This window comes from Heteronotia binoei, chromosome 10 (genome assembly GCF_032191835.1).
Source record: "Heteronotia binoei isolate CCM8104 ecotype False Entrance Well chromosome 10, APGP_CSIRO_Hbin_v1, whole genome shotgun sequence".
NCBI classification, from domain to species: Eukaryota; Metazoa; Chordata; class Lepidosauria; order Squamata; family Gekkonidae; genus Heteronotia; species Heteronotia binoei.
The window spans coordinates 93,468,083-93,611,621 of record NC_083232.1 but is presented as its reverse complement, the minus strand read 5'-3'; the positions used below and the strand labels follow the sequence as shown (position 1 = coordinate 93,611,621).

Sequence of the window (143,539 nt, the reverse complement as noted above, 5' to 3'; positions counted from 1 at the left end):
ATATTCTTATGTGACTCAGAGTGTTGGACTGGATGGGCCATTGGCCTGATCCAACATGGCTTCTCTTATGTTCTTATGTGACTCAGAGTGTTGGACTGGATGGGCCATTGGCCTGATCCAGCATGGCTTCTCTTATGTTCTTATGTGACTCAGAGTGTTGGACTGCATGGGCCATTGGCCTGATCCAACATGGCTTCTCTTATATTCTTATGTGACTCAGAGTGTTGGACTGGATGGGCCATTGGCCTGATCCAACATGGCTTCTCTTATGTTCTTATGTGACTCAGAGTGTTGGACTGGATGGGCCATTGGCCTGATCCAACATGGCTTCTCTTATGTTCTTATGTGACTCAGAGTGTTGGACTGGATGGGCCATTGGCCTGATCCAACATGGCTTCTCTTATGTTCTTATGTGACTCAGAGTGTTGGACTGCATGGGCCATTGGCCTGATCCAACATGGCTTCTCTTATGTTCTTCTGTGACACAGAGTGTTGGACTGGATGGGCCATTGGCCTGATCCAACAGGGCTTCTCTTATGTTCTTATGTGACTCAGAGTGTTGGACTGGATGGGCCATTGGCCTGATCCAACATGGCTTCTCTTATGTTCTTCTGTGACACAGAGTGTTGGACTGGATGGGCCATTGGCCTGATCCAACAGGGCTTCTCTTATGTTCTTATGACAAGCTTACCCGCTTTTGCATAATGGGGGATGGGTTATTGTACCATGGGTGCTGGGTCAGGGCAAGTGCCAATGAAATGCTTCTTGTGATGTTCTGTGGCAGGGAGGAGGGAAGTTCTTTGGAAAGGCTTTGTGAAGTCTCCGCGGTTATACCCCAGATAAAGAAAGTGCACTGCCTTTTTAACCTTTAATTGACACTGGTGAAAAGTTGCAAAGGGCAATAGTTCTTCACAGTGAATCAGGGAACAGGACTTTTTAACCGATGTTCAACTTACCGTGTGTGTGTGTGTGTGTGTGTGGAGAAGTAACAATTTGCATCTCGAAAGAACAAACTACGGACTACAAAGCTGTCAAAGCCCTTTGAGTCGAGAGCACAAATAACCGTCCTTAGGAAAAATGAAGCTGCTCATGGAGCTCTGTGTTTTTGTCAGGGAACAAAGTGACAGATATGTTTCATCAGAGCAGACGGAATGCGGTCAGTATCTTGCAGGGTGACCATTTGGATGGAGGATGGAGCTCTTTGAACTTGAGTGGTTGTGAAAAGGGGGAGCCCCAGTAGGGTGTTAGAGGTCAAAGACTCGGGCTGAAATTCCAGCACGTATGAAGACATGAAGCTGCCTTAGACTGAATCAGACCCTCGGTCCATTAAAGTAATCGTTGTCTACTCAGACTGGTGGAGGCTCTCCAAGGTCTCAGGCGGAGATGCCGGGGAATCAAACCGGGGACCTTCTGCATGCCAAGCAGATGCTCTACCACTGAGCCATGGCCCCTCGTGTTACGCTTAGAAGGATTGCATTGTGTTCCTTTGTACAGAACACACCAATGCTTCAGAGGGGGAAGTAAAGCTAAAGCTAACAGTAAAGCTAACAGGGCTAGATAGGCCACTTCCTGTATCCTTCCTGTCATTCTTCTGCTGTCCTTTGGTTTGGTTTTAGGGGAGGGACGGTGGCTCAGTGCTAGAACATCTGCTTGGTAAGCAGGAGGTCCCAGGTTCAATCCCCGGCATCTCCAATTAAAAAAAGGGGTCCAGGCAAATAGGAGTGAAAAACCTCAGCTTGAGACCCTAGAGAGCCATGAATGGGGCTGTGGCTCAGTGGTAGAGCATCTGCTTGGGAAGCAGAAGGTTCCAGGTTCAATCCCCGGCATCTCCAACTAAAAAGGGTCCAGGCAAGTAGGAGTGAAAAACCTCAGCTAGAGACCCTGGAGAGCCATGAATGGGGCTGTGGCTCAGTGGTAGAGCATCTGCTTGGTAAGCAGAAGGTTCCAGGTTCAATCCCCGGCATCTCCAACTAAAAAGGGTCCAGGCAAAGAGGCGTGAAGAACCTCAGCTGGAGACCCTGGAGAGCCATGAATGGGGCTGTGGCTCAGTGGTAGAGCATCTGCTTGGTAAGCAGAAGGTTCCAGGTTCAATCCCCGGCATCTCCAACTAAAAAGGGTCCAGGCAAAGAGGCGTGAAGAACCTCAGCTGGAGACCCTGGAGAGCCATGAATGGGGCTGTGGCTCAAGTGGTAGAGCATCTGCTTGGTAAGCAGAAGGTCCCAGGTTCAATCCCCGGCATCTCCAACTAAAAAGGGTCCAGGCAAAGAGGCGTGAAAAACCTCAGCTTGAGACCCTGGAGAGCCATGAATGGGGCTGTGGCTCAGTGGTAGAGCATCTGCTTGGTAAGCAGGAGGTCCCAGGTTCAATCCCCGGCATCTCCAATTAAAAAAAGGGGTCCAGGCAAATAGGCGTGAAAAACCTCAGCTTGAGACCCTGGAGAGCCGCTGCCAGTCTGAGTAGACAAGACTGACTGGTGGGCCGAAGGCCTGATTCAGTATAAGACAGCTTCATATGTTCATGTATGTACTCAGAATGCTACTTTAAGGGGTTTCTTCCTTTCCGCTATCTTCTTTTCTTGCTTTGCTTTCTAACAGCCGTGAGATGAGTAGGGTTTTTTTTACCCAATTTTTCTTTGCCTTCAGGAGTCTCAGAGCAGCTTACAGTCTCCTCTCCTCACAACAGGCACCTTGTGAGGCAGGCAGGGCTGAGAGAGTTCTGAAACAATTGTGACGGCCCATGTTCAATCAGTATGCTGCTCTGAGATTCACAGAAGACAACCTGTAAAATATATCACACCTGTAGACAGAAAACTATACTTGTGGAGATGCCTTTTGCTTCACAACTGATAAAAGTATAGGGCAGGGGTGTACAAACTTGCTTAATGTAAGAGCCACATAATATAAACGTTAGAAGTTTGAGAGCTGCAAGACATGAACATCAGATGCTTGGCAGCTGGAAGGCAGACAGGCAAATTCCACCAGAGCAAGAGCCTTCTCAGTTGCGGCCCCAATACTTTGGAACACCCTCCCAGAAGCCATCAGGGCCCGGCGGGATTTATCACAGTTCCGCAGGGCCTGCAAGACTGAACTGTTTCGGATGGCATATAACATCTAAGGGGAGAGGGCTGCCGCCGTATCTGGATCTATTGTGCTTTAGTACTAACTGCCTAGGATCTGTGCGCGTGAGAGAGAAGATATTACACGAACCGCCTGAAGTAGCACCATTGCCATCTGATTGTTTTATTGTTTTAATATTGCTTTGGTTTACTGTCTGTTTTATGTTGTTAGCTGCCTTGAGTCTATATAGAATGGGCGGGATATAAATATAACGTAAATAAATCGCCCTTCCGAGAACCAACCCTGCTTAGCTTCTTATACCTAACAAGATCAGCTTATAACATGCTGCCTTTACGTAATCCCGTCTAGACCTGTAAATATGGAAACTTTAAAAGTATCCATAAGGATGCCTACGATATTTCAGTCCTATGCTTTAAGCAGCTGCCCAACACTTAGAAGTTCGCAAGTGAAGCTGGTTCTGGCCCGGAGCTAAAGTGACAGGGGAAACCTTCCACTCTTTGGACAACAACACAATGACCATTGTCATTGAAAACAAATCAGCCAGTATCATAATGCCCCTGTATAAATCGATGGTGCGGTCTCATTTGGAGTACTGTGTGCAGTTCTGGTCGCCGCACCTCAAAAAGGATATTATAGCATTGGAGAAAGTCCAGAGAAGGGCAACTAGAATGATTAAAGGGCTGGAGCACTTTCCCTATGAAGAAAGGTTGAAACGCTTGGGACTCTTTAGCTTGGAGAAACGTCGACTGCGGGGTGACATGATAGAGGTTTACAAGATAATGCATGGGATGGAGAAAGTAGAGAAAGAAGTACTTTTCTCCCTTTCTCACAATACAAGAACTCGTGGGCATTCGATGAAATTGCTGAGCAGACAGGTTAAAACGGCTAAAAGGAAGTACTTCTTCACCCAAAGGGTGATTAACATGTGGAATTCACTGCCACAGGAGGTGGTGGCGGCCACAAGTATAGCCACCTTCAAGAAGGGTTTAGATAAAAATATGGAGCACAGGTCCATCAGTGGCTATTAGCCACAGTGTATGTGTGTATATAAAAATTTTTGCCACTGTGTGACACAGGGTGTTGGACTTGATGGGCCGTTGGCCTGATCCAACATGGCTTCTCTTATGTTCTTATGTTCTTATCCATCTTTCTTCTGCTTGAATTCCTTTTTTTTTTTTAAACCCTTTTCATCCTCCCCTCCCCAATCCATTTGTTTTGCAATCCGTATCAGTTTGCATAAATTCCTGGCGTTCTGATTGAACAAAGCAGGGGTCAAGTGCTCCTTTTAAGACCAACCAAGTTTTATTCAGAATGTAAGCTTTCGTGTGCTCTCTGAGCACTCTTCATCCGACTAGGGGATCAGGTATTGTGATTCTGTGGGCTTTAAATGAAGATACAAAGGAACAGACTCAAGTCTCAGTCTTTTCCCGGATAGGATAGGTAGTTATTAAATTAGGCATCATTAATTGTTTCAGAAATGCATTACTGGGCTTTATTAGCTGCTGTGTCGAGTTCTCTGCATTGCTAGGTACGTTATCCATCAAAGGAACAGGCCTTTGCTGGCAATGAGGTGGCAACCTTTCGCCCCTCTGCTGGCGCGTTGATTCTGTGGGGCTAGTGTGAACTAACTCACAGGTTTTTTTAGCCTCCAGCTCACACATTTTTGTCTCAACTCAGGAAGGACAGCCCCAGAGCACACTAATTTACGCAGTAGCCAAATCGCTAGGCTTCCCAATCCTCAGGTCCTAGTGGGGGATCCCCCGGTTTTACGGGCTTCCCCCTGCCCCCAGCCAGCTGGCCGGCGGGTGGAAGCCCCGCCCCCACAGCCACCATGTACCTCTAGCACTCCAGGAGGTTTAGAAACCTGCAAACAGGTCCCGTTTTAAAATGTGTGTTTCTGTTGTTTGTGTGTCTTTAAAGTTGAGCAGGAAACAGGAAGCACTGGGGAAGGTCAGCTGCAGCTTCCATTTGTTTTGCTTTCGTTTTCAGAGCAAGTAACCAAACCCAGTAAGTGTGTGTATGTGAGAAAGAGAGAGAGAGAGCGAGGGTTGCCAATCCCCAGGTGGAGGCAGGGAATTCCCCAGTTTGGAGGCCCTTCCCCGCTTTAGAAAGCTTTAGAAACCCCGGGGGTGGGGGTGGGAAATGTCTACTGGGCACTCTGTTATTCCCTATGGAGAACGATTCCCATAGGGAATAATGGGCAATTGATCTGCGGGTGTCTGGGGCTCTGGGGGGCAGGTGTTCTTTGAGGTAGAGGCACTACATTGCATGATAGCATCTGATGCCTTTCCTCAAAACACCCTCCAAGTTTCAAAAGGATTGGACCAGGGGGGCCAATTCTTTGAGCCCCCAAAGAAGGTGCCCCTATCCTTCATTATTTCCACTGGAGGGAAGGCATTGAAAAGGTGTGCAGTCCCTTTCAATGTGATGGCCAGAACTCCCTTTGGAGTTCAATTATGCTTGTAACAACCTTGTTCCTGGCTCCATCCCCAAAGTCTCCTGGCTCCACCCCCAAAATCTCCTGGCTCCACCCCCAAAGTCTCCTGGCCCCACAAGTCCACTCTTTGCAGAAGGGACGCCAGGAGAAAGTGGGCGGGAGGGAAGGAAAGGGGGCCACGGCTGAAAGCTGTACAACATTGGCCACACGCACACCCACAGGAAAGGCCTCGCACAACACGCTTCCTTTTAAAAGGTCACTTGAGGCTAGGATTGCCCCACCTCAAAAACCCCACCTCGCCTCTCCTGTTTTCTAAAAACACTCGGTGGACACCAGGGGAGATGACCCCGGGTTCCATGGTGCCTACGGGCACCACATTAGGGACCCCTGTCTTAGGAAATCTTGCAGCATTGCGTTGTTATATGGTTACTGTTTCTCTACTTTGCAATAGGCTTCTAATACCGCAGTCAGCTGTACCCTCCCTGTACCTATTCCCTTGTGCCTTCTAGGCATCAGTTGGCTGAATCCTAAGCTAGACAGGATCCCATGTTTTCTCAGTGGAGGAGGAGGAAATGATGATATTAGATTTCTATACTGTCTTCCACTCTGAATCTCAGAGCAACTCACAATCTCCTAGGGTTGCCAAGCCCAATTCAAGAAATATCTGGGTAATTTGGGGGCGGAGCCAGGAAACTTTGGGGTGGAGCCAGGAGCAAGGTTGTGACAAGCATGATTGAACTCCAAAGGGAGTTCTGGCCATCACATTTAAAGGGACTGAACACCTTTTAAATGCCTTCCCTCCATTGGAAATCATGGAGGATAGGAGCACCTTCTTTGGGGGCTCATAGAATTGGACCCCCTTGTCCAATCCTTTTGAAACCTGGAGAGTATTTTGACAAGAGGCACTGGATCCTATGCTGCAAATTTTATGCCTCTACCTAAAAAAACAGCGTCCCCCAGAGCCCCAGATACCCGCAGATCAATTCTCCATTATTTCCTATGGGAATGAAGTACCCAGCAGACATTTCCATTCCCCCCACCACCACCTCTTTCTGATGACCCTGAAACAGGAGGAGGGCCTCCCAACCTGGGGATCCCCTGCTCCCACCTGGGGATTGGCAGTCCTACAATCTTTTTTCCCTTCCTCCCCCACAACGGACACCCTGTGAGGTAGGTGGGGCTGAGAGAGCTCTCCCAGAAGCTGCCATTTCAAGGACAGCTCTGCAAGAGCTATGGCTGACCCAAGGCCATTCCAGCAGCTGCATGTGGAGGAGTGGGGAATCAAACCCGGTTCTCCCAGATAAGAGTCTGCGCGCTTAACCACTTATATCAAACTGGCTCTCTACACCAAACTGGGACATGATAAAATAAGTGACTCCAAGATGCTGAGCAAGCACAGCAACTGTACAGGAGGCCCTAATGACACTGCCCATCCTCACCGCCAGCGATCTGTGCACTGATGACATGTTATGCTTCTGGCCAAACTACACAAGATGTTTTCAATGAATAAAGTTCGGGTCTAAGACTCAATTCACCTTCTGTCCATCCATGCAGCAACTGCAGGGAAATAGCTGTTTAAAACTTTGTAGATCCCCAATTCAGCTCAGGATTACAGCATGGAGGGGGAGGGATTTCTGCCTTCCCCCTGGACCTGAGCTGAAATGACCCCTGGGGAGAATGTATTTCCCCTACGGACTACAACCCCTCAGAGAATCATTGGGAACTATGGGAACGATCTAAAAAGGTAAAGGCTGTCCCCTGTGCAAGCACCAGTCGTTTCCAACTCCGGGGTGATGTCGCATCACGATGTTTTCATGGCAGAGTTTTTACGGGGTGGTTTGCCATCGCCTTCCCCAGTCATCTACACTCCCCCCCCCCAGCAAGCTGAATTCTCATTTTACCGACCTCGGTAGGCTGGAAGGCTGAGTCAACCTCGAGCCGGCTACCTGAAACCAGCTTCCGCCGGGATTGTATGCAGGTTGTGAGCAGAGAGTTTGGACCGCAGTACTGCAGCTTTACCACTCTGCGCCACGGGGCTGAGGTTAAAAACTCTTCTTTGGCCCCTGAGACTTTCCATGAGAATTGAGCAGAAGCGTCCAACCTGCCCCAGCAAAATTAAGTTTGGCTTCAAGAGCTGGATTCGGATGAGATCATGTCCAGACGCTCCTCCACATCAGTTTTAAAAAGTTACACGTGGCCTAGCTTTGACCAACAATTTAACATATTTATCCAAAAAACCACGCACGCTTCCAGATTTTGCTGCAGAAAACGTACATACCGCTGCGAGAGAGTGGGCGGGTGGTTTTTGCAAGGAAACAATAAAGGAAATTAGGCAAGCAGTTTCTTTAGGAGAAGTAGAAGCAAAGGGAAAGCTGTTAGGCTGTTTTGTCCTTCTTCTCTCCCCGCCCCCCCCCCCTCCAGATCCTGCAGAACTTGACAAGCAGGGTGCAGCACGTTCTTCCCTGTTTTCTGGAAATCCCACCCCTTTCCCTGAAGCTTTCTTTTTCTGCCTCTTAACATGCATGCAAATCCCTTCCCCCACTCCCTTCTCAATGCCCCTTCCTTCTTCACCGGCAAATGGGCACACGCCTGAAAATGTTTAAGAAAGCGAAATAAATGATTAAGTGACAGTCCCTCCCCCAACTATCATGTATTAGATTTCCCCCCTTCCTTTGCTGCTAAAAGAGCCGTGTACAGGCTTGAGCAGGGCAGTGAGAGAAACGTGCGACGGAGAGGTCCAGCCGTGTCCGTGTGGTTTCAGACCAAAAAGATAAGCTCGGTCGTGGTTGCTTCAATCATTACAAAATTCCTACGAAGCAGGAAATTGCACACGTCCCATGATGATCCGCATCCCGCGATAACACAATTTCCGACTAGGGTTGCCAGCCTCCAGGTGGGGCCTGGGGATCTCCCTCTTTTCCAGCTGATCTCCAGCTGGCAGAGACCAGCTCCCCTGGAGGAAATGCCATCTGCATTGACATTTAGCATCTACTGTATACTGCCAGTGATATGTACAATTAGGGTTGCCAATCCCCAGGTGGGGGCAGGGGATCCCCCGGTTTGGAAGCCTTCCCCCTTCAGGGTCATCAGAAAGCGGGGGGAGGGGAGAGAAATGCCTGCTGGGAACTTTATTATTCCCTATGGAGACTGATTCCCATAGAAAATAATGGAGAATTGATCCACAGGTACCTGGGACTCTGGGGGAGCTGTTTTTTGAGTTAGAGGCACCAAATTTTTGATATAGCATCCAGAACCTCTCCCCGAAATACCCCCCAAGTTTCAAAAAGATTGGACCAAGGGGTCCAATTCTATGAGCCCCCAAAGAAGGTGTTCCTATCCTTCATTATTTCCTATGGAAGGATTTAAAAGGTGTGCCGTCCCTTTAAATGTGATAGCCAGACCTCCCTTTGGAGTTCAATTATGCTTGCCACACTCTCGCTCCTGGCTCCACCCCCAAAGTCTCCTGGCTCCACCCCCAAAGTCCCCAGCTATTTCTTGAATTGGACTTGGCAACCCTATTTCCGACCCAGGAGGGACTTGCGTTTAGGAATTTTGTAATGCATGAAATGTGTTAGAAGCCTCATGGTGACCATTGGGTGCGTAAATGCTGATGCAAAGCCCACATTGGCTGGAATATTAATGCACTTTAGGGAAGGGAAGTGCCTCAGTGCGAGGGCATCTCCTTGGCGTGCAGAAGAAGAAGAGCGTAGATTTATACCCCGCCCTTCTCTCTGAATCAGAGTCTCAGAGTGGCTCACAATCTCTTGTATCTTCTTCCCCCACAACAGACACCCTGTGAGGTGGGTGAGGCTGAGAGGGCTCTCACAGAAGCTGCTGTCGGTCTAAGTGGAAACGAACTCAAAAGCAATTTCAGCTTTGCAGGTAAAAATGCCCGTAAATGTATAAACACTGGGGTGTGTCAACATGTGGTATCCTTAGGGATGGCTGGACCTCTTTATTGTTGGTAGTGAAAGACTTTGTGCTGTCTCTTAGCCTCAGACTTCAGAGGGGGACTATAAAAGAGTCAGAGAGATAGATCGGCCAGGACTCTGATCATCCTTCCCTTCTATTACTCTCTTATGCTATCCCTTTGATTAATTTAATTTAATGTTTAGATTTAGATTTTTAGATTTATATTTAGATACTAGCACAAGATTGGCCAGCAGGGGAAGCCCCGCCCCTGAAGAGCTCCATTGGCACTTAACGTGCCCAGTATGATGACATCACCCGGAAGTGATGTAATTGCATCAAGCACATGGTGCAGGGATGCTCTAGCATTTTGGTAAAAAAACTCTTTGGTGCAATAGAGTCTTTTACTAAAATACTAGAGTGTCCCCGCACAATGTGCCTGGTGCGATTATGTCATTTCCGTGTGATGCCATCATGCCATGCACACAAAGTGCGCATGAGGGAACTCCCCCCCACCAGCTAGGCATGACCTGACAACCTAGAGAGGGCCAGGACAAAATGGCCGATATTGTGATGCCTTGATATAAATTTGTGGTGTAGCCACTGCTGGGATACATGGCTCTGATTGTCTCAAAAATTATGTATGGACCTAGTGAAGATCCAGAAGAGGACAATCAAAAATGTTCAACGGTAACTTTCCATTTTGTTTTCATTTTAGATAAAAGATAACTAATAGTAGAATATCATGTATTTCCACGATTCTCTTCTGGGACATTTTGTTCTGCAAAATGAAGCCACTGGGGTTGCAGTTTTTAAGGGAGAGACCAAAACGGAGGACGGGGGCCTTCTTTACTCTTCCTAGGGTTGCCAAGTCCAATTCAAGAAATATCTGGGGACTTTGGAGGTGGAGTCAGGAGACTTTGGGGAGGAGCCAGGAGACATTGGAGGCGGAGCCAGGAGCAAGAGTGTGACAAGCATAATTGAACTCCAAGGGAGTTCTGGCCATCACATTTAAAGGGACCGCACACCTTTTTAAATGCCTTGCTTCCGTAGGAAATAATGAAGGATAGGGGCACCTTCTTTTGGGGCTCATAGAATTGGATCCCCTGCTGATTTGCTGATACGAATGGCCAAGGCTCTCAATCTACAATATACAGCTGCAGGACCGAAAACAAAGGATCCTCTCATGCAACCCCTATTTGATCCTGATTCGGGACCAGTACCGTTGCCCATGTTACAGGGCATCGAGGAGGTTATTCTATCCACATTGGCAAAACCTGCCTCCATTGCGCCATCAGCACGCCATTTAGAGACTTTGTATCGCCTTAATGACTCAGATTGCAGTTTCCTATTTACCCATCCGAAACCCAACTATCTCTGAAGTGATACCAGCAAAGGGCCGCTTTGGCTCCCATAATTCACCCACTGATAAGGAAGGGAGGAAACTAGACTCCCTAGGGAGAAAGATTTACTCTTCAGGTGCCATGGGCACCAGAGTGTCTAATTTTGCTGCTGTAATGGGGCTTTATAGCAGAGTCCTCTGGCAAAAGATAATTCCATTTAAAGGAGACTTACTGCAGGAGAAGCAACCACTGCTGCGGGCGCTGATTGATGAAGGCGTACGCCTTGGGAAGTGGCAAATTAGCGCCGCACGACATGATGCTGATAGTCATAGTCGGGCCGTGGGGTCAGGGGTCATTTTGTGGAGGCACTCCTGGCTTCGTAGCTCCACCCTTCCACCTGATACTAGGGCAAAGCTGGAGGATCTACCATTCGAAGGTCATGAGCTCTAGTGATCAGGCCAACGAGGTGTTGGAGTGCATTCGCAAATATAAGCTCCAAGCCAAGTCATTTGGAATTACTTCAGGCACATCCTCACAGCCTAAGCCCAGGTATTGGTCCTGCCCATACCAACTCATATCCAAAGCCTTTCCGCTTTTCGGAGACCAGATATCAGTCCCAAGGGTCTTCTCGCCCCTCGTATCAGCCAAACAAGGGCCTTCGTACCGCCAAGGGTAAACAAGGGTCTAGTAATAGGCCTAACCGTGACAATACAGGAAGGGGTTCGGATATGTCTTGGCTGACCGATACATGTATGTTTGGAGACCATTTGTCTCAATATTTGCCTGCATGGGCTGCTGTTACTTTTGACCAATGGGTTTTGTCTGTAATAAAGGAAGGTTATTCCCTGGAGTTTGAAACTGTGCCCAGGTGTTGGTTATCTTCTGTGGCTGGTTCACAAACAGGGTCTATTTCTGCAGATGCTATGAGCCTATTACAGAAAGGTGCTATTAAGGAAGTTGTGGATCCTGAGTCCTCTCCAGGAGTTTACTCCCTATACTTTAGGGATGGTGGTACAAGACCAATTTTGGATCTACGTAACCTTAACATCTTCCTGATGACTCCAAAGTTTCGAATGCTATCACTAATGGAGGTCCTCCGTTTATTAGACAACAACTGTTGGTTTGCTAGCGTAGATTTAAAAGATGCCTATTTTCATATTGCGATCCACTCCAGATCCCAAAGATATCTTCGATTCATTCATGCAGGTCGAGTATTCCAATATACTGTCTTACTGTTTGGCCTGGCATCAGCACCGAGAGTGTTTTCTAAATGTTTGTCGGTGGTAGTTTCTCATCTTCGTCTCCAGGGATGTAATCTATAAGCTTACCTTGATGATTGGTTACTGGTAGCCTGAGATCCCTCAGCACTGCAGCAGAAAATAGATCTTACACTAACTACGCTTCACAACCTAGGGCTAATGGTTAATGTATCTAAATCTCCACTACAGCCCTCTCAGACCATTGAATACATTAGTGCCATGCTAGATTCCCAGCATGGTAAGGCTTTTCTCCCGTTAAATCGGGCAGAGAAGATCTGCAATTTGGTAAAAGCTCACTTCTTTCAGAGTCTGTTGGGCCACATGGCTTCCACTGCAGCGGTTACATCGTTTGCTAGATTACACTTCAGGCCGTTACAGAATTGGTTTGTGCACAGTTTTCACCTTCACCGGGAATCCCTGTTCAGGAGACTCACGGTGCCTTGAAACATTTTACATCACCTTCGATGGTGGACTAAAATACACAATCTCAGGGTTGGAACTCAGTTTGGAGAAAGATCACACCAGATCCAGGTGTTTACAGAGGCCTCCTTAATAGGCTGGGGTGCCCACTGCTCTCAATGGTATGCCCAGGGTATTTGGTCACCAACAGAATCAAACATGAATATTAATCTGCTAGAACTCAGAGCAGTGAGAAGAGCTTTTGTCTCTTTTGCAGGACTCATAAGGGGATGCACGGTTCTACTCAGCACAGACAACACCACTGTCAAATGCCACATAAATTGACAGGGAGGCACAGGGTCTCTTCGCCTATGCAGAGAAATTACCTTACTTTGGAAATGGGCGATTGCCAATGAAGTTCAGATCATAGCGATCCACATAGCAGGCACATTAAACACGGAAGCAGATGCCCTGAGCAGGAATTTCCAGATGGCACACAAATAGTCCCTCTCAATTCTATACCTTCAACCCGTATTCAGGAAATGGGGACTTCCCCAAATAGATTTATTTGCTACGCAGCACAACACAAAGTGCTCCCAGTATTGCTCCAGAGCAGGGGTGGGACCAGATTCTCTGGGGGATGCATTCCAGCACAATTTGAATGGCAGCCTGTTTTACGTTTTCCCACCACTGCCACTGCTGACACCAGTTGTAGTGAAACTCCGAGCAGATCGTACCAGGGCGATTCTCATAGCTCCCTTCTGGCCTCGATGACAGTGGTTTCCCAGCCTATGAGATCTAAGTCGAGGAATTCACCACATATTACCAGAAAAGTCAGATTTGTTCCTTCCACCATTCCTCCCACACCTGAACCTCAGCACTCTCCGTCTGACGGCATGGTTGATCCAACCATAGGGACATAAGCAGTAACAGTAGATCAGGTAATTACTGCGGCTTGTAAACCTTCCACCAGATGCTCATAGAGAGCTAAATGGAAGCGTTTTGTGCATTTGGCACAAAACTTGTAGGATTTCTTGTCTATTCGAATTCTTGTTATCCCTTACGGGAGAGGATTTGGCTAACACTTCGATTAAGGTGTATCTGGCAGCCATTTCTTCTTTTCATGACAAGATTGAATCCTTATCAGTTTTTGCTCAACCTGAATCCAAAAGTTTTCTCAACGGTCTTAACAATTTGTATCCTCCTGTGGTGTCCCTGGTACCTCAGTGGAGCTTATTCTTGGTGTTAACACAACTTGTACATAAACCATTTGAACCAATGGCTACATGTGACTTGTCTTTCCTGTCCTACAAGGTAGCCTTTTTGGTAGCGATCACTTCTGCTAGGCGAGTAGGGGAACTTTCTGCACTTTCTATAGAACCACCATTTATTAAGATACATCGCGATCGGGTGGTTCTTCATCCAAAAATGGGTTTCCTCCCAAAGGTTGTATCCAAATTTCACCTCAATCAGGACATTACCTTACTGGTCTTTTTTCCTTCCCCTACATCGACTGTGGATGATCTCTACATACCCTAGACCTTAGGAGAGCATACTATTTTACATAGACAGAACAAGGGAGTTCAGAAAAGACACCTGTCTTTTTGTTTGCTTTCACGGTCCTAACAAGGGACGTGGTGTTTCTTCACAAACATTGTCACGATGGATTTGTTCCGCTATTCACATAGCATACTCCTTGGCAAACACTCTATGTCCAATATAGCTCTCTGCACATTCCACAAGAGCAGAGGCCTCTTTGGCGGCATTCCAGGCTGGCCTTCCACTACTTGACATCTGCCGGGCGGCCGCTTGGTCGACACCTTCAACGTTCGTGCACCACTATGCCATGGACGTTGATGCATGTCAGGATGCTGCGGTGGGGAAGGCAATTCTACAGGCCATGTTCCGCTAGGACATTTCACACCCACCTCCAAGGTATGTGAACTTGCTATTCTCCCATGTGGGACTGCACAGAGACCACAAAGATGAAAAACAGGGGTTGCACTTACCTGAAACCTTTGTTCATCAAGTGGCCTTCTGTGCAGGCACACATCCCCCCCATTCCTGAGGGAACTGAGGGAAGGGTGTTGGCTCCTCCCACATCATGTGATCTTTGGGCGGGAAGCTCACCAGGATAGCAAAGGTAGCCAACACTCTTGGGATACTAGAAGCTTCTTTTCAGCTCGCTAGCTCCTCCTGGTGGCAGGCCTGCACAAGCGCAGTCCCATGTGTGCCTACACAGAAGGCCACTCAATGAACAAAGGTTACAGGTAAGTGCAACCCCTGTTTTTCCTCTGAAACAAAAGCAAAACAAACCAAGGGACTGTGTTGCTGGCCCTTCCCATGAAGTACTTCCTGCTCAACTTTAAAGGCACACAGACACACAAACATTTTGAAACAGACCTGTTGATCTAGAGCTGCATGGTAGCTGTAGGGGTGGGGCCTCCCCCACCGACCAGCTGGCTGGGGGCTGGGGGTGGAGCCTGTAAAACTGGGGGATCCCCTGCTGGGACCTGGGGATTGGGAAGCTTAACTCTTCCTCACTGTATTTCTCGCATGTTGAAAATCACCAGCTATCTCAAGCTACCTTCATCTCCAGCTGGGAGAAGTTATTACACATAAGTTTTTCTCCAGCAGTGGTAAAAGCAGTTTCTTGGGAGCAATTTTGAGGATTAAAAAATAAAACAAAAAAAATGGAAGAGAGGCTTGTGAATTTGCTTGATAGGGAGACAACAGGTAGAAGGGGGTTTTCCCCTCCATCTTTTTTTTTTTTTAATATCTCTTTTGGAATGGGGAGAAGCCATTCTCGTTGCATACGAGATATCAATTTTCCACCCAATTTTCCACTACTGTCCTTCCTACTTGCATTTGCTACGCTTCCAGTACATTGCCCCTACATTGAATAGCCAAGGTATTGCTCAGTCATTTGGAAGCTAATCTGGATACCTCTCTCTCTCTCTGATAGTTTGAGATCATCCCCTTCATAAATTGCCACGAGTTAAATAACCATCGATGGTGTTACTAAATCATTTTTAATAAAGATTCTCCCACATCTTCTGTACTGCAGATTTGCACGTTAACATTTCTTCCCCCGGCCTCTCATTTGAAGTATGTCTGTTCTGTAACAGGGAAGAGAGATCTTTAATTCCTACAATTCTTTGGCTGAAGCCTTTCCAACCAATCGGTACAAAACCAGAGGTGGAATTCTAGTAGGAGCTCCTTTGCATATTAGGCCACACACCCCTGATGTAGCCAATCCACCAAGAGCTTACAAAGAAGAGCCTTGTAAGCTGTTGGAGGATTGGCTACATCAGGGGTGTGTGGCCTAATATGCAAACGAGCTCCTGGTAAAATTCCACCCCGTACAAAACAATGCAGTGTAGGATTGGCACACGGTTTGCATTCTGTTTGGTGGAAAGTGCTGTCAAGTTGCAGCTGAGCCATGGTGACCCCAAAGGGCAGGGGTGTCAAATGTTGGGCCCCGCAGGCCAGAACCAGGGCTTTAATCAGTCTCACGGGACTCTTTTCTCCCCTCCCCCTTCCTGTCCTCACCTTTTGAATCTTCGAGGCTGCCAAAGTTCCCAGCTCCTTCTTACTTGACTTTGCAGGCAGGAAGCAATTTTGGGCTTGCAAAGCTGCAAAGAGAATACAGAATGGACTTTCCATTAAGGTCTCTGTGCCCAGGTAGACTACTCCGGGAGTTGTCTATCTGGGCACAGAGAGCTTAATGAGAAGTCCACTCCATGTTTTCCTTGCAGCTTTGTCTGTGCTACTGTGTATTTGAATGGAGTGGAGCTCAGTTTCACTTTTCAGCATTTACATGGCCAGTTAGAAGCTGTTCGTTACTGGTGTTGTCTGACCTCACAAACATAGGGATGATGCTTTGAGCCAGGATGTCGCCGCTGAATGGACCTGAGGACTGGTGCCTAGTGAGTTTAACCTGGAAACCCACAGCCAATGGGGGATATTACATTGAAGAGCCATTGCTAATCTGGGGACAGGGGGAGAAGCTTGCAATGCCCAGCCATTTCATGTTTTCGTAAACCCAGAGCATTATATATTTTCCGTTTCTGCTGTGATCCTTGTGCTTTTTCTTGATGTCTTATTTTAAAAACTGCATCGGCAAATCTCACTATACTACCACCTTATACTTATACTTGGATTTATGAACGTGGACGTTTTTCATTTTAAGGACTATTGGCTCCACCCCTGAAGTGTTTTTATCTCCTGTATACGGATGGTACCTTCTTCATTGGTTTGAATTTTGTACTTGAGGAAATTCATTTCCAATATAACTGGAGTACTGTTTGCTGTACTGTTTTTTGATTTTGCTTTGGATTTGGCACCGTTGTTTTTGTGTTGCTGTGCTCTTACAGTGCTGCCACTTGGTTTGCTTAATCCCCAGGTGGGGGTAGGGGATCCCCCTGTTTGGAAGCCCTCCCCCCACTCCAGGGTCATCAGAAACCGAGAGAGGGGGAATGTCTACTGAGCACTCCATTATTCCTTATGGAGACCAATTCCCATAGGGTATAATGGAGAATTGATCCATGGGTATTTGGGGCTCTGGGAGGGCTGTTTTCTGAGGTAGAGGAGCCAAAGTTTCAGTATAGCATCTGGTATCTCTTCTCAAAACACCCTCCAAGTTTCTGCCAGGATTCTTGTGTATATCTTATAATCATTATTTAATAATGAAAAGGCACCAGTTGTTTTTCGACTCTGGGGTGACGTTGCTTTCACAACGTTTTCACGGCAGACTTTTTACAGGAGTGGTAAAGCAGCAGTACTGCAGTACTGTGGTCTGAACTCTCTGCTCATGACCTGAGTTCGATTCCAGCAGAAGCTGGATTCAGGTAGCCGGCCCAAGGTTGACACAGCCGTCCATCCTTCTGAGGTTGGTAAAATGAGGATCCAGCTTGCTGAGGGGAAAGTGTAGATGACTGGGGAAGCCAATGGCAAACCACCCCATAAAAAGTCTGCCATGAAAATGTTGTGAAAGCAACGTCAGCCCAGAGTCGGAAACGACTGGTGCTTGCACAGGGGGCCTTTCCTTTTCCTTGCCATTGCCTTCCCTAGTCATTTACACTCCGCACCCCCAGCAAGCTGGGTACTCATTTTACCGACCTCGGAAGGATGGAAGGCTGAGTCAACCTGGAGCCAGCTACCTGAACCAGCTTCCACTGGGAATGAACTCAGGTTGTGAGCAGAGGGCTCCGACTGCAGTACTGCAGCTTTACCACTCTGCGCCACAGGGCTGCCTTCTCCCCTTTTCTCCACCATCACTGTTCTCCAAGACAGGCAAATTTCATCTGCCCCACTTCTCCATCTCAGGCTGCTGTTAAAGGCGCATCAACAGAGCTTATCGAGAGGCAGAGCCCAAGAGGTTACTTCATGTGTTATTCTTTGGAATTTCATGTGTCTTTTAAAAAAAACATAACCAACAACTACTGTAAGATTTCTTCCTCTTTTCTCGAACCAGGTCAGGTGATGTCCAAAGGCTGGCCCAGGGCTGCCAATGTGCAGAGTAAACCCTTTACAATGGAATCCTTTGCTCAAAGACCTCTGAAATCAGTAGGCCTCTGTCTGGATTGCTGATAGGTGTGCCGAGAACCCAGTGTTTCAGACAACTGCTCTTATCCTCCGAGTTGCACTATTTGAAATATAGCTTCTTGAATGGCCTCTTACGACATCGAAGATAGGAGCAGGCTGGGTCTTCTACGTGAAAAGTCCCCCCCCCCTCTTTTATGTCGGGGTTCCGAAAGAAACTAGTAGTTGAGTGAGTTGGAAAAGTGGCATTTAACAAAACCATCTCTGTCATCCAGAGGACAAGTTCTCTGTTTTTGCTCCCACAGACAGACGTCCACTGACCTTGGGAACTCCACTTACCTGTTATCGCACCTGAGGGTGGAAAATAAATTCTTCAGGACTGTGGGTTGGCTCTCGGAAGCTGGAGATTTGCTGCAGCTGTGAACTTTTACAATGTGAAGCCAGCCACTCCGTGCTTCAACGAAATCCTTGCCAAGAGCTTTGTTGCTGGATTTTGCAGAGTGCAATGCGTATTGGAATTGTTGCGTGAACTCCCTGCGGCATATGAAGTGCCGTATGATGCCACCATTGTGATGTTTGCCTATTGCTTTTTGAACCTGGTAGATAAGAGTAGGGCTTTTTTCGAGCAGGAACGCCGTTCCGATTGGCTTGGTATCAGGGGGTGTGGCCTAATAGGCAAATGAGTTCCTACTGGGCTTTTTCTACACAAAAAAGCCCTGTGTGAAACAACGGTGATGTTAGGGGGTGTGGCCTAATATGCAAATGAATTCCAGCTGGACTTTTTCTACTAAAAAAGCCCAGGATAATAGTATTGAAATTAAGACACAAAGATATCGATTGGTTCTTTTTTCAGTGTGGAATGCAGGGGAAAACATGATGATAGACTATCTGGATTAAGGCTGGGTGGCGGGTCAAATGACTGAGATGCAAATCTTGTAAAAAAATCCAATCCATTACAAAGGTGGCTTTGAGCACTGCTGTTGCCTACTTGGGTGCTTGCCTGTACGCACAACGTACACCTTCATATAACAACTTGGTTGGCCATTGTGGTAGATGCCCTGTGGATGGATATTTGGTCCGATCCTTTCATGCAGTCTGGCTCTGTGGCACTGCAGTGTACCATATGTATTAGGCTTCAGTATCGTTTGTCAACGCACCCTCTGGTATAAGAAGAAGATATTGGATTTATATCCCGCCCTCCACTCCGAAGAGTCTCAGAGCGGCTCACAATCTCCTTTCCCTTCCTCCCCCACAACAGACACCCTGTGAGGTAGGTGAAGATATTGGATTTATATCCCGCCCTCCACTCCAAAGAGTCTCAGAGCGGCTCACAATCTCCTTTACCTTCCTCCCCACAACGGACACCCTGTGAGGTAGATGAAGATACTGGATTTATATCCTGCCTTCCACTCCGAAGAGTCTCAGAGCGGCTCACAATCTCCTTTACCTTCCTCCCCCACAACAGACACCCTGTGAGGTGGGTGGGGCTGGAGAGGGCTCTCCCAGCAGCTGCCCTTTCAAGGACAACCTCTGCCAGAGCTCTGGCTGACCCAAGGCCATGCTAGCAGCTGCAAGTGGAGGAGTGGGGAATCAAACCCGGTTCTCTCAGATAAGAGTCCGCACACTTAACCACTACACCAAACTGGCTCTCCAGGGAAGCAAGCAAGCAGGGAAGCAAACTGAGTGCAGAATGATCATTTGGGTTCTCAATTGAGACGTATTAATTTCATAAGAACATGAGAAGCCATGTTGGATCAGGCCAAAGAAATCCGGTACCATCAAGAGGTCCACCAGTGGGGCCAGGACACTAGAAGTCCTCACACTGTTGCCCACCCCCAAGCATCAAGAATACAGAGCATCATTGTCCCAGACAGAGAGTTCCAACAATATGCTGTGGCTAATAGCCACTGATGGACCTCTGCTCCATATGCTTATCCAATCCCCTCTTGAACCCGTCTATGCTTGTAGCTGCCACCACCTCCTGTGGCAGTGAATTCCAGGTGTTGATCACCCTTTGAGTGAAGAAGGACTTCCTTTTATCCATTCTAACTCGATTGCTCAGCGATTTCATTGAGTGTTCACAAGTTCTTGTATTGTGAGAAAGGGAGAAAAGTACTTCTTTCGCCACCTTCTCTATCCCGCGCATCATCTTGTAAACCTCTATCGTGTCACCCTGCAGTCGACATTTCTCCAAGCTAAAGAGCCCCAAGTGTTTTAACCTTTCTTCATAGGGGAAAGTGTTCCAACACTATAATATCTTTTTTGAGGTGCGGTGACCAGAACTGTACCCAGTACTCCAAATGAGGCCGCACCATCAGTTTATACAGAGGCATTACGATACTGACTGATTTATTTTCTATTCCCTGCCTTATAATTCCCATCATAGCGTCGCTCCTTTTCATTGCAGTGAATTTCAGTCTGAATAGACTCAGAGGAATCACAGTAACCGATCCTTCCATAATGGCAGGACCACTCCGGGGGCTACAGCCGGTGCACGCACAGCGCATGCTCCTCCAACTAGCCACAGCCCTTGCCCGGGGCCATGCTCTAAACTGGAGAAGTGCCTCTAACTGTAGAAGCTCAATGAGCAGGTGATGTTTCTCTCCAAGCTGCCTGTGCAGGTTTCTTGACCCTGAGTGACCCTTAAAGGCCAAAGAGCAAACCAGTTTTTAGATGGTCCCAGGAACCAGACCAGTGAGTGCGACTTTCCTTAACTGGTCTTGGAGCATAATGAAAAAATATGTACAGAGTTAGCAAATAGAAACCACAGACTGATCAGGTTGTAGGTGAGAGCTGGATGGGGTTGCCAGGTCTGTGTTGGAAAATACCTGGAGTTTTTGGGGGTGAATCCAGGAGAGAGCGGGGTTTGGGGAGGGGTCTCAACATGGTCCAATGCCACAGCGTCCACCCTTCCAAGCAGCCATTTTCTTCAGGGGAGCTGATCTCTGCCAGCTGGAGATCAGCTGTAAAAGCAGATCTTCAGGCCCTATCTAGAGGTTGGCAACCCTACAGCTGGAGAGGCACTGCCAGTCTGAGTAGACAATACTGATCTCGACAGACCAGTAGCCCTGATCTGTAGACTGAGACCCATGTCCCAACGGGGGATTTCCTGGTTTTGCAGGCTCTTTCTTGCCCCCAGCTAGCTGGCCAGTGGGGGAAGCCCCAGCCCAACAGCCACCATATGCCTTTCCACCTGGGAAGGCTTAAGAAGATGCTTTGGAACAGCTTGCTTTTAGAAAGGTGTGTGTGCCTTTAAATTTCCGGTGCCAGGCTGAATGGGGTGTGTGTAAGAAGAAGAAGAAGAAGAAGAAGAAGAAGAAGAAGAATTGCAGATTTATACCCCGCCCTTCTCTCTGAAACAGAGACTCAGAGCGGCTCACAATCTCCTATATCTTCTCCCCCCACAACAGACACCCTGTGAGGTGGGTGGGGCTGAGAGGGCTCTCACAGCAGCTGCCCTTTCAAGTTCAACCTCTGCCAGAGCTATGGCTGACCCAAGGCCATTCCGGTAGGTGCAAGTGGAGGAGTGGGGAATCGAACCCCGTTCTCCCAGATAAGAGTCCGCACACTTAACCACTACACCAAACTGGCTCTGTAAGCTTGCAGACCAAAGTGGCTGTTGTGTGGAAAGGAAATGGAAGCAGCCCTGTTCCTCGGTTTGTTTTACAGTCCCTCCAGAAGTCATTTGCACAGTACAATAGAGAGAACCTCTGGTTTCCCTGTGTTAGTCTGAAGAACTTGGTTGAGCACAGGGGTCATTTTGGAGAAAAAGAGGTGGTGGAGCTCATCCAGGGATTGTTATGCAGCTGCACATACTATCCAATGGACAAGGAGGTGGAACTCTCAGAAAAGTTCAGGAGTTGTGCTCCTGTGAGCTTCCACTGAATCTGAGGCCTGGTTGAGTATTCAACAGCTCCCATGGTGAGTAAATTGCCCCAGTGAGACCACAAAGTGTGTGCTTCCAAACTGTGTTTATTTTGGCTAATTTGTGTGTCTGTGTGTGTTTGTGGAGAGAGAGAAAGAGAGAGAGAAGCCAGCTGCTGGGGGATGAGGAAATGAAGACTGCTTTCATGGGAACTACACTGCTGTATTTTTATTTGTTTCAGGGAATGGGAAAATCTCCTGGTTCCACCCCCAAAGTCTCCTGCCCCCCACAAAGTTCCCAGGTGTTTTCTGAGTTAGATTTAGCAATCCTATTGACTTGATATAAGGCAGTTTCATGTGTTCATGTGACTGTCGATGGCCTCTTCTTTGTAATCTAGCCCTGGAATTGTTGGCTGCCACTCCTCACCGCTACCAGAGCTCCTTTCTCACCATCCGCAGCTTTGCGCTGGGTAAGCCATGTCAGTTTAGTTTTGATTTTTGCATGTATACTTTAAATATATAAGAGGCTTTGTTGCACTGTTGGTAACAAATGTCTTTATTTAGCTCCAGATTAATTGCTCTCAGCTTGCGGCGTTGGCTGCTCGTAGAGAACTGTTGCCTAATGAAAATGACCTAAGCATATTGCAAATTGAACTGTGGGTGAGTTTTGATTGTTTGTAAATGGTTGCAGCTGCGACTTTTCTGGAGTCTATCAGTTGCATATTTGTATTATTTTTATATTTAGTTCCAGAAAACTACCTTCTTTTGTCAGATGAAGAATCGCATTCAAAACACGAACTTTACCGGAATCGTGTCACACACACATGCTCTTCTGGATGAGGAAATTCTGGCACCTTCCTAGAATTCTCATGTATCAAGTGCTTTTCCTGTGCAGAAGGAGTATGCATGGAATTATTGTAGGTCGATATATGTGTTCATATTTTCAGTGTACGCTTTCTTCAGTGCATGAGTATTAAATGATTTTTCTAGGCATTATTAATAATAAGCAATGTGCAATCAGTACTTCTTGTGAGTAACGTGTAATCAGTACTTCTCGCGAGTAACAGTGATTTAATGTTGGTAACTTTTCAGTTGCGACATGGTGGGGGCAGGGGATCCCCCCGATTTGGAGGCCTTCCTCCTACTCCAGGGTGATCAGAAAGTGGGAGGGGGCGGGGGAGGGAAATGGAGTGCCCAGCAGACCAATTCCCATAGGATATAATGGTGAATAATAGTGACTCCATTATTCCCATAAGGCACATTGGATAACTGATCTATGGGTATCTGGGGCTCTGGAGGGGGGCTGGTGTTTGAGGTAGAGGCACCAAATCATTAGCATAATATCTAGTGCCTCTCCTCAAAACACCCTCCAAGTTTCAAAAAGCTTGGACTGTGGGGTCCAATTCTATGAGCCCCAGAAAAAGGTACCCCTATCCTCCATTATTTCCAGTGGTGGGAAGGCATTTAAAAGGAGCACAGTCCCTTTAAATGTGATGGCCAGAACTCCCTTTGGAGTTCAATCATGCTTGTCACGCCCTTGCTCCTGGCTCCACCCCCAAAGTCTTCTAGCTCCACCTCCAAAGTCCCCAGATGTTTCTTGATCGGACTTGGCAAACCTATTTTATGTGCAGAGAAAGAAAACTTCAAGTCATCAATACAGTCACTGACCACTCAGTTTTCTTTCTGTGCACAGAAAAGAACCGGGGGTGGAAGACAACCCCATAACTAGGGTTACCAGTCTCCAGATACAAGGGATTACGTCTTCACCCAAAGAGTAATGAACGTGTGGAATTCACTGTTGCAGGAAGGAGTGGCAGCTACAAGCATAGGCAGCTTCAAGAGGGGGCTGGGTCAACAAATGGAGCAGTGGCTCATTGGTGGCTATTAGCAACAAGGTCTAGATGGAACCCTATGTCTGGGGCAGGGATGCTCTGCATTTTTTGTGCTTGGAGGGCAGCAGTGGGAGGGCTTCTGGAGCTCTGGCCCAGCTGGTGAACCTCCTGATGATGCCTAGGTTTTGACCCGTGTGACACAGTGTTGGACAGGATGAGCCACTGGCCTGATCCAACTAGGGTTGCCAAGTCCAATTCAAGCATTATCTGGGAACTTTGGGGGTGGAGCCAGGAGACTTTGGAGGTGGAGCCAGGAGACTTTGGGGTGGAGCAAGGAGACTTTGGAGGTGGGGCCAGGAGACTTTGGGGTGGAGCCAGGAGACTTTGGAGGTGGGGCCAGGAGACTTTGGGGTGGAGCCAGGAGGCTTTGGGGGTAGATCCAGGAGACTTTGGGGGTGGAGCCAGGAGACTTTGAAGGTGGGGCCAGGAGACTTTGGAGGAGGAGCCAGGAGACTTTGGGGGTGGGGCCAGGAGACTTTGGAGATGGGGCCAGGAGACTTTGGAGGTGGGGCCAGGAGACTTTGGAGGTGGAGCCAGGAGACTTTGGAAGTGGGGCCAGGAGACTTTGAAGATGGGGCCAGGAGACTTTGGGGGTGGAGCCAGGAGACTTTGGAGGTGGAGCCAGGAGACTTTGGAGATGGGGCCAGGAGACTTTGGGGTGGAGCCAGGAGACTTTGGAGGTGGAGCCAGGAGACTTTGGTGGTGGGGCCAGGAGACTTTGGAAGTGAGGCCAGGAGACTTTGGAGGTGGGGCCAGGAGACTTTGGAGGTGGAGCCAGGAGACTTTGGAAGTGGGGCCAGGAGACTTTGGAGATGGGGCCAGGAGACTTTGGGGGTGGAGCCAGGAGACATTGGGGTGGAGCCAGGAGCAAGGTTGTGACAAGCATAATTAAACTCCAAAGGGAGTTCTGACCATCAAATTTAAGGGACGGCACACCTTTTCAATGCCTTCCTGGAAGGATAGGGGCACCTTCTTTTGGGGCTCATAGAATTGGACCCTCTGGTTCAATCTTTTTTGAAACTTGGAGAATGTTTTGAGAGGAACTGGATGCTATGTTGCAAATTTGGTGACTCTACCTCGAAACACAGCCTCCCCAGAGCTCCAGATACCCACAGATCAATGCTCCATTATACTGTATGGGAATCGATCTCCATAGGGAATAACAGAGTGCCCAACAGAGTTCCCTACCCCTCCCTGCTTTCTGATGACCCTGAAGTGGGGGTGGGGGGAGGGCCTCCACACCTGGGGGTTAGGGTCAATAAGGAAACTTGTGGTGTGGAGTTTAGGCAAAGAAAAACGCTGCATACCAAATGTTGCAATATAAGTGCAAAGCACTCTTTCACTCAGTCACTTTGTAACTGTAGTCCTAAATGTCCTTCAAAACAAATAACCAATCCTTAGCAGAAACGCAAACTTTAAATCTTGCCAGGAATGAAAATCTGCGACTCGTGTCGCTGCTGCTACACCTGTTGAATTACTCTTCCAAGAGGAACAGCCGGGCTATCTGCGTCTCTCAACGGAAAGACAAGAAAACAGCAGATTTTCATTCCTGACAACATTTGAAGTTTGAGTTTCTGCTGTTTATTTGCTTTGAAGGACATTTAGAATTACGATTACAAAGCGATCGAGCAAAAGAGTGCTTTGCACTTGTATTGCAACATCTGGTACGCGGCGTTTTCCTTGCTTTGTCCACCTGGGGATTGGCAACCCGAGATCCAACATGGCTTCTCTTACGTTCTTATAACACTTCAGTTACTGCCCCTCACCATGGCCAGTTTGCATTCCCTGAACGAAGGCGCTGCGGGGAAACATGCTGAGGCCCAGCACAGAAAGTGGGAAACAAGAAGTGAAAACAGCCAACTGTGCCCAGATCCATGCAGATCGCTTCGAAGGGGGTGAGCTTTGGTACCGAATTATCCCTGTTATGCAAATTTCCTCCCCAACCGGCTGGTTCCCAGTTATGCATGGGGAGCAGCGGTGGCCACATCTGCTTCCCGTTTTGCCATTTCAGAGCCTCACCATCTGCTCGGCCTCATCCCGGGCAGCCTGCTGATTAACTTCCTCACACGACTGGGCCGAGCCCTGCTAACTTCTGCAAGGTGTCGATCTCTCTCTCTCTCTCTCTCTTTTTTTAACTTCTGAACTTGCAAACCAGAACCTTCACTTTTCTCCCAAGGGACAGGAAGGCTGTTGGTTTGTGTGATTTGCGACAGAGCCCACCTCGCCAGCTGCTTCTGGAAACCCACACGTCCCACATGTGGCGGGGACAGATAATGAAATAAAACTAGGATTCCTCCTATCTCTTGGAAGCAGGGGGCCGTTTTGTAGAAAAACAGGTGGTGGAGCTCATTAGCATGGCTCATTAGCATATGCTGCCCTCCCCCACCCCCGCCAGCCAAAAGCAACCCGATGCAAGAGCCCCAGGCGAGCGAGGCCTGCTTGGGCTGGAAAGCCCCAGGCGAGTGAGGCCTGCTTGGGCTGGCTAAAGATCCAGCCAGCCCAAGCAGGCCTCGCTCGCCTGGGCCACTCCCCCCCCCCCCCCAGTCCAAAGGCCAGCAAGCCACCCACTGCCCCAAATCACATAAGAAGTGGAGAAAGGGTGGCTTGGGCTTCTCCAGGGGTTAATGAGGGCTGCTGGGGGTGAAAGCCCCTGGTGGCTGGCTGGCTGCCCGATCTCCTAATCCAGGGATTGTTATGCAGCTGCACCTACTATTCAATGGACAAGGTAGGTGGGGAGGAAGAGGGGAATTCAGAAAGGTTCAGGAGCTGTGCTCCTGGGAACTCCTGTTGAATCCGAGGCCTGCATGGGAGCCTTTGGTTGTGAGACCCTAGACAGGAAAGTTAGAGGCACATGCTCTCGATAAACAATTACATGAACACGTGCTGTCAAGTTGCTGCTGACTTTTACAGCCACTCCAGCAAGGGGGCTTCCGAGGCAAGTGAGAAGCAGAGGTGGCTTGCTACTGCCTGCCTTCGGAGGGGCTTCCTCAGTGGTTTTCCATCCAAATGCTGGCCCTGCTGAGCTTTTGAGGTCTGGTGAGATTGAGCTCTATCAGAGGTGGCCAAACTGAGGCTCGGGAGCCACGTGTGGCTTTTCCAGACATATCGTGTGGCTCTCAAAGCCCCCACCATCTCGTTGGCTGGCTTGGAAGGTAAGTCACTTCTTCAAGTCAAGCCAGCTGGCAGCTCAGAGAGTGCATTTAAAGTTAAAGTTGCTTTCTTTCCACCTCTTCCTCCCCCCACCTATTTGCTTTCTTCCAATCTTTCTTCCCTCCCTGTCTTGTGGCTCTCAAACATTTGATATTCATGTCTTGCAGCTCTCTGACATTTATTGTATTTGGCTCTTAAGCAAGTTTGGTCACCCCTGAGTTATATCATGCCCAGGGCTTTTTTGGGTAGAAAAAGCTCAGCAGGGACTCATTTGCATATTAGGCCACACCCCCTGTCATCACAATTGTTCCACCCAAGGCTGTTTGTAGAAAAAGCCCAGCAGGAACTCATTTGTGTATTAGGCCACATCCCTGACATCACCATCGTTTCACCCCGGGCTTTTTGTAGAAAACCCAGCAGGAACTCATTTGCATATTAGGCCACACCCCTGATGCCAAGCCAGCTGGAACTGTGTTCCTGCTCATGCCGCTTTCCCTCCCAGTGAACGATTAGCTATTTCTAGAATGCATTTTTTACATAAGAACATAAGAGAAGCCATTTTGGATCAGGCCAACGGCCCATCCAGTCCAACACTCTGTATCACACAGCGGCCAAAAATTTATATATATATAAATACACACACACACACACACTGTGGCTAATAGCCACTGATGGACCTCTGCTCCATATTTTTATCTAACCCCCTCTTGAAGCTGGCTATGCTTGTAGCCGCCACCACCTCCTGTGGCAGTGAATTCCATGTTAATCACCCTTTGGGTGAAGAAGTACCTCCTTTTAAATTGCTGAGCAGTTCTAACCCGACTGCTCAGCAATTTCATCGAATGCCCACGAGTTCTTGTCTTGTGAGAAAGGGAGAAAAGTAGTTCTTTCTCTGCTTTCTCCATCCCATGCATAATCTTGCAAACCTCTATCCTGTCGCCCCACAGTCGACGTTTCTCCAAGCTAAAGAGCCCCAAGCATTTTAACCTTTCTTCATAGGGAAAGCGTTCCAACCCTTTCATCATTCTATCATTCTACATGAAGAGCTAGTGCGGTGTAGTGACGACATTGCTGAACCTAGGTCCGAACCACCGCTTTGTCACAAAACTCGCATTCAGAGGGCTTCCTGTTTCTTGCTTTATTTCAAGGTATCGTCAGCGGAGAACGGGACCACGGAGGTAAGGAAACGGTGAAATAACACTCTCATTCCGTGTCGAAAAAATATATATACAGTTGTATTCAATATGTATTCAGTCTTTTCCAAAACATATCCTCTTGTAAATATCTCAGCGGTACAGACAAAAAAACCCTATCTTGTGCACAAAACTCCTACTGTCCAAACAATACAAAATTAATTAAAGTCCAACGAATCATGAAAAGAACCGGCCCATTTCGTTTCGGGAAGAGCCCTTTTAGATTTACGGGCTCAGTCGTGTTGTAGCGCTGCATTTCATATCCTGGCCTTCAAATGCTATCAGACGCTGCTATCAAATGCTGCAGGATAGAGACTGGCAGTGGCGTTCCAATAAGAGATTCCATATAAAATATCAATTTGGAAGGCCAGGATACGAAATGCAGCACTACAACACGACTGAACCCGTAAATATAAAAGACGGTCCCCTGAAGAAGGGCTCTTCCCGAAACGAAATGGACCGGTTCTTTTTATGATTCCTTGTACTTTCATTAATTTTGTGCACAAGATAGGTTTTTGTTGGTACCATCGAGATATTTACAAGAGGATATGTTTTGGAAAAGACTGAATACATGTTGAATACAATTGTATATATTTTTTTCTACACGGAGTGAGAGTGTCATTTCACATTATTTCAAAGTACGGCATGTGAGAGACTCAGACCGATTTCACACTAGGGCTAGTTCCGGGGGGAGAGTCCTTTTACCTCCGGCTCTTCTCTCGGTTTTCGCACAAGCTGCCCCGGAGCTGAGAGTTGGCGCGCTGCTTTTCCTGGCAAGCAGAAACCGCTTGTAAGAGGATCTCACTTGCTGAGGAAAATCGAATTAATCGGAGATGGGATTGTCCGTGCCTTAGACAGAAAAGGTCGGGACCAAGACGTCATACCTTAGAATCACAGAATCATAGAGCTGGAAGGGACCTCTAGGGTCAACTAGTCCAACCCCCTGCACAATGCAGGAAACTCACAAACACCTCCCCCTAAATTCACAGGATCTTCATTGCTGTCAGATGGCCATCTAGCCTCTGTTTAAAAACCTCCAAGGAAGGAGAGCCCACCACCTCCCGAGGAAGCCTGTTCCACTGAGGAATCGCTCTAACAGTCAGGAAGTTCTTCCTAATGTTGAGCCAGAAACTCTTTGGATTTAATTTCAATCTACCGGGGTCACAGAAAACAATTCCACACCATCCTCTAGATGACAGCCTTTTAAGTACTTGAAGATGCTGATCATATCACCTCTCAGCCGCCTCTCCAGGCTAAACATGCCCAGCTCCTTCAACCTTTCCTCATAGGACATGGTCTCCAGACCCCTCACCATCTTCGTCACCCTCCTCTGGACCCATCCCAGCTTGTCTATATCCTTCTTAAAATGTGGTGCCCAAAACTGAACACAATACTCCAGATGAGGTCTTACCAGAGCAAAGCGATACAATCACATCATGTGATCTGGACACTATACTTGATGATAGAGCCCAAAATTGCATTTGCCTTTTTAGCCACCGCATCACACTATTGACTCATGTTCAGCATATGATCCACTAAGACCCCTAGATCCTTTTCGCGCAGACTACTGCTAAGACAAATCTCCCCCATCCTATAACCATGCATTGGATTTTTCCTACCTAAATGCCGAACTTTAAATTTATCCCTGTTAAAATTCGTTTTATTGATTTTGGCTCAGTTTTCCAGGGTCATCCTGTATCCTGTTTCTTGAAATAGAACGTACACTGCAGTGACTTTCTGTTTTCCAAATGAAGGTGGAGAAATCGCCTAAGCTTCCAAGATCTGCATTGCCAGATCGCAGGCTGTGGTAATCGGTATCAGTAAATCCCTGCATTTAGAAACAACCCCTCACATAGAGGGAAAACAGCACCAAGGGTGGGTGGGGAGTGTCAGCTTAGGTCCTCTTCTTGCTGTGCTTTCTACACACAAGAAGCCTTTTTGGTGAATGTGGGGAAGTCCAGCCAATATGCAACCCTTACCTGCAATATGAAGTGGAAGTACCATGTGCTGCTCCTGTTTGTGTAGCTTGGAAATCTTCTCTATGGGATTAAACCGTCTTGAATCAAAATACTGTGGAATGAGTTGTGAGTTTGGCTGCCGTTCTCAGGCTGGTTTCACACTGTGAAATTGATACGATTTTATCCCTTTGCAAAACAAACAAACAAACAAACTGCTAAAGTTTGAACCGTTCCTGGGCAACCAGACAGCTGCTGCTAAAACTGCAGGATCCCGGCAGCAGTCAGTGGTTGCCCACGCACGCTGCTAGCCTGGCTCAACCACAGGCCCGCTGCGGAAAGGGTTGTCTTTTTTAAAAAGGCCTCGTGTGTGCGCACAATCAGAGAAGTGGGGAAGCTCACCTTGGAGAGGGGTTAAGGGGAAAAAACCTGGACCTTGCCGGAATCGGCTTAGCACAATTACACAGCTCTTCCACTTATGAGTTGCCCCAGGGCATTCAGACAGCAGCTGATTATGCGACCCACATCCGATTCAGGGGGAAGCTACTGGGAAAATCCAGGTAGCTTTTTGATGCGGATAGAAGGCGTCTGGAGATGGGGCGAGTACAGGTGCAGCTCGGAGGGCAGATGTGCCTGTGTGATCGTGCACTTCTAATCCAAATGGGAGGGCGGGCTATGTCAGGGCAAATCTCCTGCGTGAACATATGAAGCTGCCTTATACTGAACCAGACCCTTCGTCCATCAAAGTCAGTATTGTCTTCTCAGACTGGCAGCGGCTCTCCAGGGTCTCAAGCTGAGGTTTTTCACACCTCTTTGCCTGGACCCTTTTTTTGGAGATGCCAGGGATTGAACCTGGGACCTTCTGCTTCCCAAGCAGATGTTCTACCACTGAGCCACAGCCCCATTCATGGCTCTCCAGGGTCTCAAGCTGAGGTTTTCCACACCTCTTTGCCTGGGCCCTTTTTAGTTGGAGATGCTGGGGATTGAACCTGGGACCTTCTGCTTCCCAAGCAGATGTTCTACCACTGAGCCACAGCCCCATTCATGGCTCTCCAGGGTCTCAAGCTGAGGCTTTTCACACCTCTTTGCCTGGGCCCTTTTTAGTTGGAGATGCTGGGGATTGAACCTGGGACCTTCTGCTTCCCAAGCAGATGCTCTACCACTGAACCACCGTCCCTCAGTGCCTGCTTCCAGGTATTTCTGTTTTCTTATTATCTTTTTGGTATTTTCTCTCTTCTTGCCCCATCATCCACCATCTCCAAGGTCTCGGTTGTATTTCCTTAGAAGGAAAGGTTCCAAGTGAGGTTTGTTACAAAACAATATTCTTCACTTTCAAAGAAAACCATACATTCTGATTTCTTTTGTGTTTTTTTTTTATGAAATTTGCTTCCATTTTTTTTTTTAAAAAAAGGGTACAACGGTCTGTAAGATAACTGAGGTTACAATAGAAAACCACCACCACAACAAAAAAAATGTGTTTAGTACAAGTAGAAAAAGGCAGTGCCGAGCCAGGGACCGGGGCGTGAGTTCTCAAAAGCGTTTTCTTATTCTGTAGCTATTTACAGCTGTGAAATATTCTTTAATAATACATCTCCACGTAAAAGAATTCAGCCTGTTCCACCTTTTCGGTCGTCCAGAACGGGCGTGGCTCTCGGAGCCCCGTCGAGCAGAACCATAAATTAAAAAATAAAATAAAAATAAAACCAATAGCACATTTTATTTTCAAATAAAACAAGGCCCATTCTCTGAGCTTCGCCGAAAGGGCGGCAGTAGCCCCCCCACCCTCCGTGACCCATAGACGATGCTTTCTGATAACAGTGCCGCTTACTAATCCGCTAAGTCACTACATTGCGTTTGCTTTCACTACCCATGTTCTTGTGTTACAACATAAATAGGAGAACCTAGAACCAAGAAATGCAACCACTCTGATAATGGCTTACTCGATTATCTATACAAGTAGAGCTATGATACATATAAAACCACAGACTGGGGTGTGGCTAAGCCAGTATCGGCCAGTACAGAGTGCTGGTAAGAAAGCAGTCTTCCAAACTTCTGTTTCAAGCACCCCCCTCCCCCTTCCATGAGAGACTGGTTTGAATTTTAAGTTATTTCCCCCCCTGCTACAGACTTTGTGTGTACATGTGGGCATCTTGGAGGTGTCCAGAGCTATATGAACCTGCCAAGAGATGCTCCGATGCAGAGCACTGTGTGTGTGTGTGTGTTTTGATGCCCCCTGGAGTTAGGGTTGCCAGCCCCCCCTCCCCGCCACTGGCAGGGCTGGGAGGTTGCCAGCTCCAGGTCGGGAAACTCTTAAGAGATTTGGGGGTGGAGCCTGGGGAGGACACACCCCTCATCAGGGTGCAATGCCATCTAGGCCACCAGGGGTCATTTCGTAGAAAAAGAGGTGCTGGAGCTCATGAGCACAACTCGTTGGCAGAACTCATTTGCATCTGCCACCCCTGACGTCACCAGAAGGTGGACTCAATTCTATCAGCTCAGCATCTATCTTAAAATGCTTCCTGAATTAGAATGGTCCTCATAAAAAATTTTTTTATAAAGCCCCGTGGCGCAGAGTGTTAAAGCTGCAGTACTGCAGACCTACGCTCTGCTCACAACCTGAGTTTGATCCCGGCGGAAGCTGGGTTCAGGTAGGCGGCTCCAGGTTGACTCAGCCTTCCATCCTTCCGAGGTCGGTAAAATGAGGACCCAGCTTGCTGGGGGGAAAGTGTAAAAAACTGGGGAAGGCAATGGCAAGCCACCCCGTAAAAAGTCTGCTGTGAAAACGTTGTGAAAGCAACATCACCCCAGAGTCGGAAACGACTGGTGCTTGCACAGGGGACTACCTTTTAAATAAAACCTCACTCCCATCATACTTTTTAAATGACTTTCTCCTTTGTGGCCACAGTGGCATGAAGAAGATTCCCATCTCTGCTTTATTTTTGGTGGGGGAAAGTATTAGAAAGCAAAATTCTCACCGGGGGGGGGGGAGTGTTTGAACAATGGAGCCTAAAAGCAATTTTTTTTTGGGGGGGGGTGTTAAGAAAGAAAGAGGACCATAAAATATAGAGGTTCTGGAGCTCCACACCTGTGAGCTCCTGCCCCAGATGAGGCCTTCAGGCCACCATCCAAAGCATCCATTTTGATCCCTGTAGCGTGGGGATGAGCTGTAATTCCGGAAGATCCCCAGGCCTCACCTGGAGAATGGTATTAGGGTTGCCTAGTCTCCCATGGCCTCCGTCGAGGGACTTCTTTCGTGTGCACATAGCGTGTGCGGGGCGCAATGACGCCACTCGCAAGTGACATCATTGCATCGGCTTCTCTAGGAGCTTCCGGGAAAACTCTATGGTTTTCCCAGGTGCTCTAGCAATTTGGGAGGGGAGCTCTATGGCAGGGGTGTCTAACTCATTTGTTATGGGGGCTGGATTTGACATAAATGAGACCTTGAGGGGCCGGGCCATGTCGGGTTGTACCATGTGTGTACCTACTTAAGATTAGGGAGCAGAGATATAAATTTTATAAAGAACACAAACACCAATATATATTTAAAAAACACTTCAAGCATGCTTAAAACGTTTGCACTCCTTGGTCTTAAGGATGCTTTCTTTGTATTTCTCCCATGGGATCCAGGGAACTGGGCAAAGGAAGCTCTAGCTCTTTCCTTCCTTCCCCAGGGGGCTGGGGGGGGGGAGCCTCAGCCAATAGAAGGAAGAGAGGCTTGGCTCAGTGGCTCTGCTGTGCGATTGAGAGAGCCTGGCGAAGCAAGCTCTCCCTCCCCCCGTCTCCCCTAGGGAGGAGCCTCAGCCAATAGAGAAAATGGATGTTTTGATTGTGCAGAGATAGCAAAGCAAGCTGTGATGCAGAAGGAAGCAGGATATAGGGAGAAGGAAGCCAATGACAGCCAATTGCTTGGGGGCCTGATTCGGCCCCCGAACTGCATGTTTGACACCCCTGCTCCATGGCATGTCCCCTCTTGCAAATGACGTCACTGTGCCGGCGATGTCAGGAGATCCCCCCTGCCAGCCTAATGCGGGCTGGTGGGTTGGCGACCTCCCAAGCAGGAGGTCTCCAACCTGGGGATTGGCAGCCCTAAATGGCATCCCTACCTGGAGCTCTGACTTTGTCCACAAGCTGCCCATTTAATGGAATAGATAGCAGTCTACGTGCCAAGGAATGGGTTCGTGTTTCCCATTGAACTGAATGGTGCAGGCCTTGTGGACTGAGAACCTCTGGAGGCACAAAGAAACTGCTGGAATAGGAGCGAGGAGGTTTCAGGTGAATGACACACGTGGTGAATCCGAAAAAAAAAATCTTTAAGGCCTCATTCTTTCCAGTTATTACAGCCAGATTAAATAATACTGCTGTGAATTAATTTTATACCAAAACTGGTTGTGAAGGAAAGGCGGTGCACCAATATAGCTCTGAGCGGTTGTTTCCTCAACAGCATCAAGTATTACGGTCTTTTCATACTAAGTGCAGACCAAAGAATTATCTAATGCTGGTGCCTTAAAGAGTACAGTGGGAGAGCGACAAAGAGGGGCTCCGCTATGTTTGCAACATAGATGTGCACATCGGAAAACAAGGACCGGTTGCGACTCCCTACTGAAGAGTTTCTGGGCTTTGCTATGGTGTGAAACGCAGAGTGGTAAAGCTGCAGTACTGCAGTCGGAGCCCACTGCTCATGACCTGAGTTCGATCCCAGAGGAAGCTGGGTTCAGGTAGCCGGCTCCAGGTTGACTCAGCCTTCCATCCTTCCAAGATCCCCAGCTTGCTGGGGGGAAAGCGTAGTGGACTGGGGAAGGCAATGGCAAACCATCCCATAAAAAGTCCGCCGTGAAAACGGTGTAAAAGCAACGTCACCCCAAAGTCGAGAACGACTGGTGCTTGCACAGGGGACTGCCTTTGCCTTTTAAAAAGAGTATCGTGTGAGAGTGACAAAGAGGGGCTCGATTATGTTTGCCTAGGGTTGCCAAGTCCAATTCAAGAAATATCTGGGGACTTTGGGGGTGGAGCCAGGAGACTTTGGGGGTGGAGCCAGGAGACATTAGGGGTGGAGCCAGGAGCAAGGGTGTGACAAGCATAATTGAACTCCAAAGGGAGTTCTGGCCATTACATTTAAAGGGATGGCACACTTTTTCAATTCCTTCCTTCCATAGGAAATAATGAAGGATAGGGGCACCTTCTTTTGGGGCTCATAGAATTGGACCCCCTGGTCCAATCATTTTGAAACTTGGAGGGTATTTTGGGGAGAGGCACTAGATGCTATATAGAAAATTTGGTGCCTCTATCCCCCAAAACAGCCTCCCCAGAGCCCCAGATACCCGCGGATAAATTCTTCATGATTTTCTATGGGAATAAATCTCTATAGGGAAAAATAGAGTTCCCAGTAGACATTTCCCTCCCCTCCCCCCCGCTTTCTGATGACCCTGAAGCGGGGGGAGGGCCTCCAAACCGGGGGATCCCCTGCCCCCACCTGGGGATTGGCAACCCTATGTTTGCAACATCGATGTGCACGTCAGAAAACAAGGGCTGGTTGCAACTCCCTCCTGAAGAGATTCTGGGCTTTGCTGTGATGTAAAACGCAACCAGTGTGAGCGACAAGTCCTCCGTCTGAGCTCAGAAAATATAAGAGAGAGGGGCTCCCCCCCCCAAAAGCAAAAGAATGATTTGCTAATGTAAAACGGGTGAATTTTTTTTGCTGATGCGGTCTAGCCACATGACTGTGTTTGGTCACCCCCAAAGCAAAAATGAATAATAAAGAAACAAGCAAACAAAAAAATCGCTCCTACCGATGCGCTCCCTCTCATTCTTAATAGATGCTTTATAAAAGGGACTCTTGATTTTAGAAGCGGCTGGTGGTTTGCTGAGGCAGATGGAAAGTTTCTGAGTCAAATCCATCAACTGAAAAGGCGCCATCCCAAATTAGAGCGTTTGTGGCACGCTGGCACCGTTTAGGTGCTGGGGGTGGGGGAGCTGATCCAACGTAGACCACCCCAGGAAGACCCACATGGACAGCTTACACTGGTACACACTGCTTTGGTTTTACTATTGTTCTCATGTATGCATCACTGTCAGGTTTGTTTTGACTGTCCATGCTACCACGAGCAAGAGATTGCACATGCACAGCGGAGGGTCAATTTATTTTTGCTGAATAGCAGCCCCCCGCCCCCCGCCGCCAGCTTTGGAAGCTTCTTTGTGAACTTCGGTGGTGTTCAAACAGGACTCTGTGGCCAGGGGCAGGGCCTCACAGGTTGACAAAAGTAGATGCAAAGTCCCACTCTTGTGAACCGTGCAGTCCCCTGGGCTGGCCGCTTCTCTAGACTTATTTTAGTGGCTCGGAATTAGGATTCAGTGGGATTTCCATTCAATTTGAGTCGTTGATAGGGTTGCCAATCCCCAGGCGGGGGCAGGGGATCCCCCGCTTCAGGGTCATCAGAAAGCAGGGGGAGGGGGGGGAGAGACTTTGGAAATGTCTGCTGGGTACTCCATCATTCCCTATGGAGACTGATTCCCATAGGGTATAATAGAGGATTGAGCCACAGTATCTGGGGCTCTGGGGGAGCTGTTTTTTTTTTAGATAGAGGCCCCAAATTTTCAGCATCGCATCTGGTGACTCTCCGCAAAGCATCCTCCAAGTTTCAAAAAGATTGGACCAGGGGGTCCAATTCAATGAGCTCCCAAAGAAGGTGCCCCTATACGTCATTATTTCCAATGGAGGGAAGGCATTTAAAAGGTGTGCGGTCTCTTTAAATGTCATGGCCAGAACTCCCTTTGGAGTTCAGTTATGCTTGTCACAACCTTGCTCCTGGCTCCACCCCCAATGTCTCCTGGCTCCACCCCCAAAGTCCCCAGATATATCTTGAATTGGACCCGGCAATCCTAGGCATCGAGTTGCTGGAGCTTTTACTTTTGGGGCCTGCACGGTCATCTATTCCCCCCTGAATAAGTGGGCATAAGTCTTGTAGCTTCGAAGTTTGTTTTGAATAACACACAATAATGGCGCCCAAATAAACACGGCTGTAGTCACTTTACCCACCATTGCCGGTATGGAGAAGGCTTCTCATTAAGGATGCTGAGCGCAATCAACGATTCTGCCAGAAGACATTTATAGGGCTGAGACTACCAGCAAATGTAAGGTTTTATATATATATATATATATATATATATATATATATATATATATATATATATATATATATAATCTGTCCTAGATGTGTATTATAGCTCTCGATTTGTGAAAAGTGCCGAATAATTATGGGAACTACATATGGTGTCAGAATTTTCTTTACAAACTATCAACAGAGAAAAGGTCTGAGTTAATTCTGTCTTTCTGGTTTTTAATCCAATGTGGAGATGAGTGTGCCGTTAACTGCCGTACGTGAAAGGGGAGGGAGAAGGGGGGTGGCTGAACTACCTAACTGAAAAAAGCTCCGGACTTACTTTGCTAATGTTTTCGATTGGCTTATATCAGGGGTGGCAGACTGTGGCTCCTTCACACGTATTGTGTGAAACCAGCGTGGAGAAGGCATTTCTCTCTTTAGATCATTTCTGTAAGCCAAGCCAGTTGGTGACTTGGAGAATGCATTTAAAGTTAAGGTTGCTTTCTTTCCACCTCTCCCTCCCCCAATTTATTTTCCTTCCTTCCTTCCTTCCTTCCTTCCTTCCTTCCTTCCTTCCTTCCTTCCTTCCTTCCTTCCTTCCTTCCTTCCTTCCCTCCTTCCTTCCTTGTCTCAAGGCTCTCAAACATCTGACATTTCTTCTATGTGGCTCTTACGTTAAGCAAGTTTGGCCACCCCTGGCTTATATCTTCTTGCACGAAACACATGAATATTAACAGTACCAAGCTGAACTGTGTCTGCAGGCTACCAAGAGGAGTCCATTTTACGAGGGCCCAGCCTTCTGATTTGGATTAGATGTTGTCCTGATGTCGTTTGAATGTTGCTTTGTGTTTCAGAGCCGGTGTGTGTGGGGGGGAGTGAGCTGCTGCCACCGCGCAACTCCAATGCATGGGGAAAGTTTTAACTCATGCGGAAACGGTGCTCCCCTCGAGTGATGTGAGAAGAGAACTCGTACCTGTCCTGGCTGCGATAGCCACACATGTTGCATTCGAAAGGGTCGCGGAAGCCGTGGCAGCCCATGTGGATGGTGTACATGACATGATCTAAGAACAAGACACGACAGTGTTCACAGACGTAAACTTTCACTTGCTCCCCGTTGCCGCTGATGACTTTGAAAGCATCCTGAGAGCTGTCACTCCCGGCCCTCAGGACGTCGTACTGCCTGTGTTCTTCTTTGAGAGAGAGGCCGTTGCGCGCATGGGGTGCGATGTGGTTTGTTAGGTAAATTAAACCGCCGCGCTCCTCGTTGTTGCTCTCCGTGTCGGTGGAGTCGTGGCCGCTGTTGCTGGGGGACGGGTCCCTCTCGGAGGAAATCGATTTGACTTTCGAGAGCAAGAGCAGGTTTTCCACCGCACTGTCCTGAGCGGCGTGATTGGGGCGAGGGTGGCCGTCCCCGGGGGGCTTGTGGAGCTGGTACATTGGGCTGAGGATGGGCACGACTTCGGAGCCCCCTGGCGGGGTTTGCACCAGGGGGCGCAACGATTCTGCCCCTAGGTAGCTGATGGCGTTGTTGATGGCCTGATCCATGACGTGGGTTTGCATCATGTCGTTCTCCTTCTCATAACTGAGGGTTGCATCGTACGTCGCGTCGGACACGCATTTCTCGCCTGCGAACCAAAATGACGAGACGTTAGGTCGCTTTAGTCGATCGGGACGGACTGTGGCATTGCCACGCCCGGTCGACATCTGACACTTTTGTGAGTGGAATGGCTTTCAGACACTGGCTTTATCTTTTCCGTTTTTAAAACCAGCCAATAGGCTTGGCTGCAGATATTTGATAGGGAAATTGAAAATCACAGCAGTACTGGATCAGAACCCACGGATTGGACCAGGCCTTTAATTCAGCAGGAGCTCACAGGAGCACAGCTCCTGAACCTTTCTGAGGGGTTTCCCCCCTCCTCCCCCCCCCTACCTTGTCCATTAAATTGTAGGTGCAGCTGCATAACAATCCCTGAATTAGGAGAGTGGGCAGCTGGGCAGCCGGGCAGCCAGCCAGCCATGAGGGGCTTTGCCATGCCCCCAGCAGTCCTCATTAACCCCTGGAGAAGCCCACACCACCCTTTCTCCACTTCTTATGTGATTTTGGGTGGCTTCCTGGCCTTTTGACTGTGGGGGGAGGGGGAGGCCCAGGAGAGCCCCAGGTGAGTGAGGCCTGCTTGGGCTGGCTGGATTTCTAGCCAGCCCAAGCAGGCCTCGCTTGCCCAGGGCTCTCCTTTCTTGCGTCAGGTTGCTTTTGGCTGGTGGAGGGGTGGCATATGCTAATGAGCTCCGTCACCTATTTTTCTACAAAACGATCCCTGGATTGGACCATATTTATTAAAAGCTGAAACAGAACTGGGATAGGAGGACATTTTTAGCATGCCATCTGACCATTGTTTTATGTTTTTTTTTAACCAATGTTTTTGGGATTTTAATCTAGTTATTGTTATTAATCCTTTCTTTTAACCTGCCCTGAGCCCGCTCATTGGGAGGGTGGGATAGAAATTAAACAAACAAGCAAGCAAACAAAGGGCTTTTTTTTTAACAAGAACTCCTTTGCATATTAGGTCATGCCCCCTTGATGCAGCCAATCCTCCTGGAGCTTACAGTAGGCCCTGTACGAAGAGCCCCGTAAGCTCTTGGAGGATTGGCTACATCAGGGGTGTGTGGCCTAATATGCAAAGGAGTTCTTGCTACAAGAAAAACCCTGAATAAATGCATATGATGGATGGAATCCAAACAGTTCAATTGTCTTATATTTTTAACTCACAGTTTGATCACACTGTAAGCCATTTGTTGCTCAAAAAGAAGCCTCATCAATACTAAAGTCTGTATATCGTTTATAAAATGTTGGCTGGAGCCAGCTAAATTTGCATTTTCATAATTTACATAGACATTTTTACATTCCATATTAGAAACTTGGAATCTTCTACACCACAGGGTCAGAATCATACTTCTCTGATAAAATTCAAAAGCTAGTTTGAGGTGTTGTGTCCAGCTTTTAAGCCGGTTTTTGAAATCCTTTACAGAAATGGACAGGGCCGTTGAACTCTGATGCCTGGTTCTGACTTAGGGCTGTCAAGTCCCACTGTGGCGAGGGGACTCTCCTCTTGCACGCGCCAAGCACGATGACGTCACCCAGAAGTGATGTCATTGCACAGGGCACGTCGCTCTGGGAACGCTCTAGGATCCATGGAAAAACTCTATGGTACCATAGAGTTGGACCACAAATCCTAGAGTGTCCCCAACACGATGACGTCACTTCCGGGTGATGTCATTGCACAGGGCACGTTGCGTGGGAATCCCCCTGGAGGCCTGCTCCACGCTGGCAGGTTGGGGCTCCCCAAACCGGGGAATTCCTCCGCCCCTGGAGGGAGCTTAGCAATCCTATTCCGACCTCATCGTTTTATTATTGTATCATGTTAAAAAAAAAACCTTGAGCGTTTTCCCACAGAGCTTACCTCGGAGCGACGTCCCTCTTCACCGCGCAGCGTCTGCGCGGATTTCCCACCAACTGCTCCGCATAACCAGGAAGTGCCGGACCTTTTGCGTTGCAGATGTAAACGGCTAAAAACCAGTTTACGTTAGCGACGCAAAAGCGACGCGGCTCTTCCTGGTTATACAGAGCAGTTGGTGGGAAATCCGCGCCGATGCTGCGCGGTGAAGAGGGACGTTGCTCTGAGGTAAGCTCTGTGGGAAAACACCCCTTGTCAAAAAAAATTTAAAATACGGCCAGTGGTACAGAGCCTGTTGTAAGTGAACAGAATGAACCAGAGATATACATATACAAAGCGTACATATATATGAATTCTTTTTATCTGCCAGGTTTCCCTTATGAGGAAAGGAGCTTCACATACAAGCAACCAGTTCTGGGGAAACTACTCCAAACCACTTTCTTTTCCTGAAGCTCTAGCGCTGACTGAACCTGACTTGGTTGGCCCAGGCGACCCCAATCTCATCGGCTCTCGAAAACTCTTAATCTCTCTCTGCTCTGTGATCCCCGAATCTTCATTTTCAGGAGGAAGGATTCCATCTTGACTCCGAGAAGCAGCCATAAGCATATGGAGCTGAATTCACAAGGGGAATGACCTCTAGATCATGGGTAGCCAAACTGCGGCTTGGGAGCCAAATGTGGCTCTTTCACACATATTGTGTGGCTCTTGAAGCTCCCACCCCCACCCCATCGGCTGGCTTGGAGAAGGCATTTCTCTCTTTCAATCACTTCTTCAAGGCAAGCCAGCCAGCAGCTTGGTGAATACATTTAAAGTTAATGTTGCTTTCTTTCCACCTCTCTCCCTCCCTCATCTGTTTTCCTTCTTTTTAATGTTTGCTTGTCTTGCAGCGCTCAAGCATCTGACGTTCATGTCTTGCGGCTCTCAAACAGCCGACATTTGTTCTACGTGGCTCTTACGTGAAGCACGTTTGGCCACCTCTGCTCCAGATACTGAAGCCAAGGAAATGGGTGACTGTTAATGGCTCTCAGCTCCAAGAACATCATTTCGTTAATGCCCGCTCATTCTGTCATGTTTGAATACGCAGTCTGTGCTTTCTATTTTGTTAGTAAACTTCTTTTCGCTTTCAGTGAAGCTAGTGTGCTCTCCGTGACCCAAATTAAGTCGACACGTGCCTGGAGCAGGAAGGGGAGGGGCCACTGTTAAATTCAACTTCCCTAGAGCGCTCAACTGCGTCGGTCCCCTTGTTAGCAAGTGCAGATGGAGGGGGAGATCGGGGCCGGCCCGCCACTAGGCAAACTAGGCGATTGCCTAAGGTGCCGGCCTTCTAGGAGCACCCCATGTGAACCAGTTATTTTATCAGTGCAAGGTGGGGTGGAGTGTTGCCAGAAGTCAGCCTTGCCTAGTGTAGTGCCAGTTTGGTGTAGTGGTTAAGTGGGCAGACTCTTATCTGGGAGAACTGGGTTTGATTCCTCACTCCTCCACTTGTACCTGCTGGGATGGCCTTGGGTCAGCCAGAGCTCTGGCAGAGGTTGTCCTCAAAAGGGCAGCTGCTGTGGGAGCCCTCTCAGCCCCACCCACCTCAAAGGGTGTCTGTTGTGGGGGGAGAAGATATAGGAGATTGTGAGCCGCTCTGAGATTCAGAGTAGAGGGCAGGATATAAATCCAGTATCTTCTTCTACCTCACAAGGTGTCTGTTGTGTGGAGGTGGGGAGATAAAGGAGATTGTGAGCCGCTCTGAGACTCTGAGATTCAGAGTAGAGGGCGGGATATAAATCCAATATCTTCTTCTATCTCACAAGGTGTCTGTTGTGTGCAGGGAGGGGAGGTAAAGGAGATTGTGACCGCTCTGAGACTCTGAGATTCAGAGTAGAGGGTGGGATATAAATCCAATATCTTCTTCTACCTCACAGAACTTTCTAAATCAATGGGCTTAGAAGGGCGTAACTCTGTTTAGGATTGCATTAACGGTCTCCCTCTCCCAACCCAGAATCAGGTTGTGCAATTTCTGGAAACACTGTGAGCCTCTGCAACTTTTCCTGTAGAAAGTAAGCTAAGCATCGCACGACTCTGAGAGATCAATTATGATCATCCAAAGGATGCTAAACTGAAAAGATAATTTTGCTTTTGGGAGGAAGCAAAACCGAAGCTGCAGAGGGAAGGAACTTTCGAGGCCTCTTGATGCCACACAGATAAGGCTCCCACCTTTCATAGTTTCATCTCGAACCGTCTTTCTATGATGTTTTGACACCACATGCTGAGTAACCGACAGGAAGTGCTACCCTTTCAGACCTCATATCTGGCAAAGTTTTTAATATCTTTCCTTCCCACGAGGGCTGAAAGGCAGAGCCTGACATGGGAGTTTGCACCTATTCCAAAGCAGGACACCCCTTTAACCAAACTCTTCTTCTAAATTGCCCCAAACACTCGAACTCAAGAGCATCCCACGAAAGCTGATGGGCAGTAGGTTCAGGCTAGACAAAAGGAAATACTACTTTACACAGAGAGGGATTAAATTAGGGACCGTCTCTTCCGTGGTGCCGAGTGTTAAAGCTGCAGTACTGCAGTCCTAAGCTCCGCTCACGACCTGAGTTCAACCTTAAGAAATTCGGAATCTGGGTTTTCAGGTAGCCGGCTCGGGGTTGACTCAGCCTTCCATTCTTCTGAGGTCGGTAAAATGAGGACCCAGCTTGCTGGGGGGAAAGTGTAGATAACTGGGAAAGGCAATGGCAAACCACCCCGTAAAAAGTCTGCCGTGAAAACGTTGTGAAAGCAACGTCACCTCAGAGTCAGAAATGACTGGTACTTGCACAGGGGACCTTTCCTTTTCCTCTTCCCATATGTTCCCCAGAGGGTACTCAGATCAGGGACACAGAACCTGTTAGTGATCCCTGGGCTGAGGGAGGCAAGATGGAAGACCACTCGGGAAAGAGCCTTCTCTATAGTGGCCCCCTATTGGTGGAACCAACTTCCGGAAGAAGTAAGAGCCTTGCGGGACCTTGCCCAGTTCCACAAGGCTTGCAAGACAGCTTTATTTCAATTCGCTTTTAATCGATAGCCACATATGAGGATACTCAAGAAGACTGAAATTATTGGAATTTATCATTAGCACCAAATTGTTTTAATGCTTTAATTGTTACACTGTTTAAGGTTTTTTTATTAGTTAATGCTCAATATTTGTAAATGTTTTTATTGTTGCAAGCTGCCCTGCACCCGCTTTGGCAGGGAGGACGGGATATAAGTCCAATAAAATAAATAAAAAATCAATCAATAAATGAAAGGACGCCATCTTGGATCTGAAAATGACGCCATCTTGGATTTTAGGGATTGTAATCCGAAATTGTAGGAAACTGCATGAAATGACTGTAATGATTTTATTGTGATTTTATTATTAATACTATGTTATTTAAGCTGCTGTTGGCCGCCCTGAGCTCGTTAGGGGAGGGCAGGATACAAATATAATATAATAAGATAAATAAATAAATATGCTCTGTTGTTCACCATCCAGTGGAACTGGCTGGCCACTGTGTGAAGCAAGATGCTGGACTAGACGGACCATTGGTCTGATCCAGCAGGGCTCTTCTTATGTCCTTAAGAATTCCTTCTTCTTTCTAGTACGTTCACAGGGCAAGCATTTGAGGAGGGACGGTGGCTCAGTGGTAGAGCATCAGCTTGGTAAGCAGAAGGTCCCAGGTTCAATCCCCGGCATCTCTAACTAAAAAGGGTCCAGGCAAAATAGGCGTGAAAAACCTCGGCTTAAGACCCCGAAGAGCCGCTGTCAGTCTGAGTAGACAATACTGACTTTGATGGACCCAGGGTCTGATTCAGTAGACGGCAGCTTCATATGTTCATCACTATGTCCTTTTGCCATTCTCTGACAACCAGTTCTGGGAATAAAGCATGCAAGGTTTTTTTAAGGGAGCATTTCTGAATCTGCAAAGTCCCTTGTGTCCCATTCCATGAACTGAGGAAGTGCTGTTGGGTGGGGCGTCATTATTGACAGTCCAGCGTAGGTCCACCTCGGGCATCCCATGCCGACAGACACCCGCTGGACCATTCAATCCTCCTCTCTTTTAGGCAATCAGTAAGGGCTGTCTTCTTTAGCAAGGTTCTCTCTTTCGTACCAGAATGCCTGGAGTAGAAAAACTGCCCTCTGCAATTCGAGCATGGCTTTACGATTCTAATGCGTGCGTGAAATTCCATCAAGTTACAGCCAGCTTGATAAAATCGCTGAAAATGCTAACGAATCAGAAAACAGCCCCGCCTCCTATCTCGAAAAATGGCTTCCATTTTTTGGAGAAAGAACAAACCATTTCATTGTCGGGCCAGTCTATGCGATCGCATCCTTCATTCAACGTTTTAGCCCACTTCTGATTTGATAATTATTATCCATAGATTATGCTGGATGCATATTTCAATTATAAATATATATTTTTAAAAAGTTACAGCCTTTTCAAGGCAAGTCTGGCCCTGCGTAGCAACCTTGGACTTCCTTGGTGCTCTCCCATCGGAGATCTAACCAGGGCAGATCTAACCCTGTTTAGCTTCTGAGATCTGATGAGATTGGGCTAGCCTGGGCCATCTAGAGAAGGAATTGATTTCATTAGTCGTTTGGATACATTTTAATTTTTTTTTTTAACAGTGCAGGGACGGAGCCGCGTGTCTTTTTTTTTGTTTTGCGTTTCACGCCACTTTGGAGGGCTCTGACAGGAGGCAGGCTAGAAACGGAATCAAGAACAAACCGGATTAGCATCGTCGTTCTGCACGGGATAGAGAAGGCAGAGAAAGAAGTTCTTTTCTCCCTTTTTCACAATGCGAGAACTCGTGGACACTCCATGAAGTTGCTGAGCAGTCGGGTTAGAACGGATAAAAGGAAGTCCTTCTTCACCCAAAGGGTGATTCACACATGGGATTCACTGCCACAGGAGGTGGCGGTGGCTACAAGCATAGACAGCTTCAAGAGAGGATAAGCATAAGAGCAGAGGTCCATTAGTGGCTATTAGCCACAGCGTATCGTTGGAACTCTCTGTCTGGGGCACTGATGCTTGGTATTCTTGGTGCTTGGGGGAGGGGCACAGTGGGAAGGCTTCTAGTGTCCTGGCCCCACTGGTGGACCTCTTTATGGCACCTGTTTTTTTGGCCACTGTGTGACACAGCATGTTGGACTGGATGGGCCATTGGCCTGATCCAACATGGCTTCTCTTATGTTCTTATGTGACACAGTGTGTTGGACTGGATGGGCCACTGGCCTGATCCAACATGGCTTCTGTTATGTTCTTATGTGACACAGCGTGTTGGACTGGATGGGCCATTGGCCTGATCCAACATGGCTTCTCTTATGTTCTTCTGTGACACAGAGTGTTGGACTGGATGGGCCATTGGCCTGATCCAACAGGGCTTCTCTTATGTTCTTCTGTGACACAGAGTGTTGGACTAGATGGGCCACTGGTCTGATCCAACATGGCTTCTCTTATGTTCTTATGTGACACAGCGTGTTGGACTGGAGGGGCCACTGGCCTGATACAGCATGGCTTCTCTTATGTTCTTATGTGACACAGAGTGTTGGACTGGATGGGCCACTGGCCTGATACAGCATGGCTTCTCTTATGTTCTTATGTGACACAGCGTGTTGGACTGGAGGGGCCACTGGCCTGATACAGCATGGCTTCTCTTATGTTCTTATGTGACACAGCGTGTTGGACTGGAGGGGCCACTGGCCTGATACAGCATGGCTTTGCTTATGTTCTTATTGCAAACAACACAGCAGAAGCAGCAAAACCCCCAAAAATCTGATACATCCAATCCCTTCTGTGTGTTGGCCTATCACCCAGGTGGCTGCTCTTCTTTCAGCTTTCAAGCGACACGCTGAAAATAAACACCCTTAAGTAAATGCAATTAATTTGTATGTCTGGCTGCGTCTCTCATCACTTTTTTTTTTTTTAAAAAGCAGAGACCACAAGAATATTGAGCCAAGAAAAAAAAAAAAAAAGCACCGGACCACTGACAGGGTTTTGCAAGGAGAAGCAGAAATGAGGAAATCCTTTTTTGAGGCAGCGCTGGTGGGGCGATGGATCCAGGGATCGGTCGAAGAGCGCTTGAACCCAGGTAGCACTCCTGAAATTATGCTGTGGCGGGAGGGAATTCTAGCAGGAGCTCCTTTGCATATTAGGCCACACACCCCTGATGTAGCCAATCCTCCTGGAGCTTAGAAGGCTCTATTTTGTAAGCTCTTAGAGGATTGGCTGCATCAGGGGTGTGTGGCCTAATACGCAAAGGAGCTCCTGCTAGAATCCCACCCCTGCAGCTTAAAGGCACTTGGTGTAATTAGTGGACTGCTCAAAGCCACCAAGTAATACACCGTCTTTCAGCTTGCAAAAATATAAGGATTGTGTACAACACATAATAAACCATACAATAACGATAGAGGCCAGCGGTGGCCTTTTAAACTAACCGAAACTCCAAGGGGCCAAAAAACCCCACCCCAAATGAATAGATGTAAGTCCAAACTTGGAAACAGTCGAACTGAAATTCACCAGGTGGGTGCTCCTGAAGAGTGTAGCTTCAACGCAGCCGCTTTCTTAAAAAGACGTCTCTCTAGATTTTGATGACATTTTCAATTCTTTCTTCAGTTTAACGGCTGAATTATTTAGGAACCCCATTCTACATTCTCTAATCACAGCATTAAGCTTCTCATTTCAGCGCGAACATCGGGCTCTTTTAAAAGGCCCCAGCCCCGCCGGCCTCTATCATTACTGTATGGTTTATTATGTGTTGTACACAATCCTTATCATATATTTTTGCAAACTGAAAGACGGTGTATGACTTGGAGAATCCCACCCCTGGCTGTGAGGGTCTGGTCGGGGAACACTACTATCCTTCTGAGGGATCTAAAAAGTAAGAGAAGCCCCCCAGAATCTGCAATCACAAAACACAAGTCTGGTTTGTGGTTTTCATTTTTTCGCACGCTTCGTGTTGCTGTGACGAACCAAATGCCGTAAACGAGTTGTGCCTGAAGAAGGGAGCGGTGACTCACAAAAGCTCCTCCCTGCCACATATTTTGTTTGTCTTTAAGGCATGACTGAACTCTTGCTCATTTTGACCGCTACAGGCAGACTAACATGGCTACCGTGGTTCTATCTAAGCTGAGTTAAGTGTGAGCCAGCTCACAGGGGTTTTTTTTAGCCTCCAGCTCGCACGTTTTTTAGCTCAAGAAAAATGGCCCCCAGACCTGTGTTCCCTCTAAGCTGAGTGAGCGTGAACTAGCTCACAGATTTTTGGCCTCTGGCTCACACATTTTTGTCTTAGCTCAGGAAAAAATGGCCCCAGAGCAAACTAATTGATGCAGGAGCTCATGACCTGAATGCCAGTAGCTCACAACGTAGAATCTTTGCTCAAAAGACTCCATGGCATAGAGGGCACATTGCCCCAGAGCAAACTAATTGATGCAGGAGCTCACAACTTGAATGCCAGTACCTCACGAAGCTGAACTTTTGCGACTCCACAGCTTAGAGGGAGTCTTGACCAGAGAGCTCTTTTTCTAGCAGGAGCTCCTCTGCATATTAGGCCACGCCCCTCTGATGTAGCCAATCCTCCAAGAGCTTAGAGGGCTCTTCGTACAGGGCCTCCTGTAAGCTCCAGGAGGATTGGCTACATCGGGGGGGGCGTGGCCTAATATGCAGAGGAGCTTCTGCTAGAAAAAGAGCCCTGGTCTTGACGGTAATCCGTCTTGAGCTATAAACAATTTGGAAAGGATCCATGCAAACTGGAGATCTGGGCCCTACCTGGCTTGGTAGCCTTTTATAGGTCCTGTAAAACGGAGCTGTTCTACCAGGCTTTTGGATGAGGCACCGGGCGTCCATTGGTTAGATCAGTCGGCCTCCCCTGCCGTACCATCATATACCATTATCAGTGCCGAAAAAATTATGCTATAAATATAGCGTTGCTATGAAGTCATTATTCAGACTGTTTGTTACTGGCAGGGGCCAGTGGGTTATGTCACATCATCATATACGGTATGTAAAGTGCAGATTAGATTCTGAGCTCAATGCTGTAACTGATTTTAATTATGATTTTAGCTGTTCTTGATCATTTGTTTTATTATTGCTTATTTCAATGTACTCCGTCCTGAGCCCCCATGGGGGAATGGGCGGAATATAATAAATAATAATAATAATAATAATAATAATGATTAATAATAATGATTAATAATAATAATACTGCCACAACTGCTAAGGTTGGCAGCGGCCAGGGGAATAATTACTTTGCCTGTCTGGTTGCAACGAACAATACAAGTAAAACAGGATTTAAAAAAAACACACACAATCCAACTAGGTAAAGGAGGCAGCAAGCGTTTAACTCTTACCCACAAATTTCTGAGGCATAGAACTCTTACGTTTGGCGACGTTACTCGCGAGTCGGTCCAGCACCAGGGATCGCTCGGATCCCATTTTGCACAGGTCTTCGGCCATTTCGCTCTGGCTTGTTTCCTCTTTCATGACTGGAAGTTAAAAGGACACGAGACGGGTTAGGAGGCTCGTCGACAGGCTGGCCAGACACTGCTGAGGCACCGTCTATAGACGGCAGGCACCCTTGGCCAAAAAAGGAGAAGCAGTTTTGGGCACCTGATATTGGTGTCTGTGGGCAGAGGATGCAGTCAAACCAGCTGCTTTCCCCATCCATTCCTTCACAGCTTGGGAATAGAATAGACGCATGCAAAACAGCACAATCAATGCCAAAAAGTCGGAAGAGGCAGAGCGTTTTTTGAGCAGGAAGGCAGGTCTGGCTGGCTTAGCGTCAGAGGGTGTGGCCGAAAATGCAAAGGAGTTCCTGCTGGGCGTTTTCTACAAAAAAACCCCTGTGTGAAACAACGGTGATATCAGGGGTGTGGCCTAATATGCAAATGAGCTCCCGCTGGGCTTTTTCTACACAAAAAGCCCTGCGTGAAACAATGGTGATGTCAGTGGGTGTGACCTAATATGCAAAGTAGCACCTGCTGGGCTTTCTCTACAAAAAAGCCCTGTGTGAAACAATTGTGATGTAAGGGGTGTGGCCTAATGTGCAAAGGAGTTCCTACTGGGCTTTTTTCTGCAAAAAAGCCCTGTGCGAAAGACTAGTGCTGTCAGTGGGTATGGCCTAATATGCAAATAAGCTCCTGCTGAGATTCGCAGTGGATGGTGGGATATAAATCCAATATCATCTTCTTCACAGCTCTCATAGGAGTTGTGATGTCAAGGGTGTGGCCTAATATGCAAAGGAGTGGGCTTTTTCTACAAAAAAAGAAGCCTTGTGTGAAACAATGGTGATGTCAGGGGGTGTTGCCTAATATGAAAAGCAGTTCCCGCTGGTCTACTTCTACAAAAAAGCCCTGTGTGAAACAATGGTTATGTCAGGGGTGTGACCTAATATGGCCTTCTCCTACAAAAAAAGAAGGCTTACATCAATCTAACCAAATTAAACCCAAAGAAACCTTGACCGTATAAACCAAGCTTATTATTCCAGTTTGGCCCTTGCAACTGTCAAACACCTTTATTTATGCTGTATGCTAATTTGCTGTTCGCCCTCTCCCTAGATGTATAGACTGGCAACTTGCATATCCATGTATCTGAAGACGTGGGAGCACACACAAAAGCTTCTCCCCAGAATAAAACTGCCACTGGACTCAAACTCTGTTCTGCTTCAGGCCAACGCGTCTACCCACCCAAATCTATCCATCTACCTGCTGCAGCGTTGTTGACCCTAAAACTATTGAGGTGCCAACTGATGGCGGGGGTCGCTTTGTGTCGTTGGATTGACCCAGCTGATTATGGTGCCGAGCGGAGAAGGACATGACAGGAAAACGTTTAATTCTTGTACCTACCATACCAAACCTTTAATGGCATAATAGATTCAGGTAAAAACACACAGAATATAAAAATAATTTAAACCTTGGAGATAAAATCAAAATGAAACCGAGCTTACAGATGCATTCAAACATGGTCAGAATTAAATTTAAGGATGTCAGCCAGAAATTTTGCCACAGCCTCACTAACCACCCCCTCAGTATCACTCAATAAATAATAACAGGGTGATAGAATAGACAAATCTGGGGGAAAAGAAAGCTTGCCAAATAAATCTTTGCGGAGGTTATGGTAAAAAGAACAATCAAGCAATATATGCTGGATTGAGTCAGGAGTATTCGCTCCACAGGAGCAAAGTCTGTCGGCTAAAGGGACTCGCTGATATCTCCCTTGTAAAACTTTGGAGGGAAACACAATTGGTCTAGCCAACATAAATGCCCTGCGATGACTTGGAGTGGTTAAGTCTGATAGATAATTGGGCATTTTGCCACAGAAAGCATAGGGCGTTTTTGCACTCACCTTCAAGTGGTGCGACCACCCTCCTCACGCCGGCGGATCTGCAGGGATTTCGCACCAGAAGCGCCGGCGCACCCAAAAGAGCTGGCGACTTCCGTCGCGAAACCAGCTCAAACGTTTTCCTGCTTCTTGGCGGTTTCCGTTTGAGCTGGTTTCGCGACGGAAGTCGCCGGCTCTTTTGGGTGCGCCGGCGCTTCTGGTGCGAAATCCCTGCAGATCCGCCGGCGTGAGGAGGGTGGTCGCACCACTTGAAGGTCAGTGCGAAAACGCCCATAGAGACCTAAGGAAGCTGGAGAGCAAATATAAGCGTCAGTTGGCGGTAATTTCGTTTCCTCCGATTCCCACAGTCTCAATTTAATACATCTGAAGATATATGATTCATCAGAGGTAGAAAAACCATCTACCTCTAACCCCAATTGATTGAGTTTGGACAGAAGCACTGCTGTCCAGGATGAGATATATGGGTCTCTTTTCATACAATCAAGAAGGCTGTTGGGATCTGTTCTAAAGTGAATTTTGAGCCACACTGCAATCCAGGCTTTTGTCTCCACCAAAGACTGACCCACTTCAGAGCAGAGAGCAAAGCAGGACACACATTTTGGCAAACCAAGAATTTGTCTAAAGAATGAGGCTTGAATGCCCTCCGCTTTCCTGGTAAAAGCTGAGATCCATATAGGGATACCATAGAGAGTTTGGGCAAGCGTTTTGGCTTTGAACACTATAATAGCTGCTGGAACTAATTGGTTGCCCCTTGCAAAGAAAAACTGTTTAATTTGAGCAGCTGAACATTTAGCCAAGTTGACGGTGTTGTTACGATGTGAAACAATCACCTTCCCAATCTGTGAAGGCCTGTTCTAAAAAAAATTCAAGTGCTCCCCGGCCCTAGAAAAGGAGTTTTCTTCCCTCTTTGGCTCTGAAGCGCTACGCAGATTAAGGGATTCAATCATAAATTCCAATTCAGATGATCCAGTCCTTTCAGGATTCTCATTATTAATTGATTATTGTAGTGCTAAAGCTAAGCCTGTGATCTTGTCCAGGTCTAGTTTCTCTAGCTGGTTCGATACAGATTGTTTAGCTTGCAAAACGTTTAATTGTGCCTTTCTGTTTAGTTCTCTTACCGGGATAAAGACCGCCGGAGAGGTTCATGGTTTGCAAATAGTTGTGGCAGCGCTCCTTGTGTTCTTCCAAAGAGCTCCGCTGCTTATAGCTCCGACCGCAATATCCGCATTTGTGGGGCTTGCCGACTGAAAGGGAGGGGAGATGGAATTTACTTCACGATCCAGATGAAATGCTGGGTAACACAGTTAACTCTGAACCAAGTAGATACAAACACTTAGAATAAACGGTCCATTCAAAATTGGTCCAAGGTCACCTAGTGAGTTTCAATCACTAGGCAAGGATTCAATCCCATGTCTTCCCAAGTCAGACACTCTAATCCAGGGCTCCCAAACCTTTTTGAGCCTGTGGGACACTTTGGAATTCTGACACAGCCTTGTGGGCACAGCCACAAAATGGCCACCGCAGGAGGCAGGACTAGCTGCAAAATGGCCGCCACAGCTTACTTTCAGTCACACGACGCGCCTCCAAATCAACTTTCTAAAAAGATCTGCCAGCCAACCAGAAGCCTTCCTGGAGAAAAGCCCATTTGGTAAAAACTCTTGATGGGCACCAGGAAAGGTGTCCATGGTGGGCGCCATGGTTACCACAGGCATCACATCAGGGACCCCCATTCTAGAATTCTCTAAGGTGCACACGTACCAGAATGGGTCCTCAGGTGTCCTGTGAGAGCATCTCTCCGGCGACAGGCGTAGTTACACAAGTGGCACTTGAACGGCTTTTCGCCGGAGTGCAACTTGATGTGGCGGAGCAAGTTGCCTTTCTGAGTAAAGGATGCCCCGCACTGATTACACTGGAAGGGGCGTTCGCCTACGGGGAGAACGAGAGGGGGGGGAAAAAAAGACGTGAGAACAGAGCTCCGACATTGTAACAGGAGGAAGATTTCAGCGAGAAAGTTGTTTTCCAACTGGTGCTCTATGGCTTCCACCGGCTGCAGGTTTGATATAACATGAGCTTTTCAGACTCAACCTGCCAGTTGCTTAACGCTTCACTGGCTGGGTCAATTTGATCTGAAAATCTAATTTTTTCCCCCTAAATCAGAACGGCACATCACAATGCAAATTCAAACTCATTTAAATAAAGTGACTGCAACATTTTGTGTTGAAGAGCCACTCTTCCTGATCAGCAGTTTTGGAATAAACCAATATCCAATTTTGCATGTTGTGGCATTTGGTGAGGCGTTTTTTTTTTTTTTTTAATGTGGCTTTTTTCAAAGGGTCTTTAAAATATGCCACTGAAGCAGCAAAATAAAAAGGAAACTCATTAAAAATGCATTTCAGGATCACAAGTTCATTTCAGCGTTACATTCTTATATTTAAATGAAAGGCACTTCATTATAACAGTTATAATAACTTCTTTTCATTTACATTTTCCCTGTATTTTCCCTTTCAATTTCTTCTCCATTACCTGGCTGTCCCTAAAGCAGCCAAATCAGGAAAGAGACAGAGAAGAAAAAGAAAGGGCTTGGGGGGGGGGGGGAAAGGGGAGAGACACACCACGAAAAAGAGAAGTTAAGACAGTGCAAAGGAAACTGTTTCTCCCACCCGGACTCCCAAAGCCTCCTTCAGTACATGGGATATCAACGCAGAAATTAATGTGAGTGCCCTTTGTTTCTTCCTGTTTTAGGAGAAACAGAAATCTAGAATTATCGGGGTAAATCAGCAGCCTTTTACCCAGTCTCATCAGCGACGTGAAGATTTCTAAATTGGATTATTTTATCATTATGATTGCCTTTTGGGTGGAGAGAAGCGCTTCCGTTTTGGCCTGAGGAACTTGAATTACCTCTGTCAATGGAGCAAATAATTTTTTATTTAAACGGGGTTTTGTCAATTTCTTAACCAATCCTCAGGTTACTCTCTCAATAAGTCGCAAACGGATTTGCATATTACCCCACACTCAATCTAGATGTAGGGTTGCCAATCCCCAGGTGGGGGCAGGGGATCCCCCGGTTTGGAGGCCCTCCCCCCACTTCAGGGTCGTCAGAAAGCGGGGGGGGGGGGAGGGAAATGTCTGCTGGGAACTCTATTATTCCCTGTGGAGATTTATTCCCATAGAAAATCATGGATTCCCATAGAAAATCATTGATCCACGGGTATCTGGGGCTCTGGGGGGGCTGTTTTTTGGGGTAGAGGCACCAAATTTTCAGTATAGCATCTAGTGCCTCTCCCCAAAATACTCCTCAAGTTTCAAAAAGATTGGACCAGGGGGTCCAATTCTATGAGCCCCCCAAAAGCTGCCCCTATCCTTCATTATTTCCTATGGAAGGCAGGCGTTGAAAAAGTGTGCCATCCCTTTAAATGTGATGGCCAGAACTCCCTTTGGAGTTCAATGATGCTTGTCACAGCCTTGATCTTGGCTCCACCCCCAAAGTCTCCTGATTCCACCCCCAAAGTTTCCAGATATTTCTTGAATTGGACTTGGCAACCCTATCTAGATGTCTTTTAAAAAGTTACGAGATTACCACAACAGCCACCACCCGTCTTAAGGAAATAATTCAGGAAGGCCGTTCCTTCTTTTCGATCTGCTAAAACTGCAACAGGCCTAAGTATGGACAATAAACGAGCGTCTAGCACAGGGGTGGCCAAACTGCAGCTTGGGAGCCAGTTGTGGCTCTTTCACAGATATTGTGTGGCTCTTGAACCCCCCACTGTCCTATTGGCCCGCTTGGAGAAGGCATTTGTCTCTTTAAATCACTTCTCCCAGCCAAGCCAGCTGGCAGCTTGGAAGTGCTTTTAAAGTTAAAGTTGCTTTCTTTCTACCTCTCCCTTCCCCATCTATTTCTTTTCCTTCCTTCCCTCCTTCCTTCCTTCGTCTTGTTTGGCCACCCCTGGTCTAGGATCATTAAAATCAATGTTTTTTTTGGGGGGGGGAGGGGAGTGAGAAGATGGAGAATTTAAAAATTCAGATTCTTAGGGCAAACACTGGTAGGCTTTGCAGGAATAAATGAGAGAGTAAACTGTATCGATGCTGGAGAAAATGGCTGGTGAAAAGCATTCCCACAGAGATAAGCTAGTGAATTTTTTTCTGATATGGATCTGGAAAACCTTTTATCTGCTAAACTCCTATGTGCCTGGCTCTTGGCAAAGCACAGAAGTAAATTCAAAAAGGAAAAAAAGAAATGAATGCAGCAAATAGAGATTAGAAAGTGTGGTTTCTGTGTGCCTGTAAAGTTGTCAACTGGCTTGGGGTGGGGAGGGGAAATGCCTTGTCCCTTTAATAGAGGTGTCCATGCAGCAATGGGCAGTTGAAACTTTTCATGGCACGAAGTTAAATAACATCACTCGGCATTTGCTGCAGATATAAAGAGATGACCAGAGAGGCCAGCTTAAAAGCGGGCAATCCGGCTGTACTGCCAGGCCTAATGCTGACCCTGCAATTGAGACATGATCCAAACCCAAGCCGGATTTACTCAAAGCACACGGCACAGTCCTTACGCAACTTCTGAACTGCACCAGTTCAAAATGGCCATAAGACCATCTGTTTGAAAGTGCTCCTTGAAAACATCTAGGTGGCCAAACTGTGGCTCGGGAGCCACATGTGGCTCTTTCACCCATATTGTGTGGCTCTCAAAGACCCCACTGCCCCGTCAGCTGACTTGGAGAAGGCAGTTGCCTTTTAAAATCACTTATTCCAAGCCAAGTCAGCCAGTAACTTGGAGAATGCATTCAAAGTTAAAACTGCTTTCTTTCCACCTCTCCCTCCCAGAGTGCCAGTTTTTGAGAGACCCAGTTTGGTGTAGTGGTTAAATGTGTAGACTCTTGTCTGGGAGAACCGGGTTTGATTCCCCACTCCTCCACTTGCAGCTGCTGGAATGGCCTTGGGCAGCCACAGCTCTCACAGAGTTGTCCTCAAAAGGGCAGCTTCTGGGAGAGCTCTCTCAGCCCCACCCACCTCACGGGGTGTCTGTTGTGGGGGAGGAAGGTAAAGGAGATTGTACGCCACTCTGAGACTCTAAGATTCAGAGTGAAAGGTGGGGTATAAATTCAGTATCTTCGTCTCCTCGCCTTCCTCAGATGTTCATGTCTTGCGGCTCTCAAACATCTGACATTTATTCTATGTGGCTCTTACATTGAGCAAGTTTGGCCACCTCTCGTCTAGGGTTACCATATTTTAAAAAGTGGAAATAAAAGGACATTGTTCCCGACTGACTACTTCAAACAAGCGATCGCTATGAAAAAACTCATTTTAAATGCTTCCACTGTTTCAGCGGCTATATTTGTTACTAACGAGGAATATTCCTAAACTTCCCACCCCAAAAGAGGACATTTTTGCTAGTTTTTTTTTAAAAAAGAGTATGGACAGTGAAAAAAAGAGGAAATCTGGTTACCCTATAATATCCCTACATCTGTGCGGGCAGCAAACACAGAAGTCATTTACAGCTTGTAAGTTGTTTGAGGGGATTGTTCATTTGGAACTCAGAAAAGGATGATCATGTGGGGAAACAGCTCTCTGAACTGCTACTTTCACTGTTAGGCTGCTGCGTGCTAGATGCTGACAGATAGAAAGAAAGAAACCAATATTGAAACTACAACCCATCGACACCCCTTAAAGCCCCAAGTTTTTATAAAGCATGTATTTTACAGTCTGAAGGGAAAATGCAAGAGAAACCGTGAAACGGAATGCTTTAGAAAGTTGCTATCGATGAAGAAATAACGCGGGATGTTACTGGCTAACACGACACCATGGAAAACAAGTTAAAGGGACAAAAGGAAGTAGACATTGCAACATCGGTCCTGGTAAGAATATGGTTGCGCTAAATGTTGCCATTTCCAGTCTTTCCCTTTTGCTGACGGCATCATGTTTTTAAAACTGAATTTGTTTGGTCCTACAGCCAGGAGCCCAGCCAGCTAAGGAGCATGCTGGAAAATGTGCTGAGGTCACAAAGCCGCACAGCCTACCAGAGTTAGCTATGAGATGAAATCATAAAGCCAACTCAGAGCGAGGGCTGCCCTTACTCTATCTAGAATCTGCCCAAGTGACTAAAGGGCAGTGGTGGGGGGAATACTTTTCTCCAGAGGTGGAATTCTAGCAGGAGCTCCTTTGCATATTAGGCTACGCACCCCTGATGTAGCCAATCCTCCAAGAGCTTACAAAAAAGAGCCTTGTAAGCTCCTGGAGGATTGGCTAAATCAGGGGTGCGTGGCCTAATACGCAAAGGAGCTCCTGCTAGAATTCCACCCCTGCTTTTCTCAGAGGGAAAAGGGAGCTGTTTTTATGTTAACTGCACATGATTCTTTTTTGATCTCCAGGGAACAGCTAAGTTATTGAAGAGTTACAGTGCCTGTTGTATGAAGCTTATGGAAAAAAACCCTTCTTGATGATACACTAAATTTCCATGGGCCATGAGGCTCCTTTTTAAACAATGTGGAGGAGCCCTCTTCAGACATCAAATCAGCTGCTAAATCTGTCTCTTCCTTGCAGCTGTTCAAGACAGTGGATCTTTACCAAGACAAAAATCTGTCTATTCTGTATACACTTTTACATCAAATGCATTACTGTCATTATTTACATTTATTTAATTCATTTATACTCCACCTTTCTCTGCCCTGGGAACTCAAAGAGGCTGACATTGGTCTCTCCTCTGTTTTACCCTTACAACAACCCTGTGAGGTAGGCTGGGCACTGAGTGGCCCAAAGTCATGCAGTGAGCTCTCCTGTGGCAGAAGCGGGATTCGAACCTGGGCCTCCCAGATACTAGTCTCACACTCTTAACCCCTGCTGCACACCAGCTCTTAAACTAGCAGCACACCACAGCTTTACGCTGAACCCCAACTCCCCCAAAACAAAAAACATTAATGTAAGTTTGTGCATTCCTTGAACTCAAGGCTAGCCATGGTAAAGCCTTTTGCATAACAGTTTCCTAGCTTGGGTTGCCAACAGACCAGGAAAGGAACATCCTGTCATTTTAATATAGAATACATGGAAATGGGCAGGGCTTTTTGGCAGGAAAAAGCCCAGCAGGAACTTATTTGCATATTAGGCCACACACCCTGACATCACCATTGTTTCACACAGGGTTTTACTGTAGAAAAAGCCCAGCAGGAACTCATTTGCATATCAGGCCATATCCCCTGATGCCAAACCAGCCAGAACTGTGTTCTGGCTGGTTTGGCATCAGGGGATATGGCCTGATATGCAAATGAGTTCCTGTGCGTTCCTGCTTAATGGCCTGATATGCCATATGCATCAGGGGATATGGCCTGATATGCAAATGAGTTCCTGTGCGCTCCTGATATGCAAATGTGTTCCTGTGCGTTCCTGCTCAAAAAAAGCACTGGAAATGGGGCAACTGAAGCTTTTTGTGGCATGAAGGTAAACAAAATGCCATGAAGCCTCCCTTAAAGGGCTAGGATATTTTTCTCCAGGTCTGTTGGCAACCCAAATCCCTAGCATACAAGTTGATTCACACAGTCCTGTGCAAACCAAACTGATTTGCACAGGGTCACCGAACAGATCCGGATCAACTTTTCAAATCAAAAAGAGGACACTGAACAATTGACAGGAACTAGGGTTAAAGAAGCCCAAAACATTTTGGATCCACCTCAGCTGGGGCTTTCGGCACTTTTCCGAAGCCTGCACAGTGAGCCCCCATCAGGTACTTACAAATAGAATTCACAGAAGCGGGGGGGAGTGGGTGCAAAGCATCGGATCAGTTTGGTTTGCCGTAGAACCCTTTTCAAAAAAACGTAATAATAGTTGGAAAATATCCGGTACTTATTCTGCATATCTGCCTTTGGCAGGTGTGCCTATTAAATGTAATTATGTCTTTTTAACGAGGGTCGGCCATTCATCACCGGTTGGCGGTTCCCAATGACGCGGTTTTATTCATTTTTCAAATATTTATTTAAGAGGACTTTGAAGCCTATGGGGTATGGAGGTTTTGCATGAATAAGTGGTTTGGCTTGGCCAGACTTACACCTTCTTCAGTCACCCCCCCCCCCCGAAATGCAGCCTATTTGCCACTTTTCATTTTCACCGTTTCAGCTGAACTGTAAGGTTGGTGGAAAGCGGGCCTCAGATTCAGCAGGCACTCACAGGAGCACAGCTTCTGAACTTTTCGGAGGGTTCCCCCACTCCTCTCCACCTACCCTGTCCATTGAATAGAAGGTGCAGCTGCATAACAATCCCTGGATTAGGAGAGCGGGCAGCCAGCCAGCCACCAGGGGCTTTGCCACGCCCCCAGCAGCCCTCATTAACCCCTTTCTCCACTTCTTATGTGATTTCAGGTGGCGGGTAGCTTGCTGGCCTTTTGAGTGGGGGGAGGGGGCAGCCCAGGAGAGTCCCAGGCGAGTGAGACTTGCTTGGGCTGGCTGGATCTCTAGCCAGCCCAAGCAGGCCTCACTTGCCCGGGGCTCTCCTTTCTTGCATCCGGTTGCTTTTGGCTGGAGGGGCGCATATGCTAATGAGTTATGCTAATGAGCCTTGCCACCTATTTTTTTTTTTTTACAAAACGACCCCTGGTGGAAAGGATTCAGAGAGCTGCTTTCTTGCCAGATGTCTTTTAGTTGAACATATGAACATATGAAGCTGCCTTATACTGAATCAGACCCTTGGTCCATCAAAGTCAGTATTGTCTTCTCAGACTGGCAGCGGCTCTCCAGGGTCTCAAGCTGAGGTTTTTCACACCTATTTGCCTGGACCCTTTTTTGGAGATGCCAGGGATTGAACCTGGGACCTTTTGCTTCCCAAGCAGATGCTCTACCACTGAGCCACCGTCCTTCCCTGAAAGAAGGAGGCCTATTCCTACACTCTGCTTGCTTCAGGGCAAGGCTCCTCCCCCTACGGGCGGAGTGCAGCAACCTTTCCCTGCCTACATTTCAGGAGATCAGCTTTATGACATCCGTCTCATCCCAAGCATGACTCCTGGGGCTCCCCTGTTTAAACTGGGTCAAATAGAAACCTGCTTTGAACCAGTTCCAAAGGGTGGTGATTAGAGCATCCACAAGTGGGTGTTCTGCCCTCAACCAAAATGGAGGGGGGGGGGACTCAGTCGGGGCTTTTCTTTGTAACAGGAACTCCTCTGCATATTAGGCCACACACCCCTGATGTAGCCAATCCTTCAAGAGCTTACAGGGCTCTTATTACAAGGCCTACTGTAAGCTCTTGGAAGACTGGCTACATCAAGGGGTTGTGGCCTAATATGCAAAAGAGTTCCTGCTACAAAAAAAGCCTTGAACTCGGTGGAGGGTGGACAGAGCTAAGTACTAGCTTTTTTTACTTTCCCACCTGAGTCCCTGCGTAACGGAACATCTGGGTTTTTTTGACCACCATGTGACACAGAGGCCGTTTTCGCACTCACGTTTTACTGGCGCCACGACCCTCCTGACGCCGGCGAATCTGCATGGATTTCGCACCAGAAGCGCCGGCGCACCCAGAAGCGCCGGCTACTTCCGTCGCTAAGCCAGCGCAAACGGAAATCGCAAAGATGCAGGAAAACGTTTGCGCTGGCTTAGCGACGGAAGTAGCCGGCGCTTCTGGGTGCGCCGGCGCTTCTGGTGCGAAATCCATGCAGATTCGCCGGCGTCAGGAGGGTCGTGGCGCCAGTAAAACGTGAGTGCGAAAACACCCAGAGGCTGTGATCACACACACTAAACGATGCACTTTCAACCCACTTTCGAGGCACTTCCCAATTGGATTTGCCAGTTCACATAGTAAAATCCAGTTGGGAAGTGCACTGAAAGTGGATTGAAAGTGCACTGTTTCGTGTGTGTGTGATGACAGCTAGAGGGTTGGACTGGATGGGCCACTGGCCTGATCCAATATGGCCTCTCTTATGTTCTTAACACCATGGCTTAACTGGGAGCGGGAAGGGGAAGGTTACTGGACCACAGAGGACTCAGCTCAATTGTTGCCTTGTTGGTGCTTATGCACCAATGCAATGGAGGCAAAGGGGGAAAGATGGGGTGGGGCAGCGGTTGCATCCCACACCTGATTAATGTGTTCGCAGATGGGAACAGATTCACACACCCCCCCCCAAAGAAAAGGCAAATAATTCCCTGCCTGTCGAAATAATAGATACGTTGAAACTACACGTTAATACCATAATTAAGAAGTAACCTCCAGGGGTACAGTCCTGCCACCTCGCTGAACTATTCCAGATAGTGTTTTGCAGGCCTTTTTTTGTAGCAGGAACTCCTTTGCATATTAGGCCACACACCCCCATGTAGCCAATCCTCCTGAGTTTACAGTAGGTTCTGGACTGAGAGCCCTGTAAGCTCTTCAAGGATTGGCTACATCAGGGGTACGTGGTCTAAAATGCAAAGGAGATCCTGCTACAAAAAAAGCCCTGGTGTTTTTGTTTTGTTGTTTTTTGAAAGTGTTTTTGTTTTGCGTTGTTGTTTTTTCAAGTAGCATAACGCCCAAAGTAACAACATCTGTAACGACATTTATGATTCCTGCAACCTTTAGCAGAATCAAAAGTAGGCTTTCTAGCGTAAACCAACCAGAAAGGATTTTTACTGTACGGACTGTGTTGCTTTTTTACCCAACTAACTCAGTGTCCAATGAATTATCTAGATCTCAGTCTAGATAATTAGCTCAGCAGAATTGCAAAAATAACAGTTCCCTTGAACCAAACCGCACATTTGGCACGCACTCTTCCTGATGCAGTGAGATGCAAGCGTCTTATGTCCTCAAGGTTTGGAAAATCATTTTCAACAATAGGCCTCAATACAGAAATATATACATAAGCTTGCAAAATTATATCAGTTAACAGTGATGAAGCCTTTTTGTGGGTAGAGGGAGACTCAGACAATCTACTTTTAACATCTCTGGTTAATTAGTTCTATTCACTGAAACTTTTCATTTCGTTTATTTATTGTGAAATACAGGAAGTTATAAAACGGGCATTACGGGTATACTATCAGCTGATCTCATGGGTGAGCTAAGCGTACTTGGAAGAGAGACCACCAAGGAAGACTTTGCAGAGGAAGGCCATGGCCAACCACCCCTGGCTCAGTCACTTGACTTGAAATCCCCTCGCTGGGGTCCCCATAAGTCAGTTACACCTTGATGGCACTTTACATACGCACAGAACAGGCATTTCCCATTTTACAGGGATCATATGAACATATGAAGCTGCCTTCTACTGAATCAGACACTTGGTCCATCAAAGTCAGTATTGTCTTCTCAGACTGGCAGCGGCTCTCCAGGATCTCAAGCTGAGGATTTTCACACCTATTTGCCTGGACCCTTTTTTGGAGATGCCGGGGATTGAACCTGGGACCTTCTGCTTCCCAAGCAGATGCTCTACCACTGAGCCACCGTCCCTCCCCGATCATTAACAGCACAATCCTAAACAAGCCATTCTGTGGCTGTGTGATCACACACACTAAATAATACACTCTCAATCCACTTTCCAACTGGATTTTGCCGGTTCCCACTGTGAAATCCAGTTAGAAAGCGGTTTGAAAGTGCATTATTTAGTGTGTGTGATCGCAGCCTACGTTCACAAAAGCTGCTGAGATCAGAAGGGTGTGATTCTATTTTGGATTGCACCGTGTCATTGCTAATTTTGCAAATAGCAAAAATCAACAATCCCGCCCTTGAAAAGAAAAGTATGAAAAAGTTATTTCAAAGATTTGCCAAAGCCATTAGTTTCAATTAATGTTTGGATTTTCTCAACTAGCTTAGCTGGGAAGTGGGATAAAATGAAAGTCTAGACATCATTAGGATTACTTTCAGAATTATTAGTAGGATTAGTAAAATTGTCTGTCTCATCCAAATTTGTTCTGCAGAGAGCGTTCGGGAGTGCATGGCTCCATTTGGGTGGCAATGCAGGTAACAAGGCGTATCCCCCTCCGTACCATGAATTCATACCACAATGTATGCGTCAAATCCAAATATGCACTGCAATGCAAATGAACATCTGCATCCAGTGTGTACATGCGTGTGCATCCGGTCCAGTGATGGAATCTATGGATAGAATCTAAATCTACCTTACTATGCTCCGGGGTGGAATTCTAGAAGGAGCTCCTTTGCATATTAGGCCACACACCCCTGATGTAGCCAATCCTCCAAGAGCTTACAAGGCTCTTTTGTGTAAGATCTTGGAGAATTGGCTACATCAGGGGGTGTGGCCTAATATGCAAAGGAGCTTCTGCTAGAATTCCACCCCTGCTATCCTCTACCTTACTATGTCTCCCACCTCACATGGTTTTGGTTTAGGTATTTCCCATGACTCCCAGCAGAGCCTTTTGGGTGGTCAAAGGGGACCTCCTCCTCCTCCCTTTTTCACCAGTGGAAAAGCTGCTTGGATCCAACCATACATATAGAAGTTTCCACCACATCTCTCTCCCTTAATCTATGAGGGTGCCCATGGAATATCTTTGATGTGTGGAATAAGTGCTCTTTCGCGTGAGATGAAAAACAATAAATATTCACTACCAGGGGTCGTTTTGTAAAAAAATAGGTGATGGAGCTCATTAGCATAACTCATTAGCATATGTAAGCCCCCCCCCCCAGCCAAAAGCAACCTGACGCAAGAAAAGAGAGCCCTGGGCAAGTGAGGCCTGCTTGGGCTGGTTAGAGAGCCAGACAGCCCAAGCAGGCCTTGCTCTCCTGGGGCTCTCCTTAGCCCAACAGTCAAAAGGTCAGCAAGCCCCCCAAAATCACATAAGAAGTGGAGAAAGAGTGGTGCAGGCTTCTCCAGGGGTTCATGAGGGCTACTGGGGACGTGGCAAAGACCCTGCTGGCTGGCTGGCTGCCCACTCTCCTAATCCAGGGATTGTTATGCAGCTGCACCTACCGTTCAATGGACAAGGTAGGTGGGGAGGAGGAGGGGGAACCCTCAGAAAGGTTCAGGAGCTGTGCTCCTGTGAGCTCCTGCTGAATTCATGGCCTGTCCACCACATGCAGCAAGAAATAACATGCTTAGAAGAGTCTCATAAATAAATCTCTTCTTACCGATGCGGCAACCCTTTGCCGCGACTAAAGGAAACAAACAAAAAAAGAAACTCCGCCAGGCCTTACCAGTGTGGCTTCTCTTGTGAACCATAAGAACATTGGGACCGATGCAAATGATCCCACAGATATCACACTTTAGCTTTCCGTTTGGGAGCCGAATGCCTCCAGCGCCTGACATGGCTTTGCCGCCATGGTGCGAGCCATTCATTTTCTCTCCCGAGGCATCAAGCATTCGTAAATCCTCCGCACATTCTTCCCCATTCATTTCACAGGCACGCCCATTCTCTTCATCACTCTGTGTCTCTATTTTAACATTACTGGCTGAAAGAAACAACAGAGGGATGCCACTCAGTGCATTGGGCTTTTTTTAAACAGACAAACAAAAGACAGCATAGCGGCAAAGAGACGGCGAAACGCGAACGCACCGCTCGGCAGCATTGGTTAATACAAGTTCAGTCGATGCGCTTAACGTTTCTGAGGGGTGCAGCGGAACTATTGCGGAAGCACCAGGAAGCGTCCGGCAACGACTGCTGGGTGGATACCTAGAACAAAGTCTGAGTACAGCAGCACCTTGAAGACCGACAAAGTTTAATTCTAGGCATAAGCTTTCAACGGGCATACCTGCATGTATCTGAAGAAGTGCGCCTGCACACAAAAGCTTGTTCCCAGAATTCAGCTTTGTTGGTCTTCAAGGTGCCACTGGACTCCAACTTTGATCTGTTGCTTCAGACCAACACGGCGACCCGCCTGAATATATCTACATGGATAACTCTAAGCCTCAAGGCAGCGTTGGTAAGTCTCGTATTAAGTGGAAAAACAGGAGGGCTATCAGACATCATTAAGATGATGCAACGTGGTGGCCTCGGGGATTACTTCCTGCATCTCTAGAAACAACAAGGACTACGTAAGAGGTTGGGTTTTGGGGCAGTTTTTTGCAGGAATGTCTCATTCGGTCCTGACTTGTTAGCAGGATTACCAACCTTGAGGTGGCACCGTCCTGGAGATCTCCCACTATTACGACTGATTTCCAGATGACCAAGTTCAGCTCCCCAGGAGAAAATGGCCGCTTTGGTGGATGGGCTCGATGACGTTAGAACCTGCTGAGGTCCCTCCCTGCCCAAACTCTGCCTTCCTAGAGCTGCCAGCCTCCAGGCGGGGCCTGCAGATCTCTCGCTTTCACAGCTGATCTTCATAGGGCTCCCAAGTTCCCGCTGGGGGGCAGGGGATCCCCCTGGTTTGGCGGGCCCGGAGGCCACCAGGGAGATCCCTGCCCGTCGTCGCGTGGTGTGATGATGTCATCCAGAAGTAACGTATTGCTCTGGGCATGTTGCGCAGGATGTTCTAGGAACTCGCTGAAACTATGGTTTCACACAGGGACACTCTATTTCATTTTCATTTTCCCATTTTATTGGATTTATATCCCGCCCTCACCACCGCGGCGGCTCAACGTTTCCCTTCCCATTTGGAACGTGCTGGGGGTACAACATTTTTATGACGTGCAATATAAGAACTGCTTCGGATAGGCAATTGTTAGCTTATGTCGCTACATTCGGAATTTGCAACTCTGGAAGAATAAAGCGGGTGGAATGATTTCACAGGGAGGTTACCATCATTTGTCAGGTTGAGGCCAGCCAACGTGGGGAACTGGCGCTAGAGCACTGCAAGCCGAACCCCCCCTCCCGCCAATCACCCGATTGGCGGGTAAAGACTTGCTCAAAGTCAGTGCTGCGGAGCTGTACTTTATGGTACCATAAAGTTCTCCCTCCAAATTGCTAGAGCGTCCCCATGTGCAACCATAGAGTTTCCAGCAAATTTCTAGAGTACCCTGTGCAACATGCCTGGCATAATATGTCACTTCCAGGTGATGTCATCATGCAGCGCACGCTGCACACATGCAGAAAAAGGTCCCCCGCTGACAGCTGCGGAGGACTTGGCAACCCTAGATCTCCAGCTAGCAGAGATCTGCTCCCTTGGAGAAAATGTCTGCTTTGGAGGGTAGATTTTTATGGCATTGTACCCTGCTGCAGCCCTCCTCTCTCCAAACCCCACCCTCTTCTGGATCCACCCCCACAGTCTGCTAGTATTTCCTAACCCAGAGCTGGCAACGCTAGCTGTAAACCATCAAGCTGAATGCCATCAACGTATTTTGGCGAAGCAGAGTCTGAAACCCCTTTCTGCGCTTTTGCTAGGGTTGCCAGCTTCAGGTTAGGAAGTGACTGGAGATTTGGGTGGTAGAGCCTGGGGGAGGGGCCTCAGCGGAATATAATGCCATAGAGTCCACCCTCCAAAGTTGCCATTTTCTCCAAGAGAGCTGATCTATAATCTGGAGACCAGTGGTATTTCTAAGAGATTGTCAGGCCCAGCCTGAAAGTTGGCAACCCTAGCTTTTCCAGTCTCGGGCAGACAGTAAAACCAGATTTATCGTGCACCATGGTAGGAGACCATCTAGAGCTAGTGGGCCAGCACGGTGTAGTTGTCAGACTCCCAGACTAGGAGACCTTTCAAGTCCCTGGCCATAAAGCTTATCGGGCTAGCCATTTCCCCCCCAGCCTAACCAAACTCACCGGTTGGTTGTTGTCAGGGCTCTTTTTGTAGCAGGAACTCCTTTGCATATTAGGCCACACACCCCTGATGTAGCCAATCGTCCAAGAGTTTGCAGGGCTCTTCTTACAGGGCCTACTGTAAGCTCCAGGAGGATTGGCTCCATCAGGGGTGTGTGGCCTAATATGCAAAGGAGTTCCTGCTACAAAAAAAAAAAGGCCCTGGTTGCTGTACAGCTACAATGGGGAAGAGGGGAGAAAGATGCCGAAGCCATTGGAGAAAAAAGTGGGGAATAAATTTCCAGATAATTCAACTTGACGGGTCAGAAGTTGTGCAGGCCTGGGATACAGAAACCAAGGGGGTCTTTTAATGCTAAAGGAAGAATGAAACCAGATGAAAACGTTATTCATTTCTGCTTTTGCTCTCCTATGGGCTCTTTCTTTTCCTTGCACAAGTTACTGTGAAGAAATTTAATTACTTGAGCAAACAAAAAAAGTGCTAGAATTCAACAGGCATAAGCAAAAACGTTTCCCTTCCCATTTGGAATGTGCTGGGGGTACAACATTTTTTATTACGTGCAATATAAGAACTGCTTCGGATAGGCAATGGTTAGCTTATGTTGCTACATTCAGAATTTGCAACTCTGGGAGAATAAAGCGGGTGGAATGATTTCACAGGGAGGCTACCATCATTTCATCAGGTTGAGGCCAGCCGACATGGGGAACTGGCGCTAGAGCATTGCAAGCCGAACCCCCCCTCCCGCCAATCACCCGATTGGCGGGTAAAGACTTGCTCAAAGTCAGTGCTGCGGAGCCGGCCGGCTGGAGCAGGAAGGAAAGGGCGTGCGCCACCGCCTCCTCCCACTTTCTGGATGATGTCAGGTGATCAGTGGGGGGGGGGGGGCGGCTTTAGATGGCCTGCTGGGGAGTGCGGCACTTGAGCACCGGTTCCCCTTCCCACTCCCTCTCCAGGCTCCACCCCCAAATCTCCAGGAATCTGCCAACCAGCAGCTAGATAACCTAGATCAGGGGTGGCCAACGGTAGCTCTCCAGATGTTTTCTGCCTACAATTCCCATGGCCAGCTGGCTGGGGCTGATGGGAGTTGTAGGCCAAAAACATCTGGACAGCTACTGTTGGCCACCCCCCCCCCCGACCTAGACAACCTCTCTCATTCTCTGCACGCAAAAAGCTGTTTTCTACACTGAAGCCAGTCGGAACACCCATTCTGCATCTGTTGCTCTACCCTTGTTATGCCTTACACGATACTGCGCATATTTTAACTTTTAGTCTACTTTCCTTTTTTCTTGAGATTTTTGTAGATTTGTAACAGCCAATGGTTAATGACAATAAATGAACTGAACTGAACACCCATTCTGACAGGTAGCCCTATGAGGAGGGGCTATGGCTCAGGGGCAGAGCATCTGCTCGGCATGCAGAAGGTCCCTGGTTCAAATCCCTACCATCTCCAGCTACAGAAACAAAACAGGCCAGGGCCCCCAAACCTCTTGAGTCTGCAGCCATACCTGGAATTTTGACAGAGGGTGGTGAGTGCAACCCCAAAATTAGGGTTGCCAGTCTGCAGGTGGGGGCAGGTGATCCCTTGGTTTGAAGGCCCTCCCTCCACTTCAGGGTCATCAGAAAGTGGGGGGAGGGGAGGAAAATGTCTGCTGGGAACTCCTTTATTCCCTGTGGAGACTTATTCCCATAGAAAATAATGGAGAATTGATCCGCAGGTATCTGGGCCTCTGGGGGGACTGCTTTTTGAGGTAGAGGCACCACATTTGCAGCATAGCGTCCAATGCCTCTCCCCAAAATACCTCCCAAGTTTCAAAAAGATTGGACCAGGGGGTCCAATTCTATGAGCCCCCAAAGAAGGTGCCTCTATCCATTATTTCCTATGGAGGAAGGCATTTAAAAGGTGTGCAGCCCCTTTAAATGTGGTGGCCAGAACTCCCTTTGGAGTTCAATTATGCTTGTCACACCCTTGCTCCTGGCTCCACCCCCAAAGTCTCCTGGCTCCACCCCCAAAGTCCTCAGATATTTCTTGAATTGGACTTGGCAACCCTACGAAATGGCTGCTACAGGAGGCGGGGCTGAATGGAATACCTTCCTCCTCACACCTCTTGGGAAGAAGGAAAGCCTCAACAGGAAAAGGAACCGCACAATGACTAAGGAAAGTGCAGATGCTTACCAGTTCTCCCAGTCCTTCATTGGAAAACATCATTTGAATGAAAGCAGTGAGTAACAAGCTCTGCGTTTTAGTGGCCCCACCCACCTTCTGAAAAGCTCAGAAGGCAACATCAGGGGAAGGCCTCTGCCTCTATGCCCTGTTGTCGGCCCTCCCAAGGAACTGGCTGGCCACTGTATGAGACAGGATGCTGGACTAGATGGACCACTGGTCTGATCCAGCAGAGCTCTTCTTATGTTCTAGTGAAGGCCTCAGCTTCTCTGCCCTGTTGTTGGCCCTCCAGAGGAACTGGTTGACCACTGTGTGAGACAGGATGCTGGATTAGAGAGACCACTGGTCTGATCCAGCAGGGCTGTTCTGATGTTCTTATGAAGGCCTTGGCCTCTCTGCTCTGTTGGCCCCTCAGAGGAACTGGTTGGCCACTGTGTGTGTCAGCCCGGGATGCTGGACTAGATGGACCACTAGTCTGATCCATCAGGGCTCTTCTGATGTTCTCATGAAGGCCTCAGCCTCTCTGCCCTGTTGTTGGCCCTCTAGAGGAACTGGTTGGCCACTGTGTGAGACAGGATGCTGGACTAGATGGACCACTGGCCTGATCCAGCAGGGCTCTTCTGATGTTCTTATGAAGGCCTCAGCCTCTCTGCCCTGTTGCTGGCCCTCCAGAGGAACTGGTTGGCCACTGTGTGAGACAGGATGCTGGACTAGATGGACCACACGTCTCATCCAACAGGGCTCCTCTGATGTTCTTATGAAGGCCTCATCCTCTCTGCCATGTTGTTGGCCCTCTAGAGGAACTGGCTGGTCACTGTGTGAGACAGGATGCTAGACTAGATGGACCACTGGTCTGATCCAGCAGGGCTCTTCTTATGTTCTAGTGAAGGTCTTGGCCTCTCTGCCCTGTTGTTGGCCATCCAGAGGAATTGGTTGGCCACTGTTGATTAGAGAGACCACTGGTCTGATACACCAGAACTCTTCTTATGTTCTCATGAAGGCCTTGGCCTCTATGTCCTCTTGTTGGCCAACCAGAGGTACAGGTTGGCCACTGTGTGGATCGGACTGGGATGCTGGACTAGATGGACCATTGGTCTGATCCAGCAGAGCTCTTCTTAGGTTCCTAACATGTAGAAACCATGATACACATATGCAGGTACTTGACATTTATGTCCCTTCCCACAGAATGGGATCCTAAACTAGGATGACTAGCCACCTTCAAGAGGGGTTTAGATAAAAATATGGAGCAGATGTCCATCAGTGGCTATTAGCCACAGAGTGTGTGTATATATAATTTTTTTTGCCACTGTGTGACACAGAGTGTTGGACTGGATGGGCCATTGGCCTGATCCAACAGGGCTTCTCTTATGTTCTTATGTGACACAGAGTTCTGGACTGGATGGGCCATTGGCCTGATCCAACAGGGCTTCTCTTATGTTCTTATGTGACACAGAGTGTTGGACTGGATGGGCCACTGGCCTGATCCAACATGGCTTCTCTTGGGTTCTTATGTGACACAGAGTGTTGGACTGGATGGGCCATTGGCCTGATCCAACAGGGCTTCTCTTATGTTCTTATGTGACACAGAGTGTTGGACTGGATGGGCCATTGGCCTGATCCAACATGGCTTCTCTTATGTTCTTATGACTAGGAATCTTGGTTTTTGGGAGAAAAAAAATAACCGGGCTTAAGCTGTGTACCTGCATTCACACTTCACAAGTGACCAGAATTATTCTTAAGCCACTTCACTGTACTCTGTGCAAAAACAAAAAGGTGGTGGTGGGGTTTTGAGCCAGGCATGCATATTAGCTACAGTTGCCAACCTACAGGTGTGGCCTGGAGATCTCCTGGAATCACAACTGAGCTGCAGACTACAGAGATCAGTTCTGCTGGAAAAAATGGCTGCTCTGGAGGGTTGGACTCCAGGGTCCCTCCTCACTCCCTGCCTTCCACAGGCTCCACCCCCAAAACTCCAGAAAATTCTTAACCAGGAGCTGGCAGGCCATGAACAATACAAGAACTCGTGGGCATTCGATGAAATTGCTGAGCAGAAAGGTTAAAACGGATAAAAGGAAGTACTTCTTCACCCAAAGGGTGATTAACATGTGGAATTCACTGCCACAGGAGGTGGTGGCGGCCACAAGTATAGCCACCTTCAAGAGGGGTTTAGATAAAAATATGGAGCACAGGTCCATCAGTGGCTATTAGCCACAGTGTATGTGTGTATATAAAATTTTTTGCCACTGTGTGACACAGAGTGTTGGACTTGATGGGCCGTTGGCCTGATCCAACATGGCTTTTCTTATGTTCTTATGAACCCAGCACACCGCAGCCCAATGGGCCTCTGAATGCAGCCCCAGAGGGTTCATGGCACAGATGGAGTTCAGCCAGGAAGATCAGATGCCAAGCCACTATTTTACATCAGTTTTCTAGATATAGGGTGTAAGGAACAGCCTAGTTAAGGGTAAATACTTCTAAACTCATAAGAACATAAGAGAAGCCATGCTGGATCAGGCCGATGGCCCTTCCAGTCCAACACTCTGTGTCACATAAGAACATAAGAGAAGCCCTGTTGGATCAGGGAATGGCCCATCCAGTCCAACACTCTGTGTCACATAAGAGAAGCCCTGTTGGATCAGGCCAATGGCCCATCCAGTCCAACACTCTGTGTCACAGAAGAACATAAGAGAAGCCATGTTGGATCAGGCCAGTGGCCCATCCAGTCCAACACTCTGTGTCACAGAAGAACATAAGAGAAGCCATGTTGGATCAGGCCAATGGCCCATCCAGTCCAACACTCTGTGTCACATAAGAGAAGCCCTGTTGGATCAGGCCAATGGCCCATCCAGTCCAACACTCTGTGTCACAGAAGAACATAAGAGAAGCCATGTTGGATCAGGCCAATGGCCCATCCAGTCCAACACTCTGTGTCACATAAGAGAAGCCCTGTTGGATCAGGCCAATGGCCCATCCAGTCCAACACTCTGTGTCACACAGTGGCCAAAAAACCCAGGTGCCATCAGGAGGTCCATCAGTGGGGGCAGGACACTGGAAGCCCTCCTACTGTTGCCCCCCCCCCCCAAGCACCAGGAATACAGAGCATCACTGAGCCATTGAATTCCATTGACTTCTGCATATGTTTAATTCTCCCACTTTCCATAATGGGAAGCAAAAACATTATAACTTGGGTGGCCTTTTACCAATGGCTTCTCAGCCAACACTGGCTCAGGATCTCATTACTGGCTCTTTTTTTGAGAAGACCCTGTTATCTCCGGAGCATCAGCTGGTCTCCCCCCTCCCCCCAGCAATCATTTAACACTAACAGGCAAATAAGTCTCCTCTTTAAGCAGTTTAGCCATGTGTAACGATAATGGGGGGGAAAAAAAGACTTGCAAGCGGCAAGCAGGAGAACAGAAAGGGAAATAAATACACGGACCTGCTCGGCTGCCGCAAAAGGCAGGCGAAGGAGCGCACGAGGAGCGATAGGCGATCAAATGCGCGAGGTGGGAAAACGGGAAGCTTGGTCACACGCAAACAACGCATGCACGGTATACTTACGGGAAAAGGATTTGGGGAGGATGGCGTGGAAATCCCTAAAGCCTTCGGCCCCGTAGGCAGCTGCAAACAGAGAAGGCAAAGAAGAGGCTAGGTTGTCGTCAGCCGGCCAGCGGCGCTAGTAGTCACAGAACCACAGAAGGTGGCAGTCATGCGAAAGAGACAGGGCCACGGACAGCAGAGACACAGCAAGAAAAAGATGGGGGGGGGGGGAAGCAAGCCAGCAAAAGACCCCACCTGCCTTCTGGGATTGATTACTTGCATATTTGTTTTTGCACAGTGATACTTATTGGCAGGGGTCATTGTGGAGAAAAATAGGTGGTGGAGCTCACCCAGGGAATGCTGTGCAGCTGCACCTAATGGACAAGGAGGTGGAACTCTCAGGAGGAGGAGGTGGAATTCTCAGAAAGGTGAGCTCCCGCTGAATCTGAGGCCTGCTTATTGGGATATCTGGTGAAGGCAGCAGAGTTTTGCCCAGTCGCAGAACCGTCAGAAATGGTCAGCTTCTCCAGCATTCTGTATCTACGTGAGATGTATCTCTTTTTTTGTAGAAAAAGCCCAGCAGGAGCTCATTTACATATTAGGCCACGCACCCTGGCCTGGGAGCGCATGGCTGCTGCATGGTGGGACGGGCCGGCCAGAGCCCTGGGCAGCCCAGATGGAGCACCGCTCCTGTGTGCTCCAGCAGAAAAAAAAAAAAAGCCCAGTGTCTATATGAAGAAGAAGATATTGGATTTATATCCTGCCCTATACTCTGAACCTCAGAGTCTCAGAGCGGCACACCATATCCTTTACCTACCCCTTCTATATGAAGAAGAAGATATTGGATTTATATCCTGCCCTATACTCTAAACCTCAGAGTCTCAGAGCGGCACACCATATCCTTTACCTCCCCCGCCCCATAACAGACACCCTGTGAGGTGGGTAGGGCTCAGAGAACTCTGACAGAAGTTGCCCTTTCAAGGACAGCTCTGCGAGAGCTATGGCTAACCGAAGGCCATTCCAGCAGCTGCAAGTGGAAGAGCGAGGAAGCAAACTTGGTTCTCCCAGGTAAGAGTCCGCGCACTTAACCACTACACCAAACAGGTTCTCACTACACCAAACTGGCTGAGAGACTTGAAGTGTCAAGTCGGCAGATTCAATAATGAGGCTTTGTTGATACAAAGTAACTAGTTTATTGATATCATAGTTCTCGACTACGAGGAGATTGAAAGACTGAAGATCATACAGTAAAAACCAATCATATAAGGTACACTTCAAAGGGATTCTTGAGGGAGGGGTACTATGCGGGGCACATTCACACATTGATGTTACCATTTCGTTCTCAGGCCTACTTTGGCCTTGAGCGTTGCCAACCTCCCCCGATGCCCGACCTGAGAAGGCACTATAATCTCTTTCACATATTCCCATTTCAAAGCAAAGCTACATAACAAAGGAAAGGAGGGGGGTGAGGAGAGTTCAAGCTAGCAGCATTGGCATACAGTATGGCTTTACCCAGGATGCTTCTCTCCTGAACCAAGGACTGAGGTCAGGCTTGACCAGAGTTAACACAGACTTGACATGAAGAGCCATGTGTCTCCATGGAAGGCCATGTGAAGTGAGAGGACAAATGTAGAGAGAGGAAGGGTCACTCCCAGGTGAAGCTAAAGAGAGGCTTCTCGTTCAAGGAGATGACACCTGCACACACTTGCAGTGATGTAGCACCTACCCCGCAACGTCCAGGCATGCTGAGTGGCTCACTCCAACAATCCTCACGCAGTGGCTCGGGAACCTTCCGTGACTCTTCTGAGCACCATCCCCCCCAACATGGCATCTGCCCCGTGTTTCAGGAATGTGGACAAGGCCTTTGGCCTAGTAGGGTTTGTGTTTGGCAGCTGCTACCAGAAGAATAGGTGAGGCACAAGCCTCCCTAAGGTGCACCGTCCTTTGGGAGGGATGGTGGCTCAGTGGCAGAGCATCTGCTTGGTAAGCAGAAGGTCCCTGGTTCAATCCCCGGCATCTCCAACTAAAAAGGGTCCAGGCAAATAGGTGTGAAGAAACTCAGCTTGAGACCCTGGAGAGCCATGAATGGGGCTGTGGCTCAGTGGTAGAGCATCTGCTTGGGAAGCAGAAGGCCCCAGGTTCAATCCCCGGCATCTCCAACTAAAAAGGGTCCAGGCAAATAGGTGTGAAGAACCTCAGCTTGAGACCCTGGAGAGCCATGAATGGGGCTGTGGCTCAGTGGTAGAGCATCTGCTTGGGAAGCAGAAGGCCCCAGGTTCAATCCCCGGCATCTCCAACTAAAAAGGGTCCAGGCAAATAGGTGTGAAGAACCTCAGCTTGAGACCCAGGAGAGCCATGAATGGGGCTGTGGCTCAGTGGTAGAGCATCTGCTTGGGAAGCAGAAGGTCCCAAGTTCAATCCCCGGCATCTCCAACTAAAAAGGGTCCAGGCAAATAGGCGTGAAAAACCTCAGCTTGAGACCCTGGAGAGCCATGAATGGGGCTGTGGCTCAGTGGTAGAGCATCTGCTTGGGAAGCAGAAGGTCCCAAGTTCAATCCCCGGCATCTCCAACTAAAAAGGGTCCAGGCAAATAGGCGTGAAGAACCTCAGCTTGAGACCCTGGAGAGCCATGAATGGGGCTGTGGCTCAGTGGTAGAGCATCTGCTTGGGAAGCAGAAGGTCCCAAGTTCAATCCCCGGCATCTCCAACTAAAAAGGGTCCAGGCAAATAGGTGTGAAGAACCTCAGCTTGAGACCCTGGAGAGCCATGAATGGGGCTGTGGCTCAGTGGTAGAGCATCTGCTTGGGAAGCAGAAGGTCCCAAGTTCAATCCCCGGGATCTCCAACTAAAAAGGGTCCAGGCAAAGAGGTGTGAAAAACCTCAGCTTAGGACCCCAGAGAGCCGCTGCTAGTCTGAGTAGACAAGACTGACTTTGATGGACCGAGGGTCTGATTCAGTAGAAGGCAGCTTCATATATGTGCAGGTCTCATGCTAGGGATGGAAGGAGGGTTGCCTGGAGGCCTCCTGGAATGGGGTGGAATTCTAGCAGGAGCTTCTTTGCATATTAGGCCACGCACCCCCCGATGTAGGCAATCCTCCAAGAGCTTACAAGGCTCTTTTTTGTACAAATCTTTACAAAAAAGAGCGTTGTAAGCTGGTGGAGGATTGGCTACATCAGGGGTGTGTGGCCTAATATGCAAAGGAGCTCCTGCTGGAATTCCACCCCTGACCATAAGATTCCATTGCATAAAGTTCTGGTGGAACATGGAATATCCATTTCACTTAGGGTTGCCAAGTTCAACTCAGAAAATACCTGGGGACTTTGGGGGTGGAGCCAGGAGACCTTCCCATTCCCTAAAATAAATAAAAATACAGCAGTGCAATTCTCCTGGATAGTTTTCATTTCCTTATCCCCCCAGCAGCTGCAATTCCAGTAAACGAAAGTGAACACACATTAACAAAGTAGCCAAAATAAACAGAGTTCACAAGGGCACACCCCTGATGTAGGCAATCCTCCAAGAGTTAAAAAAAAAGAGAGCCTTATAAGTTCATGGAGGATTGGCTACATCAGGGGTGTGTGGCCTAATATGCAAAGGAGCTCCTGCTAGAATTCCACCCCCTCCTCCGGACGAACCTTTACAGCACTTCTCACCACCACCATTTAGAAGACTCTTAGAGGTCCCAGGCTCTTTTTAAAACTACACTTCCCAAGATTCCTGGGAAAAATGACTATTAAATCATGCCCTTTTGTTCCCCAAGCCCTGGGCAAGAAACCAACAGATTCAGACTAACCTTCCTAGAGAGCACTGAATTTCTCTTATTGGCTCAAGAACTACCCAATCAGCTTCGTATATGCATTCCATCCCTGACTTGGGAGTCTGACTTCCAAGTAAATATTAGTGGCAAGCGCAAAGCAGCATCACACAGATAAGTTATCTCTCTCCGAGCAACCAGGGAAAAGGAGTTCCACCCATCTCCATAGGTTAGCAGTTCCTTACATGTTCAAGAAAGCTGAAACACACAAGAATGCAAACAGCAGGCAGATTTTCCCTCTAAGCTGAGTCAGCATGAGCTAGCTCACAGTTTTTTAGCCTCCGGATCACACCTTTTTTGTCTTAGCTCAGGACAGATGGCCCCAGAGCAAACTAGTTTATACAGTAGCTCACAACTTTCATGCCAGTAGCTCACAAAGTAGAATTCTTGCTCACAAGACTCCACAGCTTAGAGAGAGCAAGCCTGTGGGTATCTCACAGAACGGTGGTTGTAAACCTCCAGTCGACAACTTCGGAGTAAGCAGTTGTTAAAAATTTTAAAGAGGAAGACAGGGGCACAACCCCCGGGGATGTTGTCTTGTGCCAGTCCCACTCTAACGGCTGTGAGCTGTGTGACAGCTTTCCTCTTCTTGCTCTATTGAGCTTGTGAAGAAATGAATTTTTTTTCCTTCGGAGGCTTGAAATCACTAAAACCTTCACTCTGAGTTTTAGAAGTTTCCCCCCTCTCTGGGCAGAGAAAGGGCAAAAAGGGGAGACGTCAGTTCAGTTGCTTTCCAGACTTACCTCAGCCCACCTTCATACAAATGCTAATATGTCTAGACAATGGGATGGTCAAACTCCCCCACCCTTCAAGCAGGGAACAGAGACTTGGAGGTGTTAAATACTAGAGAGACTTCAGGAAGGAATTCCTGAAGAATCTCCAGGAAAAGCTTCTCCGACCCAGCCTGACCAGCTCAGTGGGTGGGGAGAAAAGAGGTGATAAAAACTCCCGGAAGCAAGAAGGAAGCTCTCTTTGGTGCTGAGTCCATCAGAGCAGACAAAACTCCTAACTGATGTTTGGAGGAGGCAGCCATTTAACCAAGTGCTGTCCTGGAGAGCTGGAGGAAGCTTAAGAGTAAAGGCAACTCTGTAGGGATTTGTAACTTCCTAAGATAAAGGAGCGTGCCCTAAATTTTAACAACCAATAGGACATTTATAGATAGAAGGACAGAGGAATTGCATTTTACCCGTTTCTCTTGAATCCCTTGCTCAATCTGATTCTGTGCTAAAGTATGTTTGTGAACATTTTCTTTTTAATAAATGCTTTATGCTGGGCGTGGTTCTCTGTACCACATAGACCTCCGCCGTCTTGGACATGGTATTTTAAAAGGAGCGCAAGGGGGGAGGCCAGCAGTTGGCAAGTGGTTATACCTCCAGGGCCGCACAAGGCAGTAAACTGTCTCCATGTTGACTAGGAGCTGGGCAGCAGGAGACACAGAGGAAAAACCTTAGAACTAGGAAGGGAAGCGGAGAGTCTTGACCCTCCCAGCAGGCATTTCCTTACAAAGTTCAGGGGGTGGCAGTGGTTACCCGAGAGAGAAAGAAAAGCCTCTTCAGGTGTTGGGGAAACTTTGGAGGGCAGGATGGGCCCTTGGGTTGCCGTCTCCTGGTTCTAATGGAGTCAACTAGGGAGGAAATCAATGGGCTGGATCCAATCATATGAACATATATATGAACATATGAAGCTGCCTTATACTGAATCAGACCCTCGGTCCATCAAAGTCAGTATTGTCTACTCAGACTGGCAGCGGCTCTCCAGGGTCTCAAGCGGAGGTTTTTCACATCTATTTGCCTGGACCCTTTTTAGTTGGAGATGCCAGGGATTGAACACCTGGGACCTTCTGCTTCCCAAGCAGATGCTCTACCACTGAGCCACCACCCCTCCCCATGACCATATGAAGCAGTCTTATACTGAATCAGACCCTTGGTTCATCAAAGTCAGTACTGTTTACTCAGACTGGCAGCGGCTCTCCAGGGTCTCAAGCTGAGGTCTTTCACACCTATTTGCCTGGACCCTTTTTAGTTGGAGATGCCAGGGATTGAACACCTGGGACCTTCTGCTTACCAAGCAGATGCTCTACCACTGAGCCACTGTCCCTCCCCAATTGACCATTTTGTTGCTTTAGGATGGCCATCAAAAGGCATCATTGGACCTGCACGTACACAAGTCATGTGGGACAGCAGCTGCTGTAGGGAGCAGACCTGGCTGAGCAGCCCAGGTATAGACAGTTCTGTGAAAAAGCTAACTGGATCCAACCCATCTTTTACAGTGCAGTCAAGAGACAGTGGGGGAAGGGGGGAATGCTTCTTTAATTAACATGGTGGAAAGTGACATCAAATCACAACCCACCTATAGCAACCCCAGAAGATCTTCAAGGCAAGCAGGGCCGTATTAACAATTAGGCCAAGTAGGCACTGACCTATGGGGCCTCACGCCTTAGTGTCAAGTCTGGCTTTAATTATCTATCTTTAACTCTGGCTCAACCAAAGAGCATGCTGGGTAGAACCAAAGTATAACCAAATGCTGCTAGCACCCCTTCTCCTGTTCCCCCCTCCGGGAACAGGAGAAGGGGTGCTAGCAGCATTTGGTTACTACTTTGGTTCTACCCAGCATGCTCTTCTGGCTTGAGCCAGAGTTAAAGATAGATAATTAAAGCCAGACTCTGACACTAAGGCGTGAAGGCCCCATAGGTCAGTAGCCTACCTTGAGACTAATTGTTAATCTACTGTCCCTGCCTTGCAGGAATGCCTTTGAAGTTCTCTTTATATGTAATGTATCTACTGTATGTCTTCAGTCTTTTCAAGCCTTGGCTTAGGCCACAAGTACACAGTATCAATAAACTAGTTTCTTTTTATCTACATCGACTCGTTATTGAATCTGCAGACTTGGCATTTTGAAAAGACACCCTTTGGAACTCATTTACCTTGGCAACTTTGTAACCTGATGGCTGAAAAGATTCCGGGAGACGGAGAACTTCCCTACTTGGAGGAAGAGCCGGCGGCACCTTGGCACGTACTAAACGCCAGGCGAGCCGCGGTTTCCCCTCCGCACTTCCAGCTCGTGATCACTCCCCAGCCGTACCGGCTGTGGACCTCAACCACCACAATGGACGAGGCCCCTGCCCGGAGGGACGCGATCCTGACCTGCCACATGAGAAGGGTGCGGTTGACCGAAACGGAATCCACCAACCCGGGTTCCCTGGAGGCGGGCGAAGCAGAAGCCGCCCTCGATGTCCAAGAGCAGGAGGAAAACCCTGAGGGTGAGGAGAAAGGGGGAGAGGAACCACTGCCAAAGGACATGCATGAGGACAATGCCCGCATGTTTCGGGCTATGGTCCGAAAAGAAGTAGATGGAGCGATCAAGGGCCTGAAAGACAAGATGCAGGCTATGACCGCCCAGATCTCCCACGCCCTGGGACTGGCTGGGCCACGGAGACCTCCCCAGCCTCCACCGGCTTAACCCCTTCTGGCCCCACTACAAGCCCCAGTGCCGCCGGTGGCAGGGCAAGAGCCACGACCTGGAGCGCCGGCGGGCCCAAGAGATGGAGGGCGAGGCAGGGAGTTGGATGCCACCTTTGATGGAGACCAAGACGAGGTGGAATACTTTGCCATCCAAGCAAACAGCTACATGTACTACTGGGGGAACACATTCCCTGATGAGTTCAGCCGAGTGGACTATCTGGGGTCAAAATTGAAGGGAGCCACCAAGAGATGGTACGTGAGCCTCTACGAAGCCATGAGCCCGGAACTGGACTATGTACAAACCTTCCTTCAGGCTCTGTTGGCCCAGTACGAGAACCCGCTCCAGGAGACGAGAGCTCTAGCCACCTTGCGGGACATGCAACAGGGTTCCCGAACCATTCACAAGTACGCCGCGGAGTTCCGAACCAATGCGGCCAAGGTGCGAAGGTGGAGTGAGCCGATGAAAATCGAGCACTTCACCAGAGGGCTGAACGCCGGCATCCTGGATCGGGCCCTCACCCAGGCTAGACTGACCACTCTAGTAGGGTGGATACAACTGGTGGGAGAGGTCGAGACCAACATGAAGCGGGTGGCGATGCAACGTCAACACCAATCCGGGAAGGGGCCGCAGAAGACACCCCCCCCCGAAGACCAAGCCCAAAAAAGCCGTGGGGGGGCGCCCACGGGACCTCGCAAGTGCTTCCGTTGCAGCGACCCAAATCACCTCGCCTCCAGCTGCCCAGCCCCCCCCCAAGGTCCCACAAGGGGGGGGGGGGCGAAGACTGGCACCCTGACCTCCAAGAAACCGACCGGCCACCCTAAGGAAGCAGCGAAGAGCAGCCTCGCAGTGGTCGAGGAACCAGAGGAGGACGTGCTGCTGGTGGCAAGGGCCGAGCGAGAGCTGGAAAACAATCCAGGAGAACTTAGAGGCAGCCAAAGAAGCCTACAAAAAGCAATATGACAAGTCCCATGTTCCCGCTTGGGATTTCAAAGTAGGGGACTCAGTATTTGTGTCTACTAAGAACCTGCCCCTCAGCCAACCTTCCAAGAAACTGGCATATAAGTTCTTGGGACCATTCAGAATCTCTAGGGTGATCAATCAGGTAATGGTAGAATTAGAGCTGCCAAAAATGTTTAGTAAAGTGCATCCTGTATTTCATTGCAGCTTACTCCGTCGGGACCCCGGGGCTTCGGTTTGGCACCCTCGAGAACCCGCCCCACAACCTATCCTGGTTGGGAATCAGAACCATCACTAAGTCCAAGAAATCCTGGACCCTAAAGTCAAAAGAGGGGTCCTGCATTACCTAATAAAATGGAAACATTTCCCCCCCCCCAGCGAAAATGAGTCGGTGACAGAAAAAGATATATCAGCCCCAGACCTGATCAAGAGGTTCCATCAGAAATGTCCTAGCAGGGCAGTCGAGGCAGCTTAGGGGGGGCAGTATGTCAAGTCTGGCTTTAACTCTGGCTCAACCAAAAAGCATGCTGGGTAGAACCAAAGTATAACCAAATGCTGCTAGCACCCCTTCTCCTGTTCCCCCCTCCCTTCCTTAGAGAATTTTCCTGCTTTGAAATGGTGATGTGTGAAAAGTCTTATCTGAACCTTCTCAGCTCAGGCCCGGGGGAGAGAACAGAGCCTGAAAAACATCAAGGCCAGTACGCCTAATCAACATGAGAATATACTTGTAACATCTATGTGTGAATGTCCCCTGAACAATTTCCCTGCCTGTAGGAATGCCTTTGAAGTTCTCTTTATATGTAATGTATCTACTGTATGTCTTCAGTCTTTTCAAGCCTTGGCTTAGGCCACAAGTACACAGTATCAATAAACTAGTTTCTTTGTATCTACATCGACTCGTTATTGAATCTGCAGACTTGACACTTAGGGGCCCCGGGATGGCTTTTCCTCCTGGTATGCTCCCTCCTCGCAGCCCTCCAAAGCTGTACGCACAGCCAGCAACTGAGCTGCCTCTGCACAGTAACTCTGGACTTCCTTGGTGGTCTCCCATCCAAGTCCTAACTACAGCTGACCCTGCTTCATTTCCAAGATCTGATGAAAATTAGGTTACCCTGGGCCATCTAGGTCAGGGGTGTAAAGCATGCAGCCCGGGGGCCAAATCACGCTCCCGAGCGACTGGCTGTCATCTGTCTCCTTCTCCCTCTCTCTTGCTTCCTTCTGTCTAACAGCTTGCTTTGCAAGGCTTGCTCAATCGCACAGGAGCTACAGAGCAAAATCTCTATTTTCCCCATTAGCTGAGGCTCCTCCCTTGGGGAGGAGAGAGAGCTTGTTTTGCCAGGCTCACTCAATTGCACAGCAGAGCTACTGAGTCAAGCCTCTCTTCCTTCTATTGGCTGAGGCTCCTCTCCATCCTCATCCCCTGGGGAAGGAAGGAAAGAGCCAGAGCTTCCTTTGCCCAGTTCCTTGGATCGCATGGGAGAAATACAAAGAAAGTGCATTTAAGACCAACGAGTGCTAATGTTCTGAGCATGTTTAAAGGGGTTTAAAAATATATCTTCAGTAAAAGGCAAAAAGATTTATGCGATCTGAAGAGAAACCAGAAATCTGTAATCGTGTTTGTGTTCTTTATAAAGTTTAAATCTCTGCTGCCTAATCTTAAATAGGTACACACATGACCTGATCTGACATGGCCCGGCCCAACAAGGTCTCATTTATGTCAGATTTGGCCCTCATGACAAATGAGTTTGACACCCCTGATTGTTTAATTAACACAACCTCCATATTCAGTTGGCCTCTTTTTATAAAAATTTAGTGACCACATATTACAAGGCAGAAAATCTTTGAGCTGCTAATACGACGTACACCTTTGAAGTTTGGTCTTCCATAGAAACCGGTGCTGGAGATCTGCTTCATGAGCAGTGTGGCTCCCTTCGGCAAAAGGGCTATTTTGAGGCGAAAGGCGAAAGCGTTGAGTTCCCTAGGGAACTGGGATGGTGCAGCTGAGACAGCACATCACAGCTTCCCCCTGTCTGGTTTGACAGGAAACCTCCATCGGTTGTTCCTCTCTAAGTCCGGGCAGTTCTGGGGATTCGATGTCTTTTCCCACTGTGGGCCAGTTTTTTCCCCCTCCCAACTCACTCTTCTCTTTCTCATCGACTGGAGTACAACTCTCTGAAGCCAGCAGAACATTTCAAGGTTTGTGGTTTCTACCATGGGGTTCCTTTGGTGGGAGCGAAGACGTCCCTCCTTATCCGTTAACAGGGGTGGAATTCTAGCAGGAGCTCCTTTGCATATTAGGCCACACACCCCCGATGTAGCCAATCCTCCAAGAGCTTACAAAAAAGAGCCTTGTAAGCTCTTGGAGGATTGGCTCCATCGGGGGTGTGTGGCCTAATATGCAAAGGAGCTCCTGCTAGAATTCCACCCCATCCTTTATCTGCCTGAGGATTTCTTCTCCAGCTCTCTGCAGGTGTGCAGCTTACAATGAAGGGCAGCTTACGAGTAAACATAAGCAGCCTGCTAAGAGAAGCAGCCGGTGGGGTGAGCTCTCGAGAGCCCCTCAACTCCTTGAAGCGGTCAGTCCAGGCAAAGAGGGTTCTGTGTCAACAGCCATAATGTAACTGGGTTTCCACATCCTCCTCACCCTGCTGGGGGTGGGGTGGGGGAGCGCTTGAAGAGGAAGAAGTTGCAAATAGTGAAATATAGGATTGCGGGAAAAAGAGGAAACAGCAGGGCAACCGAGAGCCCAACCGAAATGCGAAGAATTATGGAGAAGTGACAGAAAGGGAAGCCCACGCCAGGAATTACACTCGGTAGCTTAGCCGAGCAACAAAACAAACACCAAACTGGCTCTCACATTTTAAAATGTGGGGAAACACCTCAAGATCGTGATTGTTTCCCCGCCATCTGTGTTACTCATGTTCTGTTACCTCAAGGAAAGAAAAACCCCTCAGAAGAAAAAAACGGGGTCGCTTCTGCCTTGAATCAGCCTTCTAGGCCCCAATCCCAATTCTTCAAGCTTTACAAGCGACAAAAACTCCAGTCCACAAAATGGCCTCTCAGGCCTTCAGCCCATGTTCTGAACGCTTCCTGCCTCAGGGAACCGTTCCACCTCGGCCTCACTATGGGCCCCTGAGGAGTTTCAGACATGTTCTAAGGCACACAGTCCATACGGTAGGGTACCCAATCGGTTTGGAGGCTTTCCCCCCACTTCAGGGTCATCATGCAGTCTTGCATTATTAAGTGCCAACCCATGGACACAATAGCGGAGAGCCTTTCCAAAGAGATTGTGACATTCTAGATCTTGCGACTTCAGACTGAAACTTCCGAGCAGCAGGAACAACTTGAACATCCGTGCTAAGCATTTTCTCTTCCCTTCCCCGCCCCCCCCCCCCCCGCAGTACGGGGAAGGAAATAAAGTGGAATAAAAACCCCTTTGTTGGGCACATACAACTTTAACAACACCAACAAAAGAATCATTGGCCAGTGTGGTGCGGAATAGAAGAAGATGATGATATTGGATTTATATCCCGCCCTCCACTCCAAATCTCAGAGTCTCAGAGTGGCTCACTATCTCCTTTACCCCCCCCTCCTCCACACAACAGACACCTTGTGAGGTAGAAGATGATTTTGGATTTATATCCCACCCTATACTCTGAATCTCAAGAGTCTCAGAGCGGTCACAATCTCCTTTACCTCCCCCCCTCCACACAACAGACACCTCGTGAGGTAGAAGATTTTGGATTTATATCCCGCCCTCTACTCTGAATCTCAGAGAGTAGCTCACAATCTCCTTTACCGCCCCCCCCTCCACACAACAGACACCTTGTGAGGTAGACGAAGATATTGGATTTATATCCCGCCCTCTACTCTGAATCTCAGAGTCTCAGAGAGGTCACAATCTCCTTTACCTCCCTCCCTCTACACAACAGACACCTTGTGAGGTAGGTGCGGCTGAGAGCTCTTACAGCAGATACCCTTTCTAGGACAACTCCTGCAAGAGCTATGGCTGACTCAAGGTCATTCCAGCAGGTGCAAGTGGAGGAGTGGGGAATCAAACCCAGTTCTCCCAGATAAGAGTCTGCGCACTTAACCACTACACCAAACTGGCTCTCACATTTTAAAATGTGAGGAAACACCTCAAGATCGTGATTGTTTCCCCGCCATCTGTGTTACTCATGTTCTGTTACCTCAAGGAGACAGCAGAGTCAGACGGGGCATGCTGAGTGACTTGGAATGGGTTTAGGTTGCGTTGAATTAAAAAGGTAAAGGTAGTCCCCTGTGCAAGCACCGAGTAGTTACTGACCCATTGGATGACATCGCATCATCGCATCATGATGTTCTCTCGGCAGACTTTTTACAGGGTGGTTTGCCATTGCCTTCCCCAGTCATCTACACTTCCCCCCCCCCAGCAAGCTGGGTCCTCATTTTACCGACCTCGGAAGGATGGAAGGCGGAGTCAACCTTCAGCCGGCTACCTGAACCCAGCTTCTGCCAGGATCGAACTCAGGTCGTGAGCAGAGCTTGGACTGTAGGACTGCAGCTTTACCCACCCTGTGCCATGGGGCTCCTTTGCATTGGATTATTGGAGGCTGTATTGCTAAAACTGATCATTCATACGATCACTTCCCATAACTTGGACTCTGCAGCAGCAAGTAAGAACAACCTACTGAAGGAGTCACAAAGAAATGGAGGCATCAGCTCCAGGCACGTTTCCTCCCTTGGCTAGCAGCTTCCTTTACCACTACCAGCTGTATCCCCCTGCACTAACCACTGTGGCCAGCTTGCTTCCACTGAATTACTTTAAAGTGCTTTGGACATTTGTAATGGGGGGATTTTCAGAAGTGTTCAACCAATGTTCCCTTTTACACCTTTTAACATGTCAACCCTAGAAGGAGGAGGAGGAGATGATGAAGAAGAAGCAGCAGCAGAAGAAGATATTGGATTTATATCTCACCCTCCGCTCTAAATCTTGGAGTGGCTCACAATCTCCTTTCCCTTCCTCCCCCACAACAAACACCCTGTGAGGTGGGTGGGGCTGAGAGAGCTCTTCCAGAAGCTGCCCTTTCATGGACAACTCTGCGAGAGCTATGGTTGACCCAAGGCCATTCCAGCAGCTGCCAGTGGAGGAGTGGGGAATCAAACCAGGTCCTCCCAGATAAGAGTCTGCACACTTAACCACTGCACCAAACCGACTTGGACAGAATTCACAGGAGAAGCAATTTGAAGCCTCTCCCCTCGCCCTCCACTGTTGGTGTGCTTGTATGAAAAACTGACATGCAGTTTTACATGTACTAGGATCAAGTTGCTGAATTCATTGATAGTCGTGTAGGAAGGTCAATTTAGAATCACATCCCAGCCTTTCTGGTCTTTATCATATCTATTTGATTTGGAATGGAGAAATTCCAAGGGTTTTATTCCACAAACTGCCCCGCCCCACCCCATATTTGTTAATTTCTACTCCGCCTTTCTTGCCGTCTGCAGCAACTCAAGGTGGCTTTAAAACCAGCACCCGAGAACATTAATATCAATTAATCACCAGCTGATGCCTGGAAAACCTCTATAGCCTGCAAGATCTAAGCAGCTGTGCTTGTGGGACCCTGCAATGATAGAAGCCTCCTCACTTCTGGGGGACCATTCAATAAATTCGGCTCCACCACCAGGGCTGGATTAACAATCAGGCCAAGGAGGCACTGGCCTATAGGCCCCCAAGCCTTTAGGGGCCCCAGGCCACTCTCCATTTTCCCCCAGCTTGCAGCCCTCCCAGCCTGCACACGCAGCCAGCAACTGAGCCGCTCTTCGCCCGACTTGCCTGGTGCAGCTGCAGCTGGCGTCGTCGCCAAGTTTGCCTCTCTCTGCCTTTCCCCCGCAGCTTTGTCAAAGGGGCTTTTGAGAAGGCGCCTGCAGGCTGCAGGCAGAGGGGCGGCCCCTGAGATTTTGACTGCCTAGTGGCCTCCACAGGGTTTAATCCGGCACTGTCCACCGCTGAGAAAGATCTTGCCCAAATGGTAGCTGATCAACAGGAGAGAATTTTGAGAGCGCTCTGAGATGGCACATGGGAGTAAAATTAAATGAGCAGGGCTTTATTTGTAGCAAGAATTCCTTTGCCTATTAGGCCACCCCCCCCCCCCCGATGTAGCCAATCATCCTGGAGCTTACAGCAGGCCCTGTACTAAGAGCCCTGTAAGCTCCAGGAGTATTGGCTACATCAGGGGGTGTGGCCTAATATGCAAAGGAGTTCCTGCTACAAAAAAAGCCTTGTAAATGGGTATAACTATGAAGGTTTGACCTGGATGGCCCAGGCTAGCAGAATCTTGTCAGACCCATTGAACATATGAACATATGAAGCTGCCTTATACTGAATCAGACCCTCGGTCCATCAAAGTCAGTATTGTCTTCTCAGACTGGCAGCGGCTCTCCAGGGTCTCAAGCTGAGGTTTTTCACACCTATTTGCCTGGACCCTTTTTTGGAGATGCCGGGGATTGAACCTGGGACCTTCTGCTTCCCAAACAGATGCTCTACCACTGAGCCACCGTCCCTCCCCATAGAAGGGCAATTTTTCGACACCTAAGCCTTGTCAGTCAGTTGCGTAAGTGTGCAAAGGGTTATCCTCCTTTGAAAAGGTTAATGGAGAAGAGATAAAGGCAAGGGGTGAACCTCCCCTGCAGTTCTGGAGTTCCAAAATTTTGTACATTTTTTATACCATCCCAACATGCTGTTGAAGAGCCCCGTGGCGCAGAGTGGTAAAGCTGCAGTACTGCAGTCCTAAGCTCTGCTCACGACCTGTGTTCGATCCCAGTGGAAGCTGGTTCAGGTAGCCGGCTCAAGGTTGACTCAGCCTTCCATCCTTTCGAGGTCGGTAAAATTAGTCCCCAGCTTGCTGGGGGGGGGGGGGGAAGTGTAGAGGACTGAGGAAGGCAATGGCAAACCACCCCGTAAAAAGTCTGCTGTGAAAACTTTGTGAAAGCAACGTCACCCCAGAGTCGGAAATGACTGGTGCTTGCACAGGAGACCACCTTTACCTTTTTTAACATGCTGTTGGGGAGGGGAGAAGCAAGATTCAGAAGCACTAAAGTTGGTAAAATTGATACCGTCGCCTTAAAATGCAAGACCAAAAGAAACCCAGTTCCAGCTTTACTTTCACATCAGTCTCCTTCAGACTCAAGTGGAAACACTTTTGCAAAAGATGCCAATCCTGAAATTTTGCAACCATCGCAATTGCACAAAACTTCCTTCCGACGGCGATAAAAATCCCTTCTTTGCACCCAGCTGAGAAACTGCTCTGCATCACAACTGGCCTTCCTGATTATTCAAACTCTCAGATACTCTAGCCGAGGCAGAAATCCTGGGCTGCAAAGAAACTTCAGCCATCACTAAGCGAAACACAAGAAGATAAAAGAAGCCATGTTGGATCAGGCCAATGGCCCATCCAGTCCAACACTCCGTGTCACACAGTGGCCAAAAAACCCAGGTGCCACCAGTGGGGCCAAGACACTAGAAGCCCTTCTACTGTGGACCCCCCCCCCTCCTCCCCAGAACCAAGAATACAGAGCACCACCGCCCCAGACAGAGAGTTCCATCAATACCCTGTGGCTTTATACAGGAGCATTATAGTTAAGAAAAACAGTGACAAAAATCAAGCAGATTTGAATCCAGTAGCACCTTAGGAACCAACAAGGATCTTAGGGTATAAACTTTAGAGAATCAAAGCTCTCTTCATCTGATACTCTTGAAAGCTTGTTGTTGTTCAGTCCCACAGTCGAGTCCGACTCTTTGCGACGCCGTGGACCAAGTCACGCCAGGCCCTCCTGTCCTCCACCATCCTCCGAAGTCTGCTCAAATTTGTGTTTGTTACGTCAGTAACGCTGTCCAGCCATCTCCTCTTTTGCCGTCCCCTTCTTCTTTTGCCTTCCGTCTTTCCCAGCATCAGGGTCTTCTCCAGGGAGCGCTTCCTTCTCATCGGGCGGCCAATGTATTTGAGCTTCAGCTTCAGCATCTGACCTTCCAGGGAACAGTCAGGGTTGATTTCCCTTCGTACTGACTGGTTTGATCTTCTTGCAGTCCAAGGGACTCTCAAGAGTCTTCTCCACCACCACAGCTCAAAAGCATCTCTTCTTCTGCGCTCGGCCTTCCTTATGGTCCAGCTCTCACAGCCATACATTACTACTGGGAATACCATCGCTTTGACTATACGGACTTTTGTTGGCAGGGTGATGTCTCTACTTTTTATTATACTGCCTAGGTTTGCCATAGCTATTATCCCAAACTAAGGCTCAAGCTTTGACTCTTGAAAACCTGTACTCCCAAAATCTTATTGGTTTGTAAAGTGCTACTGGGTGCAAATCAGGCTGTTCTGCTGTGGACTGGCACGGCTACTCTCTTAAAGAAAACCAAGCAGAGAAGAGTGCATATTCCTATGAACTCAACTAAGCAGAATGTGCACGTGGAATTGTGGCCTTTATGAGCCTCTGGGCAGGTGGTCTTGGATAACACAACTTACGTGCACAATGGGGAAGAGTATGCAACCAGCCACCCACCACCCCATGCCAGTCTGAGGGCAAAGGTGTGTGCGCAAATTGTCATGAAAAGAGCACTACTGGATCATCTAGCAAAGGGTTCTGTTTTCAGCCAATCAAAACCCCCTGAGGAGCGGGACACAAGCAGGACACACTGTGCCGCTGTAAGGCCAGCACCCCAGGCAAGGCTCCGCCCCTGCCTTGCCGACTGCACCTCTCTTCCCTGGTGGCACAGCACTGCTCCTGCACCTCACAGCATGTGCACCCACTGCCAGTGCTCGGCCTCCCGGCTTCTGGAAGCTTCTGGAAGCTGGGAGACGGAGTGACAGTGACCGGGTGGTACAAGCCTCTCTCAACCCCCAGCTACCCCCAGTTACAGGGTGGCCTGCAGATCTTGAAAGGTCACTGAAACATCAGGAAGTTTAGGCAGGGCTCATATTGTAGCAGGAGCTCCTTTGCATATCACCACACCCCCTGATGAAGCCAATCCTCCAGGAGCTTGCAGCAGGCCGTGTAAGAAGAGCCCTTTAAACTCCAGGAGAATTGGCAACATCAGGGGTTGTGGCCTAATATGCAAAGGAGCTCCTGCTACAAAACGAGCCCTGAGTTTAGCTGTCTCGAGGAACGATGCATTATTTTGACCTATTTATTACATTTTAATCCCACTGTGCCTTCCAGGAATTTCAGGCAACATCTATAGCCCTCCTGCCGTTTAATTCTTGCAACCAAGTTAAGAAAGTGATTTCCTTCAAGACAATCTGGTGAGCTGTCAGTCCCTGCCCCACCAAATGCTACCGGGGAGTTCCAGACTGCAGCCCAGTCTCTTCTCTCTTGCGTGAAGCATGCGCTTCACGATGATGTCACCTGGAAGTGATGCCATTGTGCCGAGGACGTCGCGCCAGGGACACTGCCGGCCTCGTTATAAAACTCTATGGCACCATAGAGTTTTACCACAACTCCTAGAGCATCACACTGGGGATGCTCTAGGGTTCACAACAAAACTCTATGGTATCATAGAGTTCTACTGCGATTCCTGAAGTGTTCCCAGTGCAATGACATTACTTCTGGGTGACGTCATAATGCAGGGCACGTTGTGTGGTGATGGGGCTCTTCGAGGGTGGGAATCCACTGGCGGCTTGCTCACTGTCAGCGGGCTTGGGCCCTCCAGACTGGGGAATAGCAACCCTACCCCTCCCTCACGCATGGTAATAGTAGTAGTTCTTTATTCACGGTCATCCGACCAGCTTAATACAAACAAAAACAAAATCATAAAAACAAACCCATCACCTCTTACACAAACGCATGGTAATATATGATAAGAAGATATTGGATTTATATCCCGCCCTGCACTCCGAAGAGTCTCAGAGCGGCTCACAATCTCCTTTCCCTTCCTCCCCCACAACAGACACCCTGTGAGGTGGGTGGGGCTGAGAGGGCTCTCACAGCAGCTGCCCTTTCAAGGATAACCCCTGCGAGAGCTATGGCTGACCCAAGGCCATTCCAGCAGCTGCAAGTGGAGGAGTGGGGAATCAAACCCGGTTCTCCCAGACAAGAGAGCTATGGCTGACCCAAGGCCATCCCAGCAGGTGCAAGTGGAGGAGTGGGGAATCAAACCCGGTTCTCCCAGACAAGAGAGCTATGGCTGACCCAAGGCCATCCCAGCAGCTACAAGTGGAGGAGTGGGGAATCAAACCCGGTTCTCCCAGACAAGAGAGCTATGGCTGACCCAAGGCCATCCCAGCAGCTACAAGTGGAGGAGTGGGGAATCAAACCCGGTTCTCCCAGACAAGAGAGCTATGGCTGACCCAAGGCCATCCCAGCAGGTGCAAGTGGAGGAGTGGGGAATCAAACCCGGTTCTCCCAGACAAGAGAGCTATGGCTGACCCAAGGCCATCCCAGCAGGTGCAAGTGGAGGAGTGGGGAATCAAACCCGGTTCTCCCAGACAAGAGAGCTATGGCTGACCCAAGGCCATCCCAGCAGGTGCAAGTGGAGGAGTGGGGAATCAAACCCGGTTCTCCCAGACAAGAGAGCTATGGCTGACCCAAGGCCATCCCAGCAGGTGCAAGTGGAGGAGTGGGGAATCAAACCCGGTTCTCCCAGATCCGCGCACTTCACCACTACACCAAACTGGCTCTCCCTGATGTGAGGGTTTCTCTTTTCCAAAGGGGAAGAATCACACAAAGCGGACCTGCGTGGATGCAGTTTTATCCACGATGCCTCCACGTGTGCGAACAAGATCAACTAAGGGCAAGCACATAAATTGAATGGATTGGAATCCCCTGCAGAAAAAGAAAAGAAAAAAAGGAATCTACAATGGCAAGGATCCCCTGCAAAACCACTGGCCAAATGAATGAGAAAAAAAGCAAGACCAGTTCCCCACTAGCCTTCTGCCGCTCTCAGGCTCCTCTTCTCCGCGGAGTTTCTGTTGGATTTCACACTCTCTGCCCCGGGGCTGCAGCGAGCTTCGCCTTTTTCATGCAGCAAACAGAAAATGGTTTTTAGAGGATCTTGTTTGCTGCGCGAAAGAGGCGGAGCGAGTTGCAGCCCCCGGGGCAGATAGTGTGAAATCCGACAGAAACCCCGCGGAGAAGAGGAGAGTGAGAGCGAGGTAAGGGTAGTGGGAAACCGGTCCAAGAGTCCGGCTTAAAGACTAACAAAATTTGTGGAAGAGTATGAGCTTTTGTGAGTCAGCGGTGACTCACGAAAGCTCATCCCCTACAACAGCGGTGGCCAACGGTAGCTCTCCAGATGTTTTTTTGCCTACAACTCCCATCAGCCCCAGCCATTGGCCATGATGGCTGGGGCTGATGGGAGATGTAGGCAAAAAACATCTGGAGAGCTACCGTTCGCCACCCCTGTCCTACAACACCATTTTGTTATCCTCTTTAAGAGTCTTTACTAGACTCTTGCTCTTTTCAACTGCTACAGACAGACTAAAACAGCTTCCCATCTTGATCTATCCAAAGAAAGTGACCAGTGACTCAGGAAATGTCCTACGCTGCCACCAATTTTGTTAGTCTTTACGGTGCTACCGGACTCTTGCTATTTTCAACTATTACAGATAGACTAACACGGCTTCTACAGATAGATTAACACTAGAGAGCCAGTGTGGTGTAGTGGTTAAGTGTGCAGACTTTTATCTGGGAGAACCGGGTTTGATTCCCCACTCCTCCACTTGCTCCTGCTGGAATGGCCTTGGGTCAGCCATAGCTCTGGCAGGAGTTGTCCTTGAAAGGGCAGCTGCTGTGAGAGCCCTCTCAGCCCCACCCACCTCACAGGGGGGAGGAAGATAAAGGCGATGGTGAGCCGCTCTGAGACGCTGAACTTCAGAGTGGAGGGCGGGATATAAATCCAGTATCATCATTGTCGTCGTCTTCTCTTCTTGATCTATGACCAAGTGCAAGAATCCACTACCTGGTGCAGAGAACTTAAGCAGGACAACTTAAGCAGAACTTAAGCAAGAGGTTATACCTGCTGGTTGCTTTCCTAGCTCCCCATGTCATCAACTAAATGTGTCGGGTCCCTTTAACACTTCCTACTGTGCCTTGTGGCAAACCTTCCCAGTGTGCTTTGGTGTCATGGGCGGCTGCTGCTGCTGCTGTGCAAATGTGCTCGTTTCATGGGCCTATCTGACGATCGCTCCCATCCAGCGCCTCCGCATGAAAAACACAAGCCAAAGCCACAAGTCAAAATGTGGGGATCGGCGCGTTCTCAGGAAGTGCGCAAGTATCGGAGAATCTAAACCTTGGAGGTTATTTTAAAAGTGGAGCGGGGCGGGGGAGAGGAAGACGTTCAGAGCCAACACCAGCCTTCACACAGGAAGAATGGGGTTTTCTAGGATGGGACCCGACGTCATTTAGAGCTGTTTGTTCCACAGGAACCTTCCCTCACCCCCCACAATGCTATAAGCTGTTTTCAGCTTGGGGGCAATCCTCCTCCCTAAGCTGTGGAGTTCCCCCGGGCTGTCCAATCTTTTCGAGACTTGGGGTTAAGTTTGAGGAGAGGCACCGGATGCGATGCTGAAAATGTGGTGCCTCTAGTTCAAAAAACAGCCCCCCAGAGCCCCAGATACCCATGGATCAATTCTCCATTATACCCTACTAGGACCAGTCTCCATAGGGTATAATTGAGTGCCCGGTCAAAATTCAACGCGCACACCCCCCCCCCCCCCGGCTTTCTGATAACCTGGACGTAGGGGGAGGACCTCTAAACCAGGGGATCCCCTGTCACCCAACTGGAGACAATCCAGTGCTTCTCTTTGTGAGATTCTGCACAGAGAAGAGGAGAGCTGGAGAAGCAGTGGGCCTCAGCTTCTCCTAGGCACACGATCCAGAGAGGGGCTGGACTGATCTCGCCCTTCAATTGCCATCCTAAGAAGAGTTCACAGTTGCCAACCTCCAGGTGGGGCCTGGAAATCTCCCAGAATTCCAATTACTCTTTAGACCAGGGGTGTCAAACAAATCAGGCCCCCGGAGGGCTCCTCTCAGGCCCCCAAGCAACTGGCTGTCATCTGCTTCCTTCTCCCTCTCTCTTGCTTTCTTCTGCATAGCAGCTTGTTTTGCAAGGCTTGCTCAATTGCACAGGAGCTACAGAGCAAAACCTCTATTTTCTCCATTGGCTGAGGCTCCTCCCGTGGGGAGGAAGGGAGAGCTTGCTTTGCCAGGCTCTCTCAATCACACAGCAGAGTTACTGAGCCAAGCCTCTCTTCCTTTTATTGGCTGAGGCCCCTTCCTCTCCTGGTCCCCTGGGGAAGGAAGGAAACAGCCAGAGTTTCCTTTGCCCGGTTCCCTGGATCCCATGGGAAATACAAAGAAAGCATCTTTAAGATCAACCAACGCTAACGTTTTAAGCATGTTTTAAGTTTTTTTAAACATATTTTTGTGTTTGTCTGTGTCCTTTATAAAATTTATATCTCCGCTACCTAATCTTAAAAAGGTACACACATGGCCCGGCCTGCCAAGGTTTCATTTATGTCAGAACTCTCATGAGTTCGACACCCCTGCTTTAGATGGCAGAGATCAATTTACCTGGAGAAAATTGCTATTTTGGAGGGTGGACTCTACAGCATTACATCCCATGGAGCTCGCCCCCCGCCAAACACCTCCCTCCACAGGTTCCGCTCCCAAAATCTCCAGGAATTTCCAAACCTGGAGTTGGGAATCCCAATGGAATTATACCCTTCTAAGTCCACTGAAGATTGCACTATTAAGTTCATTAAGATTGCGTTATTAACAGGGCTTTTTTTTTGTAGCAGGAACTCCTTTGCATATTAGGCCATACCCCTCTGATGTAGCTAATGCTCTAGGAGCTTACAGAGTAGAGGAGGGACGGTGGCTCAGTGGTAGAGCATCTGCTTGGGAAGCAGAAGGTCCCAGGTTCAATCCCTGGCATCTCCAAAAAAGGGTCCAGGCAAATAGGTGTGAAAAACCACAGCTTGAGACCCTGGAGAGCCGCTGCCAGTCTGAGAAGACAAGACTGACTTTGATGGACCGAAGGTCTGATTCAGTATAAGGCAGCTTCATAAGTTCAATAAGTTCATAAGTTCAATAGAACTAAATCCCAAAGACCCTGTAATAAGGGCCCTGTAAGCTCTTGGAAGATTGGTTACATAGGAGGGGTGTGGCCTAATATGCAAAGGAGTTCCTGCTACAAAAAAGAAAGCCCTAGCTATTATTATACAAATTGTACTGCATTGTAGATTAGGAAACAATTCTAGGCAGGTCTACTCAGAATCTAATCCAAGTCTATTTAGTGGGCTTACTCCTAGGAAAGTGCTTTTACGATCTCTTTGTAGCTCATGTTCAATAAGACTATGCACGTTGTAATATGGAAAAAATACTGATAAAGATGACACTGTTGGAATCCCACCAAAATGAACCCTCCTATGTGCCTTTTTCAGTCTATACGTGTGATAAAATAAGTAAATGGTCTGTGACCCCAAGGATAAAATGGCTGGACTATGAGGAAGACGGAGCGCAGCTGTTGCGATGAAGAAAAAAAATTAAATCTAAAGCTTCTGGTCCACAGAATGAATAAATAATACAAAATTCCACACACCCCGCCCCAGTTTTGCAGGTAGTATAAGAAATTCCATTTGCCCACATTAAGCCCAGGACAAGCTATCAATTTCAATGGGATCTAGCAGCGGCAGCGAGATAAAATTAAGGAAATGTGCGGCAGGCTCAGTTAATACCTCATTATCATTGCGATTCCTCCCTTTCTGTGTTTCATGCCCTCCAAAGCCAACAAAATCCCGCCCCCCCCTTCGTGAATTAACGTTTCTTAATTTCATTTCTCAGGCTGTTGTGTGTGCCAACAGGCAACGGAAATTCTCATTCTCGCTCAGGATAAACAGCCCACCTTACAGCCACCTGTGTGCTGTAGTGGGCAGGGATGCTGCCCTGGCTCCTTGGGTGAGCATCTGCCTGGCGTGCGGAAGGTCCCAGGTTCAATCCCAGGGACTGTCAAGTTTAAAGGGCCAGGCAGAAGCTGATGGGAAAGAAGGAGATCCTGGAGAGCCGCTGCCAGCCTGAGTAGACTGTGCTGACCTTCATGGACCAGTGGCCTGATCCAGGGCGCTTTCACGCATGCTAAATAATCCCATTTCAAGACGCTTCGGCAAAGTTTGGAAGTGGATTTGGCCATTCCGCACAGCAAAATCTGGTTGCAAAGTGCCTTGAAAGAAGAAGAAGATGAAGAAGATATTGGATTTATATCCCGCCCTCCACTCCGAAGAGTCTCAGAGCGGCTCACGATCTCCTTTCCCTTCCTCCCACACAACAGACACCCTGTGAGGTAAATGAAGATATTGGATTTATATCCCGCCCTCCACTCCGAAGAGTCTCAGAGCGGCTCACGATCTCCTTTCCCTTCCTCCCACACAACAGACACCCTGTGAGGTAAATGAAGATATTGGATTTATATCCCGCCCTCCACTCCGAAGAGTCTCAGAGCGGCTCACGATCTCCTTTCCCTTCCTCCCACACAACAGACACCCTGTGAGGTAAATGAAGATATTGGATTTATATCCCGCCCTCCACTCTGAAGAGTCTCAGAGCGGCTCACGATCTCCTTTCCCTTCCTCCCACACAACAGACGCCCTGTGAGGTAAATGAAGATATTGGATTTATATCCTGCCCTCCACTCCGAAGAGTCTCAGAGCGGCTCACGAACTCCTTTCCCTTCCTCCCACACAACAGACACCCTGTGAGGTAAATGAAGATATTGGATTTATATCCTGCCCTCCACTCCGAAGAGTCTCAGAGCGGCTCACAATCTCCTTTCCCTTCCTCCCCCCGCCCCCCACAACAGACACCCTGTGAGGTAGATGAAGATTGGATTTATATCCCGCCCTCCACTCCGAAGAGTCTCAGAGCAGCTCACAATCTCCTTTCCCTTCCTCCCCCACAACAGACACCCTGTGAGGTAGATGAAGATATTGGATTTATATCCCGCCCTCCACTCCGAAGAGTCTCAGAGCGGCTCACAATCTCCTTTCCCTTCCTCCCCCACAACAGACACCCTGTGAGGTGGGTGGGGCTGGAGAGGGCTCTCCCAGCAGCTGCCCTTTCAAGGACAACCTCTGCCAGAGCTATGGCTGACCCGAGGCCATTCCAGCAGGTGCAAGTGGAGGAGTGGGGAATCAAACCCGGTTCTCCAAGATAAGAGTCTGCACACTTAACCACTACACCAAACTGGCTCTCTGAAACTAAAACTGAAAGTGCATTACTTAGCGTGTGTGAAAGAGTGCATCAGGCAGCTTCATGTGCGAACACAGAATTACAACTGCTCTCCGGACTACAGATATAAGCTCCCCTGGAGGAAACAGCTGCTTTGGAGGGGGCCCTATATGGAATCAACCCTGTTGTGAGAAGGGAGAGAAAAATGGTGCAGGCCCAGCAGGGACTCATTGGCATATTAGGCCACGCCCCAACATCACCCATGTTTCACACAGGGCTTTTTTGTAGGAAAAGCTCAGCAGGGATTCATTTGCAGATTAGGCCGCACCCCTTGTCGCCAAGCCAGCTGGAACTGCGTTCCTGTGTGTTCCTGGCAGAACTTTTTTTGGTAGCAGGAGCTCCTTTGCATATTAGGCCATGCCCCCTGATGTAGCCAATCCTCCAGGAACTTAAGAATAGGCCCTGGACCAAGAGCCCTGTCAGCTCTTGGAGGACTGGCTACATCTACATCATGAGAGCCAGTTTGGTGTAGTGGTTAAGTGTGCGGACTCTTATCTGGGAGAACCGGGTTTGATTCCCCACTCCTCCACTTGCACCTGCTAGCATGGCCTTGGGTCAGCTATAGCTCTGGCAGAGGTTGTCCTTGAAAGGGCAGCTGCTGTGAGAGCCCTCTCCAGCCCCACTCACCTCACAGGGTGTCTGTTGTGGGGGAGGAAGGTAAAGGAGATTGTGAGCCGCTCTGAGACTCTTCGGAGTGGAGGGCGGGATATAAATCCAATATCCTCCTATCCTCATCAGGGGTGTGTGGCCTAATATGCAAAGGAGCTCCTGCAACCAAAAAAGCCCAATAAGATTAATTCTAAGCATATAAATGCATGTCACATGAACCCATGAAACTGCCTTCTACTTAATCAGACCATCAGTCCATCAGGGTCATTACTATCTTTGTAGGCTGGCTGCAGCTCTCCAAAGTCTTAGGGATTTATTGATTTTATTGTTTTATAACCTGTGTCCTCTCCTCAACAGAGGACTTGCAGCGGTCCACCGCATACACAAATGAAGAATTAAGACTTGAACAGGAAATAAAACCTATAACTACAAAGAGGTATGTAGCGTCTTGTGCTTTAACAAAGCACCACGTGGCCCCGCAGTAAAGGGCGACCAGGGGAAGTCCCTTGGTCACCCTGCGCAGCGCGGGAAAAGACTCCGCCTATCTTCATCAGCGGCGGGAAGTTTGACTGGCCAGGATTGGGCTGGCCAGCTAGGGGGCTGTTCCGGGATTATTGTATATAAAGCGGGTCCCGGCCCGCGTGTTCATCTCTGTGATGTACCATCCATTAAAGCATGTTGCCTTCAGCACATCTCGTCTCTGAGTACATTACAAGGTACAACAGAACAAATTCCTGCTGAAATTCAACCGGCCATCCGCTGTAGAACCAGACTGGACAGCCAGCTCCGACAGAGGTCTTCACATCAACGAAGAAAATCCGCCATCAGTACTAACTAGAAGAGCGTCAAGGATAGTGTTATAATATGTTTTAGTTAATTGTTTTAACAGGTTTTTAAGGTTAATTAATGTTTAATTTAATGTTTCTAATGTAACTGTTTTATTGTTTGGTGCACCACTGGTCATCGTATTGTTAGCCGCTCTGAGCCTGCTTCGGCAGGGGAGGGCGGGGTACAAATTAAAAATTTATTATTATTTATTTATTTATTATTATTATTATTATCTACTTAGGGTTGGCAGCTCTGGGTTGGGAAATACCTGGGGATTTTGGGGGGTAGGGCCTGGGGAGGGGAGGGTATGAGGAGGGGAGAGGCTTCAGTGGGGTCTAATGCCATAGAGACCCCCCTCTAAAGCAGCCATTTTCTCCAGGGGAACTGATCTTGGTTACCTGGAGACTGTAACAGCCAGAAATCTCCAGCTAACTCTTGATCCTTTTAACTGGAGATGCCATGCTGGCTGGGGCTGATGGGAGTTGTAGCCTGCAACGGTGGCAAAAATGAGGAGGGAGGGAAAAGGTTTCAGCCCACAGAAAAGCTGATTATAAAAGGCAGAAATTAACATGTTCCTCAAGGAAGCTTGACAAAATATAGACTAGTCACCAGTGTTCCCTCTACGCTGAGTTAGCGTGAGCTAGCTCAGAGATGTTTAGCCTCCAGATCACATATTTTTGTCTTAGCTCAGGAAAAATGGCCCCAGAGCAAAGAAATGTATGCAGCGGCTCACAGCTTCTTGTGTTTTAACAATTTATTAATAACATATGGTTACAATATTTAATTATATCCTTTCTATCTCTAACCCCCCTCCCTCCATTACTAGACTTCCACCGAAGTTATATATTTGAGTTCAATTATAAAGGTACCCCCAACCAATCAAAGTTCAATGTCTTTCTCTTCTCATTCATACTAAAAAATTGTCCAGTGTCTTTTTACGTTCCACTCTTGCTCTATATATCTTTTAAATTTCTTCCACTCATTTTTAAACACGTCTAAATCATAGTCTCTTAAAGTTCCTGTTAACTTATCCATCTCACTCTACGATAAAACTTTCACAATCCAATCCCATTTCTCTGGCATTTTTTCTTGCTTCCACAACTGCGCATACAGTGTCCTAGCAGCTGAGAGCAAATACCAAATTAAAGTCCTATCTTCTTTAGGAAATTTTTCTATTTGTAATCCTAGCAGAAACGTCTCTGCAACTTTCTTGAAATCATAACCTAAAATTTTAGAGATTTCTTATTGTATCATCCGCCAAAACTTTTTCGCTTTTTCACAAGTCCACCACATATGAACAGCTTCTTGAGACTGCGTGCTGCAAATCGCACATGCTAAATAATGCAAAGTTTCAATCCACTTTCAGTGCCGTTTCATACTGGATTTTGCCAGTTCACCCAGCAAAATCCGCTTGGACAGTGCACTGAAAGTGGATTGAAAGTGCATTATTTAGCATGTGCGATCGCAGCCTGCGTGTGCGTCGTGTGAAGGGACAGCAGACTGCTATGGCTATTGGCTCTGTAAAGTCAGGGATGCAGCTACAAAGAGGAAGCGGGTCGTTCTCCCACCCTCCGAGTGATAGATAGATAGATAGATACCTAGAGATCTCCTGGAAGTAGAACTGATCTCCAGATGACAGAGCAAAGCTCTCCTGGTGAAAATGGCTGCCTTGCAGGATGGATTCTACTGCATTCTACTCCCCAAAGGTCCCACCTCTCCCCAAACCCTGCTCTACCCAGACTCTACCCCCAAATATAAACAGGTTGCTTACCTGTAACTGATGATCTTCGAGTGGTCATCTGTGCAGTCACACACATGGGTCTTGCCGCAGGCAACGGATCCATACCTCGGAGCTCCAATAGCTCTCCTATAACGTCTTTTGGCGCGCTTTCCTCCCGCTCTGGGGAGCAGGCAGCGACCGCGCATGCCTGGAGCGGGGGGAGAGCGCCCATTCCACTCAGTTTCTTCCAGCCGCCGCCGGCATTGACACTATACAAGGTTAAGCAACAAGTACAAGAGGCCAGCAGCGGGGAAGGCTGGGTGGGCGTGTGTGACTGCACAGATGACCACTCGAAGATCATCAGTTACAGGTAAGCAACCTGTTTATCTTCTTCGTGGTCTCTGTGCAGTCCCACACATGGGTGACTAGCCAGCTAGATGACCTGGAGGAGGGTGCTGGTAAAGAAGAAAGTTAGTTACAGAAACCAATCAGATCGCACACAATCACCCATCATGCGACATGGTATGCAGAGAAAAGATGGAAGCGGATGCACTCACCCCTGGCTTCAGTGGAAGATGGATCTGAGGACCGCTTGACCGAAGGAGGCGTCACGTCTCGCACGAACGTCCAACGCATAATGGGAGACGAACGTGGATGGAGAGGACCAGGATGCAGCCGCACAGATGTCCTCTAGAGAAACGCCTTGTAGAAAGGCCGAAGACGTCGAGACCGCTCTAGTAGAGTGGGCCTTAAGGCCTTCGGGCAAAGGCTGTTTAGCCAGTTCGTAGCACAACCTGATGGCACTGACTACCCACTTTGACAGACGTTGGGTAGAAATTTTGAGACCCTTGTGAGGGTTTCCATAGGCCACAAACAGGTTAGGGTCCTTACGGAAAGGTTGTGTACGGTCAAGGTAGAAGGATAAAGCCCTCCTAACATCCAAAGAATGTAGGGCCCGTTGACCCTGGTCGGATGGGTTGGAGAAAAAGGTTGGTAGAGAAGTTGAGGTTGATAGGTGGAACTGGGAGACAACTTTAGGCAGGAACGCAGGGTCCGGTCGCAAAACAACTTTGTCCTTGTGGAAAATGGTGTAGGGAGGATCGTAGCGGAAGGCGCACAAATCACTCGCCCGTTTGCCCGAGGTAAGGGCTACGAGTAATGCTGTCTTCCAGGAAAGAAGGTTGAGGTCTATGGTAGCCATAGGCTCAAAGGGGGCTTTCATGAGGCAGGAAAGGACCAACGATAAACTCCAAGTCGGAACAAAGGGCTTAACAGGTGGGTTGAGGTGCAACATGCCCTTAAGGAAGGACTTTGATAAAGGATGGGAGAACACAGTCTTACCATCTATTGGATTATGGAAAGCAGAAACCGTAGAAAGGTGAACCTTCAAGGAGGAATAACAGAGGCCGGATTTCTGTAGGGAAAGGAGGTAGTCCAGGATTAGGGGAAGTGGAGCCGTTTCCGGCTGTAGATGAGAAGATGTTGCAAAAGAACAGAAACGCTTCCATTTACGCTGATAAGAAAGTCTCGTGGAAGGCTTTCTTGCGTTGAGGATGACATTGGCTACCTCTGTTGAGAGGTAGGTGGATGTATTCTCCAGGCAGCCAGGGCCAGGACTCGAGGGTTGTGATGAAGAATCTGACCGTTGGCTTGAGAAAGGAGGTCGCCCGCAGGAGGAAGTCGGTAGTAAGTGTGGCGTGACAGTTGAAGCAGCCGCGTGAACCACGGTTGCCGAGGCCACCATGGCGCAATGAGGATGCAGTCTGTGCCATCCCGAGCTATCTTCACCAACACACGTGTCAGAAGGGGGGTCGGTGGAAAGAAGTAGTGAAGGGGGCCTGTCCAATTGTGCAGAAATGCGTCGTTGCCCCTCCTGCAATAAAACTGAGGGCACTTGGCATTGTCCCTGGACGCAAAGGCGTCCACCTTGGGTGTTCCGAAGGAATGGAAGATGCGGCGAAGGTAGACCGGATTGATGGACCATTCGTGGTCGTCTATGCGAATCCTGCTGAGGGAGTCGGCCAAAATATTCTCCACCCCGGGAAGATGAACGGCAGTCATGAATATGTTGTGCTTGACACACCATTCCCAGAGCAGTACGGCTATACGGCAGAGACGGAGGGATCTGGTTCCCCCTTGTTTGTTTATGTAATAAACAGTTGCCATATTGTCCGTTGAGATCTGGACATGTTGGCCCTTTATTAGTGGAAGAAATGATTGAAGAGCTCTGTGCACCGCGATCAGTTCTAAGCAGTTTATATGCATAAGGCTCTCGGCGGTCGTCCAAAGCCCTCTGACAGTTTTGTCCTCTAGGTGGGCTCCCCATCCCCCCTTGGAGGCATCTGTTGTTATCGAGGCCGTCGGGGAAGGCGGTAGAAACGGCTTGCCCTCGAGGAGATTGTTGGGTGCAGTCCACCACGTGAGAGATAGAAGCACTCTGTGCGGAACAGTGAGCAGAACAGCTTGAGATTGAGTTTGAGGGTGGTAAGCTCGGACAAACCATGTCTGTAGGTGTCGCATTCGCAGTCTTGCAAAAGGAAGGACAGATGTAGTAGCGGCCATAAGGCCCAGCAGGCGTTGGATGGTGAACGCAGACTGGAGAGGCTGTTGCTGAACTGACTTGGCTAGGGCAATAATAGTGTGTGCCCGATCCTCGGGAAGAAAAGCTCGATGCAGGGAGGTGCAGAGAAGGGCGCCTATGAACTTGAGGTTCTGGGTAGGTGTTAGGTGCGATTTTGATGCATTCACGCGAAGGCCCAGGGAGCGCAGAAGAGTGAGAGCTGTGTCGAGATTGTGCTCCAATTGCTGTAGTGTCGGGGCCACCAGGAGCCAGTCGTCGATGTATGGGAAGACTGGGATGTTCCGAGTGCGAAGTGCAGCTGCCACAACCGCCATGCATTTGGTGAACACGCGCGGCGCAGTGGAAAGGCCGAAAGGTAGGGACACATATTGGTAGTGGTCCGGGCCCATGGCAAATCGCAGATACTTCCGATGTTGAGGTCGAATGGTCACATGGAAGTAAGCGTCCTGAAGGTCTAGGGAAGCCATCCAGGAATTCCTGGGAATAAGGGGCAAGATGGACTGCAGGGAGATCATTCTGAACTTCCTGTATGCGATGTGCTTGTTGAGCTTCCTTAGATCTAGAATGGGACGCCTTCCTCCATCCCTCTTGGGAACTAGGAAGTATCTTGAATAGAAGCCTGTCCCCCGATGGAGGGGGGGAACGGGTTCGATGGCTTCCTTGTGGAGCAAGTCCAGAATCTCCTGACGGAGGAGAGGAGACGGAGGGGTAGCTGTGAAATAGTGGTGGCGAGGTGGAGAAATGAACTCGATTGCGTAACCTAGGCGCATGATGGTCAGCACCCAGGAATCGGTTGTTATCGAGTTCCAAGTGGGAAGGAAAGGTGACAGACGTGTTTGTAAAAGCGGTTCGGGAAAGTCAAAGAGACTGTTTAGAAGGAAGGGAGGACTTTTTAGGCTGTTGTGACCGCGGCCTCTGTTGAAACTGAGGTTTCTGCTGGCCAGTCCTTCTCTTCCAGAAATCAGGACGCTTAGGTGACCTTTGGCGCCTTTGAAAAGATGGTCTCCAGGGCTTTGCACGGTTGGACTGCTGGGAGAACGGTTGGGAAACTCCCAAGCGCTTAGCACGCTTACGGCCGTCATCCACCGAGGCTAGGACCTCGTCAGTAGAAGCATGGAAAAGGCCGAGGCCATCGAAGGGAAGGTCTTCGATCTTTTGTTTAATGTCTGGTTGTAAATTTGTGGACCTCAGCCAGGCGTGGCGACGTAGGGCAACAGATGACGCAAAGACCCTAGAAGAGCAGGAGACAGCATGGCGTATGGTGTTGATCTGTTGCTTGGACACTCTAGAGAGTTCTGATACCAAGGCAGAGGCCGTTCTTTGGGAGGGTTCAGGAAGTGCGGGAATAAGAGGTGTAAATTGGTTGGCCAAGTTGAAGACGTAAGCCGAAAAGTAGGCTAAGTAATTGTTTAGTTTAGAATTTGTAGAGGCAAGGTTGAATATCTTTCTTGCCAGGGTGTCTAATTTTCTGCCTTCGCGGTCAGGAGGTGTCGGATGTCTGGACGGCTTGGCCTTAGTTGCCGAGTGTACGATAATCGAGTTGGGTGCCGGATGAGAGGCAAGAAATTTGGCTTCAGGAGCGTGAACTCTATAAAGAGAGTCAAAGCGTTTTGCGGTTGGTGGGACTGAGGCAGGTTTGTCCCAGGTTTCACGGAGGCCCTCGAGGTGCACCGGAAGCATAGGGAGCAATGAGCCAGGTGGGAAGTCCGTTTGCACGAGGTCGTGTACAACGTCCGAGACCTTAGGTGAGTCCGACGGAAGAGTAATGTTGAGGGCTTCGGCCATGGTGGTTATTAGATGGAGATAGGCCTTGGACGCATCTGACGGGGAGAGTCGAGGTTGTGGTACCGAGTCCGAGGCTACCGAGTCAGGGCGGTCCTCGGAGTCAGACGATGCTGACGATTCATGATCGGAGTGGGAATCCTCACCGGAAGGAGGATGTGAAGGCCGGATCGGGTCCGAAGGAACGGTCTTCGGTTTGACCGTCTGAGCGGGTTGGTCTGTAGGGGTGGAGACCGGAGGGGCAGTCGAGGCCGAGGCTGATGGAGTGCGCGGTCTAGCGTCCTCTGGCTGGTGGTGGTCCCGGGATCGCTGAAGCTCGGAGAGACGAGCGCATTCCCGAAGCCTATCACGGAGCCGAGGAGAATAGCGAGAGTAGTCAAGCTCTCGGATCCGATCCCGAGGATAGTCATGTTCTCGGGTCCGATCTTGATCGCGGGATCGAGAAGAGAGGTCACGGTCGAAGCCACAGCGTGGCTCTCGGATCCGAACTCGAGAGTAATCACGGGGTCGAGGAGAAGAAAAGTCGCGGTCGAAACCTCGAGACCGTGGAGAATCGCGGAGGCGTCTGGAGAAGTCACGGAGTCGATCACGGGGTGCAGGAGAGTCCTCGTAACGGTAAGGGGAATAGCCTGAACCCTCCAGAGATGGAGACCGAGAAGGGCGATGGGCACGAGAGTAGTAACGGTCATATCTGGGAGTGGCATAGTAGTCGCGATAGTAATCCGAGGAATCGGAGTCTCGGCGCCGACGTGGTGATCTGGAGCGGCCCTTGAGGAGCGGGGAGCGGGATCGGGCTCGACGAGAGGGTGAGCGAGAGCGACCCTTGTTTGAGGCCTGAGCGGCTGAGTCCTTGTACAGGGGAGAAATCCCGATGTCTCGGAAGTCCTTATACAGGGGAGAAATCCCGATGTCTCGGAAGGATCCGATTCGAAGCAGAGGTTTAAGGTAGGTCTGCGTAGACTCGGTTGTGAGATCGGGTTCGAGAAAGTCGGTCGGGACCACGCTGTGCACTGAAGGCGAACGAGAGTGGACTGGAATGACCTCCACTGCTGTGGAAGTGTGAGGTGTCAGTTGGGGCATGTCTGTGATGACGTCCGACGGAACCGACAACTCAGGCGGAAGGGCAGGTTGTGTTGGAGCCGCAGGATCCATAGACGTCGAAGTCGAGGTTGGAGCCTGAGGCTTCTTAGGAGCCGAGTGCGAGTGGAGTTTCCTCGGAGCCGAATCGGCCGATCCGGAAGGACGAGATTTCTTGTGCGCCGGATCCGTAGATTCGAGATGGCGCGATTTCTTCGAAGCCTTATGGCCGGTCTCGGCGTGCTTCGAAGACTTTTTATCGGACTTGTGTTTCTGTTTTGAGAGAGACACGTCCGTAGAAGCCGAATCTCCCGCTTGTTGTTGGGGAGGCGGCGAGTCCGATGCGGGCATAGCCCTTAAGGACAATTCAATCAGGAAACTCCGGAGCCTTGCCGCACGGTTTTTCCGGGCCTGCTTTCCGAAGTTCGCACAATGAGGGCAGGAATCAACTCGGTGAGATTCGCCCAAGCAGAAAAGGCAGTGGCTGTGGCCGTCTGTAGTAGGGATTTTGGTCCCACAGCGCGTGCACTTTTTGAAAGTAACTTTCCCTTCCATGCGCTCCGGACAAGGGAGGGGGGGGGAAGGGAGAAAAGGGGAAAGATAGCGCAGAAGCGGGTATTTTTTTTTTTTTTTAAATTTTCCGGGACGAAAGCGAAGATATAAGAGAGAAAAATACGATACCAGTTGAGGAAAAAGGGTGAAGAGATGTAGGTAATGGACGAGCTAAGGAGGAACGCAGCGAGGAAGGTGTTGTCCGGGCGGCGGTAGGAAAGAAACTGAGTGGAATGGGCGCTCTCCCCCCGCTCCAGGCATGCGCGGTCGCTGCCTGCTCCCCAGAGCGGGAGGAAAGCGCGCCAAAAGACGTTATAGGAGAGCTATTGGAGCTCCGAGGTATGGATCCGTTGCCTGCGGCAAGACCCATGTGTGGGACTGCACAGAGACCACGAAGAAGATCCCGGAATTTCCCAGCTCGGAGTTGACAACCCTAAACACAGGGCATGTTTGCACCAGCACTTTCCCAACTCAACTTCTTTCTCCAACTTCTTTCGCTTTCTTGGTCTTAGTTTGTCCTGAAATAATTTGTGTATTTCTGTTCAATGCAGATTTCCCCCTTTAGAAATGGAAGATGTGTAGGGTAGTTTTTAAAGAAAAAAAAAATCCCTAACCAGATGCAGAGTTTTTCCAACTGCCACATGGCATCCAACGACTCTCCTCAAAACATCTTCAACGTTTCAAAAAGGTCTCAGTCCTCGGTATCTCCACTTAAAAAGTGATGGGAAGAAGAAGGCCGTAGATTTATGCCCTGCCCTTCTCTCTGAACCAGAGTCTCAAAGCGTCTTACAATGGCCGTTTTCCCACTGAGCTTACCTCGGAGCGACGTCCCTCTTCACCGTGCAGTGTCTGCATGGATTTCCCACCAACTGCTCCGAGGCTGCTCCGAGGAACCAGGAAGTCCCCAACCTTTTGCGTCACAAATGGAAAACGCTAAAAAACAGTTTATGTTAGTGATGCAAAAGCCGCGACTCTACTTGGTTACTCGGAGCAGTTGGTGGGAAACCCACGCAGATGCTGCGCGGTGAAGAGGGACGTCGCTCCGAGGTAAGCTCAGTGGGGAAAACGGCCAATCTCTATCTCTTCCCCCACAACAGACACCCTGTGAGGTGGGTAGAACTGAGAGAGCTCTCACAGCAGCTGCCCTTTCAAGGACAACTCCCACGAGAGCTATGGCTGACCCAAGGCCATTCCAGCAGCTGCAAGTGGAGGAGTGGGGGAATCAAACCTGGTTCTCCTACATAAGAGTCTGCTCTGAAAAGGCCTCAGCCTGAGACCCTGGAGAGCTGCAGCCAGTCTGAGTAGACAGTACCAACCTGGAGGGACCAAGGGTCTGATCTGATATAAGGAAGCATCATGGCCTCGGACCCACATCCTGCAGTAGTTCAGTTCTGGGGCCAAACTGTACTGAGTTGCCAAGTTCATTTGAGATGCTGCTGTGTGTGTGTGTGGGGGGGGCATTCAGGGAGCCGGAAGCGTCATCCCCAGTGCACTGTCGTCACCTGAAGTGATGTCCCGTGCCATGCATACATCACCCAGAAGTGACGTAAGCAGGGCTAGATTAACAATTAGGCCAAGTAGGCACTGGTCTATTGGCCCCCATGACTTTAGGGGCCTTGCGCTGACTCCCCCCCCCTGCTTGCAGCCCTCCCAGCCTGCACGCCCAGCCAGCAACAGAGCCCCTCTTTGCCCAACTTGCCTGGTGCGGCTGCTGCTGGTGTCACTGCCAAGTTTGCCTCTCCCCTGCAGCTTTGTCAAAGGGGCTTTTGAGAAGGGGCCTGCAGGCTGCAGGGGGGGCTGTGGGTGTTGGGGCAGGTGCTCCGACTCTGAGATAATTTGCAAGGGGCCCCCAAGATTTCAACTGCCTAGGGGGCTCCACAGGGTTTAATCCGGCACTGGATGTAGGGACATCAGGGGTTTGGGGGCAAAACTCTATGGTAAAATCGCCCTCGAACCACAGTGTTTTGCCCCAAAAACAGAGCGTTTGCCCCTGGCGTGCCCACATCAATTCTGGGTGGCGTAGGCACATTATGTGATGCCGTTGTTGGGGGTAATTTACTCCTGCTAGCCAGACTTTGCAGAGGCCCGCCAAACCAGATAATCCCCTAGGGCAAGCCTAGAACCAAGAGCAATTTGGAAACAGGCAGAAAGCCTCTCAGGAGCAAAATTCTCTCCCTCTCCTAAGTAGGAGATCAGTCTGGAATTCATGCAGAAGATCCAGTGTTTGGAGGCAGTTAGACTCTTCAACTAGGATCCGGAAGAGCCAGGTTCAAATCCCCCCCATTCTGCCCTGGAAACTCACTGGTGACCTTGGGCCGGTCACATGCTCTCAGCCTAACTAATTTCACAGGATTGTTAGGGTTACCAAGTCCAAGAAATATCTGGGGACTTTGGGGGCAGAGCCAGGAGACTTTGGGGGTGGAGCCAGGAGCAAGGTTGTGACAAGCATAATTGAACTCCAAAGGGAGTTCTGGCCATCACATTGAAAGGGAAATAATGAAGGTTAGGAGCACCTTCTTTGAGGGCTCACAGAATTGGACTCCCCAATCCAATCCTTTTGAAACCTGGAGGGTGTTTTGAGGAAAGGCACTGGATGCTATGCTGCGACTTTGGTGCCTCTAGCTCAAAAAAACCGCCCCCAAAGAGGCCGAGATATCCACGGATCAATTCTCAATGATACCCTATGGGAACCCATAGGGAATAATGGAGTGCCCGGCAGACACCCCCCCCCCCCACTTTAAGATGACCCTGAAGCAGGGGGAGGGCCTCCAAACTGGGGGGTCCCCTGCCTCCACCTGGGGATTGGCAACCCTAGTTATGAGGGTAAAATGGGAGAAACAGAGAACAATGTAAACGCCCTTTGGGTCTGTAGTAGGAAGAAGGACTGGATCTGAATGAAGTAAATGACAATCATCCTTTAGCGACAGAAGCTAGAAGGCAGCAGTCTCAGACCAGTGGATCGTGTTTCACAACTTAGGGTGGAGCACTTCCGCTTTCCCTTAGAGCTACCCTGACTCTTTTTTTTTTGCTTTTCTTCCTTTCTCTCCCGGCACCCTTCTCGTCTACAGCTGCAAGAGGGCCTCTAACTTCAAGGGATTTATCTTTTTGACCGTTATTCCAGAACACCATTGAGAGCCGAACAGAAGATGACACAGTCGCCTTGCTCACTTAGCTCAGTGACTAAAACAGTCCAACCTTTTGCTTTCAACAGCGAGGCTTTCTTTTTGTAGCAGGAATGCCTTTGCATATTAGGCCACACCCCCTGATGTAGCCAATCCTCCAAGAGCTTACAGGGCTCTCAGTACAGGGCCTACTGTAAGCTCCAGGAGGATTGGTTACATCAGGGGGTGTGTGGCTTAACATGCAAAGGAGTTCCTGCTACAAAAAAAGCCGTTTTCCACCAGGTATTTAGCTCTGCTCCACTGCCTCTGTTCACGGAGGTTCCATTTCACTGGCATGGCTACCTACTGTAACCAACCTCAAAGTGAGGCCAGTAATTCTCTGAGAATTATAAGTGAAATCCAGACTAGAGAGGACATTGCAACTTCAGAGGGCAGACTCTTATTAAAAAGCCCAACAGGAACTCATTTGCATATTAGGCCACACCCCTGATGGCACCATTGTTTCATAGAGGGCTTATTGTAGAGAAGGCCCAGCAGGAACTCATTTGCATATTAGGCCACACCCTCTGATGTCACCATTGTTTCATAGAGGGCTTATTGTAGAGAAGGCCCGGCAGGAACTCATTTGCATATTAGGCCACACCCCCTGATGTCACCACTGTTTCGCATAGGACTTCAGAGGGCAGACTCTTATTTAAAAGCCCAACAGGAACTCTTTTGCATATTAGGCCACACCCCCTGATGCCACCACTGTTTCACATAGGGCTTTTTGTAGAAAAAAGCCCAGCAGGAACTCATTTGCAAATTAGGCCACACCCCCTGATGTCACCATTGTTTCACAGAGGACTTTTTGTAGAAAAGGCCCAGCAGGAACTCATTTGCAAATTAGGCCACACCCCCTGACATCAAGCCAGCCGGAACTGCGTTCCTGTGTGTTCCTGCTCAAAAAAAGCCCTATAAAAAGGTAAAGGTAGTCCCCTGTGCAAGCACCAGGTTGTTACTGACCCACGGAGGTAACATCACATCAGGACATTTTCTTGGCAGACTTTTTACAGGGTGGTTTGCCATTGCCTTCCCCAGTCATCTACACTTTCCCCCCAGCAAGCTGGGTCCTCATTTTACCGACCTCGGAAGGATGGAAGGCTGAGTCGACCTTGAGCTGGCTACCTGAACCCAGCTTCTACCAGGATCATGAGCAAAGCTTGGACTGCAGTACCGCAGCTCCTCCAACTCTTATAAGCAACAGAATAAAGTTTGAGTTCAGGGGCATCTTTAAGATAACCAAGTTCACTTCTGGGTATAAGCTTCGTGTGCATGCATGCTTTGCCAATGTATCTGAAGACCTGGGCACGGCATGCACACGAAAGCTGACTCCCAGAGTTGAACTTTGTTGGTCTTCAGGGTGCCGCTGGCCTCAAACTTCTATTGCTTCAGACCAACACAGCTGCTCAGAGTAGACAATACCAACTGTGGCTGTGACCACACACACTAGATAATGCACTTCCAATGCACTTTCCAGCTGGATTTTACTGCGTGAACTGGCAACATCCAGCCGGAAAGTCCACTGAAAGCGCATTATTTAGTGGGTGCGATCGCAGCCTGCGACAGACGAAGAAGACAGCAGCTTCACGTGTTCAGATCTGCTATCCCCAAATGTGTCATCGGAAGCAGTCAGTCTCATTCTGCCCAACGCTAGAGCCAGCCCCGTCACTGACCACACGTCCTCCGAGCACAATGTGTTACCTCTGTGAGATGCATATAGCGTGGGCAAGGCTAACTTTCTCTCTAGAACTTGGCCATATTGTCAGAGGCCAGAGTGGGGAGGGACGGTGGCTCAGTGGTAGAGCATCTGCTTGGGAAGCAGAAGGTCCCAGGTTCAATCCCCGGCATCTCCAAAAAAAGGGTCCAGGCAAATAGGCGTGAAAAACCTCAGCTGGAGACCCTGGAGAGCCGCTACCGGTCTGAGAAGACAATACTGACTTTGATGGACCCAGGGTCTGATTCAGTAGAAGGCAGCTTCATATGTTCATTACATAACTCTTAGGATCATGGTTGATACGTGTAGGGGTGGAATTCTAGCAGGAGCTCCTTTGCATATTAGGCCACACCCCCCTGATGTAGCCAATCCTCCAAGAGCTTGCAAAAAAGAGCCTTGTAAGCTCTTGGAGGATTGGCTACATCAGAGAGGTGTGGCCTAATATGCAAAGGAGCCCCTGCTAGAATTCCACCCCTGCATTCTAACCCCTCCAGTGTCTTACCCCCTCATTCCACTACATGTGTAGATCAGGCGTCTGGCCTGATGTTCGGAGGGACAAAATATCTCCCCAGCTCAGGGAACGTACCAGATGGCCCAGTCTGCGTCATACAAATTTCCCCCTGCTCACTAACTATCTCCATTCGTTGGCTTGCTGGGCAGATGGTGTGTAGTAAGCCAAGCAGGGAGAGGAGAAATCAGGGCCCTGTGGACTAAAAGAAGGAAGAGCAGCGACAGATCCGTCCATCTGCAATGGAAATGCTTCCTCGCGGTTGGGCTGCAGCTGCCGTGATAAGACGGGCCGCCCTTATCTGTGCTGCCTCTTTATCTTCGAATCGATGCAAGCGCAGAGCGGGAAGAGGAAGGGAGCCACCGTCGCCGATGACACGCACCATCGAGCCGTGAAGCAGGAAACCTTCTCCCAGGGTGGGCCCCCCGCTGCGGTGTGCCAAGGGAACACTGGAGCAGTTGAAGTTCAGAGCCCTTGCCTGACGGGACGTTCCATGGGTTCTCGACTTTCCTAGAAGGCTGGGCTCCATCCAGGGGCTGGTTGGCTCCTGGGGACGTGTCGTCAAGGACAGATGCCTCAAGGACAACTGTAGGGTTGCCAAGTCCAATTCAAGAAATATCTGGGGACTTTGGGGGCGGAGCCAGGAGGCATGGGGGGTGGAGACAGGAGCAAGGTTGCGCCAAGCATCGTTGAACTCCAAAGGTATATTGGCCCTCACATTTAAAGGGACCGCACACCTTTTAAATATGGAAGGTTTAAAAAAAGTTAAGATACATAAGGTTAGAGAAATGGAATTGAAATTTTTCACCAAATGGTATAGAACTCCGGCTACTTTAGCCAATATGTTTCCTGGGTTGAGCCCTAAGTGTTGGCACTGTAAGAAAGAAAAGGGATGGTATTCCCACATGTGGTGGGAGTGTCCTGAGGCCAAGAAACTATGGGATATGGTAGTGGGAATGATAAAGAAATTCTTTCAGGTAGAGCTGAGAATTAACTTTGAACTAATGCAGATGAGTTTAGTAGGGAATGAAAAAATAGGGAAGAACAACCAACATTTACTAAAAGCAATGATATCAGCGGGTAAAGCGGTAATAGCGGCAGGATGGAAGGATAAAAGTAAATGGAAGGAAAGTACTTGGCATAACTACCTCTTTGATTTTGCCCAGTCAGATATAGCCGCTATAATGGTGCAAGAAGAATCATGGGAAGAAAGAAGATCAAGAATTAAAGAAAAGTGGCTGACCTATCTGAAATGGGCGAAGGAAGAAAGGAGAGTGGACATTCAGTGGAAGCTTCGAGTCCTTTGTCCCTGGCTGGAAGAAGAAAAGGATGCATAGACTAAGGGGGGTGGGTTGGGGGTAAATGTAAAATGGATATCAGAAACCATGTAGAGAAACGGATAATGTATTAATAATAAAAAAATATATACATATTAAAAAAATGCCTTCCTTCCATAGGAAATAATGGAGGTTAAGGGACCTTTTTGAGGGGCTCACAGAACTGGACCCCCTGGTCCAATCTTTTCGAAACTTGGGGAGCACTTTGGAGAGAGGCACTGGATGCTATACAGAAAATTTGGCACCTCTACCTCAAAGCGCAGCCCCCCCCCAAAGCCCCAGATACCCACGGAACAATTCTCCATTATTTTCTATGGGAATAAGTCTCCATAGGGAATAACAGAGTGGCCAGCAGACATTTCCCTCTCCTCCCCCCGCTTTTTGATTACACTGAAGCAGGGGGAGGGCCTCCAAACCAGGGGATCCCCTGCCCCCACCTGGGGATTGGCAACCCTGGACAACTGGCATGTGTGGATGAGCTCTCACAGGTCAAAAGCCAAAGGCATGACGTTGTGATCGCCACAAACACAAACCGGCTGGAGTCCAAGAGCGCCTTCAAGACCAACAAGCTCCCTTTGTGAGACACTTCTGAGGGTCAAAGTTCTGAATATGCATAGGAGCTCCTGCTACAAAAAAAGCCCAGATCAGGTCACATACCCCTGATGGAGCCAACCCTCCCGGAGCTTACAGTAGGCCCTGGACTAAGAGCCCTGTAAGCTCTTGGAGGATTGGTGACATCAGGGGGTGTGGCCTAATATGCAAAGAAGAAGATATTGGATTTATATCCTGTCCTCCACTCCGAAGAGTCTCAGAGCGGCTCACAATCTCCTCTACCTTCCTCCCCCACAACAGACACCCTGTGAGGTAGATGAAGATATTGGATTTATATCCCGCCCTCCACTCCGAAGAGTCTCAGAGCGGCTCACAATCTCCTCTACCTTCCTCCCCCACAACAGACACCCTGTGAGGTAGATGAAGATATTGGATTTATATCCCGCCCTCCACTCCAAAGAGTCTCAGAGCGGCTCACAATCTCCTTGACCTTCCTCCCCCACAACAGACACCCTGTGAGGTAGGTGGGGCTGAGAGGACTCTCACAGCAGCTGCCCTTTCAAGGACAACCTCTGCCAGAGCTCTGGCTGACCCAAGGCCATGCCAGCAGCTGCAAGTGGAGGGGTGGGGAATCAAACCCGGTTCTCCCAGACAAGAGTCCGCACACTTAACCGCGACACCAAACCCAACGATGGAATCCTGTTGTCCAAGAGCAGGCTCTTGAGAAGAACTATAATGTATGGGAGCCCACCCTGCTCAGCCCAATCCCACATATACTCTGGAGTTCCTTATGGGAGCTAATCAACAACATACCGCTTTAGCAAGCGCAGGACAAGCCTGTAAAGGGCTTTGGCTTGAGGAAATCTCAGGCAGTTTCAGATGGAGAGCCCTTTCGCCACCGGTGCTTCTCCTCCTTTTTGCACAAGCTGCTATGGAGCTGTGAGTTGGCACGCCGTTCTCCTGTGGCAAACAGAAACCGCTCGCGAGAGGATCTTGCTTGCCACGGAAAAATGCCACGTCGACTCCAAGCTCCGCGGCAGCTCGTGCAAAAACAGAGAGAGCAAAAGGGACCAAAAGGGCTCTCCATCCGGAACAAGCCTAGTGTGAAATCGGCCTCAGTCTAGGGCAGAAGTCCCCAACCACCGGTCCGTGGACCAGTACCGGTCTGTGGCCTGCTAGCAACCGGGCCGCGGAGCCAAGCAGAGGCACCGCACCACCCCTGCCCACCCAGGACCCGTGCAGATGGAAGAGGCGGCGCGGCCTCACTCCAAAGCAGCTTCCCCTTGCTGCTGCAACCTTAGCCCATCCCTCATTTATAGACCCCCGCTGATCAGATGGGGTCTTTAAATGGGAGGGGGAGGCAGACTGGCCTTCTGCCACCTGGCCGCCTAGTGGGGAGGCAGCAGAGCCGGTACGTGGGAGTTGGCGCACTAAGTGATGGCCTGGGGCGCTGGCTCCCACAGGGGTGCAAGTGGGGGTGGGCGCCCCGTCCCTGCTCACACCGTCCCTGAGCCTTTCTAGGCTCTGAGGGGTCGGAGGAGCTCTACCAATCCCTCGGAGCCAAGAAAGAACGTGGCTTCCCCTGCCCAGCGTGCTCCGAACTCGAAGCACGCTGGGCAGGAGAAGGCGCCTAGTGTCCTTTCTGGGGTTCACAACCCCCACCGCTGCCCCCTCCCCTCCCTTCCGCTCCGCCTCCCCCCCCCGCCGGGGTGATCAGAGCACGCTGCGTCTCTGCCACACAGGCTGCAACGCGGCGTGCATCTTATCCTTCTTCTAAGAACGCGCTGGAGGAGGTTTGGCTCCAGTGTGTTCTACGAAGAAGTTTAAGATGCACAGCTGCGGAAGGGCCGAGGTGCATCACAGCTGGGGGGGGGGAGGCGGAACAAGGCTGCTGGGCAGGGGGCACGCTGTGTGTTGTCACTTTACACGAGCCGGTGGACATGGGGGGGGGGCGGCGCAGGGTTCTGCCTCTGGCGGGAAAAACCCTAGCGCCAGGCCTGGGCAGCAGAAACAGCCCCAGTCTCTCCCCGTTTAAAGACCCCCCCCCCCCATGGGGGGCAGAGACAGGGCGTAGGGGGCAGCCTGGGGTGGCAAAAACCCCACCCCCCACCCTGGTCCATGGAAAAAATGTCTTCCATGAAACCGGTTCACGGTGCCATAAAGGTTGGAAGCCACTGGCCTAGGGCTCCCGGAGACCAAAAGTTTTAGTATGGCCAAGCGTCATGCCAACCAAGCATTCAAAAGAAAGAGGCCTCTTTGCACAAAGATGCCACTGAAAACTTTTGTTGAACTATAGTATTTCTATTCTTTTTTTAAAAAAAAACTACGGAAGGTAACAAGCAGACATCTACAGAAGAGAGGACAATGCCACTTATGACATATTTCAGATGAAGTTACATACTTTTTAAGGCTCTTTGATTTCAGATCATAGATCTATGTGTCCTTCAGTGTACTTTGGCTGAATTGTGCCCCGTGTTGTTGTTTTTAATTGAAATGGCTAGAAAAACTTCTCAGATCTTTAATAACCACACATTTGATTGAACGGAAGTGCCCCTTTGGACAACATTTTTGGAGGTTATCTGGGAACTGGGAGTGCCTTACAGGATGAGAACTTGATTCGTTACTCCAAATTTTAAACAAGAATCTCCTTTGAATTTTCCACCTAATCTCTGCTGTTTACCTCTTCATTTCCCTCTCTTTTTTCCCCTCTTTCTGTCCTCATTCCTTTTTGTTTTAAAAATACCTTTTTTCTAGCTGATGAATCCTACAGTTTTAGATTGCTCAAACAAAGGCTCCTTGATTTAAAATTTGCTAAGTTACGTCCTGTTCGATATTATACATACTCACTGGAGGCGCTTGGTCTTGCTCAACCCATCGGAAAAATGGCCAACTGTTTATGTGATCTAGAAAGCCCCCAGCAATGGAGAGCATTTATGCTAGCAAGGATTAATGCCTTTCCTTCAAATGTTTTTTTATGGCAGATTCCTCCAAATCCCATCTGGTGAGAGAGTCTGTCCTTGTGGGGTGAACAGCCCAGATTCCATCCAACATACATTGCTGGACTGTCGGTTATATTCTAATCCCCAAAGAGAACTGTGTGGAAATCTTTCTCTTCTTCCCTGTAACCTAGTGAACGGGATCGATTACCACCGCCCCATGAAAGATAGGGAAATAGAAATCACAAGGGCTGTTAGTAAATTTCTGGGGAAGTCCATAAAAATCTATGCTGGGCATATTTCACTATAAATTGTATTAGCTTCTTGTTCTTAATCTTAGACTGTATCTCTTGTCTGTCCTTATTTCATGTTATACCTGGGTATGCTAATAAAAGGAAAGATGATGATGATAAAGAGTTCTTAAAAATATAAAAATATAGAACCACAACACGAAAACAAAACGGTGGCAGTGCTACCACAAAGGCACACTTTCAGTCAACTTCCAATCCACTTTCGTTAACATTTGCAAGTGGATTTTCCCATTTTGACACAGACGGTTTTCGCACACAGCTCACCTCGCAGTCACAATCCTGTTTCCTCCGCAGCGTCCAGTCGGATTTCCCACCATCTGCGCCGAAGTTACAGGAAGTGCCGCGGCTTTTGCGTAGCAAACGTAAACTGCTAAAACCCAGTTTACGTTTGCTACGCAAAAGCTGCGGCACTTCCTGTAACTCCGGCGCAGATGGTGGGAAATCCGACAGACGCTGCGGAGGGAACAGGATTGTGATTGCGAGGTGAACTTTGTGCGAAAAAGGTTACTGCAAAATCCAGTCGCAAAGTGCATTGAAAGTGCATTATTCAGTGTGTGTGAAAGTGCCAAATCCATCTTAGTTTAGGGTATGACTAGAGATGTGAAGGCCTGGGAAAAAAACGGAAAAATTCGGAAACCCCCCCCCCCCCCGTTTTTTTCTTGAAGCCTTTTTAGTTTTTTCCCGGAAAAACTGGAAAAATTGAAAAAAAGAAAAGAAATTGATTATGCAATATTTTATTTTAACATAATAAAATATTTTAAGGTGTTCAAATATTTTCCAAATAATTTCTAAAAAAATATGTATGGTATCAGATTATTCTAATTTCTGTGCACTGAGGACAAGCAAGTCCTAGGTCATGCCCATTCCTTGAAACTTAGTCCTACACGCCCTTCCAATATCCAATATCTTCTTCTTCTTCTATACCCTTCCCTCCTCTTCGATTCTTTTTATGAGAATGAGTTTTTCATTTTTATTTGATACTGTGGAGAGGAAATATGAATTATGGTTACTTCTGGATTTTTAAAAATTGTTTTGTGGAGGTTTTTGGTCGGTTCTACATAAACCAGAAAACAGTTCAGGAGATTGTTAAAATTACAAATAAATATTATTTTAAAAGTAAATTCTGCTTGTAATAATTGTTTGGATGCACTATATTTTTTAATATGCTAGCTGTGATAATTTCATGCTAAATAAAATTTGTCCACAGTCATATTTTATGTTCCTAAAGTAACAGAATGACTTTTAATCTGGAAAAGAAAAAAGAAGTGCTAATGAAGTCTTTTTTTTCAATTTTTCAGACATTTTCTGCTTTTTTCCTGGAAAAAAACTGGAAAGAACACAGGTTTTTTTCCTGAGCTTTCTAATTTCCGAAAATTTTACATCTCCAGGTATGACCAGCTGTGGGTCGTAAGCCACCACTAAAAGATTTGGATGAGTGGGAATTATAAACAACTGGGATTTTAGATACTTACTTGTAGTTCAGATACTTTGTGCCATTCTGTTTTACAACCAAGACACTGCATTGTCAAACAAACAAGTAACCTCTGGGAAATCAAAAGGAAAAGGATGCCGCCAACGGTCTTTTCCATTCCCCGTCATCACATGCCTTATGCATTTGCTTCTCTGCTGGACAATCATTTGAATGCAGAAATGAGACGGCATCTTTGATGGGATCTGATACTTTCAAAGCTACAAAGCTGGCTGGGTATTTCTTTACAAGGGAACAAGTCGATGAGTTTTAAAACAGAAGAGGAAAGGAACATCAGACAGATAACGATGCTCTTACCCAAAACTCTCTCATTCCTAGAATTCTGTTGCCCTCCTGAGCTCGTCGAAAGGTCCTCTGGCACGGGCATGGACTCTTCACCGTCATCTGGGACATCACTTAATGGAGGGCTTTCTTTCCCTGCAAATAAAGGCAACAGCTTTTGACTGGTTCTACAGAAATCAGAGGACCCTTCTACAAAACAGCCTTGACCGAAAGCCACAACCGCTGTGTACATCCTAGGATCAGGTAGTTACTTCTCTGGGAAGTGGCAGCAATCAGCATTAGGATCTCTGTCTCAGCAGTGGCAAAAAGTGCCACCAAGTCACAGCTGACCTGTGGCAGCTCCATAGGGCTTTCAAGGCAAGAGAGATTCAGAAGTGGTTTGCCATTTCCAGCCTCTACATAGCAACCCTGGACTTCTTGGTGTTCCTCCATCCGAGCGTTAACCGAGGCTGACCCTGCTCAGCTTCCCAGAGCTGACAAGACAGGGCCTTGCTACCCATCATCAAATCAACTAAATTTGTTTCTTCAGGCCACACGTCCTTGAGCCAGTTTGCTTTAGCGGTTAAAACGTGCGGACTCTTATCTAAGAAAGCCAGGTTTGCTTTCCCAACTCCTTCACTTGCAGCTGCTGGAATGGCCTTGGGTCAGCCATAGCTCTCGCAGGAGTTGTCCTTGAAAGGGCAGCTTCTGGGAGAGCTCTCTCAGCCTCACCCACCTCACAGGGTGTCTGTTGTGGATGGGGAAGGTAAAGGAGATTGTGAGCCGCTCTGAGACTCTGAGAATCATAGCGACAGGTGGGATATAAATCCAATATCACCATCACCATCACCATCACTACCTCCTCCTCCTTCAGGATAGCCTTCCTTTTGAGAACAGGAAGCTGAATACTATGTTCGCTCTTCTCTTAGACACAGGAGCATGATATTTCCTATTTCATGCCTTAACTGCATCTGTGTTGTTATAGCCTGATAAGTTCACGACTGCACGGCCAATTTTATAGCTATGTAATCGCTCTAACATTTTCTGGCAGATGACTTTCAAAGTGGGGAGGGGAAAAAAATAGCCATTCGCCATTTAATTTCTGGGAGGCACGTCCAGAATATTAACTGAAGGCCAAGCGTGCGATTGCAAAGTGAGAAGAAAATATTAGGTCAAAATATTAAAATGTCACGAAAAAGCCTGGATCCCAAACACCTTTTTTTTTTGGCCATTCTAAAGGAAAAGGAAAGGCCCCCTGTGCAAGCACAAGTCGTTCCCAGCTCTGGGGTGACGTTGCTTTCACAACGTTTCCACGGCAGACTTTTTACGGGGTGGTTTGCCATTGCCTCCCCCAGTCATCTACACTTTCTCCCCAGCAAGCTGGGTCCTCATTTGACCGACCTTGGAAGAATGGAAGGCTGAGTCATCCTTGGAGTCGGCAACCTGAAACCAGCTTCTGCCGGGATCGAATTCAGGTTGTGAGCAGAGAGCTTGGACTGCAGTACTGCAGCTTTACCGCTTCCACGCCACGAGGCTCTTTCACAATTCACAATTGCCATGATAAAATAAAAAGGTAAAGGTGGTCTCCTGTGCAAACACCAGTCATTTCCAACTCTGGGGTGACGTCCCATCATGATGTTTTCATGGCAGACTTTTTACAGGGTGGTTTGCCATTGCCTTCCCCAGTCATCTACACTTTCCCCCCAGCAAGCTGGGGACTCATTTTACCGACCTCGGAAGGATGGAAGGCTGAGTCATCCTTGGAGTCAGCAACCTGAAACCAGCTTCTGCCGGGATCGAATTCAGGTTGTGAGCAGAGAGCTTGGACTGCAGTACTGCAGCTTTACCGCTTCCGCGCCTCAAGGCTCTTTCACAATTCACAATTGCCATGATAAAATAAAAAGGTAAAGGTGGTCCCCTGTGCGAACACCAGTCATTTCCAACTCTGGGGTGACGTCGCATCATGATGTTTTCATGGCAGACTTTTTATGGGGTGGTTTGCCGTTGCCTTCCCCAGTCATCTACACTTTCCCCCCAGCAAGCTGGGGACTCATTTTACCGACCTCGGAAGGATGGAAGGCTGAGTCATCCTTGGAGCCGGCAACCTGAAAACCCGGCTTCTGCCGGGATTGAACTCAGGTCGTGAGCAGAGTTTAGGATTGCAGTACTGCAGCAAACACCAACACAAAACAGGTGCATTAAAGCACTGTATGCATCTAGTCCAGATGTCCCCAACCTTTCAGAACCTGTGGTCACATCTGGAATTCCGACACAGGGCACAACCATGAAATGGCTGCCACAGGAGGCAGAAATGGAGGACGAGGAGTTTGGATTTATACCCCACCCTTCACTTGGAGTCTCAGAGCGGTTTACAATCTGCTTCCCTTCCCCTCCCCACAACAGACCCTGTTGTGAGGTAGGTGGGGCTGAGAGAGCTCTGAGAGGACTGCTCTGGAGAGAACAGCTCTGAGAGAACTTTGGCTGACCCAAGATCATCCAACTGTCGGCATGTGGAGAAGTGGGGAAATCAAACCCAGTTCTCCCGGATTAGCGTTTCACGATAAAGTTTATAGCAAGTGCAAATAAACATGCATTTGGGAAACTGCTAATATACTGAATGATGAAGGTTTAGTTCCATCATACTAGGCTATACAGGAAGCAGCAAAGACAACAGATGGGCCCCCATGCATGCTAAAGTTAGTTGTAAATAAGTCCCACTTCAAGCAGTGGGATTTAAGTGAGTCATAGCCTACTTGTTCTATTTAGTAGATTTCACTATAACTCTACTTAGATCCCAGTCCCAGTGGAGTCAGGTAAAAAGAGACAACAAAATGTCTAAAACAGGGGTGTCAAACATGCGGACCGAGGGCTGAATCAGGCCCCCAAACAACTGACTGTCATCTGCTTCCTTCTCTCCCTCTCTCTTGCTTCCTTCTGCATCACAGCTTGCTTTGTCAGGCTTGCTCAATCACGCAGGAGTTACAGAGCAAAGCCTCTATTTTCTCCATTGGCTGAGGCTCCTCCCTTGGGGAGGAAGGAGGGAAGGGATAGCTTGCTTTGCCAGGCTCGCTCTATCACACTATTGAGTTAGTGAGCCAAACCTCTCTTCCTTCTATTGGCTGAGGTTCCTCGTCCCCCCCCCCCCCCCGCCATCCCCTGGGGAAGGAAGGAAAGAGCCAGAGCTTCCTTTGCCCAGGTTCCCTGGATCTCACAAGAGATATACAAAGAAAGCACCTTTAAGACCAACGAATGCTACTGTTTTAAGCATGTTTTAAGTGTGTTTGTTTTTTAAATTGTATTTGTCACTGTCCCTTATAAAGCTGATATCTCTGCTACCTGACATTACATTTGATGATACACATGGCCCATTGTGTGTATGGAACCAACAAGGTCTCATTTATGTCAGATCCGGCCCTCATAACAAATGATTTTGACACCCCTGGTCTAAAACGTGTAACTTTATAATAATACAAAGCACTTACATTTAGAATATCTAAAGCACCTCACGTATATTATCTCAGTAATCCTTCTAACAACCCTGTAGGCTGGACAGAATTATTATTATTCCCTACACTGAAGATGAGACAGTCGTTTGCAGTGAGCGTTTAGCAGCAAAATTTAAACCCAGGACTTTCTGGTTTACAGCCTAGTTTCATGAAACAAGCGGCCCCGTGGCGCAGAGGGGTAAAGCAGCAGTACTGCAGTACTGTGATCTGAACTCTCTGCTCACGACCTGAGTTCGATTCCGGCGGAAGCTGGATTCAGGTAGCCGGCCCAAGGTTGACTCAGCATTCCATCCTTCTGAGGTCGGTCAAATGAGGACCCGGCTTGCTGGGGGGTGTGTGTAAAAGACTGGGGAAGGCAATAGCAAACCACCCCGTAAAAAGTCTGCTGTGAAAACATTGTGAAAGCAATGTCTCCCCGGAGGCGGAAACAACTGGGGCTTGCACAAGGGACCTTTTCTTTCCTTCATGGAACGAGGCAGTGGTAATGTGACCTACTAATCTCTGCAAAATTAATTTTCAGGCCTTTTTTTGCAGGGAACCCCCCTGCAGGAACTCATTTGCATATTAGGCCACACACCCCTGATGCCAAGCTAGCCGGAACTGCTTTCCTGGGCGTTCTTGCTCAAAAGACGCCCTGTTCATTTCTCAATCCAGACTTAACTAAACTGGGAGCATTCATTTATGCCTTTGGTTGGAAACTTCAGGCCACTAGTGCTTAACAAAAGCGCAAAGCCGCAACAGGGCTAGAAAGCGACAGGCATTCACTCCGCAAAAGTTAATTGCTTTCAAGTACCATTACTAATTTTGGTGGGAAAGTTGAGCGTGCGCTTCAGTCTCTCCTGCTGAAAGCGATAGCATTTCGGACGCCTAACTTGAGTTAGATCGTGCCCAACCACAACATATAAATAGCTGCAGATAAACCCAACCTCCGCCTGCGTTCCCTAGGAGTCCTGGTAGGCAAACCGTAAGACAAGTCCTCACAGCTAACTTCACAAGAGCACGGCGGAAAATAATTTTCCATTACCAAAGGCTAAGTCGAAACGGTTGCTGGTAAGCAGTCCGCATCTCTCAGAAGGGCTTTGAAAAAGGCCACCTAAGTTGGCTTGAGACCCTGGAGAGCCGCTGCCAGTCTGAGAAGACAATACTGACTTTGATGGACCAAAGGTCTGATTCAGTATAAGGCAGCTTCATATGTTCATATGTTCAAGTTATAGTGGACTTTTCTCCTGCTTTTGCGTGTCGTTTGGTCCTTCCTTTCTGCCAAATAGAACAAAGTTTGAGTTTAGGGACACCTTTAAGACCAGCGGAGTTTAATTCTGGGTATAAGCTCTCTTGCGCACGCAAGTACATATATGAAGAAGTAGGCCGGCACACAAAAAAAATGTATACCCAGAATTAAACTGTGTTGGTCTTAAAGGTGCCACTGGACTCAAAACTTTGTTCTGTTGCTTGAGACCAACACGGCTGTACCCACCTGAATCTTTTTTGTCAAACAGTCACGTTTAAGACTAGGATGCAGAAGGGGGGGAAAGTGGTGTTCAGGGACACGCCAGTCATAGCCCCCTGACCTCACAAAAGGGGGGGCACGAGTAGAGACTGAGATAAGCAGGAAAGGAAAGAAAGGAAAGGTCCCCTGGGCAAGCACCAGTCGTTTCTGACTCTGGGGTGACGTTGCTTTCACGGCAGACTTTTTACTTTTTTGCCTTCCCCAGTCATCTCCACTTTCCCCCCAGCAAGCTAGGGACTCATTTGACCGACCTCGGAAGGATGGAAGGCTGAGTCAACCTCGAGCCAGCTACCTGAAAACCCAGCTTTCACCGGGGATCGAACTCAGGTCGTGAGCAGAGCTTAGTACTGCAGCTTTAACACTCTGCGCCACAGGGAGATAAGTAGAGCCCTCCCCAAACTTCACCCCTAAATCTCCAGGAGTTTCCCAACCTGGCTGCGACAACCCCCCTATCCCCCTCTCTTGGCCAAAGGAGACCGGAGACCCCTATTAGCTAGGTGCGGTACCTAGAGGTAGGGCCGTCAGCTCTGTCTTGGGAAATACTTGGAGCCTGGTGTTGCCAACCTCCAGATGGTGGCTGGATACCTCCCAATATTACAACTGATCTCCAGAGATCAGCTCACCTGGAGAAAATGGTCACTTTGGAAGGCAGACACGTAAGGCGTTATACCCCCTTCAAGTCCTTCCCCTCCCCAAATCCCACCCCCAAACAGCCCCATCGCCATGCAACATCCCCTGTGCGATGACATGACCCGGAAGGGTCACCATCACGCCAGGCACGTCGTGCTGTGAACAGTCTGGGATTTGGGGTAAAAATCTATGGTACCATAGTTTTTTTTTCCCCAATAATCAAAATTTATTAAAAATTACAGACAAAAAGAAAAAGAACAGCACAATCCAACACAACCCACCACCTATCTCCCCCCACCACCAAGAGCTTGTGGGGTATTTCCAAAGCACAGATTCGAATTCCTCAATTCAATTCCCATACTTTTTATCCATAGATACAGCGGATTCTAAATCTTTTTACAAACCCGATGGTTCCCTCCTCTTAATCTTATTGTTAACATATCCAATTCGGCAGCTTCTAATAGCTTTTGCAAAAATTCATTCCTATCTGGAATTTTCGTAGTCTTCCAATATTTAGCGTACAAAATTCTAGCCACAGTGATAATATGTACCAAGAGTTTTTTCTCCGGCTTGGGGAGATTTTCCTTAATCACACTTAACAAATAAAGTTCTGGGGTATGCGGAAGCCTTATTTTAAAGATTTTCTGGCACCAAATGTTAATTTGAGCCCAATATTTTTTGGCGTGATTACACTGCCACCAAATGTGATAAACGGTACCTTTAATTTTCCCACATTTCCAACATTTATTAGAGTAGGTTGGGTTAATCTTGGCCAGTCTTTCCGGAGTTAAGTACCATCTATACACCATTTTGTATAAATTTTCTTTGAATTCCGATGATCTGGTTAGTTTTAAATTTTGCTTCCAAATATTCTCCCATTCCTTCAACTCAATATTATATCCGGAGTCCTTCGAAAATGGTACCATAGTTTTACTAGAGCATCCACAGCACAATGAAGTCACATTCAAAACTGCCGATTTTATCAGAAACCTAACCCACTCTTCTTTAATACAGCCAAGCCTTTTTTTGAGCAGGAACACACAGGAACACAGTTCCAGCTCTCTTCATATCAGGGGGCTGTGAAACAATGGTGACATCAGAGGGTGTGGCCTAATATGCAAATGTTTCCTGCTGAGCTTTTTCTACAAAACCCCCCGAATACAGCCTTTTTTTGGGGGGGGGGCGGTTTAAACATAAGCAAATTAGTTATCCGTGAGAGGGAGGCTGAAAACCACCATTAAGTGGCACGTACCCATTTAATCTGAACAAGAGACCCAGCCATTTTACTTGGTTTGCTCTAAGGCATCCTGGGTAAGCATTCATGAAACTTCCCCGTTCCCTTTTTGGCTGGGTAGAGCCAATCCCAAAATGCAAGAGGGGAACACCCCGCGCCCCACAGCGGTAGGGAAAACACATCTGATAATATCTGTTGCCGTTCTTTGTTGGCGCTTTGGCTGCGTCTCCAGTTCAGTGCGGGAACGATGCGCTTCATAAAATATTGCTTTCAGGAAGGGGAGAGAAGTGTGAACTCTCAGCTTGTCGTAGGGGTGAGGATTCCTTTAGGAGCGAGCAGTGGCCACATTCCAAGAAACAGGGACAGATGGAGCACGAATACCGAGCCGCTCTCACTAACGCTTGTCGGCTTGTTTCTTTAAAGCCAGCTCAAGCCTGCATCTGCCGGAACCCACAGATCAGGTTGGATCTCAACGTAAACCACCGATTTCTATGCTCGTCGCAACCTTGCTCCTGGCCCCACCCCCAAAGTCCCCAGATATTTCTTGAATTGGACCTGGCAACCCTATCTCCAAGGGAAATTATCTTGGCCAACTGAGAGGTCAGCAGCTATGGAGACTGATTCCCGTAGGGTATAATGGAGAATTGATCCATGGGGCTCTGGAAGGGCTGTTTTTTGAACTAAGACACCAAATGTGCAGCATAGCATCCAGCGTCTCTTCCCAAAATACCCTCCAAGTTTCGAAAGGTTTGGACCAGGGGGTCCAATTCTATGAGCCCCAGAAGGAGGTGCCCCCATCCTCCATTATTTATAATGGAGGGAAGGCATTCAAAAGATGCATGGTCCCTTTCAATATGATGGCCAGAACTCCCTTTGGAGTTCAATTATGCTTGCCAAAACCTTGCTCCTGGCTCCACCCCTAATGTCTCCTGGCCCCACCCCCAAAGTCCCCAGATATTTCTTGAATTGGACCTGGCAACCCTATCTCCAAGGGAAATTATCTTGGCCAACGGAGTGGTCAGCAACCATCTCACCAGGGGTGGAATTCTAGCAGGAGTTCCTTTGCGTATCAGGCCACACACCCCTGATGTAGCCAATCCTCCAAGAGCTTCCAAAAAAAGAGCCTTGTAAGCTCTTGGAGGATTGGCCGCCTCAGGGGTACGTGGCCTAATATGCAAAGGAGCTCCTGCTAGAATTCCAACCCCTGCCTATCACTGATTGGGTAGCTTCATAGATCTGCCATTTGCCAACCTTCAAATGGCACGTCCCTAGGGTTGCCAACTCCAATTCAAGAAATATCTGGGGACGTGGGGGGTGGAGTCAGGAGACGTTGGGATGGAGCCAGGAGCAAGGTTTTGGCAAGCATAATTGAACTCCAAAGGGAGCTCTGGCCACCACATTGAAAGGGACCATGCACCTTTTGAGTGCCTTCCCTCCATTATAAATAATGAAGGATAGGGGCACCGTCTTCTGGGGCTCATAGAATTGGACCCTCTGGTCCAAACTTTTTGAAACTTGGAAGGGCACTTTGGGAAGAGACGCTGGATGCTATGCTGCACATTTGGTGTCTCTAGTTCAAAAAACACCCTTCCAGAGCCCCAGAGATCAATTCTCCATTATACCCTACAGGAATCGGTCTCCATAGGGAATAACAGTGCCCAGCAGACATTTCTCTCCCCCTCCCCACTTTCTGAGGGCTCTGAAGTGAGGAGAGGGCCTCCAAACCGGGGGATACCCTGCCCTCACCTGGGGATTGGCAACGCTACACGTTCCCCCCTTTGGTGTGTCCCTTTCAACGCCTTCTTCATGAAAAGGATTCAGGAAGGCGGCCGGCTGCCCTCCACAAACAGAAGAGAAACTGCGGACAGGGCGGCTTGATCTACCAGGAGGAGCCTGGGCCTCTGAAGCTAAACCTCCCCCCCCCTCCAAATACCACATGAGGAAGAAGAAATTCCTTTCCTCCTAAAACTGAAGGGACAGAGAAACTACAGCCAAGCCATGAGGAACTGCAAACTCCACACTGTGGAGAAGCAAAAATAACCCCCCCCCCCGCCGCCCCTCAGTTCGGCAATTTAAGGAAGGGACGTTTCCCTCTCCTCTGCTCTATTTCCTTTTGAGGTTGCATCCAGCTGGAAGGGGGGTGGGGACGTTTAGTTTAGGCTGGTGGGGAGGGGCGTTTATTACACGAATGCACCTGTCCCAGAGTTGAAGCTTTCTTTCATTTTACAGATCAGCGAACTCTAAGGGCTCTTCAGTTTTTATCACCTGGCAAACGTGTGTTTCCAGGGCTTCTTTTGTGGCAGGAATGCCTTTGCATATTAGGCCACACACCCCTGATGTAGCCAGCCCAGGGGTGCCCAAACTGTGGCATGGGAGCACATGTGGCTCTTTCACACATATTGTGTGGCTCTTGAAACCCCCACTACCTTATCAGCCAGCTTGGAGAAGGCATTTGTCTCTTTCAATCACTTCACCAAGCCAGCCAGTGGTTTGGGGAGTGCATTTAAAGTTGCTTTCTTTCTGCCTCCCATCCCCCATCTATTTGCCTTCCTGCCTGCCTTCTTGCTCTCAGACATCTGACATTCATGTCTTGCAACTCTCAAACGCCTGGCATTTATTCTATGTGGCTCTTACGTTAAGCCACTTTGGCCACCGCTGAGCCAGCCAATCCTCCTGGAGCTTACAGTTGGCCCTGTACTAAGAGCCCTGGAAGCTCTTGGAGGATTGGCTACATCAGGGGTGTGTGGCCTAAAAGCCCTGTGTGTTTCGAAGCCCAGGTTTATAGAGAAAAGGAGGATGTAGAAGAACAGGGACGGGGTTATCTGAGGCTGAAGGTCAGAAGTCGGGCGGCTGAACTTCTTGACAAGCTTCCACCGAAAAGACCAATTTTCCCTTGGCTAGACTGGTTTTGGATACTGGCTGGGCAGAAAACCCTTTGAAGGGGAGAACTCCTGGATGGGAAAAAGGTTTTAACATCCTCTCCACCAACTAGTAGAGCCCCGTGGCGCAGAGTGGTAAAGCTGCAGTACTGCAGTCGGAGCCCTCTGCTCACGACCTGAGTTCGATCCCCGGTGAAGCTGGGTTTTCAGGTAGCCGGCTCCAGGTTGACTCAGCCCTCCATCCTTCCGAGGTCAGTAAAATGAGTACCCAGCTTGCTGGGGGGAAAGTGTAGATGACTGGAGAAGGCAATGGCAAACCACCCCGTAAAAAGTCTGCCACGAGAACATTGTGAAAGCAACGTCACTCCAGAGTCGAAAACGACTGGTGCTTGCACAACCTTTTACCACCAACTAGTACTTTTTCCCAAATGCCACTGTGTGGGTATCGTGAGAAGAAAAAGGGTCTCTGACCTCGTGCTTTCCTCTTGGCATTCAGTTGTGCCCAAATACAACATCAGGTTCTAGTAAGTGCCTCAATATTGCAGGATAGAAACGATGTAAGGATAGCATGACTTCACTGGCAAGGTTACCGGACATTCACCTCCAAAGCAATCTCCAGGTGATCAGGATATTTCCCTCAATGGGTTTCATCCAGCCTGGCAATTTGTGCTTATTCCTCCTCCTTGCTGCAGAACCCTCCATGACATACTTCTGCAGCGGAGGACTTCTCACACACACAGGTGGTGCAATAATGTCAACCAGAAGTGACATCATCGCGCCGGGAACGTTGTACAGGGGGACGTTCTAGGAATTGTGATAAAACTCTATGGTACCATAAAGTTTTACTGCAATTCCTAGAGTGTCCCCCCATGAAATGTTCCTGGTGTGATGATGTCACTTCCGGGAGATGTCATTGTGCCATGTGTTCCGTGTGGCAGGGATCAGGGGCAGGGATCCCCCTGGTGGCCTCCTCCCTGCCGGCGGGTTGGGGTCCCCTATACTGGGGGATCCCCTGTCCCCCAGTGGTAGCTTGACAGCCCTACATTCCTCAAGGGTCCCATTTTCCCCAGGACCACAGTCTGATGCTGTCGTAGGATGCCAGCTCTGTTGTAGGATGCCAGCTCTCGGCTGAGAAATACTTGGAGATTTTGGGGACAGAGCTGGGGAAGGGAGAGGTTTGGGAAGGGGAGGGACCTCATCTGGGTACAATGCCACAGAGTCCGCCCTCTGTAGCAGCCATTTTCTCCAGGGGAACTGAGCTCTGACATCAGTTGTAATAGCAGATCTCTCGGTCCCACTTGGACGTTGGCAATCGTATGCTGTGGAGATTAGTGGGATATGGTTTGGGGGCAAGAAAGTCCCATTCTACTATTGGGAAATTTAGTCCGGATCCAACCCAGTCCCTCCTTGTTGGATCTGGTTGTTTGTTTCAGCTCCAGAGCTTACTTTGGGCTCTGCTTTTACACAAGAGCCAAATTACAATGAGTCGCGTTTCATCTGTGTGGCTCGAAATTCTCCAGAATCCGTGTGGTAGCAAAATACATTACTCAACAAACAAGTCTTCCTTTCAACACTTGCCTACTGAAAGTACAATCCCTTTGTCGTCATGCCTGTGGGTAATGCCACACACATAGCGCGGGGTGGCCAACGGTAGCTCTCCAGATGTTTTTTTGCCTACAATTCCCATCAGCGCCAGCCAGCATGGCCAATGGCTGGGGCCGATGGGAGCTGTAGGCAAAAAAAAAAAAAAATCTGGAGAGCTACCGTTGGCCACCCCTGACATAGCATAAAGAAGTGGCCTTCAAAACACATTCCCTGGAGAGAAAAAGAAACCACCACTACAATTGCCATCCTCCAAGTTTCGGCTGGAGACCTCCCATTATTACAACTGATCTCCAGGTGACAGGGATCTTTTCACCTGGAGGAAACGATCACTTTGGAGGGTGGACTCGAGGGCATTGTACCCTTCTGAGGTCCCACCCCAAACCCTGCCCTACTCAGGCTACAACCCCCAAATCTCCAGGTATTTCCCAACGAAGAGCCGGCCACCCTAAAAACCACTAGTGGAGCTCGTTCAGCTCCTTCCTACAGGTAGGTTTGCCAGCTCTCATTATAACAAGAAATCTCCTGCCAGCTGCCCCCAGCCACTCGGTAAGCCGGGGGAGAGGGAGAAAAGAAAAAAGAAATCCCACTGAGTTGATGGCGTGAAATCATTTCTGGGGTGAACCTAGTCACATCACACTGCTCTAGGATTCAGCAGAAACTCCATGATTTATAGGGTTGCCAGGTCTGTGTTGGAAAATACCTGGGCTTTGGGGGTGGATCCGGGAGAGGGCAAGGTTTGGGGAGGGGTGGGGCCTCAGCAGGGCACAATGCCATAGAGGGAAGCTGATCTTTGCCAGCTGGAGATCAGTTGTAAAAGCAGGAGATCTCCCGGCCCCACCTGGAGGCTGGCAACCCTAAATTCCCCCTGAATCCTAGAGCGGTGTGACAGCTAAGGTGGTCAGGTCCACCCCCAGGTGGGTGAGTTGTTAACTCCAGGTTGGGAACTTCTGGAGATGTGGGGATGGAGCCTGAGGAGGACAGGGACCTCACTGGGGTACAATGCCATAGAGCAGGGGTGTGAAACATGTGGCCCAGGGGCCGAATCAGGGCTCCTATCAGACCCCTGAGCAACCTGCTGTCATCTGCTTCCTTCTCCCTCTCTCTTGCTTCCTTCTGCATCACAGCTTGCTTTGCCAGGCTTGCTCCATTGCACAGCAGCTACAGAGCCAAGCCTCTATTTTCTCCATTGGCTAAGGCTCCTCCCTTGTGGAGGAAAGGGGGGGGTGAGGAAGAGCTTGCTTTGCCAGGCTCTCTCAATCGCACAGCAGAGCTACTGAGCCAAGCCTCTCTTCCTTCTATTGGCTGAGGCTCCTCCCCCTCCTGGTCCCCTAAGGAAGGAAGGAAAGAGCCGGAGCTTCCTTTGCCCAGTTCCCTGGATCCCATGGGAGAGATACAAAGAAAGCGCCTTTAAGACCAACAACTGCTAATGTTTTAAGCATGTTTTATTTTAAGTTTTTTTTAAAAATCTTTAATTGTGTTTGTCGGTGTCTTTTATAAAGTTTATCTCTCTGCATGGCCCGGCCCAACGAGAGCGCGCTTATGTCAGTTCCGGCCCTCATAACAAATGAGTTCGACGCCCCTTCCATAGAGTCTACCTTCCAATGCTTCCATTTTCTCTAGGGTAACTGATCTCTGCAGTTGGGGGATGAGCTGTAATTCCAGGGGATCCTCAGGTTCCACCTGGTGGCTGGCATTTCCAGCAGCATTTCCCATGTCTCTGCCCTTCCCAGTCTCCCACCATCTAGGCCCAGGCGTAAAAAGAAGTATATGCTCTTCCTTGTCATGAATCAAAAAACCAGGGCCTATTTTGTAGCAGGAACTCTTTTGCATATTAGGCTACACTCCCCCTAATGTAGCCAATCCTCCAAGAGCTTACAGGGCTCTTCTACCAGGGCCTACTATAAGCTCTTGGCGGATTGGCTACATCGTGTGTGTGTGTGTATGTAGCCTAATATGCAAAGGAGTTCCTGCTACAAAAAAAGCCCTGCTAAAAATCTAATAGTCCCCTACAAATTTAGGCTACCAAACATATAGCCATCATGCTGCTGATAACCAGGCAATTCTCAAGGCCTTGCTGAAACGGACCAGCTCTCCACTTATTCCAGCACTGTATTTCCGCCAGCAGGAAGCTCGCAAAAAGTATTGACAGCCCCCTTCTGAGATTGAAGCCTAGCATCTAAACCAGGGGTGGCCAAACTGCGGCTCTTTCACAAGCATTGTGTGGCTCTCGAAGCCCCCAGCATCCCATCAGCCAGCTTGGAGAAGACATTTCTCTCTTTAAATCGCTTCTCCAAGCCAAGTCAGCTGGCAGCTTAGAGACTGCATTTAAAGTTAAAGTTGCTTTTTTCCCACCTCTTCCTCCCCATCTCCCTCCCTGCTCTCAAATATCTGACGTTCATGTCTTGTGGCTCTCAAACATCTGTCGTTTATTCTATGTGGCTCTTGCATGAAGCATGTTTGGCCACACTTGATCTAACCCATCAGAAAGTTCTTCCTCTCCTACCATGTAGACTAATTCTCATCCCACACATATAAAGCCTCACACTGATCCCCACCCTTTTCCTCTCGCGCAGGTGTCTGTACAGGAAACCCACAAGTCAGAGGAAATTCTGCAAAAATTGTAACTCCGTCTCCTTTTCAGCTTGCCTTTAGCGGGATGTGCCGCTCAGGCGCATGCCTGCAGCTTAACCGAAGGTTCACTCGAATGTTCGATCTCTCGAAGGGCACGCGAACCAGAGTGAGGAGAGGCCTGGGCAACTGGCGATGCGATAAGCCAGCTTATGGTTGCCAGGTCGGACTCAAGAAGAATCTGGAGACTTTGGGGGGTGGGGCCAGAAGCAAGGCTGCGACAATCACGATTGAACTCCAAAGGGAGTTCCGGCCATAATATGTAAAGGGACCGCATGCCTTTAAAATGCCTTCTTTCTATTTGGAATAATGAAGGATAGGGGCACCTTCTTTTGGAGCTCACAAAATTGGACCCCCTGGTCCAATCTTTTTGAAACTTGAGGGGTATTTTTGAGGAGAGGCACCGGATGCTATGCTGAAAATTTGGTGCCTCGACCTCAATAAAACAGCCCCCCCAGAGCCCCAGATACCCACAGATCAATTCTTCATCGGGCAGGAGCGGCCAAACTGGTGTGGGCACCTTCTTTTGGAGCTCACAGAATTGGACCCCCTGGTCCAATCTTTTTGAAACTCGGGGGGTGTTTTGAGCCAAACCTATTGGTGACAGAAGGAACCTTAACATAAGCAGTACCAGTAGTAAGAGGCAACCTCATGAGGAGACCTTGACCTCTAAACCAGGGTCGTGGGGCCTCCAAGGTAACTACTGGGTGAACCAGGATGCTGGAGTTGACAGACTGCTGGTCTGCTCTGGTAGGGCTCGTCTTATAATGTTAAACTTGTTCTGTAGATCCAATTCCAAATTAAGTGATTGGGGGCAGAGGACTAGGCTTTGGAGGGGGGGAAGCTGTAACTTCCAGGGGTATTGTTATTATTGATAAACTCCCACCTGAAGAAAGCTGATGATCTATGTCGGTGCTCTTCCCTTTTATGAAAAATACTCATCCTGTTCTCAGTCTGCCGCCCAGAACAGCAAATGACTGTGGAGCAGCCTTTGTTCTGAAACCTTCCAGGGTTCCAGATTCAGACCCAGATAGGGTTCCCAAGTCCCTCTGCTGCTGCCTCCAAAACTTTGGTGAACTCAGAAGACTGCAAATGTGGTGAAGCTGGTGGTGTGAGACGTTTGGTTCCACTGCTGGTGTATCTACTGCACGGGCTTCTGGGGACTTATGTAGCTACAAGAATAGACAGCTTCAAGAGGGGACTGGATCAACATATGGAGCAGAGGTCCATCAGTGGCTATTAGCCACAGCGTACTGTTGGAACTCTCTGTCTGGGGCAGTGATGTTCTGTATTCTTGGTGCTTGGGAGGAGCATGGGTATGAGGGCTTCTAGCGTCCTTGCCCCACTGGTGGACCTCCTGATGGCACCTGGGTTTTTTGGCCACTGTGTGACACAGAGTGTTGGACTGGATAGGCCATTGGTCTGATCCAACATGACTTCTCTTATGTTCTCCTATGAAAGATTTGGAGAGCTGGCTGATGGAGGGGGAACATTGGGCAAGCCTAACTGATGCTTCTTGTCCAAGTTTGAATACTCGGGTTAAGGTCTTAAACATGCTCCAGATTTGTGGCAGCCAGAAGACCAACACATAGATCCTCCAGATCTGACCACGAATCGGAACTGTATCCTGCTGTACAATGCTCAGCTTCATGTAGGGTGGCCAGGTCAGGGTTGGAAAATACAAGGAGACTTTGGGGGTGGATCCGGGAGAGGGCAGGGTTTGTGGAAGGGAGGGGCCTCAATAAGGTAGAATGCCCTAGGGTCCGCCCTTCCAAGCCGCCATTTTCTCCAGGGGAGCTGATCTCTACCAGCTGGAGATCAGTTGTCAAAGAAGGGGAGCTCCAGGCCCCACCTGGAAGCTGGCAACCCTAGCTTCATCTGATGCTGATCCAGAGGTGCATCTGATTGTAACACACACACACACACCCACACACACACTGCATCACTCTTTCTGTCCTCTCTCAGCTGACTGGATGAAAGTCTATTGATGAAGATGGAGACACTCATTTCTGCTCAAATTCCCGTGTTGTTACGCAGGCAAGACTAAGTGTCTCTGACAAGAACTGAACTCGTTCCCCAACCTTCAAAACGACTGATCTGCCTCTCACACACGCACCCCTTCTTGGGAGCCTTGTTGTTTTTTTTAAAAAAAATTCAAATTTACTTAACAAGAAATCTGTGCCCTACTGAATTTAGCACAAAGTGACAAACATTAATTATATCCCAATTTCCACTCGGGCAAATACAAAAAGACCCAAAGCAATTTACATCGACAATAATAACAACTGTGTTCCGGTTAAGAACGAAATGGATTTCAGGTTGAGGACCGTCCTTCCCCGCCTCTTCCTTTCTAAGTCGTATCCTTTCATGATCTCACCTGAAACTTGGGTTCTATCTTGAGCTTCGTCTGTTTCCATTTTCCCCAAGTTATCTGAAAAAAGATACAAAGAAAAGCCTTAAGTTTAATAAGAAATACAAAATCGCCAAAGAGAGAGAGAAAGAGAGACAGAAAGAAAGGTGGAGAGAAAAAGGAACAGAGAGAGAAAGGAGAGGGGGGAAAAAATCTTTGCTATTTAACTACGACATTATCTGGCAGGCCTAATGTATTTCTCTCTCTCTCCCTTTCTTTCCCATCCCGCATACTTGTGAGGGCATCTGGCAGCCACAGACCTTGATCCTTTTAAAAAGAGCATTACAAAGATTTATTTTTTAAAAAAAATATCATTACAAGCATAGAAGGACCAAATTTGTTATTTATTGTTAATTTCCTACTGCATAATAACCCAAAATGCAAACTGACTGCAACAAAATTAAGCAGAAAATTAAATGGCCCAGGGTCATTGTAGGCAAAGAATTCATTCTCTTGGCTGATCCATAGTTATGTTCTTTCTAATTTACTGAGCATGCATCGATGAACCTTGAGTCAGCTTGGTGACACGCGTACAATCCGCAATCAAAAAACGAAGCAATTTGCTGAAGAATGTCTCATTTACCCAGGCGGGCCTGCATATCTGAGCAGCAACTGCCACTACCTCCATTAATAATGAATACACCTCAAGTCGTGGCAGATGGGCAAGGCAGCCGCTTCGGTCTCTCTCGGTCCTCTCCGGCCGGGGCTTGGAGCCGTACCACCACCTCGTCTCGACACGGGGAGAAGAGGCACTCCCCCAAATAGCAAACCGAGCCCTGGAGAGAAAAGGAACTTGGGCCTTCCTGTTTTGCTGGCAGATGGCTTGCCTCCAAAGATTTGTAACCTTTTATTGGGAAGCTGCTCGCCCTCGCCATTGCGACACTGTTATGTTCCAAAAGACAAAAGGTGCCAAATGATCTCGAGCGCCAGGGAGAAGCGCGCCCGGGCTTAGTGGGGTAGAAATAAAAAGCCCAAGCCCTTTGCTCGGACGGCACGTCTACGGATCGGCGGTCTCCGGGGTGGACATCTGGTGGGTCCTTTGGATAATAAATGCTTTGCTAACACAGGTATTCTCAGCACGGGGTGAACTCTCAGCGCAGGGTGACTCTGGTCACCTGCCTTCTGGAGAAGGAGCTCAAAACAGGTTCCCTGCTCAAGGCAACTCCTGCAGCGGCCTAAACTTTGTGGAATTTCTCAGGTTGCCACAGAGAGAGCTTTTGACAAAGGAGGACGAAACCAAGGACTTTGACTTGGGTCAGCACAGAGAGCGTTTCCCAATATTGCGTTGCTCGAATAATCCGCCCAGTGGAATTCTTGAGAACTGGCCTGCCTTGTAAGCCGCCAAAGACTCGCACAGCCAGTCTTTGTGGTAGCCCTGCAGAGCTCATCGTGTTGCCAAATATTTCCCGGGACAGCAGAAGGGAAGAAGTTGCAAAGTTCTTACACAACATCATTGAGACCTTGTCTGATGAACTGAAACGGGGGGCTGAAAACTCAAATTCAGGCCCCCAACAATGAAGTTCACAGACCTAAACTGCATCACAGTCTGCTAGGATTGCCAGACTCCACCCCCCCCCCTCGGGGAGTCAGGGGTTCTTTGTGGCCAGGCCCCACCACTCCGTTGCCAATCAGCTGACCAGCAGGGGGGGGACTTATCCGGAAGAAGAGCACAGCCCAGCCAACATGTCTATGCCACTTTCAACATGACCTGGAAGTAATATTGTGTCAGCAATGTTAGGGTGACACTCTGGTATTTGGGCAAAAACTCTATGGTAGAAGCCACATGTACCATGGAGTTTTGGTTCAAATACCAGAACATTGCCCCAGCGTCTCTCTCGGTGATGTCACTTCTGGGTCATGCTGGAAGTTACCAAGACACAGCGCTGCAACGTCAGCTGGGCCTCCCTCCCACACCTGGTAAGTCTCTCCCCGCATCCCCAGCTGGTTGGCAGGAGGGACCTGACATCTCCACACCTTTGCTCCAGTTCTGTGTCTGGAGCGAGGTTTTAGAAGCATTCACACCGGTGTACAGTTTTTGCAGTCTAAGAACATAAGAGAAGCCATGTTGGATCAGGCCAGCAGCCCATCAGTCTAACACTTTGTGTCATACAATGGCCAAAACCCAGTTGCCATCATGCAAATCTGCTCCCCAAAATCTCCACCCCCAGCTCCCACATTCCATCCTCTGTGTCCACTAGTCACCCCCACATTCCACTAAGCTCCACCCCCTGATCTACCCAGGGGTGGAATTTCAGCAGGAGCTCCTTTGCATATTAGGCCACACACCCCTGATGTAGCCAATCCTACAAGAGTTTACAAGGCTCTTTTTTGTAAGCTCTTGGGGGATTGGCTGCATCATGGAGGTGTGGCCTAATATGCAAAGGAGCTCCTGCTAGAATTCCACTCCTGGATCTACCACACACCATTCCTTAGCTGTGAGTCAATATCCTTGTGTCTTAAGAAATGATCCTCAAGAGATCTGGGAATCCTACTTCAAAGTAGGCTTGCCAGTCCCCAGGTCCAGGCAGGGAATCCCCTGGTTCTACAGGCTCCTCCCCTGCCCTGCCCTAACAGCCGTGATGTGCCTTTAGATCTCAGCAGGTTTAGTAGAAGCTTGAAAATTCTTCTGGAGAGTGTGTGTGCCTTTAAATCTCACCAGGAAGTGAAAGTTGCACATGGGGGGCAAGCATGCAGAGTCATGTGGCTCTTCCTGGTGAGTGTGTGAGAGGAAGAGAGCACAGACCCTGCATTTGTTTCAGTAGTGATTTGTATAGGTAATGGATAATAAAGAGTTAAATAGAACCTGATTATGGGATGGAGGAAAACTCCACCCTCTAGACCACTCTCTCCTATACTTTCATTTTTCTGTGTTAATCAGAAGAAACTGGTGGAAATACAGCTGATTGTTATATTCAGCAACTCCTGTGAATAAAGCAATTCACCATTGCTCCAGAGAGATTTGTAGGTTTGCAAATTGTTTATTTTGGTTGCTTTGTGTGTGTGTGTTTGTTCACTATCATTCAGTGGAAGTGCAGCTGCTAGGGAATCCTTTGAAAGCAAAAAAGAGTATGAGGAAATTAAGACTGGATTCAGGGGAACTGCACTGATATATTTTTATTTATCAATCTTTACTAAATTCAGATTTAGGAGGAAATGGTGCTGAAGCTGAAATCAGCTGTCAAAATCTCAGTTATCCTCACAGCTTCATGGTTCATTCAATAAACATATGCTTAAAGAAGAATAATTTTTGGGGGCGAAAGATGAACAGCATTGACATCAGCCTACCCTTTCTCTGCAGTCTGACCAGTGACAACATTTTCCTCTTGTTAGGCTTCCCAGTCCCCAGGTCCGGGCAGGGGATCCCCTGGTTTTGCAGGCTTCTCCCCATCGCTAGCCGGCGAGAAGCCCCACTTCAATGGTCAACGGGGGGAAGCCCCATTTCAACAGCCATCATGTGCCTTTAGGCTCAGAAGCTTGCATTTTGCATTCCTTTCACAAGCTGTTAGTGTAGTAAAAGGGATAGTAAAGTGTTAACTAGACCCTGAATATGGGATAGAGGAAATACAGCAGATTGTTACATTCAGCAACTCCAGTGAGTAAAGCTATCTATACCATTGTCCCAGAGAGATCACAAAAGTGTGGGCTCGCAAACGGTTTATTTTGGCTGCTTTGTGAGTGTGTGAGTTTGCTTTTGTTTTTGTGGAAGTGCAGCTGCTGTGGAACCATTTGAAAGCAAAAAAGAGGAGGAGGAAATGAAGACTGTACTGCTGGGAATGGAAAAGTCTCCCGACTCCACCCCCAAAGTCCCCAGATATTTCCTGAGTTGGACCTGGCAACCCTACATCCTGTACAATCTCAACAACTGCTCTTGTTAAGTAGGTCCCTGTGATGCTCATTTCACAGAGGAGAAACGTGGCCAACAGACGGTGACTTATTCAGGGTCACCTCAATTCACCTCCTGAAGCACTATGTCTTGAACTCAGGCTTTCAAAATATATGTGCAACTTGGTATTAATTGACCTAGCCAACCAAGACACAGTTGGAGGGCATCCTTCCTGAAGTTAACCAGGCATGGGTTTCCTTTGAACCTAGTAGGAGACCTGCTAGGAACACTGGGTAAATAACTCTCAGTTCCATGATGGAAGATAGGAAAGTCCTGCCAATTCACAGCTGACTTAGGATGACCCTGTAGGGAGGGGTGTCAAACTCATTTGTTATGAGGCCATGTATGTACCTATTTAAGATTAGGCAGCAGAGATATAAAGTTTTGAAAGGACACAGACAAATGCAACTGAAGATTATTTTTTTAAAAACTTAAAACATTAGCACTTGTTGGTCTTAAAGGCGCTTTCTTTGTGTTTCTCCCACGGGATCCAAGGAACTGGGCAAAGGAAGCTCTGGCTCTTTCCTGCCTTCCTCAGGGGACCAGGAAGGGGAGGAGCCTCAGCCAATGGAGAAAATTGAGGTTTTGCTCTGTAGCTCCTGTGCGATTGAGCAAGCCTTGCAAAGCAAGCTGAGATGCAGAAGGAAACAGACAAGAGCCAGTTGCTCGGGAGGGGGGGGGGGGCTGATAGGAGCCATCTAGAGGCCTGATTTGGCCCCTGGGCTGCACTCTTGACACCCCTGCAGAACTTTTGAGGCCAGATATGAATAGAAGCGGTTTATCATTGTTGGCCTCTTGGTACTTCCTTGGTAGCGTCCCATCCAAGGACTAACTTAGGCCATCCCTACTTAGCTTCCAAGATGTGATGAGATCAGGCTAGTCTGGGCTATCCAGGTGAGGGCAAGGAAAGACACAGACATAAAAATGAAGAGAACCACACCAACCGACAGGATAAACATTTAGTCAGCCAAACATTTTGGAAGCCTTAAGATCACTGGTAGAAATGTTATTGTTTTTGTGCCATCAGCACCTTATGGATGATTTAGAGAAGAAAATATCCGCCTTTGAATCTATGGATTCTCTCTACGTGCTCCCTCTCACAAACGCATATTATCTCATTAAATGTAGAATTTTAGATACAGAATTGCAAAAACTAATCAGTGCTGCAAATACATCTTGCTTCCCTTTGAATTTTGGAATTGCCCCAATTATTGGTCGTCTGCCTTCCTATCTATCAACTCTCCGTGTTCCACAATTGCGTAGAGCATTTACTCTTGCCAGATTTAAAACTACCCCATCAGCAGTTACTTATGGTAGATATTTTAAAAAATCCCCCTCTCATTAAGACTTTGTACACGCAACTTAAAATAAGTTGATTCGTTGTCATAAGAACATAAGAGAAGCCATGTTAGATCAGGCCAATGGCCCATCCAGTCCAACATTCTGTGTCACACAGCGGCCAAATATACACACACACACACACACACACACACACACACACTGTGGCTAATAGCCGCTGATGGACCTCTGCTCCATATTTATATCTAACCCCCTCTTGGAGGTGGCTATGCTTGTGGCCGCCACCACCTCCTGTGGTCCCATATTCTTCTTTACTGCTCCCAATATGATACTCTGCGCCTTCGGTTTCTAGACCCATTTCTGCTCAATATGACAAGCTGTTCAGATGCTGCCAAGGTCTGCCTTCTTCTGAACAATTTGTCATCCGAAATAACTGAAGAGGTTACTTTATTTTTGAGTCTGGTAATCAAGGATTGGTCGTCCAATGTATAATTATAGATGACTGGTTTGTTTTGTTATTTCTGTACCTCTTTTTTGCCTTATGTATTATCTGCTATATGCCAATAAAGGCTTGTATTTGTTTCTTTGGATGGATGGTTTACTATTAATTATAACATAATAATAATAATGTCTCTAATGCTGTTTTAATGTGCCATAACAAAGGCAAGGACATAGCTCTGTCTTAGGAGGAATATTTTGCACAAGAAAGCACAGTGTGTTTTAAATGCATTACAGCGCAGTGCCTAGTCTGGGGCAACTGCATGGAATCTAAGATTTCAGGTTTTCACGGCTGGCATCATCATTAGGGTTTGTAGAATCTTTCGGGCTCAAGTGCCGTGTTCTACTGGAGAAAGTGTTTCTTCCAGACGTTTCGTTCTCAGCTGCGGAGAACATCCTCAGTGGCGTTGCAGCTGGAGCAGGCGCTCTGACCTTCTTGGCTGCTGTGCATTGAGTAAGGCCAGGGCTGCTGGAGAGCTGCTATTTCTAGGCTGGAGGGGGTGTGGTGAGAGGGTTTGTGAATGTACCCATTGTTTGGTGGGGCTTCCTGGAAGGGTGGTGATAAGGAAACTGGCTGCGGAATGTGACCATTGTTCTGTGTTGATTGCTGGGAGGGTTGGAAGGGGTGTGAAGATAAGGAAGATGGTTGTTGATTGTGCTGATTGTTCTCTGGAATGTGCTGGTTGTTCTGTGACCTTCTACAATTTGTAGTCTGTAGGGTGTTTTGCAGAGCTGGATACCAAGAATGGTGGATGGAAATGCCTTCTTCCTTTCTGTTAAAGTTGTGCTGGTGTTTGTAAATCTCAATAGCTTCTCTGTTCAGGCGGGTGTGATAATGTGAGACCGTAGAAAGGACTTCAGTTCTTTCAAAGTGGATGACGTGGTCTCCTTCTTGAAGTGCATGTTCAGCGACAGCTGATTTTTCTGGCTGAAACAAGCGACAGTGTCTCTTGTGTTCGGTGAGGCAGGTGTTGATACTGCGTTGGGTAGTGCCAACATAGACTGCACCACAGGAGCAGGGTATTTTGTAAACTCCAGGGGTTGAAAGTGGATCTCTCATATCTTTGGCAGAGCGCAGCATGTGGCGGATCTGTTGTGTGGGCTTGAAGACTGTGTCCACATTGTGGTGTTTGAGAATTTTGCCAATGCGGTCGGTGACAGTTTTTATGTAGGGCAGGAAGGCTGTACCTACATTTGTGTGTGGCTCGGGATTTGGTGTGGATGGTCTCCTGGGATGGAGGGCTCTTCTAATTTCTTGTTGGGAGTATCCATTGGCCTGCAGTGACTGGTTGAGGTGGTGTAGCTCTTGCTGGAGTTGGCTTGGATCACAGATACGTGATGCTCGGTGGATGAGGGTTTTTACAACTGCACATTTTTGGCGAGGATGATGATTGGAATTCTTATTTAGATAGCGGTCGGTGTGTGTGGGTTTCCTGAAAACAGTGTGGCCGAGTTTTCCGTCATCTTTCCTGGTGATGAGGACATCAAGAAAGGCAAGTTGACCATTGTTTTCTTTCTCCACGGTGAACTGGATACGAGGATGGACTGAATTCAGATGAAGGAGAAAGTTATTCAACGCAGCCTCTCCATGACTCCAGATGGCAAAGACATCATCCATATATCAGAACCAGCAATGTGGTTTTAGGAGGGCAGATCTTAGTGCTGTATCTTCGAAGGTTTCTAGAAATAGCAGCTCACCAGCAGCCCTGACCTCACTCAATGCACAGCAGCCAAGAAGGTCAGAACGCCTGCTCCGGCTGCAACGCCACTGAGGATGTTCTCCGCAGCTGAGAACGAAATGTCTGGAAGAAAAACTTTCTCCAGTAGAACACGGCACTTGAGCCCGAAAGATTCTACAAACCCTAATGCATGGAATCTCTCACTGGATCGCTATCCCTCTGCCTAGTGAACTGGGGTTGCCAGGTCTTCCTTGGCCATTGGCAGCAGATGGGGGGTGGAGAAGAGCTGCCAGATCTAGGTTGGGAAACTCCTAGAGATTTGAGAATAGAACCTGGGAGTGGGACCTCAGTGGGGCATACTCAGGCCTTGAATTCAACAGGAGCACAACTCCTGAACCTTTCTGAGGGTTCCCCCTGTTCCTCCCCACCTACCACCTTGTCCATTGAATAGTAGGTGCAGCTGCATAACGATCCCTGGATGAGCTCCACCACCTCTTTTTCTACAAAATGACCCCATGGCATACTGCTATAGAATCCACTAGAGTTGCCAGCTCTAGGTAGGAAAATACTTGGTGGTTTGGGGGTGGGGTGTAGCCAATCCTGAGGTGAGCGGGGTTTGGGGAGGGGAGGTATAATGCTGTAGAATTCACAGTCCAAAGTGGCCATTTTTGCCAGGTGAATTGATCTCTGTCATCTGGAGATAAATTATCAGGCCTTTTTCTGGAGCAGGAACTCCTTTGCATATTAGGCCACACACCCCTGATGTAGCCAATCCTCCAAGAGCTTACGGGGCTCTTCATACAGGGCCTACTGTAAGCTCCAGGAGGATTGGCTGCATCAAGGGGGTGTGGCCTAATAGGCAAAGGAGGTCCTGCCAGAATTCCTTACAGGGCTCTTCGTACAGGGCCTGCTGGAAGCTCCAGGAGGATTGGCTGCATCAAGGGGGTGTGGCCTAATAGGCAAAGGAGGTCCTGCTAGAATTCCTTACAGGGCTCTTCGTACAAGGCCTGCTGGAAGCTCCAGGAGGATTGGCTGCATCAAGGGGGTGTGGCCTAATAGGCAAAGGAGGTCCTGCTAGAATTCCTTACAGGGCTCTTCGTACAGGGCCTGCTGGAAGCTCCAGGAGGATTGGCTGCATCAAGGGGGTGTGGCCTAATAGGCAAAGGAGGTCCTGCTAGAATTCCTTACAGGGCTCTTCGTACAGGGCCTGCTGGAAGCTCCAGGAGGATTGGCTGCATCAAGGGGGTGTGGCCTAATAGGCAAAGGAGGTCCTGCTAGAATTCCTTACAGGGCTCTTCGTACAAGGCCTGCTGGAAGCTCCAGGAGGATTGGCTGCATCAAGGGGGTGTGGCCTAATAGGCAAAGGAGGTCCTGCTAGAATTCCTTACAGGGCTCTTCGTACAAGGCCTGCTGGAAGCTCCAGGAGGATTGGCTGCATCAAGGGGGTGTGGCCTAATAGGCAAAGGAGGTCCTGCTAGAATTCCTTACAGGGCTCTTCGTACAAGGCCTGCTGGAAGCTCCAGGAGGATTGGCTGCATCAGGGGTGTGTGGCCTAATATGCGAAGGAGGTCCTGCTAGAATTCCTTACAGGGCTCTTCGTACAAGGCCTGCTGGAAGCTCCAGGAGGATTGGCTGCATCAGGGGTGTGTGGCCTAATATGAGAAGGAGGTCCTG

At 48.5% G+C, this 143,539-nt stretch overlaps 1 protein-coding gene across 5 annotated transcripts; it reads right to left on the bottom strand.

Moving 5' to 3' along the window:
- Positions 1-38,004: 38,004 nt before the first annotated feature.
- Positions 38,005-134,524, bottom strand: IKZF1 (IKAROS family zinc finger 1). 5 transcript variants are annotated; one of them, XM_060247781.1, is made up of 8 exons: positions 134,474-134,524; positions 118,144-118,263; positions 72,219-72,278; positions 64,007-64,261; positions 52,679-52,846; positions 52,039-52,164; positions 48,931-49,065; positions 38,005-38,744 (listed from the first exon to the last, which is right to left on the bottom strand). In XM_060247781.1, exons 1-8 carry the CDS (start codon positions 134,511-134,513, stop codon positions 38,038-38,040), a joined length of 1,611 nt encoding a protein of 536 aa, XP_060103764.1. In that variant the 5' UTR covers positions 134,514-134,524; the 3' UTR covers positions 38,005-38,037. The 5 variants fall into 5 exon arrangements, with proteins under 5 accessions (XP_060103764.1, XP_060103759.1, XP_060103761.1 ...); XM_060247776.1 differs by lacking the exon at positions 72,219-72,278; XM_060247778.1 differs by lacking the exon at positions 72,219-72,278 and having other exon boundaries at positions 48,961-49,065.
- Between the last annotated feature and the right edge of the window lie 9,015 nt (positions 134,525-143,539).

Coding starts and splice junctions, on each gene's coding strand:
- IKZF1 (XM_060247781.1), bottom strand. CDS start 134,513: ATGGAAACAGACGAAGCTCAAGATAGAACCCAAGTTTCAG. Junction 118,264..134,473: donor AGATAGAACCCAAGTTTCAG/GTGAGATCATGA, acceptor CTTTATTTGCAG/GGAAAGAAAGCCCTCCATTA. Junction 64,262..72,218: donor CCTCCCCAAATCCTTTTCCC/GTAAGTATACCG, acceptor TGTTTCTTTCAG/CCAGTAATGTTAAAATAGAG.